We start from the raw sequence: 144179 nt of genomic DNA on the forward strand, positions 1-144179 counted from the left end.
ATCAGATTATGGATATATTTTGAAATGGAACTGATGGGATTCACTGATGGGTTAGATGGGGATTATGAATTGCATGAGCCCATTCCAATGACCTCAGAGAGTTTCTGGTAGTGGGTTCATACGGTAGTGTGTTTCTATATTTGCAGGAGACAAATAGGAAACAAATATATAATAGGAGAGCTTATCCTATTAGTTAACATTGGTTAAAGACTGCTATGATCATTAACTTTATGTGCCAACTTGGCTAATGTGGCCAGTTGTTTGTTCAAACACCAATCTAGAATTTGGTGTGAAGATATTTTTAGATGTGATTAACATTGAAATAAGTAGACTTTGTTTCAAACAGATTACCCTTCATAATATGGGTAGTTCTTATCAATCAGTTGAAGGCCTTAAGAGCAAAGACTGAGGTTTCAGAGAGTAAAAGCAGTTCTGTCTGAATATTTCCAAATTGATAACTTCTCAGTATCTATCTTCTCTCTGTGTCTCCTTCTCTCCCTCTCCTCCCTCTCCTCCCTCTCCTCCCTCTCCTCCCTCTCCTCCCTCTCTTATATTTTGCTTTTCTGGAGAAACCAAACTAGTATAACTGCTGGCTTGATTACACTCTCATTTCCCTCCCTTACAGTTTCTCTCATGTTTGAGATCCAGCAAAGGGAAGTTCGGTGGCAGATATACTTAGTTTGTGTTCAGTGACATATTTATGTGGTTTGCAGTCAGTCCTGTGTACAGATAAATCATTGCTAAACCATTGTGGTAAAGGAATGGCTTCCAGAAATACCTCCACTATTCATTCTGCTGAGCTATCCAGCATGGTAATACAAAGGGGCAAAGCCAGAGGTCTTATCACTGTATGAAAGTGTCTTATGATACTTGGCACTGAAAGTGTGTGAGTACTGAAGTAAGGTTTGCATGTATGGATTCACAAGCTAATCTGAGGAAATTTTCTTCAGTCCCCTGATGTACAAAATAGTAAGCAGGGCATTCAGTTCTCACTAATGCCTGAGAACAGAGGAAGTTTTGTTCTGTTAAAAATGTACTCAGTAATACAGTGTATACAAGTATGCACACTACTTTTATTTATTCTGTGATGGGATTTGCATAAAATCCAATTATCAGAATTCTTATGTGTAAGCACACAAACCTGAATCAGTTCTACAAGCATCAGTTCTGCTTCAAGTGTGTGAAGTTGTGTGCTTTAGCATTCCAACTATCAATCATAATGATACATATTGATCAACCGTGCTAGTGGAAAGAGTAAATTATCTTCCTATTTTCTAGATAAGAAATGTTATTACAAAACCACTGTCATATGAAGAAACCAACAAAACTATGAAGCCAAGAGTGTAGGGAAAAAATATTATAGACGTGTCAGATGGTTAATTCATAAAAATAATATACTGTATTGTTTTTCTTTTCTATTGTTATGTATATTGTATTTGTCAGCTTGTAAAACTTAGTAGTTAGTTGTGATTTCTCATTCTAAATAAGTATATTAATATCTGCTGGTACATTTATAATTTAAAAAATTCTTTATCATAAAGAGGGCTTTTCTGACTTACTTCACTCTGTATAATAGGTTCTCAGTTCACCCACCTCATTAGAACTGACTCAAATGAACTCCTTTTTATAGCTGAGTAATGTTCCAGGAAAGTTATGACCAACCTAGATAGTATATTGAAAAGCAGAGACATTATTTTGCCAACAAAGGTCCGTCTAGTCAAGGCTATGGTTTTTCCTGTGGTCAAGTATGGATGTGAGAGTTGGACTGTGAAGAAGGCTGAGCGCCGAAGAATTGATGCTTTTGAACTGTGGTGTTGGAGAAGACTCCTGAGAATCCCTTGGACTGCAAAGAGATCCAACCAGTCCATTCTAAAGGAGATCAGCCCTGGGTGTTTTTTGGAAGGAATGATGCTAAAGCTGAAACTCCATTACTTTGGCCACCTCATGTGAAGAGTTGACTCATTGGAAAAGACTCTGATGCTAGGAGGGATTGGGGGCAGGAGAAGAAGGGGACGACAGAGGATGAGATGGCTGGATGGCATCACCGACTCAATGGACGTAAGTTTGAGTGAAGTCTGGGAGTTGGTGATGGACAGGGAGGCCTGGCGTGCTGCGATTCATGGGGTCGCAGAGAGTCGGACATGACTGAGCAACTGAACTGAACTGAACGTTCCATTGTGCATATGTAGGACAACTTCCTTATCCATTTATCTGCCAATGAAGAATAGCATTGAAACATATACATTACCATATATAAAACTCGCCAGTGCGAGGTTGATGTATGATGCAGGCGTGCACCCAAAGCTGGTGCTCTGTGACAACCTGCAGGGATGGAGTGGGGACAGAGGTGGGAGGGGGGTTCAGGATCGAGGGGACACGTGTATGTCTATGGCCAATTCATATTGATGTATGGCAAAAACCATCACAATATTGTAATTATCCACCAATTAAAAAAAAAAACATAAAGAGAGCCTTCCAAATTGTCTTAAGTTTCAAAATGCACATGATGTGGATTTGCCTCTGGGTGTGAAAGAAAAGAGTTCTAAAAGATACATTCTTTTTTTTAAAAATTTAAACTTCTTTTTATATATTATTTATTTATTTATTGACTGTGCTGCCCATGGACTTTCTCTAGTTGTGGTGTGGGGGGTTCTTATTGCAAAGGCTTCTCTTATTGCAGAGCACAGGCTCTAGAGTGCACAGGGCTCAGTTGTTGTGGCACACAGGCAGAGTTTCTCTGCAGCATGTGGAATCTTCCCTGACTGGGGATTGAACCCATGTTTCCTGCATTGGCAGGCAGACTCTCAACCACTGGACCACCAGGGAAGCTCTAAAAGATACATTACTTTTTTTTTTTTTTTTATCTTTTAGCTTTGGTTGTTGGGAAGAATACATATGTTACGTATTTGTCACACAGCTAGTTTTTAACACCAAGCCCTGGTGGCTCAGTGGTAAAGAACCTGCCTGCCAGGCAGGAGACACAAGTTTTATCCCTGGGTCAGGAAGATCCCCTGGAGAAGGAAATGGCAACACACTCCAATATTCTTGTCTGGAAATCCCATAGACAGAGGAGCCTAGAGGTCTACAGTCCATGTGGTCACAAAGAGTCAGATACAACTTAGCAACTAAACAACAACAAGTTACAAGAAACTTATTTCTCTTTCCTCTTTTCCTAGTTCTAGTTTGTCCCATGGGTGTATCATGGTGGCTTAGCTAATACCATCCTTCTCTTGGCCGTCTTCTGCAACATGATATGTGCCTTGATTACTTCCTCTTTTACTCTCCCTTGTTTGTGCAACTTAGCCCCACAACTGGATAAATGCAAATTACCTACACGCATAGCTTGAAAGTAATGTAAACAATCCTACCTTCCCTCTGTTTTGATCTCAGGTTTATCTAGGAAATTTATTTTTGTGGATATGTCTTCTTTGGGAAATAATATGTGTAGTAAGAGAATGAAGTAGGTATAGGCAAAATGAGAGAATAAAATGTCAAGTGTAGGCAGAATGAGGGGGGATTATTGAAGTTTGATGAATAGATTCTTAGGCCTGTAGTTTATTTTCAATATATTTGGAATTTAAAATATTTTATTATGCCACATAGCCAATTTTGGATCCATGTGAAAGAATTTATGACCTGGAAGGTAGTATTTAGTCTCATGGAATCAAGGGATAGAAGAATTAAAAGGGACATCAAAGATAAAAATTCAGTGATTTCATAGTATAGAAGTCATTGAGGCTAAAAGAGCTGACCAAGATCATAAATATGGTGGTGGGGGCCTCAAGCACCATAAACCATGTAAACCAATAACAAAAGTAACCAATGTGTCTTGTTTGATCAGAGCAATGACTCCAACCACTTAAGAGTTTTATCTGGGGAGAATGAGCAGCTATTTCACCATAGGTGCTAAACGTGAATGAAGAAAGTAAAATGCCTTTAAAAAGAACAAAATAATGCTATTATCCGCAACATGGATGGACCTAGAGATTGCCATGCTGAGTGAAGTAAGTCAGAGAAGGAGAAAAATCGTATGACATCCCTTACATGCAACAAAATAAGAAATGATACAAATGAACTTACAAAATAGAAACAGACTCACAGACTTAGAGAAGGAACTTATGGTTGTCCGGGGGAAGGATGAGGGGAAGGAATATTTAGGGAGTTTGGGATGGACTTGTACACTCTGCTATATTTAAAATGGATAACCAACAAGGACCTACTCTATAGCACATGGAACTCTGCTCAATGTTATGTGGCTGCTTGGACAGGAGGGGAGTTTGAGGGAGAATGGATACATGTATATGTATGGCTGAGTCCTTTTGCTGTGCACCTGAAAATATCACAACATTGTGAATTGGCTATACCCCAATACCAAATAAAAAGTTTCAGAAAAGAAAATGACTGCCTACTGAAGTAGGGGTGTGTGTGATAGCTCATGTTCAAATTGGACTTATTTAACTGTGTGCAGTTGAGAGTCTATTATGTAGCAGAGGAACTGAAGAGGGGAAGGGAAGTAAGATAAATGCCAGGAAATCCTCAGCCAATGTTTCTCAAAGTATGTAGTCTCAGAACAAACTACATCAAAGTCTCCTGGGAAGCTTGTTAAATTGCAAATTCCTGGGTCTTATCCTAAAACTACAAGAGAAGTTCTCTGGGGCAAAGCCAGGGAGAGTGCATTGAACAAACGCCTGCCTGAGCTGATTCTGATACAGATGGTTTGGATAGGACTTCAAGAAGTACTCTTCTAGATTAATAGATTAATATCAAAGTAAATAATGATGTGATAGCAGTAGTGTCCTATACGAAAAAGAAAACACTCAGAATAAGGCATGATAATGATTCTACTGAAATAAATGTCCAAGATATCTGAGTTTTAGTTTCACATCCATCAACAATAAAATTTGGGGTTAGTTGTTTAATTCTCACCATCTCATTTTATTCACTTTGCAAAGGGAAGTTTTTGAAAGATTTTTAGCAGGGGAATGACATGATATAAGTTATATTTGTTGCTGAATAAATATAAATATTCATGCTAAATAGATATAATAAAGGGGTAAAACAAGAATGAGCATGACCAGTACTCCAACAAAAATTAATAAATAAAATGAAGTATATACTTTAAGGAGATATTTGCACTCTATAAAAATAACAGCAGATCGTATTAAGAAATTTAAATAATTCCCTAAAATAAGCATGAAAACTAAACTTTTTAAAAACACACACAAAAATTATGCTATTGAACCTTTAGACCATGACATTTTTTGTACCTTGTTTTATGTTCTTTGATATATTCCAGTGTCTCCTTGTTTATAGTCTATGGAAACTTTAGTAGAATTTGTATCCTGATGTTGTGTTAAAATTGTATAAATCTTAATTATGTTGAATTGATTGATAGTGCTTTTTGGGTTTGCTATATCCTACTTTTCTGTCCATTCATTCTATTAATTTTTGAGAGTTTGATATTGAAACCCTAACTAAAAATCTTACTTTACTTTAAAAAAATAATCGTAATATATAGAGGAACTATATGTAACTTTGTTCTGTATTTTCCAAGTCTCCTGTAAATGTGTTAGCATACTTTCATAATTTAAAAAATGAATATATAAATTATGCTATTGAAATAGCATGATAATAAAGGACTATGATAGCTTGAAATAGGTTGCTGACAATAGAGCTGGAGCATAGTGAATGAGTTTTGTTATTTGTAAGGATCAGTGATGAACTGGCTATCAGCTCTGAGGGAGAGGGGCTTCCCACGTGGCACTAGTGGTAAAGAACCCACCGCCAGTGTAGGATACTTAAAAGAAGTGGGTTCAATCCCTGGGTCAGGAAGATCCCTTGGAGGAGGGCATGGCAACCCACTCCAGTATTCTTGCCTGGAGAATCCCATGTACAGAGGAGCCTGGAGGGCTATGGTCCATGGGGTCACAGAGTCCGACACGACTGAAGTGACTTAGCACTATGAAGGAGAGACAGGCTCATGGATGACTCGTGAGTTCCAGGCTTGTGATGAATGATCGATATTTTAAGGGGATATGAATGATTTGAGGGTTCAGGTGATTGAGCATGAGGTTCAGATAGGTCAAAGTAGGTCAAGGCTAAAAGCCTAGGAGGAAATAGGGACATCAAAAGACTTTATGGTCTCTTGGAAGTCAAAGGGCAGATAGGGTGGGAGTAGGGGAACTGGGAGGATGGGAGACTGTGGCCAGAGAGCGGGATCCTGGTGTATGTGATTTCCACAGTGGAGGAGTGCTGCAGGATGCCAAGGTCTGGGTTAGTGGCAGGCACAGTGGACAGAAGTGGAATGGACGTGGGGATCTGTGGAGCTGGAAAGGACAACTGTGATCCAGGGACCAAAGTCATCATCGCACTTAGGATAGTGACCAAACTGGTAGATGAGAGTAAACAAACAATAGCTGGATGACAAGGACTTTAAAGGAACTGGAGATTTTTATATGAGTGAAGGAGGAATAATAGCTTAGAACCTGCATTGGGGAGCCTTTAAAGAAAATATCTTCCCTGTGCACTTGAAACTATCACAACATTGTTAATCAGCTATACCCCAATACAAAATAAAAAGTTTAAAAAGTACAAAAAATCCCTCCCCTGTTCAATACGTGAATTGTGGGAGAATGAACCCCTCTACTTTTGAGACTTTTAAGTGTCAGTTTGAAGCAGGAGTTATGGGATCAAACAGACAAGGTTTGTAAAGCAAAGAAGCACAAATGTGGTATCATTCTGTTTGTTTGGTGGGTTATACACTTTTGTTCCAGGAGTAGCACTTTAAATTTTTCATTATTAAAAATTTCATCTTATGCATATGAAAATATTTGGGGATGAAATGCTATGATGTCTGGGATGTGCTTCAAAATAATATAGGGTGGATGGGTGGGAGTTAAAAATTAAACAAGATTTGCCACATGTTGATAATTGCTGAAACCCAGTAATGGTGATGTGGAAGTGCCTTCCACTATTCTGTTTTTGTGTGAGTTTGAATTTTTCTTTGATAAAAGTTAAATAAGCTGCCTCATCTTTATAGATTCAGCCTATCCTTTTGCCTTACCTTTTCCCTATAGTCTCACTTTGTGAAGCTTTTATCCCCTCTCTACGAGACCCACAGGGACAAGTATTCATCTGCATTTTACTGATAAATTATTGCATTTAAATTCTCTGATCCTGTTAAGGGATTTATCCAAAGGTAAACATCTGTTTAGCAGCAGATTTAGGACTAGAACTCCATGTTCTTTTGACTTCTGAACTAGTATGTTCTACCACCTAATTAAGAGACTTTTTAAATTTCCATTAAGAGACTGTTAAAATTCAGAGGAGTTCTCTAGGGACTTGGACCTTGGAAACATAGTCTTCACTTGGTTGCAAGTCTGACAAAGTGAGATTGCCTTTGTACATGCTATTTCTTTTGGGCTTAATGTTTGTTCCCACCCTCTAGCTCACCAAGTTAACACCTGCACATCCTTCAAAGCTCAACTTACTTCTTCCCCCACACATATACTTTGTTCCATTCCAACAATCATTCCCTCCTTTGCACCAATTTTGCAGCTTGTTCAGTTTTTGTATTTCATATATCACAATGAATTGTAAATGTATGTGTGTGGTTTTCTCTAATAAACTAAAATCATGCACTGTGTTTTATGAAACTTTGGGACCTTGTACATAATGGCAACATCTAACTCATCTCACACGCTAGTAAAGTAATGCTCAAAATTCTTCAAGCCAGGCTTCAGGAATACATGAACCATGAACTTCCAGATCTTCAAGCTGGTTTTAGGAAAGGTAGAGGAACCAGAGATCAAATTGCCAACATCCGCTGGATCATCAAAAAAGCAAGAGTTCCAGAAAAACATCTACTTTTGCTTTATTGACTATGCCAAAGCCTTTGACTGTGTGGATCACAATAAACTGGAAAATTCTTCAAGAGAGAGGAATACCAGACCACCTTACCTGCCTCTTGAGAAATCTGTGCGCAGGTCAGGAAGCAACAGTTAGAATGGGACATGGAACAACAGACTGGTTCCAAATAGGAAAAGGAGTACGACAATGCTGTATATTGTCACCCTGCTTATTTAACTTACATGCAGAGTACATCATGAGAAATGCTGGGCTGGAAGAAGCACAAGCTGGAATCAAGATTGCTGGGAGAAATATCAATAACCTCATATATGCAGATGACACCACCCTTATGGCAGAAAGTGAAGAAGAACTAAAGAGCCTCTTGATGAAAGTGAAAGAGGAGAGTGAAAAAGTTGGCTTAAAGCTCAACATTCAGAAAACTAAGATCATGGCATCTGGTCCCATCACTTCATAGGAAATAGATGGGGAAACAATGTAAACAGTGAGAAACTTTATTTTGGGGGGTTCAAAATCACTGCAAATGGCCATTACTCCTTGGAAGGAAAGTTATGATCAAGCTAGATAGCATATTAAAAAGTAGAGACATTACTTTGCCACCAAAGGTCCATCTGGTTAAGGCTATGGTTTTTCCAGTAGTCATGTACAGATGTGAGTTGGACTGTAGAGAAAGCTGAGCACCAAAGAATTCATGCTTTTGAACTGTGGTGTTGGAGAAGACTCTTGAGAGTCCCTTGGACTGCAAGGAGATCCAACTAGTCCATCCTGAAGGAGATCAGTCCTAGGTGTTCATTGGAAGGACTGATGCTGAAGCTGAAACTCCAATACTTTGGCCACCTGATGAGAAGAGCTGACTCATTTGAAAAGACCCTGATGCTGGGAAAGACTGACGGCAGGAAGAGAAGGGGATGACAGAGGATGAGATGGTTGGATGGCATCACCGACTCAATGGACATGGGTTTGGGTGGACTCTGGGAGTTGGTGATGGACAGGGAGGCCTGGTGTGCTGCGGTCCATGGGGTCACAAAGAGTCAGATACAACTGAGTGACTGAACTGAACTGAATATGTAGTTATTCAGCAACTCACACATGCCTAAAACCAATGGTAGAGGCAATAGGCAAGTGAACGATACATGGGAGCCAAAACAAATACCCTGGGCTTGGCCAGTTTGTGCATCTGATGGGTGAGTACTTGGATGTGGTATGAAATGGTGGTGCTGTGGGAAGCATTTTTCTCTTTAGAAACCAAGTCCTGTTATTCAGGGATCTTCATTTAAATACCAGAGTGATTGCCAATCCATGTAGAAACTGTCTCAAGATCCAGTCACTTAACAGTTTTTTTCCTCCAATAAAAGCCAACCTGTAGGATCAGATTGAGGTGGTGAAGGAGAGAAGCAGGAGGTGTTTTCTTCCTGCAGTGTGTAACTCATACAGATAGAGCGGATTGCTTATCATGGTGGAGGAAGCCGACAGGATGGAAGGTGCAGTACCACACAGATAAGAGGACTTTATAATACTGGATAATAAAGCTGCTGTATAGCACAGGGAACTCCGCTTGGTGCTCTGTGATGACCTAGATGGGTGGGATGTGAGGGTTAGGAGGGAGGCTCAAGAGGGAGGGGATATATGTATACTTACAGCGGCTTCACATTTTTGTACAGCAGAAACTAACACAACATTGTAAAGCAATTATTCTCCAATTAAAAAAATACTGATATGTATACATACTCCTACAATGTGATCTTAGTCACTTTTGAAGGAACACCTGCTTTTTCTGTCCACAAATGACTGATCATTAAGAACTAGACGTAATATATTTCTGAAAGGAATGCTTCACAAAGCTTTGTAAGAAGGTATGATTAACTTTAGTACTATCTTCTTTGTCCTGAAAAAGAGGAGTGGGTTTTCACACATACAGTTTTTAAAGCACTCATCATAAATATAAAGGGAATTCAGCCCAATTTAATAAAAAAAATATAGAATGGAACGAATTCTATACCTTCTCCCTATCCATTCTGCACCACTCAACATGCTCAATGTCATTGTGAAAACTGCCATTTCAAAGCCTGTGGGGATCTTATCCTCCCAGGTCAGGCTGGGACTCGATGGTAAACAGGAGGCACAGAGAGGGCAGTGTAAAGTCAGCTTTAACATTTTCAGTGAAAAGAGCCAACTTGTTTGTGGGTTTGATTTGCTTTTAATAACAAGCTCCCTCAACCAAAACTGATGAATTGGCATAAGAACAAGGGTACAAAAGGAACATCAAGGGGCCTTCCAAAATGCTAACCCAAGGATGAATTCTCTGCTTTGGGTGGCCATCATTTTATCCCTTGGAACCAGGAGATAAAAAGATGCAAAGCTTTTAATATATGCTGCCTGAATATATAAAGGAACCAGTTAGACCATGTGGTGCATGGTGATGTTGTCTTAATACTTTATAATCACATTCCATACTTTAAACAAATGCAAAATCTGCCACATGCTGCCCTTCAAAGGCAATTTCACTGGACACTGAATTGAAAGTAATCACTGATACAGCATAAATAAAGCCTCTTCTGGGTAAACACCAAAGCATTTTCCACACAGTATTGCATTTTAAAAAGCTAACTTTATTATCATGAAAAGATAGGCACAAAGTGGATTCAAACCTGCTTAACTTTATTGGAACTAGCTCAGTTGATTACAGAACAGGGTCTCCATCATTATGGGGCCACATACATTTTAAATCAAAGGTGATTCCTGTCCAGCCATCTGCCAACCTCAGCTATCCATTCTACAAACACATGCCATCAATCACAAGGGAGGACAGAAGGAGGTCTGATGGCTCCACGTAACCCATCGTTGTTGCTACCAGAGAAAAATAAACAAACTCCCAACACTTGTCTAACTGATGATGGACGGTACTTGGAAGATATATTTCCAAGGATCATGGCGGGCTGAAATTGGTGGCAATTAGCCTGTAGCTGATGCCTTCCTTTGAAAACATGTTCAGCAAGACTGCACACATTTTAAGTAACACATTCCAAATGTGAATGAGCAATTGAGATAATGAGATTGCATGGCTAACAGATAAGAGAGTATCATTTATAAAAGTTAGTGCATATGTATACACTTGAAGCTGCCGAATTATGAGTGGTTAGGCTCTTAATAAAAAAGTAGTCTGCACAATCAGTTTGTTCGTTTCTCAACTGGTGTCCCCACCCACTCTGTAACAAGAAAAAGAATGCACAACTGGGCTCTTGGTGTTTCCTATGGCAGATGACATCAGATATTTTAGGTTCCCACTATCCTGTCGTCCTGAAGCTCAAAAGCAGCACTGAGAATAAATCCTTCATTAAAACAATAATCAGATACATGGTCTTAAAAGACAGCTCAAGCTAGTTTTATTTAATAAAAAATTGTTAATAGGAATTTTATATCAAGTAATGTTTATTCTAATGAAGTTTTCCTGTACATGGGACATTGGTATACAACTGACTCAGAAGGTCCCCAGAGACCAGCAGGCAGTACAAGTTAAGACAACAAGGTCACCCTCCTGTCCTGAGGTGCCAGTAAAATGCATAGATAAGTGGGAGTCCAGAAGAATCCCCCAAATGTTATTTCCACACAATCATTTAAAGGTGGCTAACTTGAGATTTCTCTCATAAACCTGAATTTTTAAAATGACACCTATTAGAGATTTTCTGAAAAGGCTGGATCTATCTTCCCAATAAACAGAAAACACTGACATGGACTTCTTCCATCTCTTAGATGTTCTGTATTACTTTAGCAAATTACCTGGGATTAAAAACTGAGCCAAAAGGGACTCCCTCTGGTGTGAGGGGGCAGAGAAATTGTTAAAAGTTCAAAATAGTAGTTGGCCAAGAACTTCTTTTCCTCAAAATATAGGAGTCTAAAGAGATGGCTGCCACACAGTGTGGAATGTATGACATTTGTCACTTTACAAAATGTGATTAAAACGATGGTTCCCAGAGCTAGCAAAAACTTAGCAATGTGTCATAATCATGAAAGGAGTAGATGAAATGTTGGTTTCTTCTTTTTCTTTTCTATTTATCTGAATAGAAAGTAGCAATCCTGAGGTTTGCTACTTGTTGCTTCTATTATGTGAGGGTTTCCCTCCATGACTAAAGGGTAGTATGAGTGAGTATTAACAAACTGCACTTTTCATTTCTATTTGGGATTCAGTTGATGACTGAGGACTTGTGTAGGATGATCATTTCATTTTTTAAGATTTCAGTCAAGATTGGCTGAAAAGTTACATCACCTTCCCTCCTGTCTCTCCCTCACCACAGACAAAATAATTCCTTTCAGGAACAATACAAAAATATTGTTAAATATGCCATTCCTACATTCACAGAGGAACCCTGTAAAATGATCTGATAGAACTGAGGTTGATTTCTTAGGGGGATGTTTCACGTGACTCTGTTGAAATAAGGATCAGGAAAGCAAAAACCTTGGAAAAGGCACTGCAGGAGAAGCAAGGAATTCAAAATGTTGGACAAATTACTCAAACCAGGGACACTGTCCAAAACGCATGTGCTCTGGACTATGTTGGTGTCTCTTCTTAAACGGGAGCATTTTGTATAGAAAAAATGTTTCCCAAAATAAGTATGGTAACTGGCAGAATGGAAAGCTGTAGTGTGTGGTCTTGAAAAAGTCATTTAACCTCTCCAGTTCTCAGATTCCTCATCACTAAAATGAGGGGGTAGAGCTATAGCTAAAGTTCTTCCAGCCACTATGCCTCACCATGTAATATATCAGGCCTACTCTTCTATTAATCTGGTTTCTAGCTAACACATCCCCAAACCCCTATCCCCCCCAACCTTATCTAACACCTCCCTTCCTTCCCTCACCCCCCACCCGATACCCCTGAAAAATGATCTTAATGACATTGTCTGTGGATCTGTTACCTTAATGAAGGGCAGAGAGGTGACACAGAGCAGAGACCTGTGGTAACAGACAGCCGTTCTGTGTCCCTAGAGGCAGCCCAAAGGCAAAACTTGGGGCTATGGCCTCGTTGGTCCCTGCCCACATGTGATTCTTGCTGCTCTCCAAAGGTGTTCCAAGATGAAGTCCCTGGCAGTGAGAAGAGGTAGCTGAGAATAGTGCTGCAGCACCCTCTCCCCCAACTGCAGCATAGTACTTTGGGCTTCTGATGCTATTCCATCAGAGGTGATAGCCAAATTTGTCTTTTAAGACGTATGTGAAAAATTTGGGAAAACAACATGAGTTATTTCAATGCAGTCACCAAAAATTCAAAGCCTTCAACCTTTCAACAAAAATGCTTCTTCATTTTGCCAATGATTAGCAGTTTGAGACTGGTGACACAGCCAGTGAATTTTGCTGGAGAAGAAATAAACACTAAGCAGCTTGGTCTCAGGAAAGGCAAGCAAGCTGTGTTCCTGGCTCCACACAGACTACACAAGTCTGCATATAGCACCTCATGCAACTGTCCGTCAAGGCCTCAGGTGGTCTAACTCCCTAAGAGAGAAGTTGTGCATCACTCAGCTAATTTACTTTCCTAGCATCCGAAAGCAATATATTAATTATCCAAATGCATAAATTACTCCAGAGTATATATATGAATGTATGAACCTCCCCAAGGGGAACCAAAAGAACCCACTTCCAAAGCACCACTGAAATAAAGATAAACACAATCTCCTGGCCCAGGGTAGCTGGGAAATTGGGAGGGGGAAATCAACTCCAGCACCCTTCCACACCCCAATACTCCCTACCTTTTCTCCAGTTTACACAGCTTCTAAAACTATTCCCTTTCATGAACCCAAAGCAAGAGGTCTCTCTGGATGCTGCTTAGGTGGTAACCATACAAAACAGCACACACCTCAATCCTCTCTGGCTTCCCACTTCTGAACTACATGTTACACACAGTCTTCCAAACATACTGTGCTCTTCTATAAAAGAATGATCTGGAATATGGAAATGCGAAACGAATTTCAGCACGTTGAGAACATTGATGTATATCCAGCTATTGACAGTCCTAGTAGTTGTATAAATCCAAACAATAAACTTTAGAGCACATTTGAATGGATCTGGCTTTAGAGGTACTCCCTAAGGGTACCAGAACAGACTGGAGTTCGTACGGTATTACCTAAGTACTATGTTGATTCAATAAAAAGTTCCTTTAAAAAAATCCCCTCCCCCAACCCTTGTCCTCACCCTCAAAATAAGAACAAACAAAAGGGAAGAATGATTAAAAGCATTCTTGCTGATACGCTGCAGCTCTTGATTTGACCATTTAGATGAGATATTCCACCATCTCTGTATCAGGCTCTTGTCCCAGGATCTGAATGGGAGTTTTTCTTTCCAGAGTGTTGGAGTGGAAAACAGAGCCATCTAAATGGAAATAAAGGTTTAGAAAACACTTAGGGACAAGGTGAAAACTCACATTTTATCCTCATTTAAAAAATTATTTTATTTATTTTTAATTGGGTAATTGCTTCAAAATATTGTGTTGGTTTCAGCCATCCATCAACATGCATCAGCCATAGGTATACATCCTCATTTCTTTTCTTTAAAAAAAAAAAAAAAAGGTTTTGGCCACACTGTGTAGCATGTGGGATCTTAGTTCCTCTACCAGGGATCGAACTCACACCCCCTGTGCTGGCAGCTCAGAAACACTCAAAATTTGAGAAATGGCTTTAGAGCCCATATTTAAGCCTATTGCAAAGTAAGATTGGCCCACTACCCTCTGCATCTTGCCCACCTGAGCATTTACTGTTACTCGGAAAATGACCTTGCCTCATTCCCATTCCTGTCCTGGAGAAGTCCTCAACAGACTCTCTGCCCTCATCTCTTCTGATGAATCTGCTTTAGCACTTAAAAAGTCCGGCCCACATGACCAACTGTACCTACACATCAGGCCAACCCACCAATCCATAATTGAGGGCAAAACTCCGAGCTACGTGACCCAGAGAATCCTGACCTGGCTTATCCGGATTGCAGCTCAGGCTTGGTGTAGACAAACGACGTGGTCCAGAACCAGCGGCTGGACTTGCAGGAGCCTCAGACTGAGCCAAAGCTGGAGCTGGAGCTGGGGCTGGAGGAGCAGCCGTGGCCGGAGCTGGAGTTGGTGCCTGAGTCTGAGCCGGAGCAGAAGCCTGAGCCGCTGCCGGAGCTGGAACTGGAGTCGGAGCTGGAGCTGGAACTGGAGCCGGAACAGCTGGAGCAACCTGAATGGCGGCGGCGGCGGCAACAGGAGCAACAACAGTAGCAGGGACAGCAGAGGCAGTAGCTGGAATTGGAGCTGCGGTGGCAGCTGGAGAAATGGCAGCAGCCAGAGTAGCAGCCGCAGTTGCTGGAGACGGAGCGGTGGCGGCAGCAGCGGCTGGCACAGCGGCAGCGGCTACCATGGTGGTGGTGTTGGTGGCAGCGGCGGCGGCGGCAGCAACTGGAGCAGGAACAGAGATGGGAGCTACAGCGTTGGTTTTGTTGGATTCTACTCCCCGTTCCGTTTGGGTGCTGCAGTCCCGGCTGCCTGTCTTGGAGTGAGCTGACAGCAGGGGAGTCGATGGCGGCACAGGCGAAGGGGTGGAAGGAACTGACTCAGCACGGTAGTCTCCACCCAGGAGGATACCTACCAAGGAAAGGAGGAGAGAACTTAGAAAACTACAGGCTATTCCAATAGACACCTGATGACCTCTTCTTCCTTGCAGGAGGTTCAGGGGGAAATAGGAACAGTTCCAAATTCTTTCCTTGTGCCTCTAGGGAACCCAGGAATTAGTTTGTCAGGCACCTCCCACCAGCGCTGGCTCAAAGTTTCTTTCAGACTGGGCAGATCCCTTCTGGTTCTCATTCTCTAACCCCCAGCACAACATATTAAACCTTTAAGTGTCCTGGGTATCTGTTTTGATTTATTTTTCCAATAGTGATTGATTTCCAACAAGCTGTCAGAATGCTTCTGCTTGGTTCCACTTGTAACCGACACTAGCTATTAGCAGACAGCAGACAGCAGACTGAGGCAAGGATTCTGTAGTTGCAGATGGGTGTGATAGTAATTGTGTGATCTAAGGCTCTCATCCTAACCATGGTCCCCCAAATACCTACTCTAACCAAAGGACAGTGAAAGTGTCAGAGGACCAAGAGAGGTATTAGAAGCAACAAAAAGAGCTAAAATAAAAAAAATATAAAGAGCTTGTTTCCGAAGGCTCTATAAAAATGTGCCTTGTGGTATCCACAAAAGTTCTGGGGTTTTGATTAGAGGGGAAGGAATGGACAGGAATGGAATGAAGAAGTACATTCTGTTCTCAGAACATTCTGGTAACAAAAACCTGCCACCCAGCTCCACTTAGGTTAACTAGAACTCTGTGTCCTCCTATTATATGGGAGGAAAGAAAACAGAAAAAGCTGGAATTTTGAAATGTTGAATGACACGAAAGCCACATGGGCTTTGGACAAAGCCAAAAGGTTCCACGTGGCAAAAGCCAAAGCTGACAATTTTTAATAGGAAATTGACGTTATCTTTCTTCCCAAAGAGAACTTGGGATTCTTATCAGCCTGTGGCTTCAACCAGTGTTCTCTCAGTGAGACTTCACACTGTCTGCTAAATATGCAGTCAGCCTCTCAGGATGACTAAACTGAACCTGGTGTACCTTCCTCTCTAAAATCAGGACCATCACTCCTTCTCATTGCCACGTGGGCATGTATCCAAGTCAGGGTTCTCTCTAAACATGTCACTTTAATCTGCTGTGTTTACTGTCATTACCTAGGCTCCCCTTCCAGCTCTTGTCATCCCGCTTCTCTTCCATGATGGGGGTACCAGTCAGGGTTGAAGAATGGGCGAGCAAGCCTGATCCAGCATTGGAAATGGACATCAGAGACTTTGCTGGCCGCATGGATGACAGCTGCTCTGTCTTACTCGGCTCCTTCCGGGAACGCTGCTGGAGTACTTTGATCATGGCATCCTTCTCAATAATCTGGGCATGGAGGGTCTTAATCCTAAGAGCAAAAGACAAAAAATGTATAAAATATTGTTGCCACCTCTAGGTTCTGATCTCACTACATGCATGGACTTGAGCTTCTGTTTTCTTTTTCTAAAAAATCTTTTTGGCTGGCCATTCTGCCATGGTATGGGGATCTTAATTCCCTAACCAGGGACTGAATCTGTGGCCCCTGCAGTGGAAGTACAGTTCTAACCACTGGACCGCCAGGGAGGTTCCCCATTATCTTTTCAACTAAGGGGTGGTCTACTTATTTCTGAGTTGTAAGACAAGAGACAGTGTCTTGCAACAATTTTTAATGCGCACCCAAATGGGCACAGCAGAACATCCAGGAGTTATTGCTTAAACCTTAGGAAGCCAAAGAAAAAGTATCTGTGAAAAGAAAGGTTGTATGTGAGAGAGTAAAGTGATGCAGTGGGTACCACAGCTAAGAATCTGAGTCAATGGAAATGGTGAGTCAGTCAATGAGAACTTCTAAGAATGGGCTACAACTTGGGCTAATAAGTAAGTGACCATGAGCTTACGAGAGACATCAGATACCCTATCTCCCAGTTTGAGTGGATACTCTTTTGCCAAGCACTTTACTGTACCACAGAGTTGAGGTGCAATCCTAGAAAGAATACCCCAGAGTGCAAATAGTAACAACTCAGTTCTAGCAGAGGGCCTATGAAAGCAATTACCAAGGACAATGAGGAAAGCAATATTACTTGGAATTCCAGAGTTAGAATAATCAAGGTAAAAGTCATTCCATCTCAAATCCTAAATAACAGGCTGGGAGCAGGGAAGGGGTGGAGGAGGTTGCCTTATCAGGTGTCCCTGCGGTGAATGAAGATGCTTGCTCTTCCCCACTGACCTATCTGGTGTCTCTGCACCAACTCTCAGATCCACCAGAGTCCAGATCAGCATTTTACCTGCCCTCCATGTCAAGGCAACGCTTGTTAGCCATCAAGATTTCTTCTTCCTCCTTCTGGATGCGAGCTTCTAGAGCCGTGTCATAGCTGGTATTAGGAGAGTGGCTGATGACTGTTGTGTCCCTGGGAAGGAAAATGGCAGTGATGATGATGGGAGGGCAACAAAATTGATGAATCCTATCTCCCTCTTAAGTCAAACGTATTGTCAGAAAGTCCTAAACTAAAATCAAACTTATCAGGAATGGTGGTTTTCTGGGTGACTTACTGGTAAGAATCAGTGATGAGTTCTATGAGAGATGCACAGACTTGCCTTCAGAACTACACAGACACCCTCCCAAAACCTCTAGCAGAAAGTCCCTTCAAGTTTTTAGATCATGGCCAGGCAATAGGAAGACATTTATTTTTTAACTTTATAGTATTTATATTACATATGAGAAATGCCCACTTTATTCTCATGACAGTCATGGAGAGGAAAAAACTAGACTTTGAGGGAAGTCAGAGAATGTACCAAATTGCTGTTGCTACATTCAACAGCATAACTCTACCTGAGTGTTTGCTAAAAATGAACTCTAGACATGTCAACAGACCAGTTCAGGTAGGGCATGGGAACTGAGTGAGAAGCAGAGTCTTTGAGTCAGTGCCACTTGATGCCTATCGAAGCTACATCTGAAACATTCTAGTGCCAAATCAGTGAGTCCCCCTCAACTGACCAGTCTCCTGCCAGAGTCCCAACTGCCTGAGGGACCATCATGTTCCATCTGAAAGTATCTCAGGCCATTAACTCAAAGAGTAACTAACAAGGAGAAAAGTATGTGTGTGTATGTGTATGTGAAAGAGGTAAGGGGTGGGGGAGAGACACAGAGAGGAAGGGAAAGGATGTAACCCATAGACAAGGCTGATGTTTAAACAGCGCAAGTCAAAGACACATAGGAATCCTATATTCTCCTGATAGGTGATATCATGCATCTTTCTTTAGTTCATTTAGAACTAGTGGTAGAGAAGAGAAGGAAGAAAACGATCTTACTTGAGTAACTTGGAGGGAAAGAAGAAGGGATTAGGAAGAATGTTGATGTAATAACATTGGTTTTAAAGAAAACCAGACAATGGGCTGAGAAAACAATGACCGGCACTGCTGTGTGATACTTCCTCTGAGAATGAGGATCTGCAGAACTCCAGGCATCTTTTGTGCTGGCAGCTAGTTACGTCCTGTGAGCTTAGAGACTGTAACCAGTGCAGATGGCAGTGAAGGGGCAGGGGAATGAAGAGGCAGAAAGTTGGTATTAAAGTTGGGATACTTTGGAGAGCTTCTGCAAAATTAACAGTTCCCCCAAATGCTTGCCTCTTATACATGAGGTGGGGAACAATGTACCTGAATTGTGAAGTACTTGGAGAGCAAGAAGGGAAAGGACCACAGTGGCTTTCATCATTTGCTAAATTCAAAATATTTTAGCATCTCAGAATTTGGAGAAGGCAATGGCAACTCACTCCAGTACTCTTGCCTGGAGACTCTACCAGAGGAGCCTGGTAGGCTACAGTCCATGGGGTCGCTAAGAGTCAGACACGACTGAGCGACTTCCCTTTCACTTTTTACTTTCATGCATTGAAGGAGGAAATGGCAGCCCACTCCAGTGTTCTTGCCTGGAGAATCCCAGGGACAGAGGAGCCTGTTAGGCTGCCGTCTATGGGGTCGCACAGAGTCGGACACGACTGAGGCAACTTAGCAGCAGTAGCAGCAGCAGAATTCTACATTTGCCTTAGTTCAGTTCACTTGTTTGTAATCCTACTGAGAATGGCCCCTGTGTCCCAAAGTATGCAAAAGAAAGCAGCATTGTGTAGTGTTGAGAGCACAGACCCTGACTGTAGACCTGGTCAGGGTCAAGTTCCACTTTCCCAAGTCCTCTGCCACTAACAAACTCTAAGAGCTCAGGAACTGGTTAACTGCCCTAAGCCTCAGTCTCCTTGTATGAAAAACTGAGATAATAATTATACCCATATCTCATGGGATGGGGGAGGGGAAGGATAAAATGAAAGTATGCATGTAAGACATGCAGTGCCAGGCACAGGAAAATCCGTCAACAAAACTATCCATTATTAAGAGAGAAAGTATAGGTAGAAAGAAAATTGCCTACAAGAGAGTATGAGTTGAATGAATTCCAGCTCTAGGTATGACCCTGGGGGAGTTCCCCACAGTGCAGAGTTCCCATGTGATGGCCTGGCTCTGACACTGGGGACTTGAGTTTGTGGTCTGTCACTGGGGGAGCCAGTGCTGGCTTCCTGCCACTTTCACTGCATAAAAGACCATTTTGGGGACACATAGCCCTGCCAGCTAATTGATATGGACACTGTGAACTCCTCAGGAATGGAGCCTGAAAATGTGGGGCACTTAGTGAATTCCTACAGAGCTGCCAGGATGGCCTTCAACATCAATCTTCCTTCTAGACCAGGGCTACCAGGCCAATGGCTTAAGCCAAAGCAAGCAGGCACAGTGCTGGAGGGAGCAACTTGACCTGCTAACTTCCAATACTCTGACCGTACCCAGTAGAGAGATACTGGACTTGAAATGACAACCTACAGACCCCAAACCCAGATACTATTTACTATTCTGCATCTCAAATTCTTAAGTAAACTGTTTCTGGCAACTATCCTTCCAATCATCTTCTCTCTCCTTCCTCTGTCTGACAAAGTTATCCCTGTCACATTACTTACATTGCTTTCTAGAATGTCACCCATGACCTCCTAATTAAAACATCTAGCGGCCTTTTAAACTTCAAGGCCATCTTTTCCGATCGGTAGCAGCCTTTTGTTTATTTAATATGGGAACTCAACCATGAGTGGAGCACTGTGTTTGAAGTTCCTGGGAGGCTGGAGAGTGAATGGACATGGATAAGACTAGTCCCTGAGTGCAGGGAACTTACAAGGGTAAGGGAAAAAAAGTAAAGAATTAACTACTACAGAAATGAGTTTGGACTTAATTCCAATAGGCACCGAAGATTATTAGAGCTTTTCAAAGGGAATGAAATAATCCAGGCTGTGTTTTAGGAAGATAGCTTTATCTCTGCTGAAATGTGATGGAGAGATGAAAGGAACCATAACACTAGAATCAGGCAGGCCAGTCAGAAAGGTTATAATCCCAGCAACAGATTTTGAAAATGGGACCCAGTGAAGTGGCACAGGAAATGGAAACAGGCTACAGGAGGGAGAATTGCTAGAACTTGGAGACTATTTAAATTTGGGTTTTAGGGAGATGGAAGAATGAATGAGGACTTTGTTGTTTCTAATTCTAATGACTAGAAAAGATGGCATACTGCTCTAATTCTGTGATAGGAAACCAAGAACTTTTCTCTCTCTTTTTTGGAAAACGCTATGAGTTTTGATTTTAGTTACAGTGGAGTTAAAGTATCTTATTGAATAGCCATGACAATATACAACAAGTTGTTGAAAATTCTAACATTAATCTTAGAGATGTCAGAGTTACTATTCGAACCTAGAGTAGTCAATTCAGTTCAGTCACTCAGTCGTGCCTGACTCTTTGCGACCCCACGAACTGCAGCACACCAGGCCTCCCTGTCCATCACCAACTCCCGGAGTTCACACAAACTCAAGTCCATCGAGTCAGTGATGCCATCCATCCATCTCATCCTCTGTCATCCCGTTCTTCTCCTGCCCCCAATCCCCAGCATCAGAGTCTTTTCCAATGAGTCAACTCTTCTCATGAGGCGGCCAAAGTACTGGAGTTTCAGCTTTAGCATCATTCCTTCCAAAGAAATCCCAGGGTTGATCTCCTTCAGAATGGACTGGTTGGATCTCCTTGCAGTCCAAGGGACTCTCAAGAGTCTTCTCCAACACCAAAGTTCAAAAGCATCAATTCTTCGGCGCTCAGCTTTCTTCACAGTCCAACTTTCACATACATACATGACCACTGGAAAACCATAGCCTTGACTAGACGGACCTTTGTTGGCAAAGTAATGTCTCTGCTTTTGAATATGCTATCTAGGTTGGTCATAACTTTCCTTCCAAGGAGTAAGCGTCTTTTAGCTTCATGGCTGCAATCACCATCTGCAATGATTTTGGAGCCCCCAAAAATAAAGTCTGACACTGTTTCCACTATTTCCCCATCTATTTCCCATGAAGTGATGGAACAGAAACCATGATCTTAGTTTTCTGAATATTGAGCTTTAAGCCAACTTTTTCACTCTCCTCTTTCACTTTCATCAAGAGGCTTTTTAGTTCCTCTTCACTTTCTGCCATAAGGGTGGTGTCATCTGCATATCTGAGGTTATTGATATTTCTCCCAGCAATCTTGATTCCAGCCTGTGCTTCTTCCAGCCCAGCATTTCTCATGATGTACTCTGCATAGAAATTAAATAAGTAGAGTGACAATATACAGCCTTGACGTACTCCTTTTCCTATTTGTAACTAGTCTGTTGTTCCATGTCCAGTTCTAACTGTTGCTTCCTGACCTGCATATAGATTTCTCAAGAGGCAGGTCAGGTGGTCTGGTATTCCCATCTCTTGAAGGATTTTCCAGTTTATCGTGATCCACACAGTCAAGGCTTTGGCATAGTCAATAAAACAGAAATAGATGTTTTTCTGGAACTCTCTTGCTTTTTCCATGATCCAGCGGATGTTGGCAATTTGATCTGTGGTTCCTCTGCCTTTTCTAAAACCAGCTTGAACATCTGGAAGTTCACAGTTCATGTATTGCTGAAGCCTGGCTTGGAGAATTTTGAGCATTACTTTACTAGCATGTGAGATGAGTGCAATTGTGCAGTAGTTTCAGCATTCTTTGGAATGGCCTTTCTTTGGGGTTGGAATGAAAACTGACCTTTTCCAATCATGTGGCCACTGCTGAGTTTTCCAAATTAGCTGGCATATTGAGTGCAGCACTTTCACAGCATCATCTTTCAGGATATGAAATAGCTCAACTGGTATTCCATCACCTCCACTAGCTTTGTTTGTAGTGATGCTTTCTAAGGCCCACTTGACTTCACATTCCAGGATGTCTGGCTCTAGATGAGTGATCATACCATCGTGATTATCTTGGTAGTGAAGATCTTTTTTGTACAGTTCTTCTGTGTATTTTTGCCACCGCTTCTTTATATCTTCTGCTTCTGTTAGGTCCATACCATTTCTGTCCTTTATTGAGCCCATCTTTGCATGAAATGTTCCCTCTGTATCTCTAATTTTCTTAAAGAGATCTCTAGTCTTTCCCATTCTGTTCTTTTCCTCTATTTCTTTGCATTGATCACTGAAGAAGGCTTTCTTATCTCTTCTTGCTATTCTTTGGAAGTCTGCATTCAGATGCTAGTATCTTTCCTTTTCTCCTTTGCTTTTCACTTCTCTTCTTTTTACTGCTATTTGTAAGGCCTCCCCAGACAGCCATTTTGCTGTTTTGCATTTCTTTTCCAGGGGGATGATCTTGATCCCTATCTCCTGTACAATGTCATGAACCTCCATCCATAGTTCATCAGGCACTCTGTCTATCAGATCTAGGCCCTTAAATCTATTTCTCATTTCCACTGTAAGGAATCTGATTTAGGTCATACCTGAATGGTCTAGTGGTTTTTCCTACTTTCTTCAATTTAAGTCTGAATTTGGCAATAAGGAATTCATGATATGAGCCACAGTCAGCTCCTGGTCTTGGTTTTGCAAACTGTATAGAGCTTCTCCATCTTTGGCTGCAAAAAATATAATCAATCTGATTTCAGTGTTGACCATCTGGTGATGTCCATGGGTAGAGTCTTCTCTTGTGTTTCTGGAAGAGGGTGTTTGCTATGACCAGTGCGTTCTCTTGGCAAAACTCTATTAGCCTTTGCCCTGCTTCATTCCATATTCCAAGGCAAAATTTGACTGTTACCCCAGGTGTTTCTTGACTTCCTACTTTTGCATTCCAGTCCCCTATAATGAAAAGGACATCTTTTTTGGGTGTTAGTTCTAAAAGGTCTGTGGAGGTCTTCATAGAACCGTTCAGCTTCACCTTCTTCAGCATTACTAGTTGGGGCATAGACTTGGATTACTGTGATATTGAATGGTTTGCCTTGGAAACGAACAGAGATCATTCTGTCGTTTTTGAGATTGCATCCAAGTATTGCATCTCGGACTCTTTTGTTGACCATGATGGCTATTCCATTTCTACTAAGGGATTCCTGCCCACAGTAGTAGATATAATGGTCATCTGAGTTAAATTCACCCATTCCAGTCCATTTTAGTTCGCTGATTCCTAGAATGTCGACGTTCACTCTTGCCATCTCTTGTTTGACTACTTCCAATTTACCTTGATTCATGGACGTAACATTCCAGGTTCCTATGCAATATTGCTCTTTACAGCATCAGACCTTGCTTCTATCACCAGGTCAGGGGCAGCAGCCGAGAGGAGCTACCCCATACCAGAGGTCAAGGATGGCAGCCGAGAGGAGCAACCCCATGTCCAAGGAGCAGTGGCTGCACGGGTGCAGGAGGGCTGAGAGGAGCTACTCCACGTTCAAGGTCAGGAGGGGCGGCTGTGAAGAGATACCCCTCGTCCAAGGTAAGGAGCAGTGGCTGCTCTTTGCTGGAGCAGCTGTGAAGAGATATCCCACGTCCAAGGTAAGAGAAACCCAAGTAAGACGGTAGGTGTTGCAAGAGGCATCACATGGCAGACACACAAACCATAATCACAGAAAACTAGTCAATCTAATCACACAGACCACAGCCTTGTCTAACTCAATGAAACTAAGCCATGTGGGGCCATCCAAGACAGGCGGGTCATGGTGGAGAGGTCTGACAGAATGTGATCCACTGGAGAAGGAAATGGCAAACCACTTCAGTATTCTTGCCTTGAGAACCCCATGAACAGTATGAAAAGGCAAAATGATAGGATACTGAAAGAGGAACTCTCCAGGTTGGTAGGTGCCCAATATGCTACTGGAGATCAGTGGAGAAATAACTCCAGAAAGAATGAAGGGATGGAGTCAAAGCAAAAATAATACCCAGTTGCAAAGCTAGAGTAGAGAGCAAGATAACTAAGACAGAAGGTAGAATGAGAGGAAAAATCGAGAAAGTAACTGGAGAAAGGTCTCCACAATGCAAGATTAGATAGACATGCATAACAAGTGTGACCAGCTTCTACCCTCTGGTATCCATTTCCTTACTTCCCTCTTTCCCAGATGTACTTGGTCCCAAATAAAAGTGAAACACTGCACATATGGAGAACAGTAACAACCTGATTTAGTAAGTGCAAAGTAATAAGTTACATGGTTGGTCAGGTGTGTTACGTTTTTATTTTTTTGCTGCTATTCAGAAATAGATCACCATTTGTGAGCTGAAACTAAAAATCTGCATTGCCAAATTCGTTCTTCTTAGATAATTCCTACTTGCTAGTAATTTCCCTCATCTACATTAGGCATCTAGAGAGGAATCTTCAGGAACACAATAATATGAAGTTATAATATAGGCCATGTTATTGAGCTTATTTACAATAGTCTAAGAAACTAAATAAACCTCAAATAGCAACTCTCGAAAGGGGATAATCCCTATTTCACCACCTTTGAAATCATCCTACATGGGGCACAGCAGATTATAGCAGTTAAGATGTCAAAAATGCAGATTTAAGTCCTGGTTCTTCTGTTTTTTAATAGCTGTATGATCTTGGGGGAAGTATTTCATCTGTCTGTGCTTCAGTTTCCTTGTCTATAGAATGAAAACTAGTACTTTGCTCAAAGAATTATCATTAAGATAAGCAATAATTGTAAAGGACTTAGAACAGTATCTTATAGTAAACACTACATGTGATTTCTTGCATTGACAGCTTTCCCTTTGACAAGAGATGTTTCATAAATCAAAGTACCAGAATGGGTATAAACAGAAAACCTAATGTCTTCTCACCTGAGAAAAGACAGATGTCTATTTTTGTATTAAAAATCTGTATTTTATTATTCACAGTGGCCAAACACTGGAAATAATCTCAAAATCCATCATCAAATGAATGCATAAAGTGTGGTACATCCATGTGATGGAATACTACTCAGCAATAAAAAAGGAACACACTATTAATATACATGAAATGCTGGGCTGGAAGAAGCACAAGCTGGAATCAAGATTGCTGGGAGAAATATCAATAACCTCAGATATGCAAATGACACCACCTTTATGGCAAAAAGTGAAGAGGAACTGAAAAGCCTCTTGATGAAAGTGAAAGTGGAGAGTGAAAAAGTTGGCTTAAAGCTCAATATTCAGAAAACTAAGATCATGGTATCTGGTCCCATCACTTCATGGGAAATAGATGGGGAAACAGTGGAAACAGTGTCAGAGTTTATTTTTGGGGGTTCCAAAGTCACTGCAGATGGTGACTGCAGCCATGAAATTAAAAGATGCTTACTCCTTGGAAGGAAAGTTATGACCAATCTAGATAACATGTTGAAAAGCAGAGACATTACTTTGCCAACAAAGGTCCGTCTAGTCGAGGCTATGGTTTTTCCAGTGGTCATGTATGGATGTGAGAGTTGGACTGTGAAGAAAGCTGAGCGCCAAAAAATTGATGCTTTTGAACTTTGGTGTTGGAGAAGACTCTTGAGAGTCCCTTGGACTGCAAGGAGATCCAACCAGTCCATTCTGAAGGAGATCAGCCCTGAGATTTCTTTGGAAGGAATAATGCTAAAGCTGAAACTCTAGTACTTTGGCCACCTCATGCGAAGAGTTGACTCATTGGAAAAGACTCTGAAGCTGGGAGGGATTGGGGGCAGGAGGAGAAGGGGACGACAGAGGATGAGATGGATGGATCGCATCACTGACTCAATGGACATGAGTCTGAGTGAACTCCGGGAGTTGGTGATGAATAGGGAGGCCTGACGTGCTGTGATTCATGGGGTCACAAAGAGTCAGACACGACTGAGTGACTGAACTGAACTGAACTTAGAGGGAGTTCAGAGTAATCATGCTGAGTGAAAGAAATTTAAAAAGAGAGTACTATATGGCCTTTTAAAAAAAATATGACATTCAGGATTTTTTGCATAAACAAACAAACTTTTTGGTTAACCCAATGTTGGGCAATGTTGAAAGTTTACCAACGGAAAAAGCAAACTTACAATGACAAAGAACAGATGTTGTCTGGGGTCAGGCATGGGAGAAAGGGTCGTGTTAAAGGGGCATAAGGACACTTTAGAATGTGTCCTCTATTTTGATGGTGGATACATATACAATAATATCTTTGTAATGATATACAATAATGTTATTTTACATACATAATAACATTATTGTATATCATTACCAACATTCACCAAACCAGATACTTAAAGTAGTTTTTAAATACGTAGCTAATACTTCAATTGAAGAAAATTCTGCAACTACCATTGACACCACCAAAGCAACATTTCCTAATCATGAAACCTGTTATTTACCTATGAGCTATTATTTTGGGAATATATTAAGTTTGGGATACTAGCAGAATACACAGAAGAAACCAAGCAGGCCATTACAACGTGACACTAGATTTAAGGATTTAAATTGTAGAGTGAGAAATCATTTCTGTCCTTCTTTCATTTCTTTTCTCCTTCTTTCGTTTTTTGTCCTTTCTTTCCTTCCTTTATTACTCAAACTTATGTTGAGCACTTTCCTTCTGCAGCCAATAGCCTAGGCACTTAAAAATTATTCTGAAAGAAAATAAGATATAAAGGCTTTACTACAGAAAGGGGCAAAGAGCAGAACCTTGGTCAATACATTAAGGATTGGGAGGAGGGAAAGTGAAATCATTGGAGAGAAAATAAATGGCAAGAGAAGTTGGAAAGGAAGGCAGAAAAGCACACAGGTTCTGAAATAAAGTTTTCTGAATGCCAGTTTCCAAATCTGAAAGCTCATAAAGAAAGAAAGGAGGAAAAGGAGACCAATCTCCATGGCAGAGCATAAGATGCAAATATTTGGAAAATAGTATAATCTTAGCAATAGAAGGGTCTGGAGGAATCACCTAGTCCAATTCTCTCATTTTACAGGAATTCAAATACAATCTCTCAATCTCTCATGTGGGTTGTATTAATAGGCATGCAAAAGGTACACAGTCCAGATATGGAATGTTTGTCCAGGGAACTATTACAAAGTGTTCCTACTAGGTGGGAATTGGCTGCTTTTTATCATTAAATGATAAGCATGCCCATTTTACTGAAAATAGTGATTACATGGAAACTTTCTACCTGGTGATTTAAAGGAATTCAATTTAAATTAAATCTCTTTTACGGGAGCCAACAGACTCTGGAAAGAAATCCATCTGAAAGGGGATTCTCCCCATATTCTAAACTTTCCAGGGAGGCAGGAAAGGGGTAGTTTCTTCATATAAGGCCCCCAAATGACAACCTCCTACCTTTCCTGAATTTTGACCTGGAGTCTATTCTTAAGTCAGTTTCAATAGCAAACTTCCCAGCACCAACATTTTCTCACACAGCACACCTTCATGAGCTCTAGCTTTCTAAGTTTCTGCCCAAAGATGACAAAAATGCCCTCATCTCCCTTTCATCATTAGGGTTTCCTGAACAACCTCTGAACAAAGAGTGGGCACAGGTGTTTTCTTGGGGACCAGCAGCTAAAATTATACTTCATTCTGCTTCTAAGCTGTCTACAAACTTCTCGACCATCTTCCAGCATAGCTGGGGCTTCTATGCACTCTATTACTACACTGGCATGTACTGAGCATACTGTTCTCAGAAGAAGAAAGAAAAAAGACAGGTAAGCTTAAGCCCATGAAAACCTCAAAATCAAGACATAGGCAATTTGTTTAAGGTCTATAGGGGGTATGTGAAAACAGACAGATCACATTAGAGAAATGTAAGCCATCTTCCTGAAGCCCTGGGATTAGATTTACAAACCACCAGTCCAGCTTTTAAGCACTGACCTCCCTCTGATTTGGCAAGAGAAGGACTCAAAAATAAATGTATCCACCGCCCCCTCTACACATATTCCAGCCCAAGTCTGGCAACCACTGCCAGACTCTGATGACTTACCACATTCAGGAGAATGCTAAAACAATACTAGGATTTTTAATAACTTTCTGTGTAGAGACCTATCTGGGTGCAATATGCTATAGCCTGTCTTAGCTACCCAATTCCAGACCATGCTCTGTCTATATCTCCAACATGCACCATCTCCTGATTCAAATTTAGTTTCTGTTTCTTTCCCAATGGATGATTACAAATAGCAGCAAGACAGACAAACTGGATTAAGAGCACAGTGTCCCCCAAAGACCAATAATAAATGTTTATAACGAGAAGAGGGGAAACACATAAAAGGCAAAAAAAATGAAAAAGCCTCCTGCCATTTTCTCTCCTTTACCAAATGGAATGTGACTGCTTACATGCAATGAACTCAGGGACACTGAGAATGCAGGCTTCAAATAGACCTTCTCAAAGGGCACAGACAGATTCGGGTTCAGTACAACCTTCGGCATACCTTGGAGGAGCCAGAGCTATCAAATGGCAGTAGCCACTCCTGAGTGACATTTAGTTTTGGAGTGGCATTTCTCTGGAGAAGCTTTCATTCCAGTCCTGGGGCTAAACAAAGAAACCTACACACATGGCTCAAAAAACCTGAGGCCCTGGGGAAAGAGATGTACACAGTTTGATCTGGTCTGCAACTGTTTGGGCTCCTGAGGAAAGCTGAACTATGAGTTTAGAAAGTTCATCAGTAACTTGGATTTTCAAATCCCGTACCCTCAGCCCCTACAGTCATTCAGTCTCTGCATGTGCTGTGCAGTGCTAGCTGCCCAGTCGTGTCTGACTCTTTGTGACCCCATGAACTGTAGCCCACCAGACTCCTCTGTCCATGGGGATTCTCCAGGCAAGAATACTGGAGTGAGTTGCCATGCCCTCCTCCAGGGGATCTTCCCAACCCAGGGATCGAACCCAGGTGTCCCACATTGCAGGTGGATTCTTCACCACCTGAGCCACCAGGGAAGCCCCAGAATACTGGAGTGGGTAGTCCATCCCTTCTCCAGGGGATCTTCCCAACCCAGGAATCAAATCAGGGTCTCCTGCATTGTAGGTGGATTCTTTACTGGCTGAGCTACCAGGGAAGGTCCAGTCTCTGCATAACCAGATTAAAAAAAACTGAAAACCACACACTTAAGCAGAAACTGAGAAAAAAGAAACACAACATGATAGGGGGTGGGGGGACACTGGGCAAACTATCACTCAGTCACTTTTCTGTTCTCTCCACCACCCCTGCCCTTCCTGTCGAGATTTTACCAGCCAACTACTTACCTCTGAGCAGCTACAGTGGCCGCAGCATCCAGAGCAAAATGTCTCATCACATTCTCCTCCAAGTACTTCTGCTCCCACTTAGTCATGTCAGCTTCCAGGGCCAGGATCCTCTCTTCCTTCTCACGAAGGATTTCCATCAGTGCAGCGGCATTGTATTCTGAAACATTGGTTGGCTGAGAGTTGCCCTGGCGCTGTTGGGGGAGATGCCGAGACCTCTGACATTAGTGTGTTAGGACCATGGTGGGCCAAGTCCCATTTGAAGAGTCCTTATTTTTGGACAGAATTACTGCCCAAGCCACTGCAGTTTGGACTCCAATCCAGAAGCTAGGGAAATTCCTAGGACTTTCTACCTTAGGCTTGAGTATGTGACTCTGGACCACAAAAGGAGCCTGCCATATCAAATTGTAATGCTGCTCAGAAAGTGGATCATAGAAACAGAAATTTAAAATCTGGGATTTCATCTCTACCTTTCCCCTAAACTTGTGTGATCTTAAGTGAATCATGCCACCTTTCCTGGGTCTTTATTTTCTCTCATCTGAAATTGAGGAAATGGGGGGACTTCTCTGCCAGTCCAGTGATTACGACTCCACACTTTCCACTACAGGAGGTATGGGTTCAATCCCTGGTCAGGGAACTAAGTTCTAAGATGCCAATCATGGGGCCAAAAAAAAAGTGAGATGTATGGCTAAATGACTCTAAAGACCATTTCCAATCCTAAAATATCCCAAAGTCTGTTTGCATAGCATCTTTACTTCTTATAAGGCATTAAGGATTGTGTTGCACTAGGAAGCTAAGGAAGCCAACTATGTCTTTACAGTTGAGAGCCGCTCTGGAGTAAGACCAGGTAGGGCAAGATTGTATTTTTGTTTCTCATGTCAGACACTATCTGACAAATGGACGATCAGGAGCCATCTCACTTTCTGGAAACTGTCCATACCTGCTGGATTCGGAGGGATTCCAGTTCTCTTTCCAGTCGTGTCCGGAGACGGTGTTCCAGCTGCTCTCGCTTTTCACATGCAGCCTGGAGCTGTACAAGAGCCTGCTGCATCTTTTCCACCTTATCTACATACACTTGCTTCTTCTTTAGCTGAAAATCCAGGTTGGGAGAATTGCAAGATGGAAGGAAAGAAAACAACAGGGTCAGTTATACAGAGCTCCCCAAATCCAGCCCTGTGTTTACATCTCTTCCTGTTCAGCTCCAGGAAAGAATGAATAGCAAGAAGATCCTTCAAGAGTAGCAGGCTGTCTTGTGTTGACTATACATAGAATGTCTCAGCAGATAGGAATTAGGAGCTCCTTTTTCATCTCTCCCTCTATGTTTCCCCCAAGTCTATTTCTATCAAGAGAGTCTTTGCTAGCAAGCTCCTAAGATTCCCATCTATAGATGTCCTCACCTCTTCCCTTCTTTAAACTGTAATATTCTGGGGGAGGAATATCTTATTTGGTCCTTATATTGGGGGGAATGCTAAAGAATGAAAGGGGGCTCCCCAGGGAGAAGAGTTTAATTTGGAATGGAAAGGAAGCCCCTTTATATAGCAGTCTCCCCTTTAAGTGAGAGAAAAAGGGTGGTCAACAAGGAGTCCAGAATTGTCTTTCTGAACTCTACAGTGCTAGTAATTACTCAGTGTCATCACTACTGTACTCCTGGAACACTTCTACCCCTCAAAAGTGAAGATGCCATGCAATGGTTCAAAAGTCTTTAGTCTCTTCATTGACCAGCACTGTCCCACCAGTTCTATATTAAAAGAACACAGGCCATTTGCGATTTCTGCCTCACTCATGAGCCTGAGCTGATAACATTGGACTGTAATCTCTTAACTTTCACTCTTGCAAAGAGAAAGAATTATATATGCAAGTCTATGAACCATAACCAACAACAAAAGCTGAAGCAGGCTGGGACTAAGAGTTTGAGTTCTTTGTACCCTTGTAACTTCCAAGGCAAATTCCATCATGGCAAATCCCTGATTCCATTGGAAGGAAGGAATGAAGAGAATTCCAGAGCTTTTAAAAGAAGGCATATAGACCCTGGGGGCTCAGTGATAAAGAATCTGCCTGCCAATGCAGGAGATGAGGGTTTGATTCCTGGGTCAGGGAGATCCCCTGGAGAAGGGAATGGCTACCTACTCCAGTATTCTTGCCTGGGAAAGTCCATGGACAGAGGAGCCTGGTGGGCTACAGTCCATGGGGATGCAGAAGAGTGAGACACAACTTAGCGACCACACTACCAACAACAACATATAGACTCTCAACATCTAAGAAGATAGGGGAAAGTACAACCTTCCCAAATTGTTAGGAATGAGCAGATGATGCTCCTTAATACTTAAAACGCTTGTGGGAGTGCCTCTTTTGCTAATAAAATCAACTCATAGACTCTTTCTATAGTAGAAATTCTTCCCAGCTGGTCACATCTATTATTATTATTTTCCTGAAATCTCACTACAAAGATTTAAATGTGAAGATATTATTGATAACATGGTCCAAAGGAAATTCAAGAATTCAGCTCAACTCTAACTTTCCAACAAATTCCCAAGCCCTTGAGATACCTAGATAGACAGTTGCAATGTAAAAGGTCACCCACTTTACCAGCATTGCCCTCATCCATTTAGCTGGAGCCAAGCCAGCAGAACCAACCTGACTCCCTCATTGCAGAAACCAGGCAACAGATTCAAGGCAATGTGTCCAAATCACTGCTCTCTAGAATGTCCAGTTAGACAACGATGGTACATGCCAATTGGGAACCTCTCCTTGTCTTTTACCTGCTCTCTCTCCAAATTAGAATCGCTGAACTTTCTCTAGGTAGAAGAAAACTTCTATTTTCCTACCAGACTTGTGTTATGCTTTGCCTAGGTGACTGGGAAAACCTAAAAGATTTGCACTACATGTCTTGACATTTCCTTCCATTCCAAGGCCTAGTTCAATCTAGCCTTGTAAACCAGTTGAGGCAAGTTTTAAGTCTAAAAGCTTTTATTCATTAGACCTTCACCTAGGAAATAAAAGAAACAAAAATTGCCATTCTCTTTCTCTTAATAAGCTTAAACCTTTCTTTCCTGGGATATGTGACTATTTGTAATGACATAGACTAGGGCAATCAAGACCTTTAAGCCATGGATGCCCCTGCCTTCTTATTTGCTAAGCTTTGAATAATTGGACAGCAGAAAATATCCTCTATCCTTTACCTTTTGGGTTCCATAGTCCTGATGAGCTATTTAAAGCTGAATGCATTTATTTGTGAATCACTCTGAAAACCCTAGGGGAGCCGTGCAATGTTAATGCAGAGAATGTTAACTATAATTACTGAGGCTTACACCAGTTATACTTAAAGGCAATTAAAGTTAGATAGCATGCAGTTCTTGCCTTGATGGTAAAAGTACTGCAATGTAAGCTTAGAGAACTGAAAAATAAGCAGTCCAGGGCTAGGTGTCTTTCTCCATGCCCTGTCTTTCTCCAGAAAGGTACCCTCAATGTCTTAGCTAAGGAATCCCCAGCAGTAGAAGTCACTGAGCCAACCATCTGGAAGGGAAAAGCAATAAAGGCCTAGAGTTTTCTGAGTTGGCTGAAGACAGTTACACAAGTCAGACAACTTCCACAAGCAGGCTAAGAAAAATCCCATTATGCTTCGCCACTGGGATGGTTTTCCACAAGGTACCAGGACCTCTGTTGTTGGCATAACTCTTCTACTTTCTTTAAAGAAGAAACAGTGCAGCTCAAACATAAACACCAAGAAAGTGAAAGTGTGCTCAGTCGTGTCCAACTCTTTGCAACCCTATGGACTATAGCCCATCAGGCTCCTCTGTCCATAGAATTCTCTAGGCAAGAATACTGGAGTGGGTTGCCATTCCCTTCTTCAGAGGATCTTCCTGACCTGGGGACTGAACCCATGTCTCCCGCATTTCAGGCAGATTCTTTACTATCTGAGCCATCAGGGAAGCCCTATAAACACCAAGATCACCTAGTAAATGCTTAATCCCTAAATAATTTAGGATACAAAAAGACAACCGTTACATACTACCAGTGGATACTACAAGTGCTACGACCCTATAAAGATGCACTCAATGAAGTCAGCAATCTTCAAGGTTACATATTCTATGTTTTCTAGGTCTCATCTATACACAGAAAATGACACATGTCTATTAGGCTTATTAACTCCTCTATTATCCTAGACTTTGTATGCTTCATTTTTACCTTCATCATGGTAAATCCCCTTTTATTTTCTGCCTCTCTTCTGTAAACCTATCTCATATGCTAAGCTCCTCAAATGTTAGCTCGGTAATTAGGACATCCTGAGTCCCCAACTTTACGTTTCAATGCCATCAGAAATGTCAGTGGTTCCTTTCAGGTAAAGAGAGAGGCCATAGAGGAAAGTGGTTAAGGTCATGGGCTCTGGCCTCAGGCTACCCAAGTCCAAATCATGGCTCTCCCGCTTACTAATTGTATGAAACCTGAAGAAAGCTACTTAATGTCCCTGAACTTCCATTTACTCATTCATCAGTAGCATAGAGATGATGATAATTTGATATACCTCTAGAAGGAACAAATGAAATAAAAATGAAGTGCTTAGTAGAGTGTCTGGTACAAAAAGTACTCAGAGTTGTTTTTCTGTTTTAAAGAAAAAGTTAATGCCAAGTCGCACATGTTCTAGTCCTTTCAACTTGGAACATTCACTCCAGATAGCCTTGACATGGTTCTCATTATCTCAATAAGTCTAATTATCACATCAATTAAGGCATTAAAAACATAGCCATTTTGCCCCAGGAAGACATATAACAAGGAGGCCTCAAACCCCTTGTGCAACAGAGCTTCATGTATCTTTAGAGGGCAAGGCCTTTCATTGGAGATACAATTAGAAGCTGTAAGGACACCATATTCTCTCAAAATGATACAATTTGGAGGGCACTTCTGCTTTATGAGAAATATTTTTGTTGTTGCTTAGTCGCTAAGTCGTGTCTGACTCTTTGTGACTCTATGGACTACAGCCCACCAGGCTCCTCTGTCCATGGGATTCTCCAGACAAGAATGCTGGAGTGGGTTGCCATTTCCTTCTCCAGGGGATCTTCCCGACCCAGGGATTGAACCTGAGTTTCCTGCATTGGCAGGTGGATTCTTTAACACTGCGCCACCAGGAAAGTCTGAGAAATACTTTATATATAGTCAAAGGTACTGTTTATATAAAGACACTTAGGCAGATGTCATTCCCTGCTCCACCGCACACATTTGTACACACACATCTGAAATTTCCATTTGACATCAAATTGAAAGATAAAGGAACAAGGTGGCAATCAGGAGACTTGGGTTCTAGTCCCACCTCCACTCTTAATGGTAATTTCCTTCTCTGTTCTTCCATTTGTAAAAAATTAAAGAGGTTTTCAGTTCAGTTCAATTCAATCAATCAGTCGTATCCAACTCTGCGACCCCATGAACTGCAGCACGCCAGGCCTCCCTGTCCATCACCAACTCCCGCAGTCTACCCAAACCCATGTCTATTGAGTCGGTGTTGCCATCCAACCATCTTATCCTCTGTTGTCCCCTTATGCTCCCACCTTCAATCTTTCCCAGCATCAGGGTCTTTTCCAATGAGTCAGCTCTTTGCATCAGGTGGCCAAAGTATTGGAGTTTCAGCTTCAGCATCAGTCCTTCCAGTAAACACCCAGGACTGGTCTCCTTTAGGATGGACTGGCTGGATCTCCTTGCAGTCCAAGGGACTCTCAAGAGTCTTCTCCAACACCACATTTCAAAAGCATGAATTCTTTGGTGCTCAGCTTTCTTTATAGTCTAACTCTCACATCCATACATGACCACTGAAAAAACCATAGCCTTGACTAGACAGACTTTTGTTGGCAAAGTAATGTCTCTGCTTTTTAATATGCTGACTAGCTTGGTCATAACTTTCCTTCCAAGGAGTATGTGTCTTTTCATTTCATGGCTGCAGTCACCATCTGCAGTGATTTTAGAGCCCCCCCTCAAAAAAAGTCAGCCACTGTTTCCACTGTTTCCCCATCTATTTCCCATGAAGTGATGGGACCTGATGCCATGATCTTAGTTTTCTGAATGTTGAGCTTTAAGCCAACTTTTTCACTCTCTTCTTTCACTTTCATCAATAGGCTCTTTAGTTCTTCTTCACTTTCTGCCATAAGGGTGGTGTCATCTGTATACCTGAAGTTATTGATATTTCTACAGAGGTTTTGGGAGCCAGCAAACCAAATGGTCAGCAGTAGGCCAAATTCAGACATGCTCACTCATTTACATATTGGCTAGGGCTGTCTTCCTGCTGTAATGGCACAGTTGAGCAGCTGCAGTTGCAAAAGAAACTATATGGTCCACAAAACTGAAAATATGTACTCTCTGGTCCTTTACAGATAAGGTGCCTGCCCCCAGAGTGATTTTTAAACTGTTCCAGAGTCCTAGCATTCTAAGGAGTGCTTCAGAAGCCAACTGAAATTGGTGAGTTGTAGCAAGTGGCTCCTCTTTTATTTATTTTTGGCTGTGCTGGGTCTTCCCTTTCTTTCCCTAATCCTATGATCTCGTCTTGTGGTTCCTTAAATCATTCTTACTTTCTGCCTTGATCTTTTAGACCCACCTTCTCTTCCAATTTGTCACCTCCTGCTGTACCTCAACAGTCCAATCTATGGTAGTTTACTCTTTTACCTCTATACTAATGATTCTTAACTGGGGGTGATTTTGTCCCCAGGGAACATTAAGTGTGGAGACATTTTTGATTGTTAGATCTGGAGGTAGGTTGCTATTGGCAACTTGTTAGTGGAATCCAGGGATACTGCTCAACACCCCACAGTGCACAGGACTGCCTCCCCCATCACAATCACCAAAAAATGATCTGGCCCCAAATGTCAATAATGCTGAAGTTGAGAAACCTTGCTCTCCACTTCAGCACTACTGGAGATTTCCTTCATATCTCTCTTAGGTTCTAATTATAGTTCATTTTTCACTATACTGCTGCTGCTGCTGCTAAGTTGCTTCAGTCGTGTCCGACTCTGTGCGACCCCATAGACGGCAGCCCACCGGGCTCCCCCATCCCTGGGATTCTCTAGGCAAGAATACTGGAGTGGGTTGCCATTTCCTTCTCCAATGCATGAAAGTGAAAAGTCAAAGTGAATTTGCTCAGTCTGCTGGTGACCAGTTAATATTAAATAACTGTCAAATACAGGAACAAAAATGAGCATAGCATAGCTTAGCCATAATGCTAAGATATAAAAACAATAAACACATTCATAAATGTATTTACTTTGCTTGGAAAGTCAAGATAAGGGCTTCAAATCATTTCTATTAAGAGTTAAGTTTTTAGAGGGGAATCATAAAATTGGGGGAAAGAATTGCAGGAAGGCAACCTATTGAAGAATAGGGCAAATACTCTTGAGCTCAATCAATCATGTTTTTTCATCGCACTTCTACAATAATTTGAACCCATTCCCAAGCATTTGGCAGATCTGTTAACCTCCTTCTGACTCAGGAAAATCTGATCCCTGCAAATGAATACCACGTGATGGCATCTCTTCCCTCCTTCCAACAACTGCAGATGTCTTTCAAATTTATTTTTTCAAGGATGGCTAATTACAAAATTACATCAAGGGCCCTGAAAGCTACCCATTTGTCTCAGTCATTTGTAAGAAAGTGATTTCATCATCAACCTTCTCCATTTATTCACTGGTAGACAAGGCATAATATGGGATATTTTGGAGTTAAGAGATCTGAGTTTTCTTCTAGACGTATTGTATTACCAACTATATAATCTGTCTGTACTTTAATTTCCTAATCTATTGAAACTTTCAAGGTTCACAGTGGGGATATATTAAGTATTTGGAAATACTTTCAAAAGGTTAAAAAAATACATGGGGGTGGGGGTGAACAGGCAGAACACAGGATTTTTAGGGCAGTGAAAATATTCTATATGATACCATAATGATGGATATGTGTAATTATGTATGTTTACCAAACCCACAGAATATACACTACCAAGAGTGAACCCTAATGTAAACTATGGACTTTGGGTGATTATGATGTGTCAATGTAGGTTCATCAGTTGTGACAAATGTACCACTCTGGTGGGGAATGTTGATAATGGGGTGGGGAGGGGTGCAGGCTGTGCATGTGTGTGACCAGTGAGTATATGATGAAATCTCTGTACCAGTCCTTCAATTTTGCTGTGAACATAAAACTGCCCTAAAAAAAGTAAAGTCTTAATAAATAATAAAAAATATATAATATGGATAAGTAGAGGGGGTAGACTATTATGAGCTAGATGAACACCAACATATACACACACCCAATGACTAAAGAACATTCAGACTAATAATACAGCACTAAGTCCAGTGTCACAGAGGTCGTCCTTCATTATGTCTTGATTTTCATCTTCCCTTCTATCTCCCAGAACTCTGAACACTCACAGTCACCACAAATGTCACAACTGAAATGTACTTTCTTTGTTCCTCTCCTTCATACAACTAAGTTATATGTGGCATGTTGCTCCATGAGCCTCCAGTGATTTCCATTTGATCTGATTTAGTCTTACCCAGGAGCACATGGCTCCAAGTAAGAGTTCCCTCTGAAGCAATTTGGTAACATTACCCTGGTATTAGCAAGTTGCCTGTGTCCACTGCCAAGAAGCTGTGGTCCACTGGTAGATATTAAAAGAACTGTGGAGTAAAAAATAAAACCACGTCTAGAAACTTGCTACCAAGGGAATGGAGTTCATTCTGTTAAGCAGACTAAAGAACAATACACAAGGCTTTTAGTTTGGGGATTTCAAATGCCAAAATCAGGAGAAAAACAGAATATCAAACTCTGAGAAATAACTTTACCTATGCTGGGAGCAGGGACATAATTTCTCATACTGAGTGGAGCTATACCTACTTTAAGGAAAACATGTTGCCCATAAAAATGGAAAAAAGTCCTCTTTAAATGAAACACCCTTCAAATGAGTCAACAATTCATCAGCAGAGCACTCAAGAAGATTTCTTGCTATATACATATTTTATCTGAATTCCTATCTCTACTCTCAATGCACACATAAATCGTACCTTCAGATTTATAATCCATTATAACCCCTGTATGAATTTTACCTATCACAGCAAAATCCTATTGTTTGAGGATTATTTTGGATGAGACATATAAATGTCTATCCCTAGGATATCTTCCTCTAATATTTGGCAAGAAAGAGACTATTAAGATGCCCTGTGGATATGTGTGATAGCGAAAATTATGTCTCTCTAAAGTCAAAGACAAGTCAAATAAGTGGCAGGGGATCGAGAAATGAGAAAATATGAGCCATGAAGAATGGTGGTGGAAATGAAATGAAACAATATGGATTTAGTTTTGGAGAACTGAGAGGAGTGGCAAAAGGACTCTGGAAAATGCACCACCACTAAGGGTTTTCACTGCAGTGTGTAAATATCTGTACCAGACACTGCAGCTGAGAAAAGGTTAACACTTGGGCCCTTTTTGCCCCTGAATCTCTGTGGCTGTCAATCTAGCCTAAAGCCAAAGAACAAGGCTCACTGGGTCTTTCTGCCAGCCCTCCCACATTCCACTCTATCCCTTCCTGTGCATTCTGCTCAGTAAGCAGCCCACCCGCAGCATCTTCCCTCTTTGATCTTGCCAGGGCCTTTTTCCCACCATCCCTGAAACAATTACCCAAGCAGTAGCTCCGCTCCAGATCATCATAAGATAGCAGCCGGCCAGAAGCCTGGGCTGCCTTGAGACTTGTGAGTGGATATGCCAAGCATCTGTCGAAACTCTCCAGTGAGGTCAAATTAGTGGTGGGCAGAGGGAAGTCTCTTTGAATGTGAGAATACCATGGTTGCTGTAGGACACAGAGTTCTTTTGACTTGGAGCTTAATGAGGCTCCACTTCAATAGGACCTATGTGTCCTGAAAGATAAGGGCAGGGATGGAAAGACCCCATTTACCTCAGCCAGCTGCATGCTGCGTAAGCAAGCAGGATTATAGTCAATCACCAAAAAACAGGTCTGCTCTTTAGAATGATATCCCCTTCCTAGCAAGATACCATATCCCTCGATGTCAGCAGAGCAGGGTTCGTGAGAAAATCTGTGCTGAACTTGGAAGAGGAAGGAGACTGTGACTGCAGAAAAAAGTTCTCTGTAAGGCCAAGGCACCCTTTCTGTATAGAACTTAGAGCACAGTGAACGCTGAGTGTCATGGGCAAGAGACTTAATAGGATTAAAAAGATGGAATGGATTTCAGGGAAAATACCTAAATGAGGATGTTGTAAAAGAGAAAGACGTAAATAGATGCAAGGGTCTTCAGACCATCAAAGTAGTCATCATTGTTCCCTAGCCATCTTTATTTTTATTTGTTGTTGTTGAGGTGATAAGTCATGTCCGATTCTTTGCGACCCTGCCAGGCTCCTCTCTCCTTGGGGTTCTCCGGGCAAGAATACTGGAGTGGGTTGCAATTTCCTTCTCCAGGGGATCTTCCTGGAACACAGATCAAACCCATGTCTCCTGAACTGGCAGGTGGGTTCTCTACCACTGAGCCACCTGTCAGTGGGCTCACAGGGCTTCCTGTCACTTCACTTATCTACACTTCAATTTTCATATCTGTAAAGCAGGTGATATCATTGAGATATAATTGATTTGTAACATTACATGCATTTCAGGTGTACAACATTATGATTCAATATATAATATGTGTCAACCTGACCATCTTGATGCAATGCTGAATAGGTAAACTTGAGTGACCTTGCACTTAGTAGGCTAAGAAAATATTCCCTAGGGGAGGAAAAAAAAAAAGCTTAATTTGGGAAATTTTCCCTAATTCTCATGTACAAAGTAGACTAGAGAGGTTTTCTCTGGAAGAACTTCTAAGGAAAATTCATGGTGCCATTTGTAAGCCATGACTAAATTAGCTGTTTCTATGAGCCATAGACAGGCATCTGCCCTATCCCTCTGCCTTCCAACATGACCTGACTTCAGCCACCTCCAACAGATAGATATATATTTTCTGTTTGGGAATACTCTTCTTCATTTAGAAATGTCCACCATTTTTGTGAAGAAATCACAATGAAGAACCCTTACTAGATTAGTTCCAAAGTTACTTACATCTTAAATACCTCCCTAATGTTCTACTTAAAATTTTTACCCCAGGAAAAATGAGACCTCGTGGGGGCTGAGTCACAGCAAAAACAAGCAAAACTTCAGTTATCAATTCCTGTCTTTGAAGATAAGGAAAAGGAATGTTTTCCTTTGAATACAGTGGAGGAGATACGCCAAACATCACCCAGGAGCAAACTTAGCCCTTATGGGCTACTTAAATGAAAAGGTAAACAGGAATCCATGGATTTTTTCCATGAGATGAGGTTTTAAGCCCTGACATGTGCTAGAGGTGATCTAGCCTAAGATACTGGAAGACATTTCATGGCCTCTACCTCTGCAATTCCGCCAGGTACAAGGCTCCCAGGTTACGCTCGCTGTCACATGTCCTGCCTCCTTTAGCTACAGCAACTCAGAATTTCCCAATAACTAGACTGTGTGAGACAACCAGTTGGATGAGGATTAAGAAATCAACTATAATTGTTGAGCTCACGTGAGATATCTCTGACTACTAGATGCCATCATTCAATTCTAGCCCAATATTCAGAGCTTCTTCTTTAAATTGTAAATCTACATGTTTTGGAGCAGGGCCCTGGAAAATGACAAAAAATCTCTGGAACAAATGCCCAGAAAAGCCTCAGAAGTCTGAAGCCAGAAATATATTTCAGGCAACTGTTTCACTGAGGGCTGCCCAGTGGGAACTACAGATTAACATCATCTCCATACATGTATGTTATTTCCATGATTAACAGCCAGTTACCACTGAGCCCTCAGACACTGAAAACCAAGATGGCTGCAGAGTCTTCATCCCCAGTTTATCTCCAACTAGATGGGCATCCTTCCTGGAGAGGCAGTGGGCTGTATATATACACTAATCTCAAAGCAGTCTGGAAAAGCTTCCCATAATCTGTTGAAAAAGAGTGGCCCAATGAGTGAAGCAATTATTTTTTTTTAATTAAAAGATGCAGAGGTTTACTAAATCTGAACAAGCGCCCACATTTTCTTTTTGGGAGTGGAACCAAGGGATGATTCAGATGGGGAGACAGGCAGCAGGGCCTAGGGAATAAAGAGTCATGAGATCCCAGTTTTATTCCTGGCTCTGTTAAGAGTTGCCATGTGACTACCAGCAAGCTACTCCTCAGTGGGTCTCTCAGTTTTCCCTTCTCTAAAAGAACACAGTCTTAACCCTGTCCTGTAATTTACTCTGTGATCTCCTTGCAAAAAGGGAATGGAAGGGAATATATGAGTGTGGTGAAGGGCTAGCTAGAGGGAGTGCTAAGCTCCTGAGACCTGGACACCAGGCACGTACAAGTATCCTTCATTTTCAATAAAGAAACTTGGCAGTATTTCTGATCTAGACAACTGATGAAGCAGAATATTAGCCTGACTTGATGCAACCTGAAGTTTAATGATTAAACAATTCAGGTTAAAGGACATCATAGGTTAGATGGCACCATCTATTAGAAAAGTTATGAGCCCACATTGCAGCTCCAACAAGCATGTTAACACCCACAAAAGAATTCAACGGGTATTTATAAGTCAGAAGATCTTTAAGAACTAGAACATTCTTACTGAGGGAGAGGAAGCAGGCAATGAATGAAAGTAGGAGAGGCACCTCACCTATAATAGCCAGAATGGGTAAGGCTTTGTAGCTGAACGCTTTCTTTTTTAATCTCAAGTTTCTAAAGATTCCAACTTCTTATAACGGAGGCTATTTTTTTTCCTACTAATTCCAATTTCAGAATAGACAATCAGTGAGATATATATACACACACATATATTTGTATATGTATTTTGTGTATATTTACATACACATACATGTGTATGTATATATACACAAAATACAAATATGTAAACATATATATACACACATAGATATATATATATATATCTATCTATACCTATAGATACAAATATATATACAAAATCTGTCATTAGCTTAATTTAAGGCAAGGTTAGCTATCAACACATAGTCAGAATTTGGAGAGGGAGTGTAGTTAGCTTATTATATAAATGAGCAAATGAAAATCACTCTTTGACCTTGGTAACTTTCAATTCTGGAGCAAAAGGAAGGAACTCGAAGAGAAGAGACAAAAAATCGAAGTCCAGTCACATCAGTACAGTTATAACTAGAAGTAGCAGATAGCACCTTCCTGTCAGGGGATGATGCAGCTGCCAGTTTGCCAAAATGGGAGACCCCCCAACCCAGGGCCATCAGTTTCTAGCTCTTCTACCCTCAGGCTCACACGCCACCTGAGGAAACTACACATACCTCTTCTTCCAGCTTTACCACCTTGGCCTGGGCATTGCTCAGGGCCTGGTCTCGGATTTCGATGTGTCGCCTTTGGTCCTCATTGGTAGAACGGGCAGTGGCCAGCTCCGCTTCCAGTTTCTCCTTCTCACGCTGGCTCTCCTTATCTATCAGGACATGAAATATCAATACTGCCATCCCAGAGCCGGCTCAAAACTGATAGTCATACCCATTCCTGGACATTTTAGTGTTGTAATACCCAGCAACAAGAAGCAGGACGCCGAGATCTGGACTCTTACCACTGGTTCTACCACTAAACTGCTGTGTCAATTTAGAAGTCACTTAACAATGGTGGTTTGTACAGAAGCAATGAGGAAACAGATGTCAAAAGTATTGTGAAAAATATTATACAAAGGTGAACACAAAAACACATACAGACACACATATGTCAGAAGAACAGGTAGGCTTGTCTCCTCCATTTTATTTCTTCAAACAGTCTTGTATTGGCCAATGAGCCATTGAGCCTCCACAAAGTTTCCCCATCATTTCCTCTATAGACAGTCTATTAAATCAATTAAAAAATCGATATTAAATTGATCAGAAAAAAATGGTATTTCATAAAAATGCATAAAACTGGCAATGTCACCCTTTATTCACTAACACAATTTTCCAACTGAGTTCAATCTGAGATCACACTGTAGGTGCAGATGACCGTGACACATGTAGTTATGCCCCATGCCCTTCTAGGTCCCTCCGCTTTTAACTCTGACAGACCTCACACAAAAACTCAAATGAGCAGTTTTGATTCTCAGTGCCAGGAAGAGTGCCCTTCCTCTCAAGACATGGATACTTAAGTCTTTAGGCGAGACTTTATTTGGCTACACCACGAGGCATGGCAGGGGGCTCTTAGTTCCCTGACCAGGGGTCAAACCTGCGTCTCCTGCCTTGGAAGCTCAGAGTCTTAACCACTGGACTGCCAGGAAAGTCCCTGTAGGAGAGACTTTAATAGGGCAACCTACCTTCCTTCCCATCTTGACTTTACATACCTATTCAGATGTACCTTGGGAAGAAATAAATATTTGTTGAATACTTATTGCATACCAAGTATTGTACTAACTTAATCCTCAGAACAACCATGCACCGCAGGTGTTGTATTATTCTCTTCTCCATTGTGCATATGAGAAAACAGAGTCTCTGAGAGCTTGAGTACCTTGTACCATGTCCCACACCCTTAAGGCCAGGTTGTTCTGAGCTCTTTGTACTATACCAGACAGCCTTCTTCTAGGATTAGGTTGGTCTGGCCTACCTAGGGGGCCTTTTCAAGAGTGTTTTCTTGGTTCCTGCCACACTTCCAACCATGTAGCACTCTGCAGATGCCCAAAGGCAAAAGAAATGACAGAGCCACACAAGTCATGCCCTCTTCCCTACCTACTAGGCTCCTTCCAGAACCATTTGACAGTCTCGGACCCTGCTGCTAACACAGTTTGATCTACTAAATGACCACATTTGAGAAACCAGCAGCAGAACTCTCAGGACACCTGAAATACCATCTCCACACAGGGAGAAGTGTGAAGTCACAGATTCAGGGCCAAGAACCCATACATTCTCTGTGTTTTAAACTGGGAGGCCACCACCATCTCCACCAGCAAAGTAGCCTCCAAGGGACACCACTGGTGTGCACCACTGTGTGAAGCGACTTCACAACAACTTACACTAAAGCAGTGATGACACCAGAAAAGCGACATTCCTTCCTCTAAGGCAAACTGACAAAAGAACAGGAAGCTCAGGGAAATGAGGAAGGAAAAAAAAAGCTCCAGTTCTGAAGCCAAAGCACAAGAGAGCAACCCAGGAAGGGAGGGGGATATTGTAAGTGAAGATCAAACAAACTTGTAAAAGCTGACTGGAAGCCGCATGGAGTGACTCGAAAGGGTCATGTGGAGGCCCAACAAAGATGCGGCCCAGTGGATCCCCACGAAGCACTTCTCCAGCTGAGAACCGCACTGGCGGAGGCCGAAGGTAGCGGCCACCAAGCCTTGGGCACCTGCAGAAGTCAGAGGAGATCATCTATTTCCTCCGGACCTGTCTCGCCCTATGGACTCAGTCCACTGTGTAGTTTTTTACTGCTGTTTTTACTGTGGCAGTTGGAAAGAATGAAGCATTGTCTAGCTGGGTGGAGTCCATTGGGACCCAATAATGAAAAAGATTAATTCATTGTCCTAGTCCTAGGAGTATTTCCAAACAAAGGAAACACTACTAGGATGAAGACATAGCTCTGCCCTCCGGCACAACCTCCAACTCCACACTAGAGTCACTAGTTGAGGCCTTAGCCATAGTCTCCCTCTAGTTCCCCTTGCAATCCTCCAATATGGAATCATATGATATAAAAAGGATGTTGACGGCAGCCCCAGGTACAGGTTAGGTATTCTAAGCACTTGTCTCAGTCCTATGTGGTAATCTCATCTCTTCCAGAACCAGCAGATGCAGCCTTCAATGATAAGTCCCTTCAATATGAAGGGATCTCAAGTTTACCAAGGTCCTTTTCAGCTAGCTATGACAAAAAGCCAGAATTCCAAGGGGCTTCTCTGTTTTAATACAGAAGGAGTTATGTTGATGTGACTCGATGTTGTGGCAAGCAGCCTTCGTGGCCAGAAGGGAAAAAACAATCTCTCAACTTGATGCTTAAACAGGAAAAAGAACCCTTATATGACATTCACTCTTCCCTGGCTGTTTTAGGAGGCTATATAGAACTGCGTAACCTTTTCATACACCTCACTCCCACTCGTACATGAATACCTGCTGCTGACGCTTTCAGACTTACTTTTTGCAAAGAGCTGAGAGATGGTTTTTCTGGTATCTTCTGACCCCTCATATTCCTTCTCTGCAAGCTGCTTGTTGGCCGTCTCCAGACGCTCTGTGGAATTTGGAGACAATCAACAGGGCCCTGAGGACAAACTTCCAAGCACAAGCTATTTGCCCTCTAAATACTGATCTTGAGCAAAACAAGCCTGTCTCTTCTTATTACACAAGAAGGGGTGACACAGACAAAGGTTTGCAAACGTGGATCCCAAAACAACACTAGACCATGATGGGAAAGTAGGAGGCAAGTACTTTAACACTTTCACTCCTCACTGACAAAACCTCAGTCCAAATTTCTAGATTCTATCCAAGAAATCTGTCCCTGAATATATGATATTTTTCATTCATTGGGAAAAAAGAGCACCAGAGTTATTATTAAATGTTTAAATTTAAATCTTTATAAAATCTTTACAGCCAGAAAGGAAGACAAGTAGCATAGACTATGGGGGCAGACCAACTGGGTCCAGGAGACCTGAGAGGAATACCGTCTGATTTGCACATCAGTTCATCCCCCTTTAATTAAGAAAGCTTAGGACCAGACATGACTGTAGTCACGAAAACCTAGCCTGTCTATGCTCTGCAACTTGCTGACCATCCCAGTGGGCTGGACAAGACCTAGAAGCCTCACCATGTGTTCCTTAGCTTAGCCCTTCCCTTCACCATCCTTTTTTAAAATTGAAGTATAGTTGATTTACAATGTTGTGTTAATTTCTGCTATACAGCAAAGTGATTCTGAGATATATCTATATCTATATCCACATTCTTTTTTATATTCTTTTCACTGAAGTTTATCAAAGGGATTTTTTTTGTTGTTGTTGACTGCTAGAGGTACTGGTAGGCTCTGACATCCCTTTCTATCATAGGATATTGAATATAATTCTCTGTGCTATACAGTAGGACCTTGTTGTTTGCAGTAGGACCTTGTTGTTCCCTTCAACCTCTTGACTGATGCCTTTCAGTGATTCTCTCACCTCTCAGATCCCTGTTGAAGTCATGCATTCTCCGAATCTCGCCCTCAAGCTTGTTTCTCATAGCTTTCTCCAGGGCCTCTCTTTTGGAGGATGACTTGACAAGGTTCTCATATGCCTCTGAGACTCGCTGGATTTCTGTCTCCACCTGAACAACAACAAAAATGAAAGACAGTGATGATGGTAGGAAGTGGATGGGGGAAGAAGATCTGAAAACATATATGCAAATCCTTAATGACAACTTCTCCCAGGGATTTATGGATGGCCAGGAGGCAATCATAACACAGTCAGATAAGAAAAGTTTCCTGAAAAAATTTCTAAGTTCAACCTCAAGCTCAGTAATTAACTCACCAGTCCCCAAGATTTCCTTAGGTTAAAAACAAATATGTTTATCTGTCTTCAGAGAAGGTTGTAGGAGAGGATAAATTTCATAAGTATAGTTACAAATGATTTTCCTTTCCTTTCTTAATTTAGAAAATAACAATAATGTATATAGTTACTGCAAAGCATTCAAAGGGGTTTTATATGTTTATTTCGATCCGGGCTGATATTGGCCTACACAAGATACCTCTCCCCCATTTTAGGAAAGAGAAGACTGAGATGGCCTTTTACTAGAAGGCAGAGGCAGAGATGAAAACTAAAAACCCTAAGACTTAGCCTCATTAGTTAGTTCAGTTCAATTTAACAAACATTTACCAGGGGCCAAATATTACTGGAACTCTTTAAAGCACTGTGGGGTGTGTAAATATGAATAAGGACATTACAACTGCCCTCAAGAAGCTTTCAGTCTAATCAAGTAAAAGAATACCAGGAGAGATATGTTATTAACAAAAGTTGGAGTAGTGTTATAAATTGTAGGGGAGAAAGAGGTTGTTCCTGTTGGGGGGTGAAGGGAGAGGAGAATTTCAGGGAGGACGTGGTATTTACAGTCAGATCCTGAAAGCTGGGTTAAATTTCAATGAGCAGAGGTGAGGGGAAGGGTATTCTATTCTAAGTGAGTGAATGCATTCCCAGAATGACCAGTAGTCTAATTTGGCTGGAAACTGTGGGGTACACAGGGAGAAGCTGGTAAGATCTGGCTGCAAAGATAGACTGGAGTCAGATCATAAAAGGGCTTTAATGCCAGGCATTTGGACTTTATCCCATAGTCAATGGGACACCATAATAGATTTTTTAACAGAAATTCATGATTAGAGTTGTGTTTTATGACACTCCAGCAAATCTTGTAAAAGGTAAACACACACATACACACACAATGTATACATACACACACAACCTCAAAGAGAAAGGATCGCACCCTGAATCAGCCTGAATTGGGAAGAAAATAAGAAATCTGGCTCTAGAGCCTCTCTGGAACCAGTAGAGCTTCACTGTACATGTCACAACCACAGAGATATTTGCATATGATTTGTATAAGACAAGTAAATCCCATTGCCTATTATTAATTTTCAAGTTAAATCTGACTCCTGCAACCATTCTGCATTCCTTCTCAGCTTTTCACTATCCTCCTTAACAAAGCTCAGGCTACTTTAGGGGGAGAAATATTAGCACCCCTCCCCCCGCCCAGTGGGAGACTCAGGGAAAGGTGGGGTTACCAGACCACTCTGATTGCACCTGCCCCAGCTCCAGCATGATGCCTGAGGCGGGACTGCCTGCAAACAAATGAAGCTTACATCACAGAAAAGAGCAGACTTGAGAGTGTTTTTTTCCTTGCAGATGGTACCAAGATAGCAGCACAGAAGGTGAAAACTGGTGAATGGCATTTAGAGACAAGATCTGCAAGGCCTGAGCCCAATAAAGCTTTTGCATGAAATTCAAGTGCTTGGTAGAGAAAATAAACATTTCTATTTGAAAGAGCAGGCTTGGTGCTGGTCCGCTCTGGGCTGTCTTTAGAGTACAAGGTTTTCTAGTGCCCCACGGAATGCCACACCTGGAAGGCAGTCCCCTTTGTTTATGTTTTTATGGAAGTATATTTGATGTACAATACTGTAGAAGTTATAGGTGTACAATATAGTGATTCCCTATTTTTAAAGGTTATACTCCACTTATATAAAATACGGGCTATATTCCTCATGAAGTGAAAGTTGCTCAGTCCAGTCTGATTCTTTGTGACCCCCTGGACTATACAGTCCATGGAATTCTCCAGGCCAGAATGCTGGAGTGGGTAGCCGTTCCCTCCTCCAGGGAATCTACCCAACCCAGGGATCGAACCCAGATCTCCCATACTGCAGGTGGATTATTAACCATATGAGCCATCAGGGAAGCCCAAGAATACTAGAGTGGGTAGCCTAACCCTTCTCCAGTGATCTTCCCAACCCAGGAATCGAACGGGGTCTCCTGCATTGCAGGTGGATTATTTACAAGCTGAGCTACCAGGGAAGCTGGCGTTGTGTAATCTATCCTTATAGCTTATTTTATACCTAATAGTTTGTGCCTCTTACTCCCCTCCCCCTATGTTGCTCCTCCCTCTTTCCCTCTCCCCACTGGTTATCACTAGTTTGTTCTCTGTATCTCTGAGTCTTCTTTTTTGTTATATTCACTAGTTTGATGTATTTTTTCAATTCCTCATATAAGTGATATCATTCAGTGTTTTTTTGTTATATTCACTAGTTTGATGTATTTTTTCAATTCCTCATATAAGTGATATCATTCAGTGTTTTTTTGTTATATTCACTAGTTTGATGTATTTTTTCGATTCCTCATATAAGTGATATCATTCAGTGTTTTTTTTTTCTGACTTATTTCACTTATCATAATACCCTCCAGGTCCATCCATGTTGTTGCAAATGGCAGAGTTTCATTCTCTTTATGCCTGAGCAGTATTCCATCTTCTTTCTTCATTCATCTGTTGATGGACACTTAGGTTGCTTCCATATCTTGGCTATCATACACAATGCTGCTATGAACACTGGGGTGCATGCATCTTCTTGAATTAGTGTTTTGTTTTTTTTCAGATACACATCCAGGAATGGAACTGCTGAGTCATATGATAGTTCTATTTTTAGTTTTTTGGGAAACCTCCATACTGTTTTCCACAGTGGCTACATCAATTTACCTTCCCTTCCTACTGGCAGTGTATAACAGTTCCTTTTATTCCGCATCCTCATGGAAGGCAGCCCCTTTACTCAAGTTGTTCAGAGTACTATTCCATGACATTGTACCAATCCTTTCCCAATATCATTTGTAGATACTGCCCCCACTAAAAGGGCAAGTTGTACATCTGTCAATAGGAAAAGGAGACACAGAAAGGCATATCCATCGGTTTGGTCTGTGGTGGGAGGTGAGGGGAGAGAGAGGATGGTGGTGGGTTTCCAGGTTGATTCTATCTACTTATTCCCCTCATGAGCCTCAGGCCTTCTTATTTTTCCCAGGACCAGCTGACATCTACCTTATTCCCCTCATTTGTCCTCTTCTAACCCACCTGTGCCTCTAACCCACTACAGCGTTGGGTCAGCTTTCACTTCTCCCAGCACTCAAGCTGTCCCAATTGCACTTGGTAGAGGCATCTTTCCCCATATTGGAGAACAAAACAACAACCCAGACTCTGTTCTGCTCCACTTCCCTGCCACCCATCTTCCCCCTCATAAAAAAAAAAAAAAATTCACTATCCTCTAGAAAAGAGAGTCTGTAGAAGATCTGGGTTCACCCTTCATTTACTACATCAAAGATGGGGCCAGGGCCACCACAAATAAGAGTTTAGGGAGCACTGTCAACTGTTAAACCTAATCAGCCAAACTGGACCAGTCTGCTTATAGTGTGTGAGTACCAATGTGATGGGACAGGGGCAGGTATGAGAGAAGAGGGAAAATTTTAAATTGGGAGCAAAGCCAGTAAGAAACATTTCTCGCTCAACAACCCCCATCCATCCAGACTTGGGAACATTAGGTGCAGTAAAGGCATTTTTTTGTTCCGTAAAAATACTTAGCTGATAATAAGCCCTCCTCTCCTTTAGGACTCAGATCTGGTGTTTACATAGTGTTAGCTTCATTCAGGCCCCTGAAATTTCCACTGTTGGGTGTCTCCTGAGGACAGAGTTACTAAACAATACCAGGCAACCTCCCTTCCCTCCTCCACCTTCATCCTCACATCCCTGAGCAGTCTGCATTGTCTGGGAGATCAAACCAAAGGAGCTCCACAATGACAAAAGTTGCAAAGAGGCTGCCAAAGACAGAACTCTATTCACCACCAGCCACAGGAAGCCAAGAGCTAAGGTTCCTAGCTTAGGGCACTCAAGACCTAAAGTCCCAGCTGCAAAAGACTCAGGAGGGGCCCAGGGAAGAATGTGAACTTGGGACATACACTCCTTTTGCTACTTCCTTAGCCTCGGGCTGTCACATGTCACCCATCTGTGGTGTGCTAAACTCCTCCTGCCCCCCACACACCCCAGAGGAGAGCAGATGTTTCATTTGAGCTGAGGGAAGGACCAACACAAGAAGGGGGGAAAGTAAAGGGCACTGAAAAAGTTACAATGAAAACTACCACTTGGAAAAGTACTCTAGGCCCTTTCCAGAACAAGGCAGGTCAGGATCTAACTTCAATGATGAGATTTTTCTGGGAACTATGGATTTATAGTTAATATTCAAATTCAGTATTTTGTATTTGGGAAAATGTAATCAAAAGGAAAAGTCTTAAAAAAAAAAAAAAAAGGAAAAGTCTTTATGCTGGCAGGTACTTCTCCAAAAGAGCCCTCTCCAGCGTTCTTGACCTTCTGAAGCAGTTTCCCTGCCTTTTGTAATTCTCAAACACTCAGTTAAGCTTTCTTGGGGGCTATGGTTTCTGTGAAATGTTACTTCTAGAAAGAAAGGCAGGTTTTTCTAAAGTTTGCTCCATCTAACTTTCAGATATAAGAATCCTGAAGACCTGCCCATATGTCATACAGGGGCCCACAAGTGGAACTTTCATATCAATATTAAATAAGATTTCAAAAAGACTCAAATAGCCCCATACGGAGGTCTCACCTTCTGCAGTCTCGCCACCTTCTCATAGCATCCTTCCAACTCCTGCCGCAAGTTCCGGTTCTCATCTGAGAGAATCTCAACCATCTGCTGGGCTCTGGAAACAATGGCAAAAGGGTCGGCTGGCATTGGCTGATATGAAGCAGACGACTGCTGAGCTCGTGGCATAGCGGAATAGCCTTCTCCTGGCTGCTGCTGCTGCTGGTGATGGTGGTGATGGTGTGACTGTGGCTGCTGTGGCTGCTGTTGACTCAGGCCAGGCTGGGGGAGACGGTAATGATCCCCCTGGTGAGCCTGGTTAGGAAGGAAATGCTGCTGTGGCCTAGGCAGGTGAGCCGAGTGGTCTCCTTGGTTGGGGACCAAGGGGTGTTGGGCAGGAGACAATCTAGTAGATGGTGGAGACTGCAGCAAGGGCAAGGAACCCCCAGATGTGAGGGAAGAAGTAGGGCTGTGAGGCTGAGCGTTCCGGGCTGACAAAGGCAATGAGATGTCCTGTGTTGGCCTGGAAAACATGGAGGGTGTACTCAGGTTAAGCTCCCACTTGAAGGCACAAGAAAGGGAGATGTGGAGGCTCCCGGGCTCCCCAGAACAGATGCAAAATGACGAGCAGGCAGGGTTGGACTACAAGGTCTCTGCCAAGACCTCTCCAGTCCCTTCCACACCTGGCCTCCTCCCAATACCTGACCCACAGAGGTGTGATCCTATGGAGGACAGATCAAATGATCTCAAAGGTTGCTTTGTGAAAATCAAAGTAATGCATCCTTATACACTTGTTTCTCAAGTCTAAGCATTTCAAATGTGTCTTTGACAATGTAATTGTCACCTCATGATTTTAAACTAAGCTTTTTCTGGCATACTGTATATGGCCCTGCACACAGAAAGAGTCACAGAAAGTTCGTTCCACTTGCCCAGAAGGAAAGAGGAAACCGTCATCAAATCTACCCCTCATCTTGTTATCTGCAACTATCTTGGATAATTCATATAGTCAGAAAAAACTACCTGAGGATATACAGGTACTTACTATATTAGAGACACCAAATAATTATTGTTGATGACAGTCGTTAATAACTGAATGATGCTTTTTAGCAGCAATAATTCCAAGAGTTGGAAGGGTTTATAAGTAACACTATCATACAATTTTCATGTACTGAATCACAAAATGTAAGGACTGGAAAGGCCTTAAATAAATTATGTAGTCCAACTCTGTCAGTGGACGGAGGGGGAAACTGAGGTCGAGAGAGGAGAAGTATTCTGCCAAATATTATAGATTGAGTTAGAAGCAGTGCCAGGGTAGAAGAAACTGAGTGCCATTTTCAGGTTCTTTCCACTACTGTTAAATAAAATGCACTAATTTGTAGTGATGTTCAGATTCCCAATCTATTAGTTATAGAAAGTTCCAGAAAGAGAACTTTGGCACATGGTTTAATGTGACTTTTCCATTTTGGTACCTAATACTGGACTATGAACCATTAATGGAAACAGTGTATGCAAATTGATCATTTCCACCATTGCCACAACCAGGAAGAATATCTGTCAGTATACACCAAACACACACACAAAATGTTCACTTCCCTGCCCCTGCCCAGTTAACCTAATATACTCCCACATCCAGTGGATGCCTGTCCTACAGTTGTTATTTCTCAATCCAGGGAAGACAGATGGCTAAGAGCACAGGATTTGGATCCCAACAGAGTTTGGAGACCTTTCCTACTGCTTACTAGCTGTGTAACCTTGCTCAAGTTACTTCATCTGCATGAGCCTATTTTGTTCCCGAGGTCACAAAAGAATTACTAAAATACTGGGCTCTTCTCAGTGTTGAATTACAAACAGTCTCATATCTACCTCCCAATGAGAATGGTTGACCCTGTTAGCGATTTTACTTATGGGATATCCACTTAATCTTTGCACTAAATTGCATAAAATTTGTGGTGAAACTGGGACAAATCACCAGGAGCAATTAACTTTTACTTGGCATTCCTGATGCTAAAGCACACTCCCTCCCACACATAACTCCAGTTATCATTACTGTTTATTTATCTATCACTACAAGAGATCCTCACTATGATGGATTTTTACCACTACAAAACCATTCCAAACACTTGCTCTCACATACCCAATAACCCAGATGTTCACCAGAGCCCTCAAACCTATTCACATTGAAGGTTGTTGCTCAGCCCCATCAGTGCCTCTGGTGTACCCACATTCTTCCAATTTCACATATCTGTCACTATAAATAATTGCTGAATACTGAAGTGGGCAAACTACTTGTGGACAGAAGAATTTACATGGTTTTCATGATGACAACTGGAAAGTTGCTACCCTACATAACCCTTATGTCTGAGAGTTCAAAGCACTTATGCAATCAGAAGCATGGGAGCTGTTTATAAACTTATGTGGGGGGAGTCTGTCTCCATTTTTCATACTGTGGATCTTTAGTTTCCTCAGAGGTTAAATGGACTATGTACTCTCCTTCCACTTTGAGTAAGAGCTATTATAAATTGGGTTGGCCGAAAAGTTAATTTGAGTTTTTCAAAACATCTTATAGAAAAGCCTGAATGAACTTTTTGGCCAACCCAAGTTAAACTATGGCATCCTGGGATCTGTTAGGGCTTATGTCTCAGGCAGAAAAGAGGGGCTGAAATTTCATGTTCTCTAATCCAGTCCTCAAATTTTAAGGGGAAAATGACAATATTAACGTTCATCCTCATTGCCAGGATGTATAAACCCAAGGCCTGGGAGGTGTTCTCTTTTAAAGACTGAATGCCCAGCTGTGAACTGTGCTTCCTCCCCTCAGCTCCCCTGGGTCCTACCAGCCACCTAGACCTCTCTCTCAAACAGACCAGCCACTGACCTCTCTCCCACCTGTAGACCGAAAGGCCTTCCCATGCCCTGGACAGAACATGGCCTCGCAGGGGCCTTGTGGAAGGGGTGACCACAGGTGCCTGGAAGGAGGCTCCAGAGTTGGATAAGCCCAGGATGGCAGTGGCCATGGCCACGACTGTGGGCTGTGCCTAGAGATAAATGGAGAAGAGGCAGCTGCCTTTCACATTTCCCAGGCTGGAAAAGGAAGCAGATTTCCGTGCACCGTGATGTTGGGAAAACTGAGGCAGTCCAACCCTGGCAGGTTTGCAAACACGAAGCAAGGCTTGGGCAGTCGTAAAAGAAGAGAAAGCCCTCCAGCCAACGAACTCCATCTGGATCTCAGCATCCGCCCACCATGAAAAAGCAGGACCGTATTAATGCTTGTGTGAATTCCCCCCTGAGAGAAGGGGACTGAGGAACGACGGGTGTGGGAGAGAGCTGGGGGAAATGTCAGAGGAAGCAAACCTACACTCAGGATAGAGTAATTGTAATAATGGTAATAAGGGTGTCAGCTGGGTGAGCGACACTCTCCCCAGCTCCTTCCACTGACATATTAACCAGGAACGACAAGACACGTGCAGACAACAGAATCACATGATCCCATGGAAGCCCTGACCTGCCTCCCTGCCCCTTCCCTCCCTTTGTCCTTCTCCTTCCTAAGACAACCTGGGCCTCCGGTTCTCTGTGGAAAAGGAAACCTGACAGACATGCGGGACAGAGGCCAGGGACCAAAATCAGCATCTCCCCGAAGCCAGGGAAGATCCCCACCCAGAGACAGCTTGTGAGATCACAAACGGAAAGCAATCAAGCTGACACTGAAACTTATACCCTGCCCACTCACTGACTGGAGCCCCTACTCTTCCCAGACACATGTCACCCCAACCCCCCACCCCAGCCCCCAGTGCACGCAAGACAGTCCTAGCCTACACGTATGCATGCTCCCCCATACACCCTCTCACCAGATCAGGTGCCAACAGCCTGGAACCCAATTTATTCTCCCCACAGAAACTGCCTTTCCCAGGCTCTGTGATGGTCACTCTCTGAAGCCTGGAGAGAGCTGCAAATTCCTGATTGTTTCTCTTGCACAACCAACTCTGCTCTAAGCTACAGAGTTAGGTCACCCTTAGATTCCACTAAACAAGGATTTCAAGAAACCTCAGATCTGGGCACGATGTCAACAACTGAAAGGAGGTGGCTGCTTTACAAACAGAAAGGATTTGATTTTTAAAAGCAGTTGATAAATGCATAAACCCCGGCTGCAGAAAAGGCTCAGCACTTAGACAAAGATTCAACAAACTTTTAATTCTTCAGATGGCCTGGCCTTGTTTCCCATCTGGAGTTCAGGGCATTCAGGATATTTATTTTTTAAGTGGGGAGGAGGGCATAGGGAAAATGAAGTAATAAAAAAGACTGTTTATAACATTGTGTTCATCTTAACAGCAAATCTCTAGCATTTCACAGAACCTCTGAAAAAGAAAATGGCAACCCACTCCAATACTCTTGCTGGAAAATCCCATGGATGGAGGAGCCTGGTGGGCTACAGTCCATGGGGTCGCAAAGAGTCGGACACAACTGAGCATCTTCACTTCACTTCTGAAGGTCAACAAAGGATTTTTTGGACAACAATTTGCTCAAAGAGCTTGCTCTGAATCTTGATCTGTAATTTGTGGATTAAGAACTAAGTATTTTGTCTTCTAATTGTTTAGTACTAGCAGCAGTTACTTGGAAAGGTACTCACAAACTGTCTAGCTAGTTGGTTTAAAGGAAATAAAAGAGGAAAAACGTGCCTCCACCTAAAATGGTACACTTATGGAAAGCCATTCAAGGTCCTCCCCTTGGCAGGCATTTGTCAACATGTGCCACACCCTCACCTCAGGCTCTGCAAAAATTTTATTGCCAGTTTGTCTGCTGTGGACCCAAAACTCACAAAGAGCATCTTCTGATTAGGACTGTTTTAGGCTTGACTTTTCATTGAGCATGGGCTTTCCAGGTAACTCAGTGGTAAGGAATCTGCCTGCAATTCAGGAGGTGCAGGTTTGATCCCTGGGTAAGGGAGATCCTTTGGAGAAGGGAATGGCAACCCCCCAGTATTCTTGCCTGGAGAATTCCATGGACGGGGGCGGGGGGGCGGGGACACCATTTCTCTCCCATAGAGAAAAAAAACACAAAACTATTTCCTCAAACCTCTGTGTTAAAATACTGCTCAAGAGAAGATAATCAGCGTGGGCTCTACTGCTTTGGGGAGCAGAGCAAGAGATCCATAGATAACATAGGAGGGAGGAGAAAATACAAATCTCTTCCGGTTAAATATATGCAACTAAGTTTCTCTGGCGGTTTAATCAGTATGGGGAAAAAAAAAAAACTCTTTGGGCTCCTTAGTATTTATTTAGGCAGATCAAAGGGCTTTTCCATCTAGCTTCAAACACTGTAGGAGTCATTTCAGATCGCAAACAATACTCCTGAATGAGTTCTGAAAATAGCTTTCCTGGGAAGGCGGGCCATGTGCTAAGCGGGTCTTGGATTCTGCTCCACACCCCAGCCAACACGTTCCCCTCCCACAAGGCAATACACACACATCCCATCCACATACAGGAGGGAGTCCCCCCAGACTCTTCCATGCTGATGAGAAGAGAAAAACAAAATCCCCCCAGCTTCACTGACATGTTGCTGGCTTGCATGGGTCTCCACTAAGCTAAGCAGTCCAATGGACCAACCCCTTCCCGGGTCTTTCACTGGGCAGATGGGAATCAGATTCTTGCTCATTTAAACCGGAAGGGCCCTGTCCCTTACCCCATTTCCTGTTCCAAGCCACTTATCAGAAGTTAGGCTCCTGCCCTTTGAAAACTGCACAGCAGAGGTTGAAAAGGGTTAGGAAATCAACCTGAGTTAAGGAAAAAAAAAAAAATCCTAAACTAGCAAAGTTAGGGGTGGAGCCCAAAGTGAATTGCCTCTGGCTAAAAAACAGGACCCGAAGGTGAAAAAAGTAAAATACCAGGAAATGCCAGGTGCATTCTCTTACCTTCACCCTACTCCACCCCTTGACTGCCTTCTTTCTCTCCTGAGTCACCCACTATACTTCAAGCCAAGAGACTCTTTCCCAAATGAGTAAGAGGGGACAGGAGACAAAAAGTTAGACATCAAAGAGATCACAGGCCTCGTCTGGGGGCTGCCTATGGAAAAAAAGCCACCCATAATTGCCCATGGTAATCAGGCAGGAATACCACATATAACTGTCATTTTTGTCCAACCCTGAAACCTTCCCTCTGTAACCCTTATGCTGAAATACTCCTGACTGGAGACATGGCCCCAATAGGAACAATGAACAGAATCAAGGAATCATAAGGTCTAGTTGATACAGCAGTAAGTCAACAGGCCCCTGAATAATTGAGAACTATATTTAGGGATTAATGAATATTCAGAACAGTCCTCCTGAACTAATGGCAAGTTGTACAGAAGCCATGGGAATATTTTTTTTTCTTCTGCATTTTAGCATTTGACCAAAACTTCTATACAATATGAGGTGAATTTAACTTAGATGTTTAAAAACATCACCAGCAACTACTAAAGTCACTACAGAAGAAAGATTAAGCAGCCCAGACTTCGTGAACTGCAAGGAAGTACCAGGCTAGTCACATGCTGAACCTGCACATACAGAGTTCTCCCAACAATAATATCCAGATGTTTGTTTAGTGTCTGAGCGAATCATGGTAATTCTGCAGAAAGATTTGTTTGCAGAAATTAATGAAAATAATTTTGTGGAAGAGAATAAATGAAAGTGAAAGGATATTCCAGACTCAAGTGCAAGATAATTTACTTGCCCTCAAAGGAGGGCTTAATAACACACAAGAAGAGGAACACTGACTCTTCCTTCAATCTCCCAGGAGACTGGACAGTGAAATGCTACTGAAATCAAGACTTGTGCTCCTGTTCAGTCACTAGGCAGTTGAGGCCATGCTCAACCTATAAAGTCAAGGGTATGTAAATTACAGGACTAATGGTGTCTGAAGAAGGGTACACGTTCAGGTTGGCAGGACATTTACTAATCCGAGGGTCAGCCATGCATTGCAGAGTTTGTTACACCAAATGCCTGCCCATTACTTCCCTTAAGGTTCTCGACACACAGCAGAAGCTGGTTGGGGATGAGGTCAGGGAATGACAGAAAGGGAACTGTCTTACCTGGCTGCTCCATACTCAGGGGGATGCTGATACCTCATCAGTTGCCCCTCTGTTCTCCCTGGCTGGTTCAGACGATGCTCACTATAGTAGTGCCCTGGCTCTTGGGGCTTGCACACTACAGATTGGGGTGGCATGCCCTTGAAGGGATACTCTGGTGGGGGGCCTCGATGTTCCATGCCCTTCAGGCTATGCTGGCTGGGAGGTGGCCCTTGGGCCTTGTAGAAATCACTGGAACTTGTGGGATTCTTGTACAGGTCATTGGGTTGTGGTGGGGAGAGGGGAGCGCTGGTAACAGGCGGATGGGCCTTAACTCCACTGGTAGCCAGTGACATCTGCATGAGTCGTTCACTCAGGGAGCGAACGTGTCCTTGCTTAAGATCTCTGAGTCCTTCATCCTGGTGCATCTTTCCAGGATTGAGCCGCTGAACTGATGGGCGTCCCTCAGTCCTCATCTTCTGGTTGGTCACTCCAGTGACATAGAAGGCAGCTCCGACACTGGCATGCTGTTGGCCCCGAAAATACTGGGACTGGACCTTGGCTTCCTCATAGGTCGGGAGTTCTTCATTATTCTGCATCCGAGGAGACAGCTGTTTCTCCATGATGATGTTTTCTGACTGGATTTCCTGCCCCTGAGGTTCCTGTCGGGCAGCATGAGCCACAAGCTGTTGGTGGTGGTCTTGGGGACTCAGCACATCATTCTGAGGGCCTGGGTTCCCACTGGCACTGGGGAAAGGAGGGCCGTTCCCTGTGGCTTGCTGGTGTATGGCAAGCAGGTTGCGATTCTCATTGGGATTGCCATAGCGAAGCTGCTCTTGTAGCAGACGCTGCAACACCGTGGTTCCTCCACTTGGCTGTTCATCAGAATTTCTCATCTCTATTGCTGGTGGTGCCTTGTGAAGAGAGAGAGAAATTGGGCACCTGGGCTGCCCTTGACCTGGGAAGGGGAAACAGGAAGCTTAACACCCAGTTGATGGATAAATCAGTCCTCTAAAGGGGGAGAAAATGAGTATTTGGAGGGGTGAGGATTTCTCTACAGATATCAAGTAGAGAACTGAATCTAGAATTAATCAGTTAATTTGTTGACCACTTTTGGCTCTAGCATTAACATGAGGAGGAACTTGGAGGCATACGAGCCCTCTGTTTCCTCTTTTACTTTTAGCCTGGGTTAAGTATTCACTCTTCACTCCTAAAAGGACTGGGGAAACCTGAAGCAGTCAAGTGAGGTTGTCAGAGAGTGCAATTTTCCTAGGCCCTTATCAAGTTCATCTCTCTGTAGTCTATTGAAATGAAAAATTCAACTCTTAAGGTTGTGGCAGCAGGGGCAGGAAATTACCCCATAGGCAGGATCTGTAAAACAGTTCAGCATGTGGAAGGAGCTACAAAATGTCAAATGATAACTAAGATAAATAAAAAGTGATGAGAGAGCTTGCTTGTACCAGATAGAAATGATCTCTGCTTGATGCAAATCTTTTTCTCTGATCTCATAAAACCCTGAAACATTTTTTTTTAAATCCTTTTTGTATTGTCCATTTTGGATGCTCCTTGGCTTAATAGGAGAAGAGCTTGGGATAACTGTTATTGACAAAGTTTCTCTGTCAGCCATCCAGGAATAGTCATTGAGCATTTGTTGTTGTTGTTGGGTACGAGGAGTTTAAAGGGGAAGCCCTCTTTCATTTGAAGTGTGCCTCTGATAGTAGTATAGTATCCACAAATTCATTAGAAGCTCATTAAATCTTTGGACAGAATCTGTCTGTCATGTTAAGTCCTGCAATTTGATACTAAGCTTTAGTGGTGAAAACTTTCACCCCAAGGATCTTAAGTAGTGTTAGAGAATGGACATGATGTCATGCCAAGTCAGTTAGGTCAACCTGAGCCTCAGGTTCCTAGAGGAGAACTTTGGACTCCTGGCTTCCAGGTCCTGATTTCTATGATATGAAATAGTTTCCAGTGGCTCTGGAAACATGATCCCCTTTGCCTTCAATCTTACAGGGACTGACCCAGAAGATGTGTGTGGTAGCTGGAGAAAGGTCGTCCCCTTTCCTTTTCAACTTTTCTGATTACTGCTACCTGGTTTCTAATTGTTCTATTGAGCAGTCTGACTCCACAGTTAACCTTCCAGAGGCCCCCGTTAAATCTCATTCATCAGATTCTTAGGGGAAGCATATACCAAGGGGCTGAGCAACCTGCCCTTAAGTCCCCTTTCCCTCCCTGCCAATGACCCTCAGGGATTCCTGTATTTCAACTGTCAGACTAATATTTTCTATTAGGCTGACAAGTATAACATAAATCTCTCTTGGTGCCTTAAACTGGAAAGATGATTACCAAATTACTTCTCCTCTGTCAAAAGAAAAATAGAAATGGGAGTGTGTATGGTTAAAACAACACCACTCAAAAACCCCTCCTGCAAGGCAGGGAGATCCAGACAGTGAGCTGCCCCAGACTCTAGAGAGCACACCACCCCCTCCCACCCCACACCCACCCCACCCCATACACACACAGGTTCACACACACACACCGGCACCCACGCACACTGATGGTCCATACCTATTTCTGCTTTCTTTTAGGCTTAAAGCCTTGCTCAGGATAGGGAATTCTTGCTTATGAGCAGCTCCAGAAACCGCAACAGTAGATTCCCTCTGCCCTAACACTCAGGTTCAGGGTAAGCGTCGCCAAGAGTCCAACCACTGGTCACTCTGAAATGGTCAGGAGGGGGAGGGGGAGAAACAAAAATGTCGTTTCTATTTTGCCACCAATGGCCAACAGTTAACCAAACCAGTTCTTCCAAGGGGATGACTTCTCCTCCCGTTTTTTTTTTTTTTTTAATTTTTTTGCCTTTTATGTGAGTGGCAGAGTCCATTTCCACAAGGACAAAAGGCAATCTCACTCTGGTGGCTGTATTCAGGAGGCCAGCCAGTCTCCTGGAGATAGAAATGTGCAAGATGGCTCTATCATAGCCTCACAGCCCTCAGGAGTTATTGCTCCCATTCTGAGTTGGAATGGTAGTTTAGGCACTAAGTCGTGTCTGACTCTTCCGACACCATGGACTGTAGCCCACAGGCTTCTCTGTCCATAGGATTTTCCAGGCAAGAATACTGGAGTGGGTTGCTATTTCCTTCTCCAGGGGATCTTCCCAACCCAGGGATCGAACCCAGGTCTCCTGCATTGCAGGCAGATTCTTTACCGGCTGAACAACCATGGAGTTGGAATGGTAGATGATGACAAAAGCTGTAACTGCCATCACCTTGAGAGTGCGACCTTTAAACTGCTATCAATAGCAGGGGAGGTAAGTGGGGCTCACTGGCCCACATCCCAGAAGGGAAAGCAGTCATCAGAAAGTAGATTTTAGTAAAAAAAAGAACACTTGGTGAAGCTCCCGATTAACAGCTACAGGCTCAGAGGGCCAGAAGAAAATCCCAACTTCTTGTCAACCAAGCCATTAAGTATTTGTTGCATCCTGGCTATTCCAGATATATGCCAGCCTCACGCTAGACACAATGAGGGATAGAAATGACACACAATATATAGTTCCTGCCCTCACAGAGCTTACAATCTGATCAACAGTCCATCCATTCTTACTAGAGTAGCAAAAGTGATGGCCCTGCTCCACACACAGCAGCAACTCTTCTCTGAGAAGACGGCTCCACTTGCTTTCTCAGTGCTTCCACTGCCCCAGTGTCTCCACGCAAGGAAACTACTAGACTCACATTATAGAGACTAGATGCAAATGCCCACCAGATACGGATTTGAGATAGTCCTCACTTCGAATGACTTCTTTGACCCTCAGCAAAAAGCCTTGCAGGTCCAACCAAAATCGTTATGAAACTGAGGGGTTGAGGTGAGAGGCACATGATCTACATTCCTATTTTCTGCCCTGGACTAGCCATGACTCACTCATATCACTTAAAGGAAAGCCTTTAATCTGCACCAGGGACGCCATTTGAGGAGCAAAGCAATGCAAAGGAAGCACACTCGCGTCCCCGTGCTTTGCGAGCATGTCCAAAACATCTAAGTTGGAAAAAAATATCTACAAAACCGCACGGTGATTAATTTAACATTATTTCCTTGCAATGTTGCCAAAAATAAAGAGAACAGATATAGAGTGAACAAACACGGATATTTGTCTTTCCATCTTGTCTTGGTCCAATATATAATGACAATCAAAAAGCAAAATCATCTCCAGTGTGCAAGGTAATTGTTTTAGGGTGTCTCCCCTAATTTCAAAAGCAGAGGAACAACTTTTAATTGGAATCAATGCTGGACTGCTAACAGAGCAATGGTAAATAACTGCTGTGTTTCTATTGCCCAACTTTGAACAAAACAGTTGTCTTTTTTTTTTTTTCAAACGAAACACACAGAAAACAGGGTTTTAAACTTGAGCCCCTGGTGAGAAACCACCACGACTCTTTTCCAGGACTATTTAGATTCTTCATGCTGATTTTGACTGGCTTGCTCCTAACACCCAGTTCCTCACCAAGAAAACTTATCCAACATCTTGCTCTCTTCCTTCAATTTTGTCCCTTCTCCTCCATATCCTTTTCAAAACCCAAATCACTTTGTGTCAACCAGACAAACCGTCCCTTCCCAGCACCCCGCCCCCTGGCCTTTTTGTTTCTGTTTAAAAGAGGAAAAGAAATCAGTCTAAGAAAAAAGCTTTGCTGATTCCTTTCCAGTTTACCGATTTTTTTCCCCTACAAAACTTATATTCATCTACATGTTCAGAGTCACATAAGAAGGAAAACACTACTCCATTTTTTTATTAGAGAAAAGATAGGAAGATTCCTTGTCTCATGCGCAAGAACTAAAATAGTGTGAACTCTGCAACCTTTTATCTGCCCACAGCTTTAATCATGCCGCTGTCAGGGGTCTGATATCATATTCAATCAATAAAATAACCTTGTTTCTCCTGTACAGACTGTCCCTGAGGATATTTGATAGGGGAGGAAAGGATTTCCGTGGTTCTCTCTTTAAAAATGCAATTTGAATCTATATATTCAACTCTTTTGTAACAACAACAGGGCAGCAAGGCCAAGCTAAGTTCTCACTGCATTTGCAGTCATCGGCCACTCCCAGTGTACCTGAGAGAGTGAGCCAAAATGAAACCACCAAGGTGTTTCCCAAGCTAAGTCCCAGAAAATCAACGTGGCCAGGACATACCAAATTCCAACCCTTCACATAAATTTTGAAATCTGCCTATAAGATCTTCTTTCTATCCCTTCTACCTCCTCCTCCGATTCTGCCCTCATCCCTCACTCTACCAACCAGGATGAAGAAGCTGAGTCTAGGGAACCTGTTTCTCTGCTAAATCTTGGTCAACTTGTTTCATACCATTTTACTTCCAGCTAAATGGAAGGAAGCCAGTTCAAAGTTTTCCCTATATCTGTGTGCATGTATTTGTGCATAACACACACACAGACACACAACCTCCCACATAAAGATGCCACACAAGCCATTGAATTCTCTCATGTCCTCTCACGTTGGTCCATATTATGGCCTGAAGTGTTCTAGAGAATGCCTTTCCCAAGAGTCTTGAAATGCAAGCTACTAATTTGCTTCCTTTGGCAGGTAAGAAACAATGGTCCCTTTGCAGGTTATCCCTAAAACTTTCAGTGGGTAATGGGCAGGCAGTATAAATATCATGATTAAGAGCCTGGGTCGAGAATCACACTGCCCAAATCCAAATCCTGGATCTATGGTTTACCAACTGACCTCACCCATGTCTCTCAGTCTCCCCAGGTCTCAATTTCATCATCTGCAAAATAGGGCTAACGGTGCTCATACCTCATATGGTTGTTATAAAGATTAAGGGAAGTAATCTATGCAAAGTGCTAAGCCCAGAGCCCAGTACATTGTAAAGGCTCAATAAAAGTTATTACTATTACTATTTCAAAGTGGTCTTTCTCTAGCATAGTACAGTTATTTTATGAAGAAAGTTTTTTTTTTTTAAACCTTTTATTTGCAACTCAAATCTTCTATGCCCACACCCTTAAATAAATGAAGGCCAGAACTAGAAAGACTCTTGGAAGACCATCTGGTAGTCTAACCCTCTCTTTCTAAAGATGAAGATGTCAGAGCTTAAAAGTGATCAGAGCCAGGGCCAGAATGCAGGTTTTATTATTCCTAGGGTAACAGCACTTCCACTACAATATATGGGCTTCCCAGGTGGTGCTAGTGGTAAAGAACCCGCCTCCCAATGCAGGAGACACTAAGAGAGGTTTGATCCCGGGTCAGGAAGATCCGCTGGAGAAGGAAATGGCAACCCACTCCAGGATTCTTGCCTGGAGAATCCCTTGGACAGAGGGGCCTGGTGGGCTACAGTCCATAGGGTCACAAAGAGTTGGACATGACTGAAGCGACTTAGCATGCACATTCGCACTACAATATATTATGTAGTATATTAGCTTGTACATTGAAGATTCTTAATAAATATTCATTAAATTGAATTGACTCTGGTTTTAAGAGATTATAAATCTGGCTTAATGCTACCATCAATTTTCCAAGTCCAATGGAAGTAAAATGTTAATGGGAGGAGGGAAAATTCAAAGACATAGAGGGATATGTTTAGCCAGAGGTATGGCAGAAGGACCCGGCAAAATCTCTCCTCTTTAGGCCATGATATGCAGGTAGGTCGGAGAGTAATCGGAATCTCCACTGATCAATATTTCCAGGCCTCTGTTTCAGGTCTTGTCAACATCGTACCAACTTGGTACTTACTGTGGCTTAAGTCTAGCACTAGTTTAAGAACAGGTTATGAGTTGGCCCCACCTTTTTGCTCCTATCTCTACTTCTATCTAGATTAGGTTGGAAAATTATTTTAAGAATCACAGTGGGTCCTTGGCATTTCCAAATCTTAGGATCAGTGTCAGTTATCTGTTTCTCAAATGGTAACTCAAGGCATGGTCCATTTGGTAGCAGTTTTACTCTTCTGGATTCTAAAACAATCAACTTGAACAAGGTAATAGTCAACAAAGGTGATTAACCCTAAAGAGTACATGAGCAGTGAAACACTAACAAGGAGAATCCTGATGCTACCACCCTCCACTCCCCTCCACACAGACCCATTCCAAGGGAGGAATACATCACACCATCACATCCCATTTCTTCTTGCCTCAGAAAAAGTATAAGCAGTCCATGGAATCAGATTGAGCATAAACTGAGAAAAGGTTAAGAATATACCTGAAACTTGCCAGCTTTACCAATTTCCTGTTTTCAGTGGCATACTACCCATTTTTATTTTACAAGTATAATAATATAAGCACAATATGCAAATACTGATAACAAAGAGAAAAAAAAAAAACACTCATAATCCCAGCACCTCAGCCCAAGCATTGTTAGCATTATAAAATATTATCTGTAGTTTATTTCTATGTGTTTTTGTATTTTTCACAAAGCAATGAAATATTAACATAGGTATCATTTTGGCTCCTCCATTTCACTTAATCATAAGCACTTTTTCTATGTTGTGGCATAGACTTCTTAACAAACAATTCAATGTCCATTAAATGAGTGCATCAAGATTCCCTAATCCATTCTCCAATTATTAAGAGATTTAAATTGCTTTTTCACTTTCTGCTAAATAATGTGACAAGATCATCTTTGTGATTTAGCCTTTTTTCAATATTTTGGATTGTTCCCTAATAATAGAGTCCCAGAAGTGAAATTAATGGGTCAAAGAACATGAATGTTTTCAGACAACTCACAAATAAATAAATAAATAAATAAAACTAACAAAACACCAAAGCCCCGTGAAATCTCTCCTTCATTTAATGAAAAGTTCTTCTGCTCCCATTTTTCCACCAGGGCAGAGCAGGACTCCTGGGAGGGAAAGAAGCCAGTGTAGTATCCTAGTGGCTTGTGAAATGGCAGAGTGGAATGTGGGTTCCCCTGTGAATCCAGCTTGCATGCACTTGCCCCAAATTGCCACTCAGCCAAGAAGCTAATTAGTAAAAGCATCAGGTGGGTGAGAACAGGTTCATGGCCTGTAATGGCTAATATCATGTTTCATTTTTGCCCTTGGAAAGATCTGACAGCTCAAAAACATTCAGTTCCAGTGACCCAACATGGTACATTCTGAGAAATAAATCTATTAATTTTCAGAACCAATCTTCAATATATTTTAAAGGCTATTTTGCTATATAGAAATAAGTGCACATGACCAATGGCCCTGTGTGTGTACCTCTATTTTCAACCACAGTTTTGAGGCACATTTAAGGTCAGTCTTGTTTAATATTATATGAGTAAGTGGCACCTGTCTTACATGGTCAATGTGTTATAGACGGAGGTTTTTTGCAGATCCAACCATAAAAGTCATCCAGTCTTAAGACAGAGGAGGCAACAGGGCAGAGATGCCCCTGGCTTAGCAAAAGCAGACACAACAAGCATTTCTTTCTGGGCTGCTCAGTCAGAGCTTTCAGAAGACAGCAGTTCCTCTCTCCATCTTCTCCTTGAAGAATTTTCCCAATCCATCTCCATCTTCCCCTTGCCCCCAACTCTGCTCAATGTGGAAAATTAATTCTCTCTTCTCAGTTTCCTCGCTGGACTTTGGACACATCTCTGTTACAATACTTATTGCACCATATTTTTCACAAACATTTATTGAGCACTTACTATAGCCAGCTTCCCTCCTGGCTCAGCTGGTAAAGAATCTACCTGCAATGCGGAGACCTGGTTTCGATCCCTGGGTTGGGAAGATCCCTTGGAGAAGGGAAGGGTTACCCACTCCAGTATCATGGCCTGGGGAATTCCATGGAATGTATAGTCCATGGAGTCGCAAAGAGTCAGACACAACTGAGCAACTTTCACTTTCTTTCACTTTACTATAGCCAGGCACTGAATATCCCCTGCTGCTCCAAAATCACGTCAGTCATGTCCGACTCTGTGTGACCCCATAGATGGCAGCCCACCAGGCTCCCATCCCTGGGATTTTCCAGGCAAGAATACTGGAGTGGGTTGCCATTTCCTTCTCCAGTACATGAAAGTGAAAAGTGAAAGTGAAGTTGCTCAGTCGTGTCCAACTTTTTGCAACCCCATGGACTGCAGCCTACCAGGCTCCTCCATCCATGGGATTTCCCAGGCAAGAGTACTGGAGTGAGTTGCCATTGCCTTCTCCAGAATAGGCCCTAGAATGGATTAAAAAAAAAAAAAAGAAAGTAATATGGAGTCTAGTCCTCAAGGAGTTCCCAGTCAAGCAGAGGGGGCACAATTCAATGGGAAACCAGAGGTATGAGCAGATAGCTCAGGCAACGCAGAGGATGCTGCAAAAAAAGAAAACTCTGGGCCACCTGAGCAAAACTTCCTACAGGGAAAAATCCCATGAGCTGAGTAGGAGAGGTGGAATCTGATAACCAATGTTGGGGAAGTTAAAAAAGGAGGAGTCAAAAATAGGTTGATATATATCTTCCAGAGTCATTAGCGTATGGTAAAAGCTAAGGTCAAAGAGTGGGCTGGATCATATAGAATAGGAGCAGAACAGAACAAGGATGAAGCTAAGGATAGACTTCTCAAAAAAGTGATCATTAAAGAGTCAGGTGCTTTGCAAATGTGGGAGTGAGAGAGAAATTCCCTTATGTACTGAATGGCTTTTCCCCCATATACCTTTAATCGAGACCTGACACGGCTCCAGGGTCAGAAGTCCCCACTTGCAATGCAGAGAGAAGAAAGTTCATTCTTATTCTTTTATGCTTCCAAGTATCCAGGTTGAAGTGAAGTGAAAATGTTACCCTCAGTCATGTCTGACTCTTTGCGACCCCATGGACTGTATCCCACCAGGCTCCTCTGTCGATGGAATTCTCCAGCCAAGAATACTAGAGTGGGTAGCCATTCCCTACTCCAAGGATCTTCCCAACCCAGGGATGGAACCCAGGTCACCTGCATTGCAGACAGATTCTTTATCACCTGAGCCATCAGCGAAGCCCCAATAGAAATCATTATGATAGGCTGAGCCAGAAATGGAAATTGTGATCTTAGAGGGCATGGGCTGAGTGCATGATTTCCTCTGTATACTTCCCAACACCTAAAACATTAGGTGCTTAATAACTGCCTATTGAGTAAGTAACTTTCCAAAGACTCTGCTAGAGGCAACAGAAAGAGAAGAAAAGGAATGAAAGACACAGAATAGCAATAACAATAATACTCTTACCTTAAGTTTCTCAGCCTTTCTTCTAAGGAGACAGAAGCTTTCACTTCTGTTATCTTATTTGTCCTTCTCTGCAGCTCTGTAAGGAAATAAAGCCTGATGTAATTAATTCCATTTTATTAACAGGAGAAGCTTAAGTCCAGGACAGATAGTTTTTGATAATTAATTTGACCAAGGTTTCACTCTGACTTACTCGTGGGGCCAGGATCAGAACCCAAGTCTTGTGACTTCCTGCCCCATGCTGTGTGACTAGACACAAACTTCTACAGAACTCTCCAATTATTAAGACGACAGTTCCCAGGAGAAATTCATCAGGAAAGCAAATTCCTCTGGGACTTCAACAGTCTCTTGAGCAAGCCAGTGCACTGCACCTATAAGAAAATATCTAAGACGTTTCCCCATACCAACACTGCAATGGCTCAATGTAATTCACAGTGGTGCTTTGCTAACATAATCAGGAGCTCTCCGTTTTGTTGAACCCGTTTTGAAGGGAGCTCCATTTGCCTTCAGTCTGGTTTTTCTGTCTGAGTGGGGCTCAGGTGCTGACTACAGGTGTGGCACCCAGCAGGTGCATGGACAGAAGCCAGCATTTCGTATCTTCATACCAAAGGGCCTGAGTCATTTCCCAAAGGCAGCCGCTTCTCCCCCCTCTGATTTGCAAGCCCCAGGAACCTGTCTTCACTGAGTTGCTACGAAAAACAAAATTCTAGACCCTGATTTCTCATGAAGGGCTAAGGTGGAATCAATTAAACTATAAATCAGATAACCCAGCCAATGTCCCCACTTACTCTTCGAAACTGGTGCAGGCACAGGTCACAGGCATATAGCATCAGGGAATATATGTACAAAATGACTGTCCCCTACTAGTTAAGAGGGAAAGGAGGACCACAGCAGACCCATATTACATATTTATTTAACTACAGGACACTTATTCTATTGCAAATGGCCTTCAACCCTCAGAAGCAAGGATTCATTTCCCTAAATAAGATGGAGTACAGTAGAAAGAACATGCTAGAAATTCTGCACTCCAATTTCCATCATAACCACTCTACTTCAGGCTGCCATGGGAGAACCACTTAGCAAACTCACAAAAAGTACCAGATCGGAAAAGTCATCACAGTGTCCTAATGGAAGCCAAGCTGAGAGCCTGAGGCAGACAAAATGTTCTAGGGAGTAAGGGGGGCGGTCATCAAATTTTTCTTAGCTCCAAAATTTTTTTTCCCTAAGAAAGCAATTTGCCTCCACCAAACACACACACACACACACACACACACACACACACAGCAAAGAGAAACTAATTGTAGGAGAAAAGAATGCAAATGTTACCTTAATAAAATGGTTTATTGTCATTTGTCGTATTTCTCCAATTCATATGGGAAACTCAAACTAATAAGCTTTGGTTTACAGCCCATGATCCACAAAGTAAAACTGGCTACTAAACTAAAATGTGATCACTGTATATAAACAGAGTGAAAGAAAAATCTGAACTGAAAACCTAAATGTAATAAAGAGGAAATTAGATTTCTTCAAAAAGGCAATCTAAATAATTTTCCCCATCTGTGATTTTTATCTTACTTTGCTATCAAATGGAAAATAATGTCATTAATTCAATGCAAATCCATGCCCCTTGAAAACAACCAAAATGAGTAAGTGATGTACTAATTAGCTTCCTAATGGGGAAGGTTTTAATTGAACCATTCTATAACAACCTTCATCAAAGTTTCCAGGGCAACTTCATAAAAGGATGTCAAACCTGGCCCATATTTTTATCCCCTTAAAAATAATTCTCAATGCACAGAAACACAGAAAGCTTATTTCTCTTCAATGCTGTTAACACTCAGGCCACTACATTTTCTGATGTCAGCAATCTCCTTCCCACAAATATTCCAAGTATGCACCACCGTCATTCTCCTTTCAATTATGTGGTTTCTCTGCTCCTTTACTGATTGAGTCCAGGCCTCTCGGATAATGAGAAGCATGTGCAGGGAAAATATGCTCTTAAAAAACACATACATCAGTTTCATCTGCATTATGGGGGGGGGGGCAATCATTTGTCCATATCAAAAGGATCAAAATTTGAAGCATACTACAGGATATATAAAGGGAAAAAATAAAGATCAGCATCAATGCCTAAAGTTGGGAAGCAGTTATTGTGATCTGAAGCAACATCAATAAGGATAAAGAGGGCTCCCCCAATCCACCCTTTCTAGCTTGGCCACATTTATATTTAATGTTATCTTAATGTTACTTTGGGGGGTATTTAAGTTCTGACATACACATGGAAATGAGCCACAAACTGTACAGCAAGCATAAATATTCCATCATTAATAAAAACCAGCTGTGTATAAAACACTACAATGGCTGGGTTTCAGTTACTGGCTATCATCAGTATGTGTCGCAAACAAATGTTACTCAAAACTTTCTCCCTTAAAACACACACACATCCACACACAGAGATACATGCAGAAATTTTCTTTACTCTTTAATTTTTTGTAAGAACTTTGAAGAACTCAATGATCTCCATGGCACATTCCAACTAATGTCTCTTTTTGAAGCTATTTTTCACCACCCCAGCAGATGCTGGAGTCCTCTGATTAGAACCTCAACTTATCATATAAATGACAATGTTGTAATTTATTTCATAAAAGTCAAGAGGACGAATAATACAAATGTTGGGACAATCAATTATAGTCAGTATGGCAATTGAGGCACCAAAGGGCTCTGGATGTTATAAAAGAGAAAAAGCTCATTAAAAGTGAACACCTGCTCAGGACCCTATAATAAGCCTGCTCGGCCATCATGCAGACACCTTTCATCCAATGACCTCAAAGCATGTGCCCAATATGAAGCATGCCTAAACACCTCTGTGAAATATTAATATCCTTGCTTCCCAGAAGGGTAACTGAAGCTCAGAGCAGCTAATTCATTTACCCTTGGTCACATGGCAAGTCAAAGGGTTGGGCAGAGAAACCCAGAGCCTGGCTTCAAGTCATGCAGTCTAATGATATTTCATGAGTTGGGGCAATAGTGAAAGTGACTTAACAAATGTCAAGGGCAGCCTACAGAGTTTTGTTTTTTCTTTTTTTAAGCAGATTTTCAAAAATCACCTTAGGAGATGTTAGCAGATATATCCATCTGCATTTTCCCCATGAACATATATCATTAATAAAGTTCCTATATTTGACTTGGTACTTTCTGATTACTAAAAACTCATACTTCACTTTCCTATTCTGGTTAAATGAAATTTAATCTAATTTATGAAGAGCCTATCAAAGGAAAATTAAAGGACCATGTAACTGAACTGTCACTGTATAGTAAAGCCTCAAATGAAGAACCTCTTATGTGTGGGTCATCCTACTTACTACCTATGTCTTTTATTTAATTATCTAAAGCCCTTAGTTTCCTTACTATTATTTATTCTAGTTTAATATTGTTTTCAAAGCTATTAAAAATTTGTGTTCTCTTGCTTTTTCTTTCTTGTTTGGGAGATTTCATAGTATACCCATATTTGTACTCTCCTGAAGGGATATCATGATACAGTGATTTAAGAATCGTTGCTAATGATTTAGACAAAGTAAACAGTGAACTCTAGTTTTCCTTTTGCTTAAAAAGAATGGGAGAAGGGTAATAGGAGATCAAGGGAGTACACTTAAAAGCCTTGCTAGATACATGAACACTCTAAATTACAGAAATGGATTAGGGATTACTTATTAAATCTGTTAGTTTCTCCTGGCATTTGATTCCTCACATATACTCAGATTCTGACTTCATTCCTCCACATGGATTTACAAAGCTAAGTCTTAGGTAGGTGGGCTTTTTCAAAATTTAAAAGCAACAGTGTACATTTCTAGGACTCTCACTCTGTAAAATTCATATTAGCACAGAAACAAGGACTTGAAAGGAACTACAAAAAGTGAAAGCAGGTGATCTGTGAGGATGTTGGGATTCTTGATGAAGTTTTGGGCAGGGTCTTAGCTTTTTAATTTGATACGTTGCTAAAATACAAAACACAATGCATTTATATCAATATATTGATTATTGATATATCCTTAGAGGGTTTTCTTAATATATCCATGTGACTACATGATTGTATTTCTAACAACTGCTGCACCTCATTTAGTAGGAATCATTCACATTCATATCAGAAATCGAGGCCTAATTAGAGAACCCTAAACTTCTCAAAATCACCCTGTCTGATCCCCCACAATTTACAGAGGAGGAAACTTGCTAAGGGTGGCAAACTTAGAGTTGGGCTCAGAACCAAGTCCCACTCACCAACAGGCTCACAAGGAAAACTTATTGTGCATTTTTTAAATTTAAAATGGCATCAGTTGCTATTATTTTTGCCAGCCTTACTAGATACATGAACAGACTACCAGAAAAAAAATTTCCGAATCCTTGGGTTATTCAAATACAACAACTGGAATTTAAATCTTCTACCTATACGGGATAGAGGCCCATTTAGACTTCTCAAAATCCACGAAGTCTGATATTGTTTCAGAAAGTCATACTAGCTTTCTTCTATGAGTGGATATATGCTGAGGCTAAATGTGGCCAGCATTATTACAAGCCAGGATGATTTAGACAATTAACTCCATGCCATGTAAGAAAAAAATTTCCAAGACCAAATAATGGCCTCGCTTATTCAAGCAATAATCATTACAACAAAATTCTAAAACCTTTATGCAATAAATATGTTTCTGAGCAGTCTCAGCTAGAGTGAATTTTTACATATCAAGTCATAGTTCAAAGACACTAACTAGGAAAGCTAGTTCTTTCAAAGAAAACGGTAGTGGATTCTTTTATAAAACAAATGACCTCCTATTTTCCTTCTTTTTCCTTTTTTCTTTCCTAGTTCAGATTTCGTGTATGGAAGGGGAGATGGCCCTCCTTTCTCTGTTTTAAAAGGGGTCAGAAGCCCACCATGGAGAAGAGTAATGCCATATGGGCAGCTTGTTTAATGCCCCCCCTTAGTTCTTGGGACCAAATTCTAACCTTTGACTTAGGGGTGGGACCCTAGATTTTGGACCAAAGTCCACAAAAGGAAGCAAAGAACGAAGAAGTAAGCAAGACTAAAGACAACACGTCATAGTAAACCAGCAACAAAAATTCCTGGGGACAGGAAATCAATGGAGCACAATTCTAAACAAATTGGTTTAGTCCCAAGCTAATTAACTTGTCAAGCAGATCTCCAAACCCCCTGAATCCATGAGGGAAAGAGGTGATGTAATAGGAGATTTGGGAACATTTACCCATTTACCATCCTAAAAGGCTCAGCTACGACCACACACACCTCTCTCCACTCCTTTCAGTGGGTTTAAGCTGGGCTTAATGGGTGCAAAGGACAATTTCTTCCAGACAGCCCCTAAGAATAAACTGTTATGCATTCCAAATGCTCAGTTTCCATGGAAGAGGCTACCTGGTCACAAACATTTCTCAAGAGGGACTATATCATCAACACTTCCTCATTGGTAACACCCCCACCCCAACAAAACAAAACAATTTCTAGCCATCCTGAGAACTTTGGGGCACTTTGGTGGGGAGAAAGGAAAAGAAACCTTAAGAAGGGAGTAGGAGAGTGTGAGAAACAACTCTTGTCTCCAAAATGGAAAAAAGGCCTTAAAAAAGCTGATCAAAGGACGAAAAGGGGGATGGGGGAGAAGGGCTGCTTAATTACAAAGACACCCTTTTAAAGAAGGCACAGGCCCTGGGAGAGGGCTCTCAGGAGAGGCACAGAAGCAGATGTACCCACTTAGAATTCTGGCACTCAATGGAACCTCAAGGTCATAGCATCCATCCCTCTGCTTTCTGAATAGACTGTTCCTAAGGCATTCTAGAAAGAGACTGATTCGGTCTTTACAAAACTTCATAAAAAGCAACTCCACAAAACACCTTGGTAATACATTAGTCTAATAAATCCTACTTCATAAACCAGAAAGAGATTTCAATTTCCAAATCCAAAACAGTATTGAATGTGAATTTTTAAATTCCCTAAAATCTTTTACATAGGTAAACAGATCTTTCAAGCAAAAGTTACTTTACATATAAGCATGGTTAGAGATTTACTTCATATCTAGACCATGAAGTAAGAAAAAGTGCTTTCAATTTTATGGAGCCACAGATTTTTCCAAAGAAAGAAGTATCTTAAAATGAAGTATGATGTAGTGCCAGAAAGTGTCTGTAAATGACACTGGATAAACCCATACAGAATAGCTGGAACCTGAGTTATCATCTGTAAATAGATGCAACTACTCTACAACCACCTGGCTATTAAAATGTCCCAGGCCAGTTTCAAAATGTAGTTTCGTCAGGCCAACTTTTCCTTCTCAGTTGATCTGAAATATGATAGCCTTTAAAATTGTCACCCTGTAGCATTCCTTCCCTCCTTCCTGCTTTCTTTTCCCCCATTGAAATCAACTAATTAAATCAGGTAAAAATATAAGAAAATAATTTGTTCCCCAATAAGCAATGTGTTGCAAACATCTTGGTAATTGGTCTTTGAACACCACCATTCTTATAAGTTTGCCATGTTTGCTAGATTGGAGGTTAGGTGGGAGATGGGTGAAGATTTATCTAGCATCCAAAATGGTATTTCAAACTATTCTTAGCTACTAAATGAGGGTGCTGAAAGGTCTAACTCAGAAAGCTTCACAAAGGCTGTTCTGAGAAAGGACTTTTCACAAAGCCTAGTTCAAGGAGACTTAAATACCCTTAGCTCCACATTAGGGAAGATTATGGTGACTAATTATCTTCCTCTCTGAATGGGAAAAGAGGGTTATATTTTTTAAAGCTTTAATCTGCCTCCCAATTTCCACTCTTCATGGGGGTGGGGGAGGACAGGGAAGAGGAAGGAAAACTAAATCAGATACTCCAAGGTGTCAGAAAATCCCTTCTAAAATACATGTTAGAGATTGGAAATGCCATTTCTCACAAACTGTCCTTTCCTCTCTCATTTAATCGTATTTAGTCCTTTGCTGCAAATTACTATTAAATTATTACTAGCAGCAATTAACCAGGGATTGCTCAGTCTACAAAGACTGTCACTTTGTCTCTCACTTTTCTTCTCTTCATTGGCTTACCCTGATAAAGCTGTTCTGCTGCTGAAGCATCTGTGTACAGCGACCCAGCCTTGGGACCCTCAAGACACCTGCATGATCAGGCAAAACTAATTACTAACACCCATAACGCAAATAAGGGGCAACCCTTTCTTCATGACCACACACACACCTATACCTGAGTATAGCACTGTAGCTTACTCCTCCAGGCTAAGATTTCAAGAATTCACAGCCCCGGGGAAGAGGAGTGTGAGCTCCCACCCCAACCCCAAGCATTTAGGAAAAATGCATCTAACAATCTGAGATAAACCCAGACATTCCAGATAATCTAAAGGTAGACTTCAAGTTCCCTCTGCTCTTTAGTTCCTTTTTTGCTTAATTACCTAGAGACCTACAAGGACCCCAGAAGGCAAGAAAGTAAAAGTGCCATCAAATAGTGGTACCCATTCGCATCTCCGTAGGACGGGAAAAGGAGCGCACACTCTTTAACCTATTTAACTTACTGCACATCCTGGAAAACTTGTGGCCAGCTGCAAAGAAAGTAGAACACAGGCATCCCCACGCAAATCTAGATCGACTCACTCACGCTGAGGTTATGATCAAGTTCATGCCACCATGGATTCCTGCCCCAATTCCCCGCAAAAAGTAACCACGCGTCTCCTACCCCTGAAGGAAACGAAGACAAGGTGACGACTCTGCTCGCGCAACTGGCTTCGGTCCCGGGCCAGAGGCCAGGGGTAGGCAGGAGGGAAGCCCCAGCTCCCGGCTGCTCCCCTCCTCACCGCTCCGTCCGGTCTCTCCTTGGTGGCAGTGGACAGGCAGGATACCGAGCCGGAGGGTGGAGCAGCGGATGGTCGGAGGCGAGACAGACTGGAGGCGGGGGTGGAGGGGGCGCTGAGAACTAAGAGAAGATGAGGCGAAAGGGAGCGGAGATGGAGGAATAAATCAGGGGGTCTACCAGCTTAGGCAGCTAGAAAGCTCCTCGGAAGGAAGGGGCGTGACTGCGATGAAGGCAGCTCCTGGGCAAAGGAGCTGGGAGCTAGGGGAGGGAGACGAACGGGTGGCTTTTCTTCTTGCGGTGAGCGGCTAGGACCGCCCAGGAGCCGGGGCGGGGGGGGTGGGCGGGGAGCTGGGTGGACTAGGCAGTGGGGCGGAGAAGAGGGCGGGGAAAGAAGGGAGGGAGTCGGCCAGGACCCCGGGCTGGGGGGGGGAGGCGGAAGAGGGGCGGGGCTAGGGGGCGGGGAAGTGCAAACAATTGAACGCCCGGGCCCAAGAGCTCCGACGAAAGCGGGGACGCTCACTCTGGTAGCCCACGAACGTGGCACGATTCGGTTATAGTAGCCCCGAGTCTACGCAAGGACTGGCTGGGAGGAAGGAAAGACTTGTGCAAAGACTCCAAAAATAGTGTGCGGCAACAGCGGAGCGGAGTCGCGTGGGAGAGCTAGTGCCACTCCCCGCCCCATAGCGGGAGGAAGAAAAACAAATAACAAATGCTGAAAAGCAGCTTCTCGAGAAGCTTGCTTAAAATAATTCAGGAAGGAGCAGCGATCCTTCGTTTTCCTTCCCCTCTTGCTTCCTATGACCAGGAGGCCCCCACCCAGGTCACAGCTCCGCGAGACACCCTCCTTTCTTCCTCCACTCCCCCGCGCCACCCCTTTCCTCCCCCGCGCCACCCTGCGTTCCCGCCCCCCTCCCGGCGGCGGGCCGCGCTGGCAACAGGGGTGGCGTGGGCGGTGCTCTGCCGAGTCTCCGCCTCCTGGGCGTGCTGAGAAGGCCGGTCTGGGCGGGGCCAGCCTAGAGGAGTAAATCCCGCCCACCAGTCTTTGACGGCTACCGGTTGGTGAATCCTGCCCCAAGGTTCTCTTATGATTGGTCACTTGCGTCGTCGCTCGGATTCTTTGGTCCCACCCGCCCTCAAAATTAATAAAACTAAACAAGAGGCTATTGTCTTGCTCTCGGTTCTCTCGCAGCTACTGCCGAAAAGAGAAAGATGAGACGCTTGGTTTTTCCGTCTCCTAAGAGAGTACGACAATGTGTCGGCTGGATCCGGTACACCTTCCCGGCCCTCCGGGAATAGGTAACTTTTCTTCCCCCTTAATTCATTAGGCCCAGAGGGGGAAAAAAAGTATGAGAAGTCTCAAAGTGGTGTTCACATTTCCCGGCTGCGAAAAAATTGGTATTGCTTGAAAAACACAGTCTGGTTGAGAACAGCTTCCTGGGACACTGAAAATCAACCATTTTAAGCCGGGAAAGGAAAGCACAAAGAAATAGCAGGAAAGATGGAATTCGGAACTAAAGGAAGAACTCCTTCAGACTCAAGCACTCAGTAGCTAGTTGTGCGACGACTTCGGTTAAGTTCCTTAATTTTTCCTATCTGTAAATAAAGGCTATGAGACATATCCTGTTAACCTAATGGCACTGGTATATGAAAAATAAAACGAATTGTGTGTGAAAACTCTGTAAATCACAAGGCACTCCACACGTGTATATGTTCCTACTTGTTTCTGTCACAAGTGGAGATTCTCCACATGTGTTTGGGAATCAAATATTCAGCTCATATGTTTTAAGCATTTATAGCCAAGGTGTGTAGGTTTTGTGGCTTTATTTTTTTTCTTCTTTTAAATTTATTTTTAATGGGAAAATTGCTTTACAGTGTTTTGTTGGTTTCTGCCATACAACAATGCAGATCAGCCATAATTACACATATATCACCTCCCTGTGGCTTTATTTTTTTGAAAGTCAGCTCTTTTCCTACAGTTTTCAGGGTGAATATGAAAGTGGCTCCCTGCAGTTAGCATAATAAATTACTACTTAATCTAACCAGGGTAGGTGAGATTTCTTTTTTTAAACAGTTCTGCAGTGGCGCCACGACCTAAAGTCTATTGTGAAGCTGGTACTAAAAGAGGAAATCATACTGTGTATCTCTGAAGAAAACTTAAGAAAACAAATGTGAGGGAACATTTACCATGGAAACCACCATTCTCTACAGATCCATATTTCCTAGAAAATACTACAAGGAGGAAGTTAGTCTAAATGTAAGGCCTTGACAATACTGAGCTATTACAAAGAACTCATGCCAATGAGAAAATGACACCCAATTCAAGCCTGCCTAATGGGAACCTTCTGAGGTGCCATGGACAATATGCAAGAGAAAGTGTGCTCCAAGGAAATACCATCTCACCATGAACAGGGTCCCAGGCTGTAACCAGGTACAGAAAAAGTAGTGAGGTACCCTCAATGTGCAGAGGGTTCTGCTAGAGCTGCTGAAAGATTCAGAAGCAAGCACAGGGGCAACAATGGTTTCTTGGTATGATTCGGTTTATGTGTGTGGTGAAGTTATTTCAGTGATTTTTTCCTGGGAAAGGTGAGATTTTGAGTGTTCAAGATGTGGAGACACCTGGTTTGTGAAGCAAAGGAAGATTATTCCAGCCTTGCTTGGAGGGGTGGACAACAGAGCTAGATAGGGTGGGTATATGCTGCAGACAACTGATCATAATGGTAATGGGATACTTGCTAAAATTAGCAATGCTGTTAAAGTGGGAAAAGCGCACATGGTAAAACGAAAACAATGCTGAAAGCAGGACCATAAGGGGTTCCTCTCTAGCTCTGTTCTCAGCAGCCCCTTTCTCTCCGTACCTAGGTATAATCTTCAAAATACATTATTTGCACACACACACATTTTGCATTTCTTTACTCAGTAATGTCTCTTAAATATCCTTCCATATCAGGGTAACTTCCTTTACCTCATTCTTTTTAATGACTGTTCAGTGTTCCATTGCATGGATATGCCAAAATTCCTTTACTCATGCCCCTCTTGAGAGGTGGTTTAGGCCATTATGGAAAATACTGGAAAACGAACCCTGGTAGCAAAGGCCTAGTGACTGTTTGCAGAATGCCTGACCCCAGGCTTGAAGTTGTCCTTCAAAGATTTTTCCAAACCTGCCTTCCTCACAGCTACTGGGGCCTTCATACAGTGGAAACGCCTCAAACACTTAATTCCTTTAACACTCCCCATCTCAAATCCTACCTTGGGCATTACTGATCTCCTCTGATTTTGAATTTTGATGTGGTAGAGCACAGCTCTGAATCTCATGGTGGATCAGGCCCTGTGTGAGTCACTTTCTTAGCCTGTGGCTAATAACAGGTTTTTCACTACCTCCTCTTTGCCCAAGTCTTCTAAGCGTCTTAGGTGTTCCTTCTGTCCTGCCACGCAAGACTTCCTTCTGTTTTTACCCTGAAAACCCTTCAGTTTGTTTAAACTGAGTTTCAGTGTAAAGCTATGCTTTGCCTGCTCTACTTAAAAGGAAGGGGGGAGGGGGGCAAACATCAACAAACATTGATAGAGCTGCTTTTATGGACAAGACTGAAAAAACAAAGAGGGATGAGACTTGGCTCCTGCCTTCAAGGGTATATACAGAAAAAGACAACTAACAAGCATATGATAAGTGCTAAATGAGTGGGATTGACAGTAAAAGCTGTAGAAGTTGAGAGCAGGGAGCGAAAACTAGTTCCAGAGAGCGAGTTTATATAGCCAAGTTTGCCACACACATTTAACTAATCCCTGGAGCATCCCTGTGTCTTCATATCCTGCCTATATAGAGAAGCCTCTAGGGGATACCAAAAGAATTAACCACTAACTGTAGAACACCTGTGTAAAGACACAGGCTTGCCTGAATACATGAACAATCTCCACATTTTGATAATAGATGTAACGAACACTTTAAGCTTAGAAGTCAAGAATCTCCATCCCAAACTACCTGTCCTATTTGACACTTTTTTTTTTCAATAAAATGCAACTCTTCCTTTAAAATGCAGTAAAAATTGGTAGTTTCCTGGTGGTCTAGTGATTAGGACTCACCATGGCCTAGGTTCAAGCCCTGGTCATGGAACTAAAATCCTGGAAGCTATGGGATGCAGTGCCCCCGCAAACACAGTAAAAATCAATGTTAATGTGCTACTTTGGCCACCTGATGTGAAGAGACAACTCATTAGAAAAGACCCTGATCCTGGGAAAGATTGAAGGCAAAAGGAGAAGAGGGCAGCAGAGGATGAAATGGTTAGATAGCATCACTGATTAATGGACATGAGTTTTGAGCAAACTCTGGGAGATAGTGAAAGACAGGAAAGCCTGGCATGCTGTAGTCCATAGGGTCGCAAAGAGTGAGACATGACTTGGCAACTGAGCAGCAGCCACATGTGCAAGAAAAAAGCAATTAAAAAATCAAGGTCTCCCTTTAAAATATTACACTAAGCCAAAGAAGCCAGATACAAAAGGACAAATATTGTGTGATTCTGCTCATCCGAGGTACCTAGGATAGGCACTGTTCACAGACACAGAAAATGGCAGAGTGGCTATCAGGGACTGAGGGGAGGAAGAAATGGAGAGTTATTGCTTAATGAGCACAGTTCCTCTTTGGAATGATAAAAATTCTGGAACAAGATAGTGATGGTTGTACAACATTGTGCGTGTATTTAATGCTACTTAAAAATAGTTAACATGGTAAATTTTACGTTGTATATATTTTACCAAGATAAAAACAATTAAGATACCAACCCTCAGGCTCAGTGTCAGGAGACAAAGCCAATGATGGAGGCTGCCAAGAAAAAAGGCAGGACTCCTCTAAAGGGGGCAGCTAGGTCATCACCAGGGGAAAAGCAGGCCCAATTTGCCCAGGACTTCTGATTTTTCAAGAGAAAGCAGAAGTCAAAGGTTTCAGTGTAAAGCCTCCTGGTTTTTAATTTTGGCAACTACCAAATATTTTAATGAAAAAAAAGTCTGCCCTTTGCACACAATATTTTCCCCAATACATGGGAAAAGTAAGAAGGAAAATGTGGTGTATAGTGTATTCCTCGATCCCTGGCTAGGTTCTTCTAGAAGGAAAGACCACAAAACCATAGTGCCTTGTATTGAATGACATTCTCCCCACCCATCAAGTCAACTGGGAGTGTGAAATGAGCACATCTTCCTCTAATTGCCTGGTGAACAACTCAATCATTTAAATGTATTTAGAAACAAAAGTAGAAGCAAGCACATACACCAAGGAAAATAAATCCTAAGGATTTATGGCTCCACATGACTCTCGCTCTTGCCCCAACTCCAGGGGAGGAAAAAAGAACACTCTTCAGATATATTTGACAAACACTGAGAAGCAGCCTTCCCCAGGACACCTCTTAAAGTCAGTCTCTCATTTATTCCCAAGGATACTATCCCTTGCATATACAGAAGCCAGCTGAATAGATAATAGCTGCTTTATCTGAACAGGAAAGGATCAAAGGAATATATATGCAGTACAAGCATTGAGCTAAATTATCTTCGTTTTAGGTTCCCCTCCTTCCCCCTATCCACCCTTCCCAAGCATATAAACACACACACACACACACACACACACACATACACACACACACACACAAACGCATGAGCGCGCACGCACGCACACACACATGCAGTCCAGACACGGGAAGTTTGAAGCCTGATCTATGCGTGGAAAACAGCAATGTGGGAATTCAGGAAACAACACAAGAACTGTGCTCCTAGGCCAAGACCTGCTCCAGCATTTGGGAGCCAAGTTACTCCTGGGGTACTTGTGGGCCCCAGCATTTTGGAAGTCAAACGACTGTAGAAAAATAAAGCTGACTGCAAGTCTATTCCCCAAGTACCTCCTAGGGTCCTGTTTGAGTAACCTGGGTTCACCTCTTTATGATTTATGCAGGGCTTCACTTCCGCTTAACTAAATATCGTATCTCCCTCAGCAGCTTGAGTTTCTGGAAAGGCCCAGACTGTCCATACTTCTCAGTAGGGTTTGTTTGCAAAGTCCTGTGTTAGATGGTGCAAGAGGGGGGTAGGGAGACCAAGAAGCACACATCAAAGTATGTACTTCTGAAAGATGGTGGGATGAGAGGAAGAAGACGATTTAGTCAATGATAAAGAACAAATCACTGAAAGCAAGTCAGAGAGAAATCACATTCCTGAGCCAGTGAGCTGTTGAACTGTATGAAGTTAGCAGGATTTGAAGGAAGTTCATCTTCTGACATTACACTTTACAAATAAACTCTTGATTGATTCGGAGCTGTCTCTGTTTCTGTAGTTGCTAGAGTTTCTTAGAGTTGTTATCCCAGTTGGAGAAGAGGGCTGTGACTGGAATAGAGATTTATCTTTTTTGGCACGCTGCCCCACCTCAGGAAATACAGGGAGAGGGCAGGTCAATGCCATTCCAGTGTGATTTAAGGCACGCTCACCTTGCAGCCCCCAATTAGCCTTCTCTTCACGTTCGCCATGGTTCTGTGAGATTCACACAGGAAAGACCCTTGTTAAAGTGCAAATATGTAACCTGTGAAGGGTTAAACATTAAGCCATCTTTGGTGTACTGTGATGGAAAGGGTGTAGACTTTTGGAGTCACTCAAGCCCGAATTTCGGTCCCAGCTCAAATACTTACCAATGAGGTAATTATTTAACCATGCTGGGCCACAGCTCCCTCATCTGTAAAGTCGGGGGGACGGTAATAATTTCTCCACCATGAGGGGGTTGCTGTTAGTATTCCATGAAATAACTCATTGAGAGGCCTTGTCACCATGCCTGGCTTTCAGTAGTCACTTAACACCGTTTCTTTCTTTATGCCCCTCTGTTCAATGTTCTTAGGGAATTCCAGGGGTTAGGACAATGGGTTTGCTTAGGGGCCTGCTGGGATTAAGACTCTAGTTATCAGTCTTCCGTCCTAACCCTGCTCAGCCGGGCAGTGTGGTACTAAGCATATGGGCTTCAGCACCAAGGACCGAGTATCAGTGTCTTTGTTCTGTCACTCACTAGCTATGTGACTTTGGGTCCATTTGGAGCCTGTTTTCCTCTTTTGTAGAAAGAGCAATTGTTGTTCAGTTGTTAAGTCATGTCCGACTCCTTGCAACGTCATTAACTGCAGCATGCCAGGCTTCCCTGTCCTTCACTAATAAATAACTACTACTACTACTAATAATAATAATAGCACTATTTCATTGGGAGAAGGGGAGGATGATGAGGATGAAATAGCCATATACAGATATTACAACAGCTGAGATGGTTATTTGCAATATTCTATGCCATGGGCTGATTAGAGGATTAGAGTTTACTTTTATACCAAGCAGTTCTAATCTAAACTAGTTTTAGCAAGAGTGTTGAAAATTCTTAAGCAATAACAGTGATATGTTCCTGGCTTCTGGGTTTTGGCTAAGGAATTTGGGGTGCTTTTGGACTAGCTGCAGACATCTCAGTTCCAAGCAATTGGAACTTCTCCCCACCCCCACACCCCCACAAAGATTTTCACAGTGTTTTCACAGGATATGAGCAAAAGAGGAAGAATTCCTCGGAGGTGTTTCAGGAGATTCTGAGATAATAGAATATTCTCGTTGTGGAGTGTGAGCTGAGAACACTAAGGCCTCCAGCTCTTTGAATCCCACATGTCCCTGCCTTCGATTTCTTGCCCATACTACTCTTTCTGCCAAGGACACAAACACACACCTCCCTTCGCTCCATTCTTCACCTCGTGGACTCAATCTTATTTCTCAGGCCTCAACTTAAATGTCACTTCTTCATGGAAAAATTCCCTAAACAGTAACTTCTACCCTAGTCTCCTGTTTTTCTTTAAACATTCATGAGAATTGCATATTCTATGTGATAAACTATATCACAAGTGGTTTTAGTATACAAATAATATTTAAATTATTTCATAGGTAAATTATTTAATTTTGTCTTCCAATCTAGAAAATCATTGATTCAGGAAGAAGCTTCAGGCTTATTCGATAGCTTTGTGCATGGCCTGGCACCCTCTTGCTTACTTCCTTAGGAATACCCATGGACTGATCTGAGTTAGTCATTGTTTTAGAGTGCTTCCTGTGTTAGGCAGGTGCATTGAATAGGTGATCTTTAGGGTTCCTTGCAACTTTTGACTGCCGACGGTTGTCAGATGCTGACAAGTTTGCCTAATGCTGGCATGGGAAGCTATGTCAGAAGTGTCATCCATATCCTCCTGCCTCCCAGTTTCTTGATCTTGGTGTATAACGGGGAGTTCTGAAGTATGGCAAGGAAATGTGTGTGTGAACTGTTTAAGCACAAGGTGGTTTATTTATTTGGTGGCTAGTAAATGAGTGCTATGAGATCAGAGGGAAGACAGTATAGGCATGAGAGATAGGAAGTCGATTCATTAGAGTGTGACTGACTGGCTGAAGGCTTTTGATGGCAAGAAAATGGTTCCCAATGGGTTTATGAATGGTGTCGCTTCCTGTATTCCCATGAGAACTATAAACTAGGAAGAGTTTCACCCAAAGGCAGCCAATATAGTGAAAGAAACAAAGCAGTTTTTCATTCAGACCCAACTAGGTTAAGATCTCCACATTCAAGTAGTTATGTGACCTTGGAAAAATCACTTAACCTCACAAGTCTGAATTATAATTTGTTGGTTGGACAGATATGTATTGAGTATCAGCTATGTGTTCAGCCCTGTTCTAACCACTTGGGATGATTTGGTGGAAAATACAGGTAACATCCTTGCCCTTACAGAGCTTACATTTTGGAGGGATGTGGGAATGGTAAGTAGATATTTAAAGATCTGTGAAAATTCATGATGTTGTCCGCATAGTCCTGAAACATGATAGTATCAGTAAATAATAATAGTAAGTAGTAGTTATTATATTATTGTTATTATTATAGTTTTAGCAAAGCAATCAACACCTGTGAAGGCAGGTAGTTTCTATACAAATTCAAACATCTGTACAAAGGGTTGTTAAAAAGAAAGAAGAAAACTCAGGTAAAGTCAGGTAATTTCTGCATAAGAGATTATAGATGGCTTGAACAAAGTACTTAAGATCCATGAAATTTGTAGTAAAAGGAGACTTGTATGAGTTTATGCTAAGTGGCAATATTTTCTTCCTATGTGAGTTTCCTACATGAGTTTGAGCAAACTCTGGGAGATGGTGAAGGACAGGGAAGCCTGGCATGCTGCAGTCCATGGGGTTGCAAAGAGTCAGACACAACTTAGCAACTGAACTATTCAGTAGCAGTTCCCTCTGTGGCAAATTTTCATCCAGGGTGTCCCTAAGCCACAGGTTTAACCTCCATTTGGATAAACTTTCATTAGCTCCAGGAGATCAAAGAGCATAAATCTGGGATGATGACATTCCCCTCCAACCACTCTGGTCATGCTCCTCCTCAGGTGACATTAACCAACTAAACTTTTTAACAGAGGTCCGATGTCCCATTCCTCTCGTCCCATAGCCCCTTTCTAGAAGCATAGTGTCAGAGGGGGGAAAGAAGGGAAGGCTGTTCATAGTTTTTCATGGTTCATAGTTTCTAGCTTGAAAAGAAGAAATTGCATTTTTTGCCTCATTACAGAACAACAGAACTGCAACTTATGTTTACAATATATGTAGTTCATTTCACAGGGTGTCATGTTTCATGTACTATCCCATTTCCAGCATTTCAATAACACTCTCCTTGGGAGTGGGGCAGGCATTCAGTCAGGGTATGCTGTGGGTGAGCAACACTTCCTCCCTAGATCCCTCCCTCTTTCTCTAGGCTCCCGGTCTTTTCCTGAAGTGAAGTGAAGTGAAGTCACTCAGTCGTGTCCGACTCTTTGTGACCCCATGAACTGAAGCCCACCAGGCTCCTCTGTCCTTGGGATTCTCCAGGCAAGAATACTGGAGTGGGTTGCCATTTCCTTCTCCAGGGGAACTTCCCGACCCAGGGATTGAACCCAGGTCTCCCGCATTGCAGGCAGACGCTTTAACCTCTGAGCCAATACTTTTCACATTGTCTTATAGCTACTTATACTCTGGATGCCCAGCTAGACTTTAGGTTCACCTGTGGTCACAGACAGTCTCTTATTCAGTGCTATATCCCCAAAACCTAGCACATGCTGCATCTGGCCCATAGTGGATGAAATACTTGTTGGGTGAAGGAAACATGTTTCATAACAATTCCCCATCTTACTTTGTGTTTAAAACCAAAATCAAAACTATTTTTCTCAGCACCTGTGACAACTGAGCAGGCAAAGTCATTTCTCCAGTGTACCCCTTTGCCCCAGGTAAAAACCCCCCAAAGCCATTCCAACTCCATCTTGGTGGCTTTCCCAGGATGCTCTCAATATTTTCAAAACTCATCTCCCCGTTTCCTTGGAACAAAGACTCTGGATTTCCAACTATTTTAATGTAAAAGTCTTTTCGATTCCTAGCCTTCTGAAAGCCTGAACTTTTTCCCACAGCTTTACCATCCTCACTCTTGTTTTTCATTTCTGTTTTCACCTCTCCAGCTCCCCAGCGGGTCACCTCTCCCCACGGATGTACTTCTTTGCCAACCATTTCCCACCTTGCTGTTTTGTCACTAAGAACACCAGCAGTAGTGTAAAAGTAGCATTAGGAATGAACTCTTGAAATATTTGAGTGTGTAACTGCTATTTATAAGCTGTGAGAACTTGGGCAAGTAGCTCAACCCTTTTGAGCTTCAATTTCCTCATCTATAAACATTGGGAGAATAATCTCTGTCATGTTTTAGGACCACACTGGCTTGTTGTGAGCTTCAGATCAAACAAGGGTGGTGAAAACACCTTGGAGGCTGAAATATATGGTTATTTTCAGGACATCTGTGGTTAGTGTGGTACTAACCCTTCCTCCTCCCAATTAGGCACCAAACATTTATTTAGTCTTAAATGCTCCGGCCCCAGGCTACATTTGGGTGGGGGAAGCATTGTTCTTCCAATCTTCTTGACAAGTTGATCTCAGCTTAAGACTTGTTGCCCTCAGGTCTTTTCAGTCAACATCTGGGGGGGAGCCCCTCCCTTGGTTTCTCAAAAGCTGTTTGTCAGGTGTTCTTTAGAGACTAAGTACTTTCTACCTTCAGGCCCACTTTGTCCTCCCTAGTGAAAAGTGGTTCCAGTAGGGGAAGGGGGGGATAATTCTAACTTCCCCCTTTCCTGCACCTGAACTCCCAGGGTCCCCAGACTCCAATTTTTGAGGCCTAATTTCTTTACATTCATCAGGGTATACCCTATAAGGTATTTTAGACTTACCCCAGGCAGGTAAGTTACATTTTGCAGAGATTTTCAGCTCAGTTTAGTTGCTCAGTCATGTCTGACTCTTTGCAACCCCATGAATTGCAGCACGCCAGGCCTCCCTGTCCATCACCAACTCCCGGAGTTCACTCAGATTCATGTTCATCGAGTCAGTGATGCCATCCAGCCATCTCATCCTCTGTCGTCCCCTTCTCCTCCTGCCCCCAATCCCTCCCAGCATCAGTCTTTTCCAATGAGTCAACTCTTCACATCAGGTGGCCAAAGTACTGGACTTTCAGCTTTAGCATCATTCCTTCCAAAGAACATTCAGGACTCCTTTAGAATGGACTGGTTGGATCTCCTTGAAGAGGAGAGTCTCTCAAGAGTCTTCTCCAACACCGCAGTTCAAAAGCATCAATTCTTCAGCGCTCAGCTTTCTTCACAGTCCAACTTTCACATCCATACATGACTACTGGAAAAACCATAGCCTCGACTAGATGGACCTTTGTTGGCAAAGTAATGTCTCTGCTTTTGAATATACTATCTAGATTGGTCACAACTTTCCTTCCAAGGAGTAAGTGTCTTTTAATTTCATGGCTTCAGTTACCATCTGCAGTGATTTTGGAGCCCCCAGAAATAAAGTCTGACACTGTTTCCCCTGTTTCCCCATCTATTTCCTATGAAGTGATGGGACCAGATGCAGAGATTTCACTTATTCCCAAAGTGCAGTCCCAGCTGCTTGGTAATTACAAAGCCCAAGACTTCCCCTGCCTTTGTGGTCAAAAAAACACCCTGAGCGTTTGCCTCTCCTTGACCTCAGCTTCCAGACTGCATTTGGGTCTGCTCTGAAAGCTTCTGGGAGAGTTCCCCAGCTTTAATTTGGCCAGATGCTCAGTGTCCTGCTCAAATCACACTCACAAATTTTTTCCACTTTGCGTAACTTTTGTGCAGACTGTTAGATTCACTGAAATCTGGCTCTCTCCTCCAGCTAATTCTTGGTGCTGGGAGTGTTGTCCTGTTTTCAGGCTGAGAATCACTGGTTATTTAGCCTGGAGTTTAGTCTTTTCCTCCTTAAGAATTCTCTTCATCATTAAGTGTTTCTCAAGTTGCAATGGACTTGAAATTTACACACACACACACACACACACACACACACACACACACACACCTTCCAGAGCAAGGGCAGACAAACTGTTACTAACAATTCTTTTAAAAAGTCTGTACAGAGTTGTTAAAAGAAACAAAGAAGAATGTACAATCAAGACTAGAGCTCTGTAGGTTGCAGAGCCTAAAATGTTTACTAGCTAACTCTTTACAAAAAAAAAACTTGCTAACTGGTAGAGTTTTCCTCAATATCCAAAAACAGAGTTTGAAGCAGTTTTGACCCTATCACCTTGTCTTCCAAGGCTACAGGAAATTTCTGACTTATTTTTTGCCACATTTTACCATCTCATCTCTCTCTGTCATTCAACTTCTACTCTGGTCCTGCAAAGTTCAAAAGGTTTCTCCTCTACCTCCTGAACTCACATTTCCTTTTTTTCCCGGGGAATAAATGAACTTCTTTTGGTGAGACTAGCTCCCTCTTCCCTCCCCTCCTCAGTTCAGTTCAGTCGCTCAGTTGTGTCTGACTCTTGCGACCCATAAATTGCAGCATGCCAGGCCTCCCTGTCCATCACCAACTCCTGGAGTTCACTCAAACTCACGTCCATCGAGTCAGTGATGCCATCCAGCCATCTCATCCTCTGTCGTCCCCTTCTCCTCCTGCCCCCAATCCCTCCCAGCATCAGAGTTTTTTCCAGTGAGTCAACTCTTTGCATGAGGTGGCCAAAGTACTGGAGTTTCAGCTTTAGCATCATTCCTTCCAAAGAACACCCAGGGCTGATCTCCTTTAGGATGGACTGGTTGGATCTCCTTGCAGTCCAAAGGACTCTCAAGAGTCTTCTCCAACACCACAGTTCAAAAGCATCAATTCTTTGGCACTCAGCTTTCTTCACAGTCCAACTCTCACATCCATACATGACCACTGGAAAAACCATAGCATTGACTAGACGGACCTTTGTTGGCAAAGTAATGTCTCTGCTTTTCAATATACTGTCTAGGTTGGTCATAACTTTCCTTCCAAGGAGTAAGCGTCTTTTAATTTCATGGCTGTAATCACCATCTGCAGTGATTTTGGAGCCCCCCAAAATAAAATTTGACACTGTTTCCACTGTTTTCCCATCTATGAAGTGATGGGACCCTCCCCTCCTACCTCTAATTAATATTCCTTTGGCTTTGGTGGACATGTTGGAAAGTGAGATCTCCTTGCTCATTTTCATAGGGTCTCAGAAAAATGTCTAAGGTAATTTGAAGACAGAGCAGATGTTAAATATGGGGAGATTTCTGAGGGGGACTAAACCATGGAGACACTTTAAATCCCCCTGCAAATGGAGACTAACTCTGTTTTACCCACAAGGTGATTTATTTCCATTGCTTTTAGGAAGAAGACAGGCTCAGTTTACCAAGGCTCAGCTTACTCAGCAGAAGGGCTAATCTCTGCTAAACTGTATTTTCTGCCAAATTTAATCTTCCTCTCATTGGTCTTCCTTGTGCACTACCTTCCTAGTAACTGAGGGTGGGTCACACCTGAAGAATGTTGCCAGACTCAAACAAAGAACATTAGCAGTTAGTCCAAACACAAATTCTTACTGAATAACTACTAGATACCTAGCATGTAGTTGGTGCCATGTGGGGTACAAAGAAGTTTAAACTTGGACTGAGCCTCCAAAATCTCCAGTGTAGCTATAAAGAGAAAATGCTAAATAAGTCTATAAGGAGTTCTCTGATATAATCTAGATGAGTATGAATAGCCTCAATTTAAAATAATCTCTCCTGATTGTCCCATAACACATGTATATTTATCAAATTCTCATTTTATCCTGAATATATGGTTACTGTAACCATGATTGCGATATAATATGGAAGAGAATGCTGAGAGCTGTATGAACTTTGATTGGCAAAGAAAGTACGTAGTATGTGTTCAATAAAGATTCCTTGAATGTGTGTGAATGCTCAGGTATCTGTTCAATTAAGATTCCTTGAATGACTGTAGGTAAAGAAGTTAGTACCTGGCATTTCAAGCTCATGGAACAACTCTTCAACTCTTGCATTAGCAAGAGTTAACAATCTGAAAAACGCTGGTTTGTTTTCAGTACATGTGAGTGATAGTTTGGTAGAGGCTAAGAAAACTTCAGATATGTAAGATTGGACTAGATTTTTCAGGAACTTGAATAACAACTGGGCCTTGGGAGGTTTGGGAGACTGATGAAAGTGGTGTTTTATGAAGAGTAACTTGGTGGTGGTACAGAATGGATGGTTTAGAAGGTCTATAAACCGGGGTGAGGAAGACTTTGTAAAGCCTTAAGAACAAAAAAGCCCCAAATCAGGAGCATACAACCTCTTGTTTATTCTGTCCAATTCTCTGTGATGCATAAATGCTATTTAGTGAAGGACCAAGACCAACAGATACCACCTTTGATTTTCTTGGGTCATTTTCCACCCCTTGCAGAGTACATTAATTACTGTGCTAATCACATTTCACAGCTAAAGTCCACAAACCTGTCCTTCTATCCTGGGTCAAGAGCAGCTAGATTGAATTGGGGGCTGGGGGGTACACAAGGCTGACCAGCGGTGAAGATATTTCAAAGACACCTGGAAGTTTCTCCCACCTTAACAGTGTCTCTTCCACCTGCTGTTGACGAGTCAGAAGCCAAAGACTTCATGATCTCACAGAACAACAAGGGGACATGTTGAGTGATTCCAAATCAATACACCTGTCATATTTCTTATAAGATCCAGGTATCAAACTGCATGCTGGAATCCCCTGAATGTTTCATAGGCATCTCAAAGTTAACATGTGTAAAGCCAAACATATCATCTGCCTCTGTCCTAACCCATAATTCTCATTTGCCTCTTCCTATATTACCATCTCCATGAATACACCACCCTCTACCTTATTGCCTAATTACTCAAGCCAGAATCACCAAAGACCTCAAAAATCTCTCTCTCTCCAGAAATTTTTACCTCCTTGAGAAGCCCTCCCTCAATTCTCTTAGTGTAGGTTAGATGTTCCTGTGCAGCCTCTGTGGTACTATGGTTTTACTTTGAATATAAAATAATGACATTTGACTCTATTGTAGTAGTCTGTCTTTGCCACCAGAAAATGAGTTTCTTGAAAGAAAATGTCCATGAATTTTTTTTTTCTATCAGTAATGTCTTTGGATAGTACACCTTCAAAGTATTTGTTACTGGAATGGATGAACAAATGAATTTGAATGTATTCATGGTGATGTGTAAAGGTTCAATACCTGATCCCTCTGGAGAACAGGTTTGAGAGGTACAGAGCAGGGAAATCATGATGATTGAAAATGTAAGAGGAATGTTGGTATATGGAGTATTAGGGGATGCTATGAGCAGAGGAAAAAAATCATACTGAATGTTCCATAGAAACTGCCCATCATTGGAGAGGACAAGCCTTGGCAATCTAGGAATTTATGTGACAACAGAGAAAGAGTGCAGCCTAGTTAGCAGAACAAGCTGACTTCCTGGGAGGTAGGAGGTCACCAGGATGCTGGAGGTAAACAGGAGATTACTACTGACGGAGGCAGAAATAGATAGTGCTTATAGAAGGAAGAAGACTTTCAGATTTTTAGTTACAAGAAAGCATCTGAATGAATGCATCACCAACTACCTCCTCCTTTCCCTCAACCCCTGAGTGACTCTCTGAAATGAGAGTTCCTTAGACCTGTGTAAGACAATCCAGGAAAGATATTCAAGGAATGTGGGACTATACTTGAGGTACTAACTCCATAACATGTTTTGAAGGAAATAGATTTTAAATTCTTAGAGGGCATGGGCATGCTCATTTCTGTGTCATCCCATAAGGCTCAAGACAGAGTCTTGAACCTAAGGAGGTATTCTTTCAAATTATGTTTAATGAGATAGTGGAGTACAGAAGAAAGAGCATTGGACTGGGAGTCAGACAGACATTGAGAAGTATTAACTTTTACACATTCTTGCTGTCTGACCATGAAGTCACTTCAATCCTCTGTCCCTTGGTTGTTTTTTTTTTTTTCTTTAAAATTGAGATGTTGTTATCTACTGACAACTCACTCCAGTATTCTTGCCTGGGAAATCCCATGGATAGAGGAGCCTGGTGGGCTACAGTCCATGGGGTCACAAAAGAGTTGGACATGACTTTGTGACTAAACAACAACAACAAAATATCTACTTCATAAGGTTGTTGTGAAGAAGGCAATGAGCTGAGTGAAAGAAAATGCCTGGTCTGATCAGGGAAAGAACACGTGTTTGATACATGTCAGCTGGAACTGAATACATGAATATGAGAGGTTACAGACCTCCTACCCCAAAGGATTCATCCACCACATGTCAGTCCATCATTAGAGCTATATTCTTTTTGGTTCTGAGTGCTCTTTGATCTCCAAGACAAACCTGTTTAAGCATAAAATATTTCTCTGAAGGGGTCATACTTCAACCTTACACCTTGTTATCAGTTAGTACCTTCATGGGCAAAATTACCACAGCCAGACAAAGCATGAAATGTGATAAGGACACAAGTAAGGGCACCTTCCTGGGGGTAGGCAGAAGGGAGAGGTTGGAACATGACAAAAAATGGATGGGCTTCCCTGGTAGCTTAGTGGTAAAGGACACACCTGCCAATGCAGAAGACATGGATTTTATCCCTGGTTCGGAAAAATTCCACCTACTGTGGGGCAGCCAAGCCTGTGAGCCTCAGCTACTGAGCCTCCACTCCAGAGCCCTCAAGCTGAGACTACCGAACCTGCATGCCACAACTAGTGAAGTCTGAACATTCTAGAGGCTGTGCTCCACAACAAGAGAAGCCACCACAATGAGAAGCCCATGCACCACAACTAAAGAGTAGCCCCTGCTCATCACAACTAAAGAAAAGCCTGCACAGCAATGAAGAATGAATAAATAAATATTTTTTAAATGAGGGTCTTTGAATATGGGACTGAAATAAACACAAACACTGCTGACTTCAATTTGACAAAGCCTTGCCATGGTGGCAGCAGGGTCTGGCCTGGGCTCTGTTACTGGGGGTGACATCTAATTGGCCTTAGATTTGCACACTTCCCTCGACCACATCATAAACCATGGGGTGAAGGTTTATAGTATGACATGAAATGAACTGTGTATTTTATTAAATTTGGGGAATGAAATAGTGCCACAGTGTGGTCCTTTCATAGTGTTTCATAAAATGTGTGAGGAACTCCTCATTTTTGAGTAGGAGATGTATCATTGGAAATAAGGATTCATTGGGAAAGATATGGGCAGGAAACCAAATGTAAAGCTGTCCTGGAACCTTCCCTTTTCCCCTTCCCCACTCTCCTTCCATGGCCACCTCAGAGGGACATGTAAATGTGTCATTGGATAAATGGAAATGTCAGAAATGCCAGGAGAAATCTAATCTTTAGAGCACCTACATACTCTCTGTATATGAGCAAATAAGACCAAAAAAATGTTTGCCAGGTCACAGGGTAGGGAAAGGCATCTGTGGGGCCCTGGAAATGTCCTAATCCATCACAGAAAACAAGTTTGCCTTAAAGCAAGAATGTTGTTTAGTCACTAAGTCGTGTCAGACTCTTTTGTGACCTCATGGACTGTAGCCCGCCAGGCTCCTCTCTTCATGGAATTCTCCAGGCAAGAATACTGGAGGGGGTTGCCATGCCCTCCTCCAGGGGATCATCCAGATGCAGGGATGGAACCCGCATCTCCTGCATTGGCAGGCGGCTTCTTTACCACTGAGCCACCAGGGAAGCCCATATTCTGTATCCCATATCATGACCTTTGGGTTTCTGTAATCAGCCCTCCATCCTCCTACTTGAATATTTAGCTTTGGGGCCTGCCTGAGTCCCTGGTTTCTGATCAGTAAATGAGAAAATAGGATAAGAGCAGGGTTTCTCAATTCAAGGTTCACAGACTAACTGAAATCTACAACATTGTGAGTGAAGATGTATGTTTCTACTAGTTTCCTGTGGCTAATGTAACAAATTTCCACAAACTTGGTGACTTAAAAACAACAGAAGTTTATTCTCTCGCAGTTCTGGAGGTCAGAAATCCAAAATAACTGTGTCTAGAAAGCCACATGTGCGTGCATGCGTGCATATGCATGCTCAGTCGTGTTTGACTCTTTGCAACCCTAGAGACTGTAGCCCTCCAGGCTTCTCTGTCCATGGAATTTTCCAGGCAAGAACACTGGAGTGGGTTGCCATGCCCTCCACCAGGGGATCTTCCCCACCCAGTTATTGAACCAGCATCTCTTATGCTCTTGCATTGCTTCCTCCAAAGGCCCTGGGTGAGATTCCGTGACTTTCCTCTTTCAGTTTCTGCTGACTTCCGGCATTCCCTGACTTTTGGCCACATTTCTGTCTCCATCTTCACATCACTTCCTATCTTCTGTCTCTTGTGTAGGTTTCTGTTTTTTTTTTTTTTAATTATTTTATTTATTCATTTTTGTCTGTTCTGGGTCTTTACTGCTGCACGAGGGCTTTCTCTAGTTTCGAGCTTCTCATTGCTGTGGCTTCTCTCGAGGAGCTCAGGCTCTTGAGTGCATGGGCTTGGGTAGTTGTGGCTCATGGTCTTAGTTGCTCTGTGGCATATAGGATCTTCCCAGACCAGATATCAAACCCATGTCCCCTTCATTGACAGGCAGATTCTTAACCGCTGGACCACCAGGGCAGTCCCCTCTGTGCCTTTCTTATAAGAACACTTGTCGTTGGGTTTAGGGCTCACCTCTTTAATCCAGGACAATATCTTCATCTCAAAATCCTTAATTGTATCTACAAAGACACTTTTTCGAAATAAGGTCACATTCACAGTTTCTAGAGATTAGAACATGAACATATCTTTTAGGGAGCTGCCATCAACCCACAAAAGTTTTGTTGTTTCTTGGGACAGTTCCAGAGAGTTTACCAGATTCTTCCTCTCTCTCTCTTTTTTAGCTTACCAGATTCTCAAATATCTGTGGTATAGAGAAAGCTTAAGAACCAATGATGCTTAAAGCTTTTTGAAGTCCAGCATTCTGTGGTTCTGTAACTGGTGAGGTAAATGTTACTTGGCCTTAGTAAAACACCTTGCTTGTAAGAAGTACTCAGTAAAATTTTGTACATTTGATTTGACATTGGAATTTTAGAAATACTGATATATCTAACATTATTGAACACTTACCATGTACTCAGTGCTATTCTAAGTGGAGCATCCAACATCATAAAAGATAAAGAACAGCAGTGGAAATATTCCAGGTTAAATGAGGCTAAAGAAAACATTACTTCTAGTTTAAATACCCCATCTTAGACTAGGTCCTGTATTTGGGATTGAGACAGTATGCTAGAGAGGACATTATTAGGCCACTTGACAAAACTAGAAAACAGATGGTAGATTGGATAAAACATTGTATCAATGTTAATATCACTGAAGTTGTTACCTGTACTTTGGTGTGTAAGAGAATATTCTTATACATAAGAAACATACACCAAAGCATTTAGGAGCAGAGGGTCATGATGCATGCAACTTACTCTCAAACAATTCAGGAATGTCCTTAGATTAAAGAGATTAGTAGATGGGGTAAAATGCTAACAAAAAGTGCATCTGGATAAAGGGTATGTGGGTATTCTTTGTGCCTTCTCTCTCTCTTTTTTTTTGACTGTGCTGCATGGTTTGCAGGTTCTTAGTTTCCTAGCCAAGGATCTAGACCTTGGTCATGGCAGGAAAAATGCTGAATCCTAACCACTGGACCGCCAGGGAATTCTCTGTGCCATTTTATTCTGGCAACTTTTCTAAGTTTGAAATTATCTCCAAATACATTTTTTTAATGTATAGAACATTTACAGGGGAACTGGATGGCTCCCCTTTGTTAAAATATTTGCATTTTATGCTAAATAAGCAAGTAACATATTCCCTGGTGGCTCAAATAGTAAAGAATTTGCCTGCAATGCAGGAGACACAGGTTTGATCCCTTGGTCAGGAAGATTTCCTGGAGAAGGGAATGGTACTCACTACAGTATTCTTGCCTGGAGAATCCCATGGACAAAGGAGCCTGGCAGGCTACAGTCCATGGAGTCGCAAACAGTCAGACATGACTGATCAACTAATATTATTCAAAGATACTAACATTATTCAAAGATACTAACATTTATTGAGTGCCTGCTACATACTACAAAGAGTTACAAAAATTCTTTAATGATTCCCCTAAACACTATGCTATTTATTTCTAATCCTATTTTACTGATAAAGAAACCAATATCAATAGAGGCCTGGTGATTTGCTTAAAGGTCAGGATAATTGTGTGACAGAGCTGGGATGTGAATTCAGCTTCTCTAACCCCAGAACTAAGTCTTTTTACACTTATGCTACAACTACCTCCAATTACATATGGCCCATTTCAACTTTTTTGAACATAGACATCTTATCAGCCTGACTTTCAGATCCAGTGGTCAGAAGGTCAGTGGGAGGGTTTTCTCCCTTCTTTGGCTGCTAGTGATTATAGCCTTGAGCCCCAGGAGCCAAAAAGGGAGGATCAGTCTAAAGGAACAATGTTTCTGTCCTGGTTTGATAAATGGAATTAGCATTCCCACAGGAACAGGAAATGTTGAATTGTTAATAGCCTCCCTTGGGTTTATTACACACACACACACACACACACACAGACACACACACAATATCTACATGCCTTTGCTATACCCAGGAGGTATTCAAGACAAGTACTCCCACCTGAAAGTAATGCTGTCCTGTTTTCTGTCAGTCTGTGTACTGACAAGAGTAGAGATTAAAGACACTGCTTAATTTTCAATATTACAGCACAAACATACAAAGTTAGTTACAGGTTGATTGAAACATCCTTGATGATGTAAGTAAGTAAGTAAGTGTTAGTCACTCAGTCGTGCTCGGCTTTCTGTGACCCCATGGACTGCAGCCCACCAGGCTCCTCTGTCCATGAGATTTTCCAGGCAAGATACTTGATGATGGGAGGGACATAAACCAATCAACATATTTATTGGATGCCTACAATATTTATAACACTGAACTCAGTACAGTGGGGATATATGGTAGACATAGACTAGGTCCCCAGGGCTTAAACTAAATAGGAAAATGAGACATGGAAACAGAAAATATTACCACAAGCCAATGCTTGGGTTATGACTACATAGGCCAAAAGTTCTACAGGTGCCCCAAAGGTAAATAATCACTATGGTCTGAATTCCTTAGGGGACGCTTCTTAGATGAACTGGACTTTGAAGAATGAGAAAGATTTGGATAGACAGAAGAAACGCATTCCAGCATATAGTCATGAGGGTGAGATGGCCTAGGTTTCATGAGATAGAATTGAATCAGATTTTAAGGAGACTTGAAGTTGCTCAATGGAGGCTTATTGAAGGTTTTGAACCAGAAAGTTACCTAATGAGAGCATTGCTTGTAGAAGTCCTGGCAGTAGTGAGTAGAATAGAATAAGAATTGGTTCACAGTGTTAGATGCCTCCATCCTAACCCCAAGATTCTGTGTGGTTTTTTAAAACTAACACCTTTTTAAAAAAACTTTCTATTTTGTAAAGGGGTATAGCCAGTTAACAAACAATGTTGTGATAGTTTCAGGTGAATAGCGAATGGACTCAGCCATACATATACATGTGTCCATTCTCCCCCAAACCCGTCTCCCATCCAGGCTGCCACATAACATTGAGCAGAGTTCCATGTGCTATACAGTACATCCTTGTTGCTAACCCCAAGATTCTGATTTAATGGTGTGGGATGTAGCCTGGGCCTTAGGATTTTAAAAAGATCTCTAGGTATTCCTAATAAGCAACAGAGTTTGAGAGCTCAGTAATGGAGGAAGGAGAGATATGGGCATGGACATTAGTTAGAAGGCTATTATGTGAAAGTAGCTCAGTCGTGTCCTACTCTTTGTGACCTCATGGACTATACAGTCCATGGAATTCTCCAGGCCAGAATACTGGAGTGGGTAGCTGTTCCCCTCTCCAGGGGATCTTCCCAACCCAGGGATCAAACCCAGGTCTTTCACGTTGCAGATGGATTCTTTACCAGCTGAGCCACCAGAGAAGCCCAAAATGTAAGCTTAAGACCATGAGTTCTGGGACTGCTGGAATCCTTGAAAAAGAGACTAGAGAGGGAGGTTTGGATATGGCTGACATTTCAAAGGAAGAACTGACTGAACTTTGGGATAGACTGAAGACAGAATGAGAGAGAAGATTTAAGGATGCCAGCATGATTTCTGGGCTCAATGTCTTCTTCCTGGCAACCATCCCATTACTATTTGTTGAAAATAAACTGAACTTAATAGAAGAATTTGGAGAGTTGTGCTCCCTTATCAGAAATCAGAGAGGAAAAGGTCAGTTTGGGAAGATGGAGGGGATTTTTTTTCTTAGCCAAGTGAGATGGCAATGAGTTATCAGTCACTTTTGAGAGGTGGGCCTAGGATTCTGAGGCAAAATCAGAGCTGGATACCACCACTTAGAAGCCAGCATCATAACTGATAGTTGAAATCCTGAGAGATGATATCACCTAGGGAAAAGAATCGAGTAAGAAGAGAAACAGTTTGGTTATAAATGCTTAAGGAAGGCAGAATCAAGTTTTTATTATTGCTTTTACCAGTTAGAAGGTCCTGTGCGTGTAAGTAAGTGGAGAAGAGCAAGTTAAAACATCTAACTGGAGTAGGGAGAGAAGAGATACCCAGCTTTCCATAGCTATCCTGAGAAGTAGAAGTCAAGGTCCCTGTCTTCAGGTAGATTATAATCTAGTTGTACAGACAAACCATAGTGCTGGTTGTATAGTCAGTAGAGCTGCCTTTACCAAATGTGATTGAAATGATCACAGGAAAGGCAGGAAGATGGACCTTGAACAATGAATGGGTGCACATCTTTTTCTGGGGAGAGAGGTATATTTGCATTACAATGATGTGCTTGTTTCTGTTGTACAACAAACTGAATCAGCTATATGTATACATATATGCCCTCCCTCTTGGACCTTCCTCCCACCCCACCCCCCATTCCACCCACCTAACTCATTACAGAGCACAGAGCTGAGCTCTCTGTGCTATATAGGATTCCCATTAGCTACCTATTTTACAAACGTAGTATATATATGTCAATCCCAGCCTCCCAATTTGTCCCACCTTCCCCTTCCCTCCTCATGTCCACACATCCATTCTCTACATCTGCATCTCTGTTCCTGCCCAACAAATAAGATCATCTATATCATTTTTCTAGATTCCACATATATGCATTAATGAACAATATTTGTTTTTCTCTTTCTGACTTACTTCACTCTGTGTGACAGACTCTAGGTCCACCCACATCTCCATAAATGACCCAATTTTGTTCCTTTTTATGGCTAATATTCCATTGTATGTATACACCACATCTTCTTTAGCCGTTCATCTGATGATGGATATTTCAGCACTTTGCTTCCATGTGGTGGCTATTGAAAATAGTGCTGCAGTGTACCCTGGGGTGCATATGTCTTTTTGAATTATGGTTTTCTCGGGGTATATGCCCAGTAGTGGGATTTTTGAGATTGGCAGGAAGGATGAAAAGGTGAATTCATAAAAGTAAAGGTAGACAAGAGAAGTTTACCTCTTAAAAAGCAGGATCCAAGACCCAATATCTTCTCTGTCACCTTACCTGAACACTTAAGCCCATTGCCTACATCTTCTATCCTCTATAGGCCCCACCCTTAATATATCGCTTCCTCTCAATCCCACTGTGTCCTGAGTCAGTAGACAACCAGAGCAGTCTGCTTAATTTGCCTTAGCTTAAGATATCCCTGGGGGAAATACTTAAAATACTGCATGGGCAACTTTAGTCCATTTCAGAACGACCTGGATTTTTCCCTAAGGTTCATTCGTTAAGTATTTAGTGCCTGAATGTGTTCTACGTGTTCAGGATGGTGTATCAAGACAAGACGTGGGAGGGTGGCCCAGACAATTCCTCCACTTCACAGTGTTGCCTTGGGGCAGGCTTGACTGTGCCTCTCAGAATAATTTCAAGTTGCCTACAGTGTAGGCACGACCTGAGACGCTCCCCAGGTTACTGAATCAGCTCATTATTTGTTTAGTGCCCTACCATTTGTTTGACATTATGTAGACACAAGGCTCTATTGAATGAGGAAAGTGTGTTCACTGGTAGGGTCATAACTGGGGCCTTGGAATTGCAATCCAAACAACCTGTCACACATTTCAGTCACACATAACAGCAATATAATTCTATTGCTTTGGAAAGAGTTAAAAGCTAGTTTTACAATAAGAAGACAAGTTCTTGAAAACAGGGAGGGGCGGGCTTGGGGTGTGATTGACAGACTGTCATTAATATTTGACAGATATCCATGATTGTTTTTTCTAACAGGAAAATGGTGATTTTTAAAAGCAGTTTTGGATTCCTGCTTCTATTTTTTTTTTTTAAGAAGAAAGCCTCTTTCTTCAACTTTTCTGTGTAGTGTCAGTAAATGAACTGTTTCCTCTCAAATCATGCATATTGCCTTGCAGCCTTCAACGGCTTGGTAATATATCACAAACATTTGTATGTGGGCAGGGGAATGGACAGAAATAACCATTTAGGTCATATTGGCTTTCAAATGCATCTGTTTATGCACAGAGGGTCCCTACAGAAGACTGTTTTATTTCACAGAATATTTTACCCGGATGACAAACTGTAAGTCAGTGAGTCATTTTCATGGTCTCTTTTTTCTGTAAAAGTGCTTGAGAGAAGGTACGGTGCTTTTACAGGATTGCTTGTGTCCTGAAACAAAGTTTCAGGCATTGTGTATGACACACATAGGTTATATAGGATGGAGGAACTTTATGAGACTGGGTTAAAATGGAAACTTGCATTTTTCAACTTTATTTCAATTACTTTGTTATAGAATATAATACTAGTTGCAGTAATGGGTCATTTGAGAACTACAGTACAGGATTGGTATAATATAATACTTATAATGTTACAGTTAAATATAGCCATGATCACTCCCCTCTCCCTGATTAAAACTCTTCATTTTCATACATTTCTAGATTCCCATTGATATACTCACTGTACTTCCAAAAAGAATTCAGGAAGTCCCCAAGTTAAGTTCCCAAAGTTTGTTTTTTTAAACTCAGAAACAATTTTCCCATATAAACAATGTTATAAATTATGGTCATATTTCCAAACTAGTCTACCCAAGGCTATTTAACCCATAATGTGTTTGCAGTAAAGTAGTGTGTGTATCACATGTCAATGAAAAAAAAAGTCCAGTTCCAACATGAGAAGACCAGAACATATTTCCCATTTCTTCAGTGACCCTCCCTCTAGTGCTGCCCCCATCCCAATTCTGAATCCCTTATCAGTCAGGGCCGTTGGCTCCAAGATTGATATGATTTCCTTAGGGGCAGGAAAGAAGGAATGAGCAGGCAATGGAGGCTTGCTACCTCTTTTCTTCTCTATCATAAGGTATTGGATTGCCTACTGCCTGGACAACACAGTCTCTTTAAGAATTTTTTCTTTTAGGACTTTTATTGATAGTAGTGGTAACAATTCAGTTCAGTCGCTCAGTAGTGTCTGACTCCTTGCGACCCTGTGAATCGCAGCACGCCAGGCCTCCCTGTCTATCACCAACTCCCAGAGTTCACTCAAACTCACGTCCATTGAGTCAATGATGCCATCCAGGCATCTCATCTTCTGTCATCCCCTTCTCCTACTGCCCCCAATCCCTCCCAGCATCAGGGTCTTTTCCAATGAGTCAACTCTTCATATGAGTTGTCCAAAGTATTGGAGTTTCAGCTTTAGCATCATTCCTTCCAAAGAACACCTAGGACTGATCTCCTTTAGGATGGACTGGTTGGATCTCCTTGCAGTCCAAGGGACTCTCAAGAGTCTTCTCCAACACCACAGTTCAAAAGAATCAATTCTGCGACACTCAGCTTTCTTCACAGTCCAACTCTCACATCCATATATGACTACTGGAAAAACCATAGCCTTGACTAGACAGACCTTTGTTGGCGAAGTAATATCTCTGCTTTTGAATATGCTGTCTAGGTTGGTCATAACTTTCCTTCCAAGGAGTAAGCGTCTTTTAATTTCATGGCTGCAATCACCATCTGCAGTGATTTTGGAGCACAAAAAAATGAAGTCTGACACTGTTTCCCCATCTATTTCTCATGAAGTGATGGGACCAGATGCCATGATCTTAATTTTCTGAATGTTGAGCTTTAAGCCAACTTGTTCACTCTCCACTTTCACTTTCATCAAGAGGCTTTTCATTTCCTCTTCACTTTCTGCCATAAGGGTGGTGTCATCTGCATATATGAGGTTATTGATATTTCTCCCGGAAATCTTGATTCCAGCTTGTGCTTCTTCTACCCCAGCATTTCTCATGATGTACTCTGCATAGAAGTTAAATAAGCAGGGTGACAGTATACAGCCTTGACGTACTCCTTTTCCTATTTGGAACCAGTCTGTTGTTCCATGTCCAGTTCTAACTGTTGCTTCCTGACCTGCAAATAGGTTTCTCAAGAGGCAGGTCAGGTGGTCTGGTATTCCCATCTCTTTCAAAGTTTTCCACAGTTTATTGTGATCCACACAGTCAAAGGCTTTGCCATAGTCAATAAAGCAGAAATAGATGTTTTTGTGGAACTTAGTGGTGGCAACAGGGATACAAATGAACAAGTCTGTGCTTCTCTTTCTCTACATTCATTCACTCACTCAACAATGCATCAATCAGTTCCTAAGTAGCATTCCAGTTCAGTCTAAACCCTGAGGATACAAACATGAATAAGCCCTTGATTCCCCACCCCAGTCTAAGGAGGAATACAGAAACACAAACGAACTATTGCCATGCAGCGTGCTACCTGCAATGATAGAGGGCTAGACTAGGTAAAGTGGTGGGACAAAAGGGGCAGTATTCTGCTTGGTTTGACGGTGGAGGAGGTTGTCAAAGAAGACTCCACAGGGCAGACACTGAGGCTAGTCTTGAAGGATGAGGTGTTAGTCAGGGAGATAAGAGACTCTGAGAAGGCATTTTAGGCAGAGACAAGTCATGAAATACCCCATGTTTGAAAAAGTAAGAACAACTTGGCATGATTTGGCCAGAGATACAACATAGGGCAGTGTTTGGAGATGGGACTAGACAAGAGCTTTAGGTGAAGAGCCTTGCATATCAGGCTGGAAACTACATTTTATCCTATAGTGGTTAATGGGGGGTATTGTGATAGATGCACCATTCGAGTGACAATGTGAAAAACAGATTGAATGGGAGATAAAGGGAGACAGAGGCATTTTAAGAAGGACAAGAAGAAGGGAGAGAAACATTTTAGTTTAGTTATTTTTTGAATTGTTGGCTGCTCCTTGGGGCTTGTGGGATGTTAGTTCCCCAACCAGGGATCAAACCCACTCCACCGTACTGGAAGCATGGAGTCTTCATCACTAGACCAATAGGGAAGTCCCTCATTTACTTATTTTTAATCTTTCAAATTTTAACTAAATTTTTTTGAACTGTGGTAAAATACATCTAATACAAAATCAACCCTCTTAACCATTTTAAGTGTACAATTCAGTGATATTAAGTACATTTACCTGGTGCTGCAACTGTCAACACCACTGATTTCTAGAAATTTTTATCGTCCCAAACTGAAACTCCTTACCCATTAAATAACAACTCCTCATTCACCTTCTTTCCCTATCCCCTGACAATCACCATTTTGCTTTCTGTCCATGAATTTGACTACTCTAGGGACCTTACCTAAGTGGAATCATAGAATATTGGTCCTTTGTTAACTGGCTTATTTAGTTATTTTCATTTCAAAGTAAGGGAGATGCTTGTTTGTGGTTTTAAAAAAAATTCCAAATAATATCAAAATCTGCAAAATGCAAAGTAAAAGGATGAAATGGCTGGTAGATTTTGTTAAGGAGATTTTCAATGCTCATCTGGGAATTAACATTTGCTAAGTGTATGCCATATGACACTGTGTTGAATGCTTTACATGTGTAATGTAAGTTGCCCCTTAAAACATATGTGATTTCATTTATTCATCATACTTTATCATTTCAGCATCTTCAGTCCCTAGGGAGAGGGGTCTGACAAGAACTAGGTAAGCAGTCAGGGTGAGTGTCATATGGACTAGCATGTAGAGAAGAGAAGAGCTTCTATGCTGGTAGGAGCACTGGAATACACTCTGGGAACCAAGGAAGCCCAGCCTTCAACAATGAATATGGCAGAACAAGGCAGGGGAAGAATTGTTTGCCCAGGTGGGCCTGGAGTTCACAGGATCCTTCTCAGACACACTGATTCTTGAATTTTAAAGACTTAACAGGTCAGACATGATCCATGGTGAGGTTGATGGTTATTCATTTGTTTTGATTTGTTTGGGCCATGATGAGGCAATGTGGAACTTCCAGGGATGGAAGCTGAGCCCCGCCCACCCCCCCAATGTAGAAGCACATCTGGTCCCATCACTTCATGGGAAATAGATGGGGAAACAGTGGAAATAGTGTCAGACTTTATATTTTGGGGCTCCAAAATCACTGCAGATGGTAACTGAAGCCATGAAATTAAAAGACACTGCCTCCTTGGAAGGAAAGTTATGACCAACCTAGATAGCATATTCAAAAGCAGAGACATTACTTTGCCAACAAAGTCCATCTAGTCAAGGCTATGGCTTTTCCAGTAGTCATGTATGGATGTGAGAGACTGTGAAGAAAGCTGAGCACTGAAGAACTGATGCTTTTGAACTGTGGTGTTGGAGAAGACTCTTGAGAGTCCCTTGGACTGCAAGGAGATCCAACCAGTCCATCCTAAAGATCAGTCTTGAGTGTTCTTTGAAAGGACTGATGTCGAGGCTGAAACTCCAATACTCTGGCCACCTCATGCAAAGAGTTGACTCATTGGAAAAGACCCTGATGCTGGGAGGGATTGCGGGCAGGAGGAGAAGGGGACAACAAAGGATGAGATGGCTGGATGGCATCACTAACTCAAAAGACGTGAGTTTGAATGAACTCTGGGAGTTGGTGATGGACAGGGAGGCCTGGCATGCTGTGATTCATGGGGTTGCAAAGAGTCGGACACGACTGAGCAACTGAACTGAACTGAACTGAACTGAACTGAACTGAACAGAATTATAATATTGTAGTGGTTTTTGCCATACAGTGACATGAATCAGCCATGGGTGTACATGTGTCTCCCTGTCCTGAACCCTCCTCCCACCTCTCTCCCCATCCCATCCCTCAGGGTTGTCCCAGTGCTCTGGCTTTGAGTGCCCTGTTTCATGCATCAAACTTGGACCGGTGATCTATTTCACATATGGTAATATACATGTTTCAATGCTATTCCCTTAAATCATCCTACCCTCACCTTCTCCCATAAAGTCCAAAAGTCTGTTCTTTATATCTGTATGTCTTTTGCTGTTTCACATATAGGGTCATCATTACCATCCTTCTAAATTCCATATATATGTGTTAATATACTGCATTGATGTTTTTCTTTCTGGCTTACTTCACTATGTATAATAGGCTCCAGTTTCATCCACCTCATTAGAACTGATTCAAATGCATTCTTTTTAATGGCTGAGTAATATTCCATTGTGTATATGTACCACAGCTTTCTTATCCATTCGTCTGCCGATGGACATCTAGGTTGCTTCTATGTCCTGGCTATTGTGAACAGTGCTGTGATGAACATTGGGGTACACGTGTCCCTTTCACTTCTGGTTTCCTCAGTATGTATGCTGAGCAGTGGGATTGCTAGGTGGTATGGCAGTTCTATTTCCAGTTTTTAAGGACTCTCCACACTGTTCTCCATAGTGGCTGTACTAGTTTGCATTCCCACCAAGAGTGTAAGAGGGTTCCCTTTTCTCCACACCCTTTTCTCCAGCATTTATTGCTTGTAGACTTTTTGATAGCAGCCATTCTGACCGGTGTGAGATGGTACCTCATTGTGGTTTTGATTTGCATTTCTTGATAATGAGTGATGTTGAACATCTTTTCATGTGTTTGCTAGCCATCTGTATGTCTTCTTTGGAGAAATGTCTGTTTAGTTCTTTGGCCCATTTTTTGATTGGGTTGTTTATTTTTCTGGTATTGAGCTGCATGTGCTGCTTGTTTATTTTTGAGATTAATTCTTTGTTGCTTTGTTGGCTATTATTTTCTCCCATTCTGAAGGCTGTCTTTTCACCTTGCTTATAGTTTCCTTCATTGTGAAAAAGCTTTTAAGTTTAATTAGGTCCCATTTGCTTATTTTTGCTTTTATTTCCATTACTCTGGTAGGTGGGTCATAGAGGATCCTGCTGTGATTTATGTCAGAGAGTGGTTTGCCTATGTTTTCCTCTAGGAGTTTTATAGTTTCTTGTCTTACATTTATATCTTTAATCCTCTTTGAATTTATTTTTGTGTATGGTGTTAGAAAGTGTCCTAGTTTCATTCTTTTATGAGTGGTTGACCAGTTTTCCCAGCACCACTTGTTAAGGAGATTGTCTTTTCTCCATTGTATATTCTTGCCTCCTTTGTCAAAGATAAGGTGTCCATAGGTGCGTGGATTTGTCTCTGAGATTTCTATTTTGTTCCATTGATCTATATTCCTGTCTTTGTGCCAGTACCATACTGTTTTAATGACTTTAGCTTTGTAGTATAGTCTGAAATCAGGCAGGTTGATTCCTACAGTTCTATTCTTCTTTCTCAAAATTGCTTTGGCTATTTGAGGTTTTTTGTATTTCCATACAAATTGTGAAATTATTTGTTCTAGTTCTGTGAAAAATACCATTGGTAGCTTGATAAGGATTGCATTGAATCTATAGATTACTTTGGGTAGTATACTCATTTTCACTATATTGATTCTTCCAATCCATGAACATGGTATATTTCTCCATCTATTTGTGTCCTCTTTGATTTCTTTCATCAGTGTTTTATAGTTTTCTATATATTGGTCTTTTGTTTCTTTCAGTAGATTTATTCCTAAGTTTTTTATTTTTTTGTCACAATGGTGAATGGAACTGTTTCCTTAATTTCTCTGTTTTTTCATTGTTAGAATATAGGAATGCAAGGGATTTCTGTGTGTCAATTTTATATCCTGTGACTTTACTATATTCATTTATTAGCTCTAGTAATTTTCTGGTGGAGTCTTTAGGGTTTTCTATGTAGAGGATCATGTCATCTGCAAACAGTGAGAGTTTTACTTCTTTTCCAGTCTGGATTCCTTTTATTTCTTTTTCTTCTCTGATTGCTGTGGCTAAAACTTCTAAAATTATGTTGAATAGTAGTGGTGAGAGTGGGCACCCTTGTCTTGTTCCTGAGTTTAGGGAAATGCTTTCAATTTTTCACCATCGAGGATGCTGTTTGCTGTGGGTTTATCATATATGGCTTTTATTATGTTGAGGTATGTTTCTTCTATGCCTGCTTTCTGGAGGGTTTTTGTCATAAAGGGATGTTGAATTTTCATCAAAGGCTTTCTCTGCATCTATTGAGATAATCATATGGTTTTTATCTTTCAATTTGTTAATGTGGTGTATCACATTGATTGCAAATCCATAAGTTCTTTAAACTGCTTACATAGTGCCAGCTTACCACTTCCTACTTCCCACTCCAGTTCCATAACTATTGCTGAAGCTTCTATAAGCCACAACTTCCTAGGCTACATTTTCTCTTACTTAGATCTCTGAAAAGCATACAAACTGATATGAATTTTGAAGGAAGATGAAGAGAAAACCACTTTCCAACTGAATACAGTCAAATGTGAATACAATTTCACTTTTCTCCATGAAATAGCCCTGAGGTCTCCCAGAGATCTGTGAACATTGTATTTAATCAGAGACTGGAGTAGCATGGGATTATCAGTCTACTTTAGCAAAAATGTGATGTACCCCAGTGCTCTTGCTTGAGTGACTGGAACACCTCATTTTGGATAGACTTAATGACAGCATCAATTCTATTAAAAAAAGAAAAAAAAAACTCTGGAAATGTCAATTCAACCTTCTAACGTCAGGCTTCTCATCCTATAATGAATGAAGATATTAATTACCAAGGTCTATATTATACTCTAGGCATCAAAAATATACCACAAATTGTCTGTTCTTTTCAGGTTTCATGGTATATCACCAGCATTCCTTTGGAAGTCTGTGGCATAATGGTAAGAACACAAACCTTGGAGCTGGATAAAGTAGATTTAAATTCCAACTCTGAAAATGAATGCTTGTGATATCTTAGCCAATTATTTTAAATAGAGTAGCAATACCTATCTCAATAGGGTTATTGCCACATAATGTATATAAAAACACCTGGCATAGCACCATGTGCACAGTAATAACAATAATGATAGAACCATTAACTGAGCACTTACTATGGGCTCATTGTACTAAGTACCTTATATGCATTATACAAATTAATATATCTAACACCATTTTGTTCATGATCCTTCATAATTCTGGGTGTGAACATGGATATATCACAACTTCGGAGTTGTGACGCCATTTATTGTCTTGAAACTGGATTCTGTCAAAAATATACACACATATATACACCCTTAGGCAAATGTCCTACTCCCTATCTTTCCTTGACTATTAAATCTCCAGTTGCAATCCAAGTTCATCTCCTGTATCTGGAGGGCTCATCTTTAACACGTTACTCATGACATCACACTTCTGTTCATTATCACCAGATCTTTGAGAAATGATTCTATTTCTAATCCTGTTATAGCAAAATATACTAGGTATTAAGGTTTCCTTACTATCTTCATTGGACTTCTCATGCAATATATATTTCACAGATTACATCTCCATCAAGAATATTCCATTCTGCACCAGATTGGTTTTCACCTTTGTATCTTTCAATTCCAACTATCCCCACTGCTGTCTTCATTAGACATGACTACCTGACAAATATTGTAATAGCACAAATATTCTTCAGCAAGCAACATTCTAGAATAAACAGTTCCAATTTGTTTCAAATTCCTGAAGAGCATCTGAATAGAGGTCTGAATCTGGACTCAGAAAATTAGATTATAAATGGTTGGACACAGTAATGGTTACACCTTGGTTTTTCTATCTGGCACTCATACTTCCTTTGAGAAATTGCTCCTCTTGCTCTCCAATCATGTGATTATGTGCTTCTTGTGAGGGAGTTGCTAGGTAGGCTAGCGCCCTATCTCACTGGCCCCAAGGTTGGCTTCTGATCCAGGCCCTTCCAAACAAAGCTCCGTTCCTCTCACTACAACAACTGTTTTGAGTTGAGCATGTGACCAAGCTTAGCCAATTTAAGTCTTTCCTTGTGGTTTTCAATTTTGAGCCAGAGAAAAGTGGTTTTGCTTTTTAGGTCATAAATCTAGAAGAAGAAAGGAAGCTATAAGCCATTATCATCCTTGTCATGAGGTTAAAAACTTCCCTCATTAGAAGAGAATGAGGCCAACAAATAAAGACAAGCAAAAGATAGAGATTTGTCATTTGAGTGTATGGTCCAGATTTTCTTTTTCTCTTCAAGTGACTTTGATTTGGGGTTATGTCATTTGCAAACATACTTTTGCATAACTTCCATTGTCTGTCTGATTGCCTGGCTTTCTCCACACTTCAGATATATTCTGTGTTCCAGCAACTCCTTCTCCTTTTGTGTAAACAGGACACCAGACTGTATCTGGCTCTGCCACTGGGTACCAATCCAGAGTATTAGATGCCACTGGTAACTGAGCAGACATTTTGGAAGTAGTCATCTAGTCAATAAATTGCTTTTTCACATCAGGGTAGTGTGAAGTAGAAGCAAATAGTGTTTATGATGAAACAATGGGTCATCCTAATAGGGAACATATTACAATAATGAGGAAATTCAGAGATGGGCAATACTCAAAACACAAAGATAAGAAGTTAATGTTGAGAAAAACAATTTTTAGGTTTTTTTAGGTCCTCTAGTTATCCTAGCTTTAACTATTTACCTACTTACTCTGGTTGTACCTAGTAACCCATAGTTATTCAAATAAGAACGGTGACATTATAATTGAGTGGAATGTGTATTTCTGATCCTCTGGCTCACTCTAGTTGTTCTAGTTGTCTGTAGTATATTAGTTAGCTTGTTTGGATAGAGGAGCCTGGTAGGCTGCAGTCCATGGGGTCGCTAAGAATCGGACACGACTGAGTGATTTCCCTTTCACTTTTCACTTTCATGCATTGGAGACGGAAATGGCAACCCACTCCAGGGTGCTTGCCTGGAGAATCCCAGGGACGGGGGAGCCTGGTGGGCTTCCGTCTATGGGGTCCCACAGAGTCGGACACGACTGAAGCGACTTAGCAGCAGCAGAGCAGCAGCTTGTTACTCATTGACTAATTATATAATGCTTCTGTCTCTAGTTTTTGAAAGTTTTCACTCGTTCCAATAAACAGAAAGAATGAAGAGGAATGAGTTTTTTTGGCTTCTTGGTTTACTTTAGTTATTGCTAATGAACCCTAGTTACATCTAGTTACCAACAGTTATTCCAGCAAGAATGAGAATTATAGTTGAGAGAATAAAGTATCATTCTGAGCCTCTTATATTACTCCCAGTTATTCTAGTTACCTAGTTAGTTACTGGCTTTCTCCTCTTTTTTTTCTAGTTTTAAATAGTTCTCACTTATTCTAACAAGAAATAAGAAATTAGATTTGAGAGAGTTTTTCTCCTTAGTTTCTTGGCTTCATCTAATTATCTCTAGTTACTTCTTAACAAGTTGCCACTTACTGTATCTACTTATCAATATTTGCTCACCAAGCTTGTTTACTTAGGACACGAACTATCTTTTCCAGTCTTCTTTTGGATAAGTGGAGCCACCTGACTGGTTCTTCCCTAGGCAATGTGAGCAGAAGTGATGTGTTTCTTCTGAGCAGAAGCAGGTAGTTAGTGGATGTGTTTTCTCCACACTCTTTCTTTCCTCTCAATGATGATCATAGAGACCATGTGTTAAAAATGGTGGTGGTGTAAGATTGAAAGGGTGTGGGTCCCTGAATGGTTGGTTAGAATAGAGGCTCATCTGCCTCCTCCTGATCACATTGGATTTTGACTTGAATGAAAAAAAACCCAAAAAAACAAAAAACTTTACTGAGTTAAGCCACCGATATCTTGAGGTTTGTTACAGTATTTAGCCTATCCTGACAAATTCATCCTATCATTGTACTTATCATATACTATTATAAATTGCCTGTTTTATTTCTCTCTCTCCTCCATTAAGACTGTAAGTTCCTTGAGGTCAGGGCTGGTGTCTATTTATTCATTATTGTATCCCCAGTATTTAGTGCAGGGTTAATAGTTACAATAATGGGTATATTGTAAGAACATAAGAATATAATAAACAAGTGTATATGTACTGATAGCATTCCTCCTTATTGTCTCACTAATAAGAATCACTCTTAATGAAAGAGGAGTTGCTAATTCTTGACTAATACTCAGTGCTTCTCCCTAAGTTATGACTGTAGGAAGGTAGAAATTTGTAATGATTTTGATCTAAATGATGAGTTACATTGATCAACCCATGGCTTACTCTCAGTGGATGTGAAGACCCTTATTCTACATAATTGAGTCACATTTTAAGTTGCTTGTAAGCAGCCAACAGAATTTTTCTAAAAAGCTGAATTTCTTTTATGAAGTCCATAGATGTCAGTATAACATAAAACAAATATACTGAAAAGTGGTTCATGGAGTATAAAGTATGCATAGCAAAGATATTTTAAAATTCATGTATATGGGGTCTATAAAATTGCACTTGTGATTAGTCATACTGGATAAAAATCCAACCGACCAACCAAACACAATTAGCTGAACTAATATTTGGCAATATATAACCAAAAAAATTTAGTTGAGAGACTTTCCCACTTTTACACGTTGAGCAATCATATATAGAAAATGAGCTTAATGTTTTTAAAATTGTGTGTTTATAATCCTCAAGCAAATTTAACTGAAATCTCATCAATCTCTAGCACATGTGTTGAAATATGACAGGCATTATCTAACTGGTAGAAAAGAGAAACTTGCAGGGTTAAGCGGAAATGGTTTTTGTTGAGTCTTAGAAAAGGTCACTGAAAAGATTTCTGAGAAACTTCTAGAACATTCAGGCTGTGCTACTTCCTGAATCGGTATGTCCAGTTGAAAAGGAAACTGAATCCAAAAGAAATGAAACAAAACAAAACTGGGGGTTATCTCAGGGTCTACTTCATGCCAAATAACCATTTTGCTTTTATTTTTCAACTATCCTTTTGGGTTTGTTTGATGCTACGGTGTGCCACAGGCACTGATTGATTCTGCTATAATTCAATACACTGGGTCTACTCATTTTTACAGTTCTGCACATATTCTTATAACAGATCTTCTAAGGAAAGTGCAGAGTGACAAGCAGCTATTGTGCTACTATTAATAAAAGACAATAAAGATAAGGTTGCAATTTTCCAAATGAAAGTTTTTAGTTATAATTGCGTATGTAGCACATTCCTTAACCCACTTACATAGAAGACATTGCCAATTACTTCTGAGAGTCAGAAAGGGACAATTAGGTCCATATTCATACGTTAATAAGCATTGCATTATTTAAACCTGTTTTTCTTTTTAATCTATGAAAATGAGAATTGAGCAGTGGCAATGGAAACATTAAAGTAGTAATTACCTTCTTCCAAGTGCAGCTTTTCACATAAACATTTCAGCTGGCAGGTTTAGTAGTTATTTTTCAAAACTAAAATTTGGTAAATAAACCTCATTCTCTCTTGGAGAAATAGCCTTTAAAATACAGAATATCAAGTTACCTTAGAAACATTTCTAAGTGGTTTGCTACAAATACGGCAAACTTCCCATTTCTTATTTTTGAAAGTCTGCCTTCATAGAATATGCTAGAATCTCCCTTTCTTTTTTTTTTTTCTTTTTGGGAAAAAAATTCAGCCGGATGAGGAGCAGGAAGTAGCCTCACATTTTCATTAATTGGCATTTGGTGTGAGACTCTGGAGAGATTGGAGAGCGTGACTATTTTAGATGCTGGACATTAATCGCCAAAGCGCTCACAGGCTCTCTCTGTTGTGACATGAGTCTCTCACACTGAATATTCAACAACAGGCTAATGTTTGACATTTGTTAGGTGGGTTGGCTGATAGTTAATAAAACTAAAGCCATAAAGAAAATTACTCTCTGACTTGCTTGAGGGGTAGATTTTACTTTACCAAGTATCAAGAACTAAACAATCATGAAATCCAAACAAAGTCCCACCTTAATCAGGGTATTTTGTGGAGGTTAGGTCACACTGCACATTGATTATTTGGCACGTAATGTGGAGCCCCAGCTCATTACTGAGCATTAGCTCTCACACCTGCATCATGCCAGTTTCACTGAGCCACCTGCCTGTCTGCTGCTTCTGCACAGCGTTTAACATACTGAAAATCCTAGTTGAAATAAAGATGAGCATGCCACACATTGCGGTAAGATTTTCTTCACAATCAAGGCTCATAGGGAGTAGAACTGTGAGTTCTTCACATACCTCCATTCCTCATTTACCTCACACAAAAGGCAACTAATTCTTATGCATGCCAACTCACAGTGCAACCTTGGTTAGGTAAGTTGCTTAACCTCTGTGTGCCTGAATTTCTTCCTCTGTCAAATGCCTGTATTAATGAACACCTGTTCCACAGGGTTGGTGTGCCTATCAAGTGAGATAATGGTCATAAAAAGGCTTTGCAAATTGTACAGTGTTGTAAAAGTGCAATGTTTTAATAATAATAATCTGTTAAAAAATGGTGCGGCCTTTTTGCCTTAGAGAAGCTAGACATTTGCCCTCTTGCCCTTTCAAAAATCAGAAATTCTGAAGCAATCCATCTGCCTGCTCTGTGTTTATGAGATTGTTCCAAGGTGAACTGCCGTTTAGGAAACTGCACAAGCTGCAACCACCAGTTCAAACCAGAAATAAGCTGGAAGGTGTGCTCTGTGGCATTTGAAGTCTGGTAAAATTTCTTTCTATACGGGATAGGATAATGTGGTTAGAGCAGAACTTCATATGTAGATTCTACTCAATGTGCCACATAAGCAGAATAACCAAAGAAGCAAATCATGTTTTGAACCTAATAAGTAGTTCCAGTGAATGAAAAAGGGTTACTTGTCACCTTTGCTTTTCCTCATGAAATAATCCTAGATCTTTTTCAATTCCATAATGAAAACCACATCACAGAAATCCTGTTAGTCAATGGGATAATGACAAATATAGATTGTGTTATAAACCTTCTCCAGGGGATCTTCCCAACCCAGGGATCGAACCCAGGTCTCCCACATTGCAGGTGGATTCTTTACCAGCTGAGCCACAAAGGAAGCCCAAAAACCACTTAAGACTCTCCAACCCATGAAATCTCAACTTGCAACATATTATTAGGTCTGCATGAAACTATTCCTTTGGAAAGCTGATCTTATTGTTTAGCCAGATGTTATGATTTCCCAGGTTGCCAAGTGAGCCTGCTACCCTCAGAAACGTTTCTCTCCCCTAGTTGACAGAAAGTGTGGATGCTCCCTTTTAGTTGAAGCTTCATTCTAGGATCTTAAGAATTTCATTAATACTCATCAATCCCTGGGTCGGGAAGATCCCCTGGAGAAGGAAATGGCAACCCACTCCAGTATTCTTGCTTGGGAAATCCCATAGACAGAGGAGCCTGGTGGGCTATAGTTCATGGGGTTCTCAAAGACTTGAACACAACTGAGCGACTGAGTACACAAACACACAATACATTTTTCTTATTAATGTATTCCAAGTACTTGCATCTTATTCAAGATTATAGAAAATGGAGCTGTTATTTACAACTGAAAGTGAAAAAGATGATCTCCTGACAGTTTAAGTGAAAAGAAGTGATCCTCTAGTCTAAGGGGCTGTAAACCCTTTCATGAGAGCAAGTTTGGATCACGAAAAAGCATTTGGGGAAAGAGAGCCTGAGGCAATTTCACTCATGGAAGGGGTGAAATTTGGGAAGCCTCACCTATTTCAGCATCAATATTTTCCCCTTGTAGACATATTCAAAAGAGACATTTTATGGTTGCTGTGACCTTGGAAAGACAGGATTGCGCAATTACACACACCTGTTACAATGGCACAGTCTTTAGAAGTTTGCTTCTATCAGACATCTGGCCAACTTGAAAGAATTTCAATCAAGACGAGGTTTACGAGGTAACATCGCGTGGACTCTCCTCTCTGAAGCCCTTTTTTAAAAAAATTTATTTATTTCAATTGGAGGCTAATTAGGAAAAATTTGTTCAGTTGATCAGTTGCTTATCAGGCCTATCTTAACTATACCTTGGAAATCAGTATGCAAGTTAAATTGTCGTTAAGCTGTTACTATACTGTCTTAGAAAGTGTGCGCTCTGTTCATTTCTGAAAGGAGACTTTTCTTCATCTTTAGAGTCACAGCTGGAGCATGACTAAAACCTAACACCAGCCAGGAAGCCTCCTGCTGTGTGCAGTTTCCTAGCTTTCAGCATAATTATGCAAATCCAACTCTGACATTAGAGAAAGGCCAAGGACAATGTCAGGCAAATGGTTATCCAATTTTCATTTAGCCCCATTTTAGGTATTCACAGAGCTGATGTTCAAGGGCTAAAATATGAACGTCATTTAAATGTTTGAGGGAGTTGCAGTTTGGTTCCTGCTACTGCTGTGGGGGTGGGTCAATTAAAAGAAGAAAGTCATCTGCACAGAGGCCTCTCCACTTCTAGCTTGTCAACCAGCAAAGATGCTTTCAGTTTACTGGTGCTTTTTTTGACACTCCTAAGTGGTGGTTTCCATGACACTGACCACTGTGAACTCTGCTATTCTGGAATTAAGTTGTGTCTGAATGTAAAACAGAAGCACCTGCAGCCCGTGTTTTATCCTGTGTTTTTATTTACTTGTTTGTTTTTAATGTATCTCTACCCAGCACAGTCACAATGGTCTAGGAAACCATAACCATTATGTGGCTTTTCAAACAGAATAAAATGGCTAGAGAAATTCTTCTTATTGTTTACAGAGACTACAGAAATAGATTTGTGGACATGATGATTTGAAAACAACCATAATATGACCTCAAATGACCTCTACATTCTGTGTGTGAATTACCAGAAGCCTGCAGCCAAGGACTTGTCCAAAGTCTCTAAGCAAACCCTTGGTGTAGCTGGGAGGAGAACCCAGATTTTCTGCCATCCAATTTGTATTCATTTCACTATATTACATTGTTTCCAGGGGATTTTTAAGTATTAGAGACTCTAAATGTTCATGGAGGCAATAAGGGCATCTTCTTAATGCCATGAAATTTGAGAGGTAGTTGTTTACAATCTCTTGAAGAGGACCAAATTCCAAAGCCTTACTCCTACCAATTCAGGACGCTTGGATATTTGCCCAGTGATAGTGATGACCATGAAGAGCAAATGACCCAAATGATGATGTTTGTAGAAAAGCTGGTTACAGAAGACGATCCCCGCATTCCAGAGAAGATCACTTGGCTTTGAGAGATTCTGACAATTTTCCTAAACAAGGTTTCTTTGGTTGGGCAAGCTGGACTCCATCATAGTTATCTCAGCCTTGGGATCCAGGAGGTCTGAAAATATATGCAGTCCATTAAGAAATGTGTTATGGGTTTCCAGGCCTTTTCATAGAGTGACTTAAGAGATTACCAGGGTTTTAAAGGACCAAGAGGGTGAAGCAAGAGAGATGGATGGGGAAAACAAAACCAGTATGGATGACAGGATAATAGAACAAAAGAGAAATGTAAGAGGAGGAATTTAAAGAAAGGAGGGATGGATTGTATCTTAGTTGGTTGCACACCAGTTGAACGGTTACTGCCAGGTAGAAAGAGCAAAGCCAGACTGGCAGATTCCATGACTATTATAAACAGGATACCAAGATGGGCTGTAGTGTAAAAGTAGAGTTATTGATGAACCAAACTCTGATACCCATGTCAGGAAACTGTGTCTCCAAATCTGAACAAAAGTAAACAGGAGCCGGAGTTGGAAGGGACAAATCTGATAAGAACCAATAAAGTGGAGCCTGGCCAATTTAGTGTTCTGTGTTGGTGGCAGAGCAAGCCCCAAGTAGGGAAGACACTCTATGTTTCTGCAAACAGTTTTATTTCTAATGTCTAGCATATTGTCCAGCACAAAGTAGGAATTTGATAAATGTTTGTTGAAGGAATGAATTATTGAAATAGATTCTCTCTTAAAAACCTATTCTTCTGGATTGGGTGATTTCCATTGGGACAGAAAGCAAATCCAAAGTATATGTAGAATGTGAAGAACATGGCAGAAGAGTATGGGGGTAGAGTTTGAGGGTATAACTTGGGGGGCCTGGACAGATGCCTGAAAGATAGACTGAGTAGAGCTTGTTATTTTGCTGAAGGCAAACTTTGTATTTTATTTTATATAAAATGAGATGATGTCCCTTTGTGAGCACACTTTGAAGTTTGGAGTGTCAATGTAAATATGAATTATTATCATCATTGTGCACCTTAGTTGAGTCAAGATATGTTTGTTCTTTCTGATCCATTCCCTTGGGGCTTTTGTGAGTACAGAATGGGTGTGGGATAAATAAATCTCAATGTATTTCTTCTCCTCCCTGTATGAAAACGGCTAAAATGAAGACATTTCTTCTTAGGCTCATATGTCACTACTTGTATTGACATTAAAAGGGAGTCTTTAATGCTCTTATGATCAAAGGGTACAAGCAGAGTCACTGAGTTACCATGCCAAAGTATTTATTGGTCATGAAAATTCAAAAGCACCCTCTTCATCAAAAAGACTTCCACCCCCTCAATTGTTTGTTTCTCCGTGTTTTCACAGCAAATTGCAAATTAATTTTAAATTCTAGCTTATTTTAGGCTCACCTGAGCTACTTAATGAATGTGCAGTAAATAAATGAATGAACAAATGAACTCAGGGCCAATTATATTGTACAATAAAGGAGATGTTTGAATGTCTCACTGGTACACATTAAAGAAAGAAAACAGTATCATAACCTTCCTTTCTCCAATCAACTTCTTATAACCCCAGCTGCTGGGTCATGATGTCCTTGGCATTCAGTAAAATGGACTGTTTGAAAAATGAATTATTTCAGAGCATTAATTAAAAAAAAAATCCTAATTCCTGCAGCTTGGATTACCGGTCCTTAATCATTTAGCCTGTGTTTGAGCTGGTAGTCAGCCTGCCCTTATTACTTTCTATTAACTTTGTGCAAGTCATTTAATTGCTAATCTCTCAGTTTCCCTCTCTGTAAAATAATGATAACAGTATCTATTCTGTAAGGTTATTATGAGGTGTTCTGATGTTAAATGTAAAAAAGATTTTATAACAGTTCTTGGTGCACAGAAAATGCTCAATACATGTTTTCTGTTATTATTATTTTAAAGATTTTTGTCAGCAGATAGATGGATGTCTCAAAGAAGAGCTGCCGATTTGTCAGGAAAGATGTGGGTCTGTTTTTGGCAGGTTGAGTTTAATGTGCTGGTAAAATATTCTGTAGTGCCATCCAGCAACTTTTTAAATAAACAGTGGTGTCTCAGGATTGTAATTGAATTGTTGAGAAACAGACTAAGGAGAAAGCTGTATGGAGGTAAGAACTGAAGCTAAAAGAGGAAAGAGAGTACCTTGGGAGAAAGTGTAGAAAGAGAAAAGGACCTCAGGCCTCAGCTTTGGAGAAAATTCACATTTATGGAGTCAGAGAAGGAGACAGCAAAGCCAATAAAAGCAGAGCTAGAATACCTCCAAAAAACTCAAGGGAAAAGATACCGTTTAGAAGGGATAGTCAAGGGTTTCAAATACTTTGCAGAGAAATCAAGGATGATTAGGTTGAGACTTCTATTCACTTTTGTTAGATTGCTTTTTGATAGCAAGAATTGAATTTTGACAATGTGTATGGATGTGAGAGTGGGGCTGTGAAGAAAGCTGAGAGACGAAGAATTGATGCTTTTGAACTGTGGTGTTGGAGAAGACTCTTGAGAGTCCCTTGGACTGCAAGGAGATCCAACCAGTCCATTCTAAAAGAGATCAGCCCTGGGTGTTCTTTGGAAGGAATGATGCTAAAGCTGAAACTCCAGTACTTTGGCCACCTCATGCAAAGAGATGACTCATTGGAAAAGTCTCTGATGCTGGGAGGGATTGGGGGCAGGAGGAAAAGGGGACAACAGAGGATGAGATGGCTGGATGGCATCACCGACTCGATGGATGTGAGTTTGAGTGAACTCCAGGAGATGGTGATGGACAGGGAGGCCTGGCATGCTGCAATTCATGGGGTTGCAAAGAGTCAGACACGACTGAGCGACTGAACTGAACTGAACTGAACTGAACTGAACTGATCCATTTCCCCAGCAAACTGCCTGGCTCATGGTAGGTGGTCAGTGTATATTTGCTAAATGAGTGAGTGAAAAGGACATCCAAAAGAGGAATTGCCGTGGAGGAATTGCCATTGTCATTTCATGACAGAAATCAGATTGCAAAAGGTAAAGAGTAAATTGAATGATGAGGAAATGAGAGGTGCCAGTTGAGAAAATGGTTAAAACACAGGTGGGAGATTAGGATGGTCACTGAAAGAAGTCACAGGGTAAACAAAAGAGTTTTTTTTTTTTAATGTGGAGGTGATGGGGGATCAGGGAATGTTTTCAGGCAGAGAAATGAGAAAGAGATTGAATCAGCCTGAGGAGAAGGGGTGAATGATGGAACAAAGATGGATGGAGAAATAAGATGAAAGAAGAGAGTGAGACATCTTATCTTCTGAATAGGAAGGAGAAAGGATGAGTGGCCATATACAAATATTATTATTTAGGAAACAAAAGTGTGGCAAAGATGAAGTTTAGAAACAGAAAAGAGAGGATATGAGAGAGATCACTTTAGGTGGTTTAAGTATCCTTGGTGCCAGAAGATGGGTGGGGCTAGGGATTTGAACAGGAAAGATTGAGAACAACTCTACAGAACATTCCATCGCTCATCTATGGGGTGGAGGAATAGGCCATTTGACTTAACCTTTGGTCTCATGTATTCCTTGGGTTTCAACATTATTTTCTAAGAAGAATTTAGTTTGTCACTAATGCTAAAGCTGGAGGAAATGTAGATAAGTCTTTTAAGAACCAAGTAGCACTTAAAAAAATGGTATACCATCATGTCAGGTTCTAAAAATTCCATTATTATCAATAGCCACTTGGCAGAGTGTAATTAATTTTAATTTTTGTACTCTTTCAATGCTAAGACAATAAGAAAATTTTAAATCTAGCATAGAGATAGTTTAGTGTTTTCATGACAGTAATTCAAATATGTAAATTACTGTTTTACACTCACTCACCTTGTAAATGTCACTATTATATCTGTAGTCCAGAGATAAATGTAATCAGCCTTTGTTAAAGAGTTTTTTTGATAAGTTTTTGTTTTGTTTCTGTGCTTTCACTTTTTTGTCCCATCATTTGTTTTTCAGAAGAGAATGATTTACTATATGTCTGCATGGGAACAACAAGACTGAATCTGAGCCAAAAATTTCAACTTGATTTGGTCCATTTTCCCTAGAGTTTTGGGATTTTCATAAGAGGAGGAAGCAGAGCTGATTTCAGTAATTTAACTCTACAGATAAGGACCTTTCAATCACTTAGTCCCCAAGTCCCCATCTCCTCTAGCACACAAAGAAATTATACTTAGGCTTCTAAAATATCCAACACTCAAACCACCCCAACAACACTATTATAAGCAGCAAGAGTGTGTGTGGGCAGGGTGAGGAGGAGTCTAAGGATGGATGGAGATGTTTGTTACAAGAGGTTGCTTAGAATCTCTATGTGCTTTTACTTCTGCAACTGTATAGTGATATAAGAAATATGACTTTGTTTTCTTTTTGACTTCAGCGGATTTTCAGGAAGTGTTCTAGAGAGGTCAGTGGCTTTTAATATTTAGATTTAATCCTTAGGATCTCTTTCTTTTTGCTTCTCTTTCCTTTGGAGATATTTTTGTCAGTTCTGCTGTTTAGGTCTGGATCAAATTTAGTAGTTGGTTCTTCTTTCCATTCTGGGTTAGCATGTAGCTTTTGTATTGGTCAGTTTATAACAAAAGCTAATTATTTTCCATGCAGTTCCTCGTGATTTCCCCATAACATTCTGTTCTTTGGCAGCAGTAGGAGTCTTTAAAACTTCAACTTGTGGTTTAAAATCTGAACTTCGATTGCTGAAATTTTCAAGGTGTTTGCTTTTTGTTTATTTAAAGCAAAATGTTTTGATTTTCGAACATTCATTCATCAGCTATCAAGCTTATTTTTCGTGGATTTTAAATTACTTTTTGACATATTTGTCCTTTGTTTTCAGTTTGTGTAGGATGGACATTATTATTGTAACCCTTTGAGGATGAATTTCTGAGGCTTGTATGCTACCACATTTTATTTGTGTAAAGATACAATTTTAACTTTCCATCACATGGATGCAAAGGCTGCAATCTGATAGTTATATCCTGTGAGTTTTATAACTGACCAAGTTTCCTTCTTTACTTTAGCCAGTAGGTAGCTTACAACCAAACCTGAAGCTCATTTTCAGTAACTTCATACTGCCATAGGTCTATGTTTCTGGTGGCTGATCTTCCCCCTTGGTTTTTATTACTTTCAATTTTCCTTGTTTCTTTAAACTTTCTGTGTTTTTTTCTCCTTCTTTTATACATGCTTATCACTTCACATCCTTGGCAGAAGGAGGTGAGTGATAAGTAAATACATACAAATGGTCTCTATAGCATGGATTTCCTGTAACCTTCCAGTTTTCTGGAGGACACTTTAGGAAACTTGTTATCACCTCCTATAACCAACACTTCTAAGGGTATGAATGTTTTCTTACTTCCTAAGAGGTTTCTGGACTATGGACAGAGGTTTGTGACATTGTAAAGGAGACAGGGATCAAGACCATCCCCAAGAAAAAGAAATGCAAAAAAGCAAAATGGCTGTCTGAGGAGGTCTTACAAATAGCTGTGAAAAGAAGAGAAGTGAAAAGCAAAGGAGAAAAGGAAAGACATACCCATTTGAATGCAGAGTTCCAAAGAAGAGCAAGGAGAGATAAGAAAGCCTTCCTCAGTGATCAGTGCAAATAAATAGAGAAAAACAATAGAATGGAAAAGACTAGAGATCTTTTCAAGAAAATTAGAGATCCCAAGGGAACATTTCATGCAAAGATGGGCCCAATAAAGGACAGAAATGGTATGGACCTAACAGAAGCAGAAGATATTAAGAAGAGGTGGCAGGAATACACAGAACTGTACAAAAAAGATCCTCATGACCCAGATAATCATGATGGTGTGATCACTCACCTAGAGTTAGACATCCTGGAATGTGAAGTCAAGTGGGCCTTAAGAAGCATCACTATGAGCAAAACTAGTGGAGGTGATGGAATTCCAGTTGAGCTATTTCAAATCTTAAAAGATGATGCTGTGAAAGTACTGCACTCAATAAGCCAGCAAATTTGGAAAACTCAGCAGTGGCCACAGGACTGGAAAAGGTCAGTTTTTATTCCAATTCCAAAGAAAGACAATGCCAAAGAATGCTCAAACTACCACACAATTGCACTCATCTCACATGCTAGTAAAGTAATGCTCAAAAGTTTCCAAGCCAGGCTTCAGCAATACGTGAACTGTGAACTTCCAGATGTTCAAGCTGGTTTTAGAAAAGGCAGAGGAACCAGAGATCAAATTACCAACTTCCGCTGGATCATTGAAAAAGCAAGAGTTCCAGGAAAACATCTATTTCTGTTTTATTGACTATGCCAAAGACTGTGTGGATCACAATAAACTGTGGAAAATTCTGAAAGAGATGGGAATACTAGACCACCTGACCTGCCTCTTGAGAAACCTGTATGCAGATCAGGAAGCAACAGTTAGAACTGGACATGGAACAACACACTGGTTCCAAATAGGAAAAGGAGTATGTCAAGGCTGTATATTGTCACCCTGCTTATTTAACTTCTATGCAGAGTATATCATGAGAAATGCTGGGTTGGATGAAGCACAAGCTGGGATCAAGATTGCCAGGAGAAATATCAATCACCTCAGATATGCAGATGACACCACCCTTATGGCAGAAAGTGAAGAAGAACTAAAAAGCCTCTTGATGAAAGTGAAAGAAGAGACTGAAAATTTGGCTTAAAGCTCAACCTTCAGAAAACGAAGATCATGGCATCCGGTCCCATCACTTCATGGCAAATAGATGGGGAAATAGTGGGAACAGTGACAGACTATTTTTCTGGGCTCTAAAATCACTGCAGATGGTGATTGCAGCCATGAAATTAAAAAACGCTTACTCCTTGAAAGTAAAGTTATGACCAACCTAGACAGCATATTAAAAAGCAGAGACATTACTGTGCCCACAAGTCTGTCTAGTCAAGGCTATGGTTTTTCCAGTGGTCATGTATGGATGTGAGAGTTGGATTATAAAGAAACCTGAGTGCTGAAGAATTGATTCTTCTGAAGTGTGGTGTTGGAGAAGACTCTTGAGAGTCCCTTGGATTGCAAGGAGATCTAACCAGTCCATCCTAAAGGAGACCAGTCCTCTGTGTTCATTGGAAGGACTGATGTTGATTGAGGCTGAAACTCCAATACTTTGGCCACCTAATGCAAAAAAATGACTCATTTGAAAACACCCTGATGCTAGGAAAGATTGAAGGCAGGAGGAGAAGCAGAAGACAAAGGATGAGATGGTTGGATGGCATCACCAACTCAATGGACATGAGTTTGCATAAACTCCGGGAGTTGGTGATGGACAGGGAGGCCTGGTGTGCTGCAGTTCATGGGGTTGCAAAGAGTTGGACACGACTGAGCAACTGAGCTGAACTGAACTGAACTGAAGAGGTATCTGTACCATTCCCTGACTGTTATAGGTGCAAGCATCTCTCTGGAGCAGCTACACTACATATATCTGGAGAAACTTCCAGGCACTTTGACTCTATTATTATTTTGCCCCTGAACAGCAATAGCCTTGAAGACTGATCATTTGATACCAAGTTGTAGAAAGTGTCTTAACAAGGTAGGGCTACAGCATCCTACATTCAAGGCTGCTGCAAGTATCATAGTATTCAGAGATGTCTTGCAGTCAACTCTGAATTTGCTCCAACTTCTGTCATTTGTCACCTTGAACCATAAATGCTTACCTGGAGTAAGATAATGTAAGATTATGTGATATTGCCAGGACAGTTTAAATCTTTAGTTTGAGGGAGGGGTGAGCCACACCCTGCAGCATATGGGATCTTAGTTCCCTGACCCAGGGATCAAACCCATGCCCTCTGCATTGGGAGAACGGAGTCTTAAACACTGGAACACCAGGGAAGTCCCTGCTAGGACATTTTGAAAATGAATTTTGAATAGCAAACTCCATGGTACATCCTCTTTGAGAATCTACACTCTACAACCTCAAGTCAGTGAACACAGTATTAATATTATTCTCCAGAGACAGAACAAAGGTTGGTATATTTGAAATGACTTGTAGATTTTGGGAGCAGCTGCCACTTGTGTTCTGTTGACTCAGTTGGTCAGAACTCTCTGCATATTTTGAGCAGGATTAATATTGGTAACTGCCTTTTTGATTTAGAAGACACTTAGCAATGCTGTTTCACTGTCTTGATTCTTTTTCTGGATCATTACAAATGTCAAATTGAATCCAGTCAAAAGTTTCACCATGTCCTCCATATACAAGGTGGTTCCACAGAATATCATTTAAGAAATCACCAAGCAGTATTGAATCTGATGGTGCAACTTGGAATTGTAAATACTGAGAGCTGTTGATCAGGATTTTGATTTGTACACTTCTGAACTCAGGGTGGAAATATGCTTCCTTCGTACTTTGAGAATTTTACACAATATACTGATCTCAGGTGAAGTTAGGAGAAAGTGGAAGATATTAGATATAAGGTGAAAGATAAAATGGCATATGTTTGCAGTCTACTAATGGTCAAGGACACTGCATGAGTTTGCCAAGCATTTGAAACCTCTGCTTCATGGTAAAATAGAATATCTTGACACACTTGACTTCACTGAGTGTAGAAAGAAACAATACCAACCAGAGTGCCATCTCTTCCCCGCAACACACACATTATGAGTATCAACTTGCTTCCTGATAGAGGAAAATTTAGTAGCCCTTGAGGGGTACAAGCTGAAACTTTCTATTTATCTGGCAGTCTACATTTGAGATGCTAGTAAGGCCCAAGTGGAGAATTAGGCTGATGGGCCAACAAGTAGTTAAATTGACTTAGGCTCATGAAGAGTGGGTCCTGGATATTGGCATAGTTGAGCTTTCTACTGGGGACAGTTTTAACCTGTACTTGTGACCTCTCTAGTTTTTTTAATTGATTAAGTTTGACATATATCTGTGTAAACTGAAGGTGTACAACAGGTTACTTGATACATTTATATATTGTAATATATAAATCATATTGTAATATGATTGCAATTGTGATATTACATTACATAATTATAGTTCAATATTGTCTGTATTCATTATGCTGTGCATTAGATGTCTATGGCTTATTTACTACTCACTGCAAGTGTCTACCCTTAAACATCATCACCTTATCGCCAACCACTCTCCATTCCCTGGCAACCACCATTATATTCTGTTTTTTACAGGTTTAAATTTTAGATTTCACATGTAAGTGATATTATATAGCACTTGTCTTTCTGTGTCAGACATCTCACTTAGTATAATGTGCTCAAGATCCATCCAGTTGTCACAAATGGCAGGATATCCTCCTTTATTATGGCTTAATAATATGCCACTGTGTATATTCACATCTTTTTCATCCATTCATCAGCTGATGGACATACAATGACTTTTTTAAATGAGAAGAAATAAGTAGATATTTTTCCAAAAAAGACATCAAAATGCCCAACAGGTTCTTGAAAAGATGCTCAATATCACTAATTATCAGGAAATGAAACTCAAAGATATCACCTCACACCCATCAGAATGGCTATCATCAAGAAGACAGGAGACAACAGGTGCAGGTGAGGCTGTGGAGAAGAGGGGACCCTTATACACTGTTGGTGGAAATGTAACTTGGCCCAACCACCATAGAAAACAATATGGAGTTTTCTCAAATAACTAAAAATAGATCAACGATACGATCCAGCAATTTTGCTTCTAGGTATACACCCAAAGGAAATGAAAACAAGATTTCAAAGAGATACCTGCCCTCCCTCGTTCATGACCTATAAATAGTAATCTGAGTTCCTGTGTCCCTAATAATTACACCTCTGCAAAATGATAACTCTGTCTTCTAATCTCCATTTTTAATACTCAGGCATGATACAATAATTTCACCCCCACCGCCTGCCCATTTTTTTCCTTCCTGGTTTCATCTCTTCACTACATCCATGACTATTTCCAAACTCCAATAAACCCAGTCGCTGTAACTCAGAAGCAAGGGCCTGGGTCCTAAACACTCTATGAAAATATGTTTGAGGTAAAAAATACGTATATCATTCTTTGTGCTATGGCATTCTGTTGCTAAGTGAGATAATCAAAATATTTAGCAACCAGAACACAATGAGCACCAACAGTTAAAGGTGACCCTGCAAGACCTGAAAACTTCTAAGGCTGTAACTGTGCATATCAGCTAAATATCAGCTTTGGCTGTAACATTTCTATCAAAAGAATCCTAAAGAATTTTTCAAACTTAAAGTCATTCGTTCAATACATACCTTTGCAAGCCTACTATTGCCACACACTGTGTAAAGTACTGGTTATAATAAGACCTGTGAGCTAAGGCATTTACAAGCTCAGTTCAGTTCAGTTCAGTTCAGTCGCTCAGTCGTGTCCAACTCTTTGTGACCCCATGAATCGCAGCACGCCAGGCCTCTCTGTCCATCTCCATCTCCCGGAGTTCACTCAGACTCACGTCCATCGAGTCCATGATGCCATCCAGCCATCTCATCCTCTGTCGTCCCCTTCTTCTCCTGCCCCCAATCCCTCCCAGCATCAGAGTCTTTTCCAATGAGTCAACTCTTCGCATGAGGTGGCCAAAGTACTGGAGTTTCAGCTTTAGCATCATTCCTTCCAAAGAACACCCAGGGCTGATCTCCTTCATAATGGAATGGTTGGATCTCCTTGCAGTCCAAGGGACTCTCAAGAGTCTTCTCCAACACCACAGTTCAAAAGCATCAATTTACAAGCTAGTCCTGTAATTACATGAGGGCTGGAAACTACCTTAAATTTCCTCTTAAATCTAGAGAGTTAAATACTCTGGGTTGATAGGGAACTCCAATCCTACTGATTTGCACAATATAAAAGTAATAAGCATCAAAGTTTCCTTTTAACAAGATCAGTAGGAGAAGAATTTAGGATTTTTTCTCCTTTCTAGAGTCCCAAAGAGCTATACAAAAAGACTTAACTAAACCCTTAAGAGTAATGCCTAGAAAGAAGAGAGAATATCATTTGCATCACCATAAGGAAAAGAAACTTTCATATCACTTCTGGATTTTGTACTTTTCTTAAAGAGAACTTACGTCAAGCAGCACTATCCTAAATTTTTCCGGATGATTTGATAGTTGGTGAGCAGCTGAACTACAAACATTAGATGAGACAGAAGGGAGAAAAGACATTCACGGTAAGCACTGAGGAGAGTTTGCATGCCTAATGACCAAAAATTATCCAGAAATCCTGTGTTGGGGGGTCCCACTAGGCTGGGGCCAATTATCCAGATGTTGTAGCTGGACTGAATGGTGTGGGAGGATTTGCTCTGCAGGAAATCAACTTGATGAATTTTCCTTTTCTTCAACATGTAGTGCACTGAGTACATATTCCTCTCAGGATTATATTTTTATAGCAAAGCCAAAAAGAGATATGAGTCTAATGCTTTTTTTTCAAATTATCATTTACTTTGGAATCTTCTGAGTAAGTAAAACATGAACTAAAGTATCAGGCATCAGGAAACTCCTGTGAAAGAAATACCTCTAAGAACTTCCTGGATATCAAAAGAGTTTTGTATGTCTTAGACCACATGAAAGATTTTGGACATTGACTTAACTTTATACTATCTTGAGATCCAAGTTTAAAGTGGCAGGTTAATAGTAAGCAGCTCATGAAATGGTGCTGGCTGCATGAGTGGATAATATAGATGGATTGAAGGGGATGCAAAAAGCACATGGTGTGGGTATGGATACTGCGACTTTGTTTTCACTTGAGGAATTGTTTTGCTTTGTTTTGCTTGTTTTTTTCTTGAATAATGAGAAAATTTGAGAACTGCTAAATTTAACTGAGGCTTCCCTGGTGGCTCACTGGTAAAGAATCTGCTTGCCAATGAAGGAGATGCAGGTTTGATCCCTGGGTCAGGAAGGTCCCCTGGAGAAGGAAATGGCAGCGCACTCCAATATTCTTGCCTGAGAAATCCTATGGACAGAAGAGCCTGGTTGGACATGACATAGTGACCAAACAATAACAACAATATTTAACAGAACTTTCTGTCATACATGTTGACATCCCTGAATACTCTTTACCTTTAACTAAGGGAGTCATCAATTGTTTACTGAAGGTAGAAGCAATTTTGTTTCTATTTCCTTTTCTTATAAAATTCTCTTCCCCCATAAATTCTCTTCCTCAGTGATGAGTAAAAATAAATGAATTATTTTGTCTGGTTTCCCTCCTGGGGAGGTACCATTGAAGGTTTGGTCAGAGCAGTTGAGAGGGTATAAACAACTTGGCTGAATGTAAAATGAAGATAATCATTGTTTAAACCTCTTTAATTGTCTTGATCATGCTTCTAAAAACTTACCTATGGAGCAAATTATATTTCTAGAAGTAGCAGTGGTTTCACAATCTCCTTCATGGTCTTCTCTACCATGTATAAGATGTATCCTCAAAGGGGGAATTTTTAAAGTAAATATGATAATCACAAATCTTTGTGCTAAGTTTGCTGATAAAAAATATCCTTTCAGATATTTCATCCAGAGTAGTAAAATAAATTTATTAGGCATGTTTCATTTGTAAAGCCACATTAATACTTTTTTGTCCTTAACCAATGAAATGAAATAATTTAGTAATGGTACATCTAAATACCATGTATCTGTAAAAACGTGACTGTTCTGGAAAGATAGAAAGGAAGTTCTTTCCTTTGGTTCTTTTCAATTCAGATCATTTTGTCTAAGTGTTAATCTAATTAATCATCATTTTTTGGGGCTCCAAAATCACTGCAGATGGTGACTGCAGCCATGAAATTAAAAGATGCTTGCTCCTTGGAAAAAAGCTATGACAAACCTAGATAGCATATTAAAAAGCAGAGACATCACTTTGCTGACAAAGGTCTGTATAGTCCAAGCTTTGGTTTTTCTAGCAGTCATGTATGGATGTGAGAGTTGGACCATAAAGAAAGCAGAAAGCACTGAAGAACTGGTGCTTTTGAACTGTTGTGTTGGAGAAGACTCTTGAGAGTCCCTTGGACATCAAGGAGATCAAACTAGTCAATCCTTAAGGAAATCAACCCTGACTATTCATTAGAAGGACTGATGCTGAAGCTGAAACTCCAATATTTGGCCACCTGTTTCTAAGAGCCAGCTCATTGGAAAAAGACCCTGATGCTGGGAAAGATTGAGAACGGGAGGAGTAGAGGGTGACAGAGGATGAGATGGTTGAATGACATCATACTCAATGGACATGAGTTTGAGCAAACTCCGGAAGATGGTGAAGGACAGAGAAGCCTGGCATGCTGCAGTCCAAGGGTCACAAAGAGATGGACACAACTGAGTGATTGAACAACAAGTTAAATGCTTTGGTCCTTGATGAATCTATCTGAGGAAATTAAAAGTTACCCTATTTACATACTCAAACATTAATATTGATCAGGAATCACTCATTTCATCTTTATAGATTATAGCGTCCACCAAAATCCTCAGAAAGATTGCATTTTGAGAGCCTAACTATTCTTTATTAAACAAGTATCCAGTTGTAAGTGCTTTGGGACTTGTTTTTCAAGCTTGGGAAATCAAAATGGCTAAACTTTCTTATTGTGAATCTTCAGGGAAAGGGCTCAAATTAAGTTAATCTTTTTGTTTTTTTGGGTTTTTTTTTTTTGAGTGCTGACTAAATGTTCAGTGTTATGCCAGGTACTGCATCTGGAAAGGGAGATAAGTGAAATACAATGCAACCCGGCTTATTTAGAGTCCAGCTATTTGGCACCTGCAAATGGCCAGAATATTTGCAAACTGAAATATACAGAGAAGCCTCCAAAGTACAACAATTTTTTCCCAAAATGACTCAGAAAATGCAATGTGTTTGGCTAGTTTTCCAAGCAGAATAAAGGACTATTCCGTTTGACTAGTAGTGAGGGCTATACAAGTCAAACCTTAATAGTGACAACATATTCCAATTTTCATGAAATGGAAACAAAAATATGCAAATAGTTTATTTTCACCAAAATGTACTAAGAGTCGGGCAAATCTTGTAACTTTGCACTGTTTTTAGAACAAAAATCTTAAAAGGCTGAAATAGTCCAGGACAAATTTTGTAAGGACTTCTCTTAAACCTTTAATATTCAAATCATTTTCTTTTGCTAAAACCTTGGCATTATCCTCATCGGTTTTATTTGTTCACTGGTCTTACTCTATCAGATGTTCAGTTGTGGTGCTGCATGTGATCAGAGTAGTTCTTCAGCATCACTTTTATCAACTGTTTGCAATACTGAATGTTTTGCAAGATTTGCAATTTCATTTTAAAATTGGTTTCCATTGTATTGTCTGACAATATCAGATAATCTACAACATAAAGATCAACATGTGTGTTGTGTTAGTCTCTCAGTTGTGTCTGACTCTTTGAGATCCCATGGACTGTAGCCTGCCAGGCTCCTTTGTCCATGGGATTCTCCAGGCAAGACTAATGGAGTGAGTTGCCATTTCCTTCTCCAAAAAAGTGTATAATCAAGATGATAACCATACTTAGCAGCACAGTTGCAACAAAGCATCACTGTGATCTGAGGAAGTATTCTCTTCTTAGGAGTTCCTGCTTTGGACTGAGTTAGCTTCAGATCAACATCAGTTCAGTTCAGTTCAGTTCAGTCACTTAGTCATGTCTGACTCTTTGTGGATCAACATAGTCTCATACTAAGCAAGAAGAGATACTTGAGTACAGACTAATTTTACAGGAAGTCAGTTCACTAGAGAATAATTTGCATTTTGCTTTCATTTGTATCCTCTTAACTTTGGGGACATGGGTAAAGGAGACTTGGATAATGAAGACCACCTGTTAAATCAGGATAACCTCAAACCCAGTCAACACAAACGTGATTTGATATTTTGTGTGAGAAGATGGTTCACAGCAATACCAACCCAAATTAATGTGGTTGATTTAAAGTTAATGCATACTCAGCAGGAGCTAAAAGGTGCTAGAACACCAAGTCAGTTATACCCTCCCCAACACCTGATACTGGAAATTTAACCTAAAGGATTTTGTTTCTTTATTCTAAAGTTTTGTTTCTGAGGTTAAAACACAAAACAAAACAAACGTGGGAGTGAGGTAGCCTAGGATGGTGGGGGAACTAATAGGTTTCCAATGGGAATGCCTATGTTCAAATGTAATCCCTGCCACTTACTGGGTGACGCTGGCTAAATTGCTTTGTCTCTCTCAGCCTATCTTTTTCAACTGTAGAATGTGAGATTATAATTACACCTATCTCACAGAATATTAAATAAGATAATGTGTACAAGGAAATGGCAATCCACTCTAGTACTATTGCCTGGAAAATCCCATGGACAGAGGAGCCTGGTAGCTACAGTCCATGGGGTAGCAAAGAGTCGGACACGACTGAGCCTTCTATGGGTTGAATGTGTACAAAGCACTTAAAATTGTTCCTAGCCCATAAACATCACTCATAAATGTTATTTTTATCAGTCATTGATTTCTTGCCATGGGCAGGTTTCACACTCTTTCCTGAGGTAGGATTCTAGGGATTGTAGGACAGTTCAGGGTGGGAAGTAGAGTTGGGGGTTAGAAAATGGTGAGGGACACTGGTTATGTTCCAGTGTCTCCTGGATTATAGTTTATGGGATCGTGAATAGAATTTGTACCCTGCTGTTGTGTGAAAATTGTATAAATCATAATTATGTTGAATTGGTTCATAGTGCTTTTCAGGTTTACTGTATCCTTCTAATTTCCTGTCTGTTCAATCTATTAATTTTTGAGAGTTTGATGTTGAAACTCCAACTGAAAAAAATTTATTGCAAAAATAATTGTAATATATAGTGGAACTATATGTAACCTTGTTCTGTATTTACCAAGTCTCCTGTAAATGTGTCATCATACTTTCATAATTTAAAAAATAAAAAAAAAAATAAAATGATGAGGGACAAAATTTTACTTTCTGAGGATTAGATCTGTCTCATGGCATTCCAATTCAATCTTAACTTTTCCTTTTCCGCAGTTTGGACAAATCTCATCCAAATAATGTTTATTATACTACATTTGTATGTCATTTTACATTATAAAATGTTCTTGACTGAACTGGGGAAGAAAATATTCTTAATATCCTAATTATAATATTTATGTAAGTAACAGCTCCTAGAAAAAATTATTTTGTCTCCTAGAACAGAGAGCTTGATATGGCAACTGCCAAAGAATACTGTTAAGGGTGTCAGAGCTCCATTTTCCAAGAAATTGCTATCAGAAGAGAAGCAATCACTCAACAGAAAGAGAGACTTTCTCAAGGCTGGCATATTTTGTCTCCAGGAAAAGTTGTTGGGGTGGAGGCTTAGGGCATGATATCTAGGCTGAGAGGCAGAATTTGTCACCTTTTCAGGTGCTGGATACATTATTTTAATGCTGATATTTGGGTTTCTCAGGCCACCCAACAATGCTTCTGACCCATGACATTTGTTTGTTTTGTCACCCAAGTGTGCACTTGATATACTGTAGGTCACCACGTCAAATTTCCTACTTGATTTTGTTATGATTGTAAGATTGAGAAGATAAGGGATGGATAAGGGAAGAGCCAAATCTCTGAAGACACGGCCTCAACCCTCCATCCTCTGCCTAGAACCTACATTAACACATTAACTTTTATCATTCTCATCTCATATTCTTTTTTCTTTGTCCCATATCTATGTAAATGTTCCATGCTTTCTTACCCCTGTGTCTTTGCTCATTAATTAAATAATTTAACAAACATTTATTGAACACCTGCTACGTGCTGTCAACTGTGCTAAGAATTGGAATTACGGTGGTGAATAAGACAAGTATAATCCTGGCTTGAAATACTTTTAACCCTATTTATCTTTAAAAATATCCAGCATTCATCAAGACCCAGCTCCAAGTCCTCCTATTATATGTATCTCTCTCTGATAAACTCAGTCACAGCACCTCTTCTTGCTCTCAATTAGTTTAAGTGATACCTCATTCTTATCATATACCCTGTGCTGCTGCTGCTGCTGCTAAGTCGCTTCAGTCATGTCCGACTCTGTGCGACCCCATAGACAGCAGCCCACCAGGCTCCCCCGTCCCTGGGATTCTCCAGGCAAGAATACTGGAGTGGGTTGCCATTTCCTTCTCCAATGCATGAAAGTGAAAAGTGAAAGGAAAGTTGCTCAGTTGTGTCCGACTCTTTGCGACCCCATGGACTGCAGCCCACCGGGCTCCTGCATCCATGGGATTTTCCAGGCAAGAGTACTGGAGTGGGCATATACCCTGTAGTAATTGTTAAAAATGCTTTGGGCTGCAAATATTGCCTAGTTATTAGAAGCTGAACCACAAGCAGTCAGGAAGAAGGTGGCCCTAGAATTGATTTGGCATCTTAGCAATGTTGTTATTTAAGAGCCAAGCTGCTTTGATCCTTCTATTCTGCTTTCCTCAGTGAGTCAGTGCTGTTTTCTCTCATGGTTTAAAAATGGCAGCTGTAGCTCCAAGCATTACATCATTATATTACAGTGTCCAAAGCAGGATGCAAGAGGGGAACAGTGACACCAAAAGAGACCCCTCCTTCTGTGCCTTTTTCAGAAGCCCCAGACAATTTTTTTGTCATTGGCAAAGGGCACTGCAATTTCCATTATTGGCTTAGATCATTTAGAATTCAGCCCCTAAATTTGGACATAATGCTGCCAGAACAATACTGGGGATCTATTAGGAGAGAAAGAATGAGAAATTACTCTTGGCTAGGAAACCAACTTCATATAGCACAGTTTTTATGGTTTCGATTTGTATATTTATTAGCTATACAACCTTGGAAAAATTAGCTAGTCTTTCTAATTCTCAGTTAATGCACCTGGAAAATTGGGCATAGTAATACCTATCTCACAGGATAGCTATGGACATTAAATGAAATGCTGATGGAAAAAATGCCTCACACATCGTAGATGCTTAAGAAATGTTTCCTATATAAACAGATCAGGCATGGCTAGAAGAGCAGGACTATGACTATGCTCCTAGATTCTGATATGTAGTTTTTGTCCCAGCTTATAGATATAATTATAGTGAAGTTTTGCAATGTTGTTTATATGTATAGGCTAAATGATCACTTAGGATTGTAATACATGGAGTTTGGAAAGGAGCTCCCAAGACTAAAAATACCTTCTTCACAATTTGTGTGGCTCATTTCTCCTGTTATAATTAGGTGATCCTTAGAAACCATTAGACAGCCATAGCTCAGTGCAAATTATGTGATCAGATCTTTTCCCCTGATGACTTAGAGTGAGCTGGAGGATGAGATATAGGTCTAGAACACCAAAGAGAATATAATTAACTCAGTTTCTTCCTTCAGGTTCCAGAGCTCAGGATATAATAAATTACTTCATACTAAGATGTTAATATCTAACTCCAATCTACTGTGTTAAATAGCCTAGTCATGTATATAGACCTTCCCATCTAGACAAACTCTGGAATCAGACAGATTTGAACTTGAATCCCATCTCTCACTTAGTGTGTGATTGTTACCACCTTCTGTAGCCTCTTTGGGCCAGTTAGGCACCTGTAAACTAATTGAAAATATTGGGTTTGCCAAAAGTTCGTTCAGATTTTTCCATCAGATAGAGCAAAAACCCAAACAAACTTTTTGGTCAGTCCAATAGTAACAAGAAAGCTCATAGAATCTAAAGCATTAAATGAGACTGTATCAAAGCATTTAGCACTTATCTAGCCCAGGGACGGGGGGGCCTGGTAGGCTGCCGTCTATGGGGTCACACAGAGTTGGACACGACTAAAGTGACTTAGCAGCAGCAGCAGCACATGCTAAGCTGGCCCAAACATTCACTATTATTACTGTCATTTATTAATGTAAATATTATCATCAAAATTATTTATGGTGCAAAAATAGTAGTGAAGATGATTCCTACCCTGCCTTGAAGAAATGAGTACATTGAGTTTAATTGCTTGTCCTTAAACCTGCCAGGAAGGTCATTGTAGAGCCAGGGCTGGAATCTAGGCCTCCAGCACAGAGCCAGAGGTTCTTCTGCTTGGATTAAAGAGTCTTTCAAAGAGCAATATGCTCTTCCTGACCAAGGCTGATTCCTAATGACACAGCTAATTTGTGGCAGCTATTTTGACAAAGGAACAGGGTTAAAAACACTGTTTTGTTTTGTTTGTTTTCATTAGCAAAGTATGACACAGACAGACCTGGCACTTATTCCATTCACCGCCTCGTATTTCTCACCCGGGCTCAGGCGGGACCAAACTTACACATGGACTGGGAGCCAGAAGTGTAGCAAGATGGTCTGGGGCCAGACACAGATTATCAGTCTTGTTCACGAGAATATGTCCATCCAACTCTTAAAACAAAACCTATCAGGTGGTAGGTGCTCAATAAATATGTGCAAAATGAATGAATTTGGTAATTTTTGAGAGGTGAATATTTAGTGGTTAGGATTCTTTTTTAATTTTTAGTTTATAAAAAAATCACAAACCTACCTGATTTTTACACTTGGATCATCTGAACTGCATACATCTTGTTCGAAAGACAGAATGTAAAAATGAACCAGCAAGGCTGGGTTTTACAGTTTTCCCAATACAAGCCTATACTTTGGACAAGCTTTCATTTCATACAGAGTTTGACGTTAATATTAGTCTTCTCTCAAACTGCTCACAAATCACTTCCTGCAGTGAGAGCTAATTTTCTATAGGAGCAGCAAAACTCAGTCCTTGGGGGCAAACTCAGCTAGGTCTTTCTGACTTCTTGAGAAATGAAACAGACAATGGTTTAACTTAAAAAAATTTTTTTTTGCACAGTACAGATGCAGAGCCTTGAAAAATAAATGGATGAAGCAACCCTGAATTAGGAAAAGATAAAAGTCTCTTTTAACAATGGGCATTCTATCATCATGACTCATTATTCTCTCCCTCCACCTCTTTTGGGGCCCTGATTGTGTTTTTGTTTTCTCCTCCATCCCTATTCCCAGGAAACAATTTATTTTCAGTCCTTTAGACTGAATGGTAAATGTAAAATTGCTCATTCATTAATTCACTCCTTTGTCATTTTGTTTCCTGAGTATTTGCTTTCTGTAAGACCCTGTAAAAACCCTGAGGGGTCAGAGATGAGGGAGGCATATTCACTGCCTTCAAGGAATTCACAATGCCTGTGGGCGTAGACAGACACACAAACAGATGAGTTATAAAGTAACATAGTTAAGTGCTATTACCAAGATATGAGCCAAATGCTGTGGGAGCCCAGTTCTCTTTCCCAAGAGTATCTGATTTATCATCTTTATCTTTAATTCTGAAAGAGAATGCAAAGTTCTCATTAAATGATTTTAAGCCTCAGAGAATAAACTGGAGAGATATTTTTGGCAAAGGACACCTTCCTGTTGTCCCTGAAATAACATTAAGAGGCTGCCTACTCCATCTCTGTGTATGTAAGGCCAGTCTTGCTAATAATAGTAAGACTATTATTACTTCCAACAAATTAATAATAGAGCATCTGGCTCAAAAGGAAGTGCTCCCATCAGTTAGCTGGGGCGGGGGGTGGGGGTGGGGGCCGGGCAAAACATGTCTGCTGTGATACATCTGAAGCAGCTCTGGGGATGAAGGTAGAATGACATGGAGGGTTACTTATTTTCTGGAACTGCCTCTAAAGTAGTCATCTCACTTGGCATCGCCCATTGAATGGAAACTAAGCACCTGAAAGAATCAAAAGTGAAAGTTTCTATAAGCATTCAGATGTAAAAGTTGTTGGGTCTTCCACCAGTCCAAATGGGCCATTCAGAAGTAGTCTTTTTCAGTTTACAAAGGGATCCTGCTCAATAGTCCCCATTATTTCAAGGCACCTGAAATCTGGGTTTGGAACTTTTCATACATGACCTGCCCAACAGTGAAAAAGCTTTAGCAGGTTACCTATTAGGTCTTCCCTGGTGACTCAGTCAGTAAAGAGTCTGCCTGCAATGTGGGAGACCGAGGTTCAATCCCTGGGTTGGGAAGATCTCCTGGAAAAGGAAATGGCAACCCACTGGATACCTATTAACAAAATAACAAAGCAAAGCAAAAATGAACAAAATGTACTTCTACTTCAGAAAAAGTGTTGGGGAACCTACACTTGATGAATGTTGAGTTTTTGGTATTGTAGGATATTTACTTTTTTCAATAATTATTTACTTTACTTATTTTTTATTTTATTTTTTGGCTATGTTATACAATATGTGGGATCTTAGTTCCCTGCCCAAGGATTGAACCTGTGCCTCCTGCAGTAGAAGCACAGAATCTTAACTGCTGGACCACAGGGAAGTTTAGGATATTTACTTTTAAGTGATATTTCATTTTGTCTTTCTTGAATGCTGAAATTGGTGATGACACTCTTTTCTTGTGGATATTGATGTCTTATGTGGACACATCCTTGGCCAAACTATTGTTTTCTCAGTAATAGTGTGAATAAAGAATAGCATGCTCTCGAAATTGGAATATCATTTATTTTAAGGCCTATTTACAAGTATGATAAAAAAATTCAGAATGTCTGGGGCTAAAGACTGAATACTTTATCACCCAAAATTCAAATGTTGACAGTTAGTTCTGAATACAATGGTATTAGATCATTCAACAAGTATATTTGATCATGTAACACTGAAGCTGAAAGAATATTTTCTTTAAAAAAAAAAAACTCTATTGAAGTATAGTTGATTTACAATGGTGTATTAATTTTTACTGTATAGCAAAATGATTCACTTATATATATTATTTTCCATTATGGTTTATCACAGGATATTGAATGTAGTTTCCTGTGCTATACAGTAGGACCTTGTTGTTTATCCATCCTATATGTAAAATAGCTTGCATCTGCTAATCCCAAACTCCCAATACTTCTGTCCCTCTCACCCACTTCTCCTTGGCAACAGCCAATCTGTTCTCTATGTCTGTGGGTCTGTTTCCGTTTAGTAGATATGATCGTTTGTGTCATATTTTAGATTCCACATATGGGTGATATCTAATGGTATTTGTCTTTTTCTTTCCTGATTTACTCTGCTTAATATGATAATGTCTAGTTTCATCCATGTTGCTGCAAATGGCATTGTTTCATTCTTTTTAATGGCTGACAAATATTCCATTGTGTGTGTATGTGTGTGTGTGTGTGTGTATACACCTCATCTTCTTTATCCATTCACCTGTTGAGGGGCTTTTAGGTTGTTTCTGTGTCTTGGCTGTTGTAAATAGTGCTGTGAAACTGAGGAATTTCAATGGGACATTGTTATCTAGGTTTGTGTTAAAAGAAAGAGATACAGTCAGGAAGCCAATTCTCTATTCCAACTATTTACTATGAAATAGCAGTATTAATAGTAACATCTATTTATTGAACGTTTGTTATGTGCCGGATACTTGGCTAAGTGATTTACATATATTGTCTTATTGAACCCTCACAATCTTTTAAGTAGGTGTTATTATGTCAATTTCATAGATGAGAAAGCTGAAGACAGAGAGGTCACATGACACAGGGAAGAAGTATGAAGCTGAAACTGGGGCCCAGTACTCTTTACCCCTCACTCATTACACTTCCTCAGGTGAATGTTCAGCAATTAGACAGAAAAGAACTAGGTTAATGTTGGCAGTGAAGCTGGGCTTCCCTTGAAAAACTCAAATTTCTTACCAGGATTTTCTACTTTGAACAGAAATATGCTCATAACCATCCACCTGCAATACAGGAAACTCAGGTTTGATCCCTGAGTCAGGAAGATCCCCTGGAGGAGGGAATGACTACCCACTCTAGTATTCTTGCCTGGAGAATTCCATGAATAAAGGAGCCTGGCAGGCTACAGTCCGTAGTGTCGCAGAGTCAGACATGACTGAGCAACTAACACTTTCACTTTTTCCCCACAACTTTTCTTAGTCTCAAATTGTTCACTCTAGGATTGCAATAGATTTCACAAAAGTCATGTCTCTCAGATGGAATATGTTCATCCTTAACTGTAGAACCTAGCCAAGTTGGAAGTAAGAAGATCTGGGGGAAAAAAGACTGTATTTCCACCCCAGTGAATAGAGATGAGGGCTTCATCATCTTTTACTGTAGTTAGGTTTTAACAACTGGAGAGTGTGGACTGCTTTATAAGGAAATTCTAGTATGAGTCTACTTTTCTGATTTTGGATGAATTCTGTTCTGTGAAATCTGTTTGTCTTAAGTTAAATATGCTAGGAAATGGATGCTTATTACAGAAGTTGATTATTTCCTTTTGAGACAGTGGTTCTCAAAATGTGATCCTGGAATGAGGAAGGGCAGCATCATCTGGGAACTTGTTATGTATGCAAATTCTTGGGCTTCAGTCTGAGAATCAAAGACTCTGGGTGTGGAGTCCAGCAGTCTTTTAATAAGCCCTCCAGGTGACTTTTAATGCTCACTATGAGAGGGCTGGATGGTATCACTGACTCAATGCACATGAGTTTGGGTGAACTCCGGGAGTTAGTGATGGACAGGGAGGCCTGGTGTGCTGTGATTCATGGGGTTGCAAAGAGTCGGACACGACTGAGTGACTGAACTGAACTGAACTGCTTAAGAACCACTGGTGTGAGATATCCTTGGGACAGGGTTTATGTGTTCTCTCCCTAGTCTGCTTATGAGAACAACTATATCATTTCAGTGAACAAATAGACAATTTGTAGTGTGTAATTAGGAGACACAGCAAACCTCAGTAGAGAAAGAGTCTATTCTCTCAGTTTCACAGCCCTGCTCTAAAGAGACTTATAAATCTTCCTCCCAGGACTGAGTGGGAAGACAATTATGTCGTACACCTCTGATGCATGCTAAAATTTGAGAATCATTACTTTAAGATTTTAGCTAATTATTCCAGTAGCTGTGATGATGGTAGATTAGGTTTACAGGTTTGGTACAGTTCTGAAGTTTATACAGAAAAAATTAACTTAAAACAGGAAAAAAATAGGGATTTAGGTTCCTTTGCTTTTTCTATAAAACCATGAATGTTTCTAAAATTATTGTATAGATATGAAAGATACCAATTATGTGGGGGGGAAGCAAATTTCAGAAAATCTGTATAGTATGGTTACATTAAAAATAAAAAATTCTTCTGTTTGTATGTTTGCATACACATAGGAAAAAGAATTCACAGCAAACCCTTAACAGTGGCCACCTGGGGATAGTTAGGTGGAGTGGTAGCTGCTTTTAAATTTTACTTTATACACTTCTACTTTTGAATCTGTCACAATAAATATATATTATTTTTAAATATATTTTAAAATGAGCCCATTTTTTAATTGAAAATAATATCCACATGATCATTCAAATAGTACAAAAGTGTAGGCAAGGTTAATAAATGTTCTTAAACTTTTAAAGTTAAATACTTTTGAAAAAAATAAAGTTAAATACTTTTGAATGCCAATTTCTTTTACGAGTGACAACAGTTCATACATAGAGTGAGAGAATGCTTCTAAACACCACAATATTTTATGGAAACATTGTATCTTAAGTTAGAATGAATAAAGATTATGTACACAAGAAGGGGGAAAAAAGGCAAGGCAAACATTCAACACTCATATCAAGTATGTATAAACCTAAGATGTAATAAGTATGAAATAAAAAGAAGTGTTCCTACTGCTTGGGCTGGCTTCTTTTTTCACCAAGCTCAATTGCTATTAAATAAAGCTTGGTGTTTCTGTCCATGTTCAAGGAAACAATCACAGTCTTCAGCTACAGTGCTTCCACGCACTGAAAAGGTCCAGCATTCCGTATTTTCACAGCATCCTGACATGAATTGGCAGTTTTCTGAAGCTAGTATTCTAACAGTCTTCAAACTAACAATGGTCAAATCTCCAAGCTCTGCCTCACTCTCTTACAGGTGTCAAAAGCTAACAACTCTCTTTTCTATCCTTTCTGGAAACAGTTCACATTTTTAGTGCTGCTAATTAGATTTGGAGTGCAACGGCAGTTCTTTGCCTTCTTTTCTTTAATATTCATGGCAACAAAGGTTTTCTGGTTCTCTCCCATTTGTGTTTATTTTCCTCTTAAATGTCTTGCCAAGCAGGGAAAAGCTCCTTGTAGAAACCAAGTTATCAAAGTCATTCAATTGACTTCCCCTTCTTCTAGATGAATGGCTTACGTCCATAAAAAAGAGGGCTCGTTATCATAATACTTCAGGTTTAATATTTCCCAATCTGCTATAGGCCTTCACTAGCTTTACATTTAATGCAGACTGCTTTTAAATCATGCTTTGACCTTTCCCCTCAACATGTTTTTAAAGACATTTAAATAAGACAGGCCAGATTTATTTAAAGAGTAAAACAGTTCTCTCTTCTGTAGCACATATGCTAAATTTGTAAAAATATGGAGAAGATTAGAAGAGGAAGGATGACATGTCAATTCACAAAGGATATCATATATTTTCCTTACTGGGATAGTAAATATCTATCCTAAATCAACAGCTAGCATAATATACAATGGTAAAACCATAAATATACTTCTTTGAAAATCAGAAATAAGATAAAAATAACTGCTATCACCATTATGATTTAAAATTTTAATTTCCTGGCCATTGCAATAAAGCAGGAAACAGAAATAAGAGATGTCAATAATGGAAATAGGAGATACAATTCATACCTGTGAATGAGATTATTTCCTAGCCAAAGAGAATCTAAATAAAATACATTAAAAATGATAGTTTAACAGTTTACCGGTTTTCCTAAACATTTCATTCATGTCCAACTCTTTGTGACCCCATGGAATAGTCCATGGAATTCTCCAGGCCAGAATACTGGAGTGGGTAGCCGTTCCCTTCTCCAGGGGATCTTCCCAACTCAGGGATAGAACCCAAGTCTCCTGCATTGCAGGCGGATTCTTTACCAACTGAGCCACCAGGGAAGCCCAAGAATACTGGAGTGGGTAGCCTATCCCTTCTCAGGGGATCTTTCTGACCCAGGAATTGAAGTGGGGTCTCCTGAATTACAGGCAGATTCTTTACCAGCTGAGCTACCAGGGAAGCCCAAACATTTCATTAACTAGTTATAAAACAATGGAAAGTCCATTTGCTATAACACCAGAACTAGAAAACACCTAGATAGAATCTCAGCAATAACTGTACAGCACCTATATGGAAAAAAAATTACAAAATTTAACCAAAAAAACCCACCTGAAAATGGATGAGAATACAGAAATTTTCAAGTTAAGTTCTTCAAATTAATGCATAGATTTGATAAATTTATGATAAAAAATCCCAGAGATTATTTTCATGTCTTGATGAAGTAACCTCTAGATTCCATCCTAAAGAATATATAGTCAAGAATAACAAGGGCTTCCCTGGTGGCTCAGAGGTTAAAGTGTCTGCCTCCAATGTGGGAGACCCGGGTTCGATCCCTGGGTTGGGAAGATCCCCTGGAGAAGGAAATGGCAACCCATTCCAGTATTCTTGCCTGGAGAATCCCATGGACTGAAGAGCCTGGTGGGCTGCAGTCCACGGGGTCACTGTACAGTTTGACCCTTGAACAACACAGGTTTGAACCACAAAAGTTAACTTATAAGTGAATTTTTTTCAATAGTACATACTTCAGTGC

General features: G+C 41.1%; 1 protein-coding gene and 1 pseudogene across 5 annotated transcripts; one reads left to right on the forward strand and one right to left on the reverse strand.

Annotated features, from left to right (window-relative positions):
- Nucleotides 1-10454: 10454 nt before the first annotated feature.
- On the reverse strand, nt 10455-77369 carry AMOT (angiomotin). Of its 5 annotated transcripts, none has more exons than XM_040265109.1 (14): nt 76931-77369; nt 69215-69290; nt 61624-61772; nt 59080-60013; nt 52045-52543; nt 47090-47234; nt 46081-46173; nt 43284-43429; nt 30890-31039; nt 29953-30143; nt 17735-17857; nt 16589-16821; nt 14810-15460; nt 10455-14220 (listed from the first exon to the last, which is right to left on the reverse strand). In XM_040265109.1, the coding sequence occupies exons 4-14, from the start codon at nt 59949-59951 to the stop codon at nt 14123-14125; spliced, it is 3201 nt and encodes a 1066-aa protein (XP_040121043.1). In that variant the 5' UTR covers nt 59952-60013; nt 61624-61772; nt 69215-69290; nt 76931-77369; the 3' UTR covers nt 10455-14122. The 5 variants fall into 5 exon arrangements, with proteins under 5 accessions (XP_040121043.1, XP_040121045.1, XP_040121047.1 ...); XM_040265110.1 differs by lacking the exon at nt 76931-77369 and adding an exon at nt 76770-76782 and having other exon boundaries at nt 14123-14220; XM_040265111.1 differs by lacking the exon at nt 46081-46173.
- Nucleotides 77370-142916: 65547 nt separating this feature from the next.
- On the forward strand, nt 142917-143015 carry LOC120882682 (annotated as a pseudogene).
- The last annotated feature ends 1164 nt before the right edge of the window (nt 143016-144179 follow it).

Source organism: Oryx dammah, unplaced genomic scaffold, assembly GCF_014754425.2.
Source record: "Oryx dammah isolate SB20612 unplaced genomic scaffold, SCBI_Odam_1.1 HiC_scaffold_23, whole genome shotgun sequence".
In the NCBI taxonomy this organism is placed as follows: Eukaryota; Metazoa; Chordata; class Mammalia; order Artiodactyla; family Bovidae; genus Oryx; species Oryx dammah.

What these genes read in the sequence shown, in the direction of transcription:
- AMOT (XM_040265109.1), bottom strand. Translation starts at nt 59,951, where the DNA reads ATGAGAAATTCTGATGAACAGCCAAGTGGAGGAACCACGGTGTTGCAG. An exon ending in CCTGAGTATGGAGCAGCCAG is followed by an intron (nt 52,544 to 59,079) that starts GTAAGACAGTTC and finishes CATGTTTTCCAG; the next exon opens with GCCAACACAGGACATCTCAT. An exon ending in TGCCTTGACATGGAGGGCAG is followed by an intron (nt 16,822 to 17,734) that starts GTAAAATGCTGA and finishes TTTTGCTCTTAG; the next exon opens with GATTAAGACCCTCCATGCCC.